The sequence below is a fragment of the Acomys russatus genome, chromosome 12 (assembly GCF_903995435.1).
Source record: "Acomys russatus chromosome 12, mAcoRus1.1, whole genome shotgun sequence".
NCBI classification, from domain to species: domain Eukaryota; kingdom Metazoa; phylum Chordata; class Mammalia; order Rodentia; family Muridae; genus Acomys; species Acomys russatus.
The window spans coordinates 41,406,562-41,550,740 of record NC_067148.1 but is presented as its reverse complement, the minus strand read 5'-3'; the positions used below and the strand labels follow the sequence as shown (position 1 = coordinate 41,550,740).

The window sequence follows — 144,179 nt, the reverse complement described above, 5'->3', positions numbered from 1 at the left end:
CCCCAAACACAAGATCTCAATGGAAAAAAAACCAAAAACCAAAAAACAAAACAAAACAAAAAAACCTCAATGGCAAGACCCAGAATGATCTATACCACGATCAAAGCAACTTAATTGTTTTCCAGGAAAACAAAACAAAACAAAACAAAACAAAAAAGCAAGCAAACCAAAACCAAAACCAAAAACCAACCAGCAAGCAAGAATATTGAAAATATGTAGCCAGGCTTTGATTGACGTGACAAATACGCAGGACAGCTTAGAAGGAAGGAAAAGTTCTTGGCTTAGGATTTCACTCTGTAATCAGCTCACTTTGTTGAGAGTCCTGTCTACTGAGATGGCACAGTGGTTAAGAGCAATTGCCGCTTTTGCAGAGGACCCGGAGTGGAGTTCCTAGTACCTAGTGCAAGTAGCTCATGGCCACCCGTAACTCCAGCACTACTCCAGGAGCCATCCTCTGGCCTTTGCAGGCACTGCATTCATGTACACACACACACACACACACACACACACACACACACACACACACACACACACAGAGAGAGAGAGAGAGAGAGAGAGAGAGAGAGAGAGACACTTAAAAACAAAACAAATCCTTAAAAAGGAATATATTTCAGAAAATGTACAGCATTACAAAAATGCCTGATGGTGCTATGTGTTTGGATGCTATTGACTGCAGTGCATGCTACTCAGTATTAGACTATGTTGCCATGTTTAAAAAAAAAAAGCCATGCTTTCCACAATCCCAACTGTACAGGTGTTTCTTTCTTGGGCAAGCTGCAGGATTTTCAAGCCCTTTCGTTTTGCTTTTTGTTCACAACTCTTAGTTTAAGCCTGGTTATCAGCAGCTGGTAACAGCCACACAACGCTCTGAATGCTGAGCTGCCTTGAAACTTAACAACCCACCCCCCCCCCCCGCCGTTAATGCATGCACTACTTTTGGTTTGGTTTGGTTTTCCCAGTCAATTTCACTGTGCAGCCTTGGCTGTCCTGGACTTGCTTTGTAGACCAGGCTGGCCTTGAACTCACAGCGATCAGCCTGCCTTTACCTCCCTGAGTGCTGGGATTAAAGGCATGTGCCATCACGCCGGGATCATATGCTACTCTTAACTACAGCTGCATGTGATACTTTAGGGCACAGACAAACTATAGAAAACGTACCCGTGGGTTGGAGACGGCTCAGTGCTCTTCCAGAGGTCCTGAGTTCAATTCCCAGCACTCACATGGTGGCTCACAACCATCTGTAATGAGATCTGATGCCCTCTTCTGGTGAGCAGGTGTACGTGCATCACTGGACCCATCTCCAGTCCATCCCCAGAGTCCTGGTTCCCATCAAAAGCCTCACAGGTACAGTCTTTTGTAAAGATTTAACCTCAGTGGATATGGGATCTCAGCGGTCATGAAAAACTAAAGTGCTGAATGTGGGTTTAGGGTAAGTTACAGTAGCCAGGATGTGAGTGGAAAATCAACTTTCACTCTGTAACAAAAGCTAGGTTTATAAGTTGTCACGATGTCTGCATCCACTTTCTACTTGTTCTCAGAGAGTCTTTGGTGCATGGCATTAGGAGTTGTCCCTCTCTCACCTATGCTGCTGTCACAGAGCTTCTCAGGGACCAGAAATCAGTCTTCCTCAGTGTGGCTCCACCCTCATGTGTCATTATCAACTATCCATGGGAAGGAACCAGGTCTGGGAAAGCTCAGGGAAGCCCGTGTCAATTTCCTCAGCATCTTTCCACTTGAGAGTTTGAGTACTTCTTCTCTCCCATCTCCTACCTCCACCTTCTCCTCTGTCCCAAGTGTGATTGCCCTCCTGTTAGCGAGGTTTCTAGGCTGTCCCAGTGCATTGTGGTAAAGATGACTCCTCAAATTGTTTTTAAGTCCTCGGTATTTGATGGCCTTTATCTCCTAAGAGGTAACCGAGCAGTGCAGGCAGTGCGATGTGGAGCAGTCAGAAGGAATGGGGTAGGGGGTGGGGGAGGCAGGGGCAGGGAAAGGCCTTTTGGGTAGTGCTGCCCTAGCTTTGGTGTCCACAGGCCCTCGTTCTTCCCTGTATAGGCAGCTGAACACCATGACCATCTGCAAGATAATTTCATATAATCCAAATTCCACATGTCTCCCTGGTGGCCATCCCACAGGACATGGAGCCCTAGGACTTGCTGTCTTTCTTGCTGGGTATTTCAGCATCCTCCTCCCACCCACCCCGCCTCCTGATGTTGTCTATAAGCTGCTTGCCTTGGCAGATCTGTTCACTCAAGTGTGATTCTTGCAGGAGCATCTTTACAACAGGAAGACTATTCTAGAGAGTTACCTCGTTATCAAAATAATGGTGGAGGTCGGTGCCTTGCTTAACTTGCACCTCTTTTTTTTTGTGTAACAACCTTCCTGTTTTCCTTTAGGAAGCTTTCTTTACCCACTCCATGATGCTTTTGTGGAATTCCTAGAAACTCCCCTCCCCCTTCCCACAAACAGCCTGGTTTTTTGTTGTTGTTGTTTTGTTTGTTTGTTTGTTTTTTGCCTTAGAAGGTCTCTTTGAGAGAATTTCAAACACACCTCCAATCACCCTAAATATTTCTCATTATAGATCTTACAAACCAGTGCAGAGATCTTCAGGGTGGGCTAGTATATTCATGACAAAATGCATTAGGAAACCAACTTAGAGGAGAAAGGTTTGTTTTGATGGCCAGACTCTGAGGTTTCAATCCTTGCTTGGCCCCATTGCTGTGGGTGGGAGGGAAGCCAGAACATCATGGGGACAGGGGCACGGGAAGTGGGACAAAGCTGCTCACTGCAAAACAGGACTGAGAGGAGGTGGGGACCGAGGGGAATTCAGTCTGTGGGATGGGATTAGCCCTTCAAAAGCACACCCCAGCTATCTAGTTAGACCAACCAGCAAATAGCTCATTCACCTGTGAAATCAACAATAGCTTAGTTCACTAATGGACAGCGCCACCAGCTGGTGACCAAGCCTTCAGCATATGAGCCTTTCCTAGGGGGTGCTCTCCACATCAAACCACAGCAGGTAATGCCTCTAGTTAATGAACTTTTGAGGTAAACTTTAGCAACACTGCCATTGTAGGGACCAAACTAATGTCATGTTCTGTGTGTTCTGTAACTAATTCCATGGTCTCTATTTTCTGTGAGAACTGTGACCCTTACTTCTCCCTGCGTTCTGGGAGTGACCACGTACTGCTGTAAACTGCACCTGTCAGCAGTCTCCAGAAACTCCACCAGAGCGATTAGATACCATCAGCATCCAATGTTCCTCTGAGAGAAACAACTTCCCTGGAGACTCAGCCTCCACCCAACCCTCATGAAGGCGGACACTCCTGTGACCCATAACTGCCCCTTGTGATCCAGCCTCCACCCAACCCGCTTAAAGGTCAATATTCCTGTGACCCACAACCACCACTAGTAGTTTTTCCCCTTTATAAGCCCATTACCTTTAAAGCTCAGTGCCACTCTCTTATCCTGTTGTATCAGGAAGGATTGTGACCCAAGCCTGTGTATGTTGCATCGGTATTGAGTCCTGGTGGTCTTTTTCGGGGGGGGGTCTCTGGGCAATCTGAGCATTACACCATCATCTGACATCTTTGAGTATTTATCGCATCACATTGGAAGAATGACAAGATAAAGGAACCAAATTTTTCTGATCAAATCTTAAATATCATACTGGCCTTCCAGGAAACTCTGAAGCGTGCCAGACTAAACAGAACAGAGAGAAAATGAAGACCAGCTTAAATGTGTTTTTATGACTCACAAATGTCCTGAGGACCACGCCTGCTTAAAATGCTCCTTTTTAAATGTTTAAAACTTCTATTTGGAGTTGGCAGCCACAGGAGTTTCTGGCCAGTATGAACATTTCCCTCCGCTTGCTCCCTCCTCATCCGGTGCATCCACTTAGCTTGATGCAGACCTGGTGACAGTGGGCAGGGCAAGGCAGAAGCTGAGGATGAGGAACAGTCACCCGTGAAGTCCCATCTCTGCCTGGACTCACTCATTGTCTTTAATGTGAGTTCAGTAATCAAATAAATGAGCAAGACAGATCGCGGCAGCGGCTTCCGGGGAAGGAATCACTCTTCCTGGAGTTCTCAAGGCTCATGACCTGAGTTTTCCATATACAAACTGCACAGATTATATATGTTTCCTTGGTTGGGTTCTCACAAACATGATTCAGTTAATGAGTGTGGGGGCAAGGGGAGGAAAGGAAGAAAGAAAGAAAGAAAGACTGTTGAATTTCTTTGGGAGAGCATATTGATTATAAAAAACATCTCTTTGATTATTTCTTTTTAAAAAGCAAGTTGCTATCACAGGGCTGTAAGCTTTTCTGTAAAAAGCTGATTGTCTTTCGTCTCCTGTGAAGGCACCAAATATATGCCAGGAAAAGGAAAATGACTTGTTGGGTGTCCACTGCCAGGAGGGCTCTTGTGACATTGTCATAGCATAAATACCAAGCCCCGCATGCAGGGTGAGGCCAGGCTTCCTTCCTACCCCCACAGCCTGGTTTGTGCCACTCCCATCCCGGTGAGGAAGGAGTGGCCCTTACTGCCTGCATCCCTGCCTTTCCTTGGCATCACAGATTCCTCTGTGGTTTCCAAGCTTAGTTCTGACACCAACTGTGAGGACTGAAGTTCTCCCATGCGTGAAGCCTGAAGCCAGGAAGCGCTGTGAAGCTGCCTTGGGTGTTTGTGGTGCTGTTGTGGCAAGCACGGCATTTCCTGCATTGTGCACAAGGGAAATGAAAAGGCAAATGCCAAATGCCAAAGTCTTTAGGTCATCAGGTCGTAACCCAGGTGTTTACACTGACATGATTATGGAAGGCCACTGGAACATCCGTGTGGTGTTTTTGAGGCACAATGGAATCAACCCCATGCCATGGTGAAAATAAATATTTTAAGTCATTTGTTACCCGATTAGACACAGAAAGCAGAGAGATAAAATGAGATGATGGCATCAGTGTGCACTCACCCTCACCGGAGCCTCTCCAGCTGCCTCTGCAGTGTCACTATGCATGGCTGTTGAGGTGCCTGGAGTCACTATGGAAACGGGCCAGCCGCAGGCTCATGACTGAGACAGAATTTGCAGAGCTTTAGCATAATTGCTTAATCCCCTGTAGGGCACACATTGCCCATGTAACTTTACATAGGCAATGGCACAAGCTGGCTGTTTCCTTAGTAAAGGCAATACTTAAAAGAAAGGCCCTTGTATTGCAGGTGACTGTGGGGCACCATTGGCTGGATGAATGGTTAACTTGTAAAGACAGACCATCCATCAGAGGATGAGCCACTGCCCAGGCCTCTTTCTCCAACCCCCTGCCAATGCCTCTAGGCAGCCATTTAAGAACCAGCATCCACATGGTGGGTGAATAATTCAAAGCATTAGACATCAGTCCCATTGTCACCTTATCTTCTTCTCAGCTGAGGCCAGGCCTCTCTGCTATGTTCTCATATGCCCTCCCCAGCCCATAATTTCCCTAGGTTGTGATTATACATATACTTTGGAAATGTGTTGATATCCATTTCCTCTCGTAGTCTGGGGAGCCCGAAATGGGGCAGGACCTAATCGGCGAAGCATTAGCTTCGGATCTGGAGCCAGGACCATGGATGCTCCTGCATCCTGCAGCTACTGGAAGGTTAGCAACAAGGACAATGAAAGCTACCACACCATCTTGGTGTAGAGAGTGTGTGCACATTCCCTGAAGGGAGTCTCAGGGATGACTGGTGGGACCCCCAGACGGCAGGGGTCAACTCTTGTGAGGAACTGAGAACCAAGCACCGCCCTGCTTCCTAAATGAAGTGTTTGATCAGTTAGGGTCTGAAAACTTGCAAATGTCAGCCTGAATGCAAACTGGAGAATGGGGAGAGTGCATATATGAAGAACCAGAGGCTTCCGGTAGGTTTGTGTCCAGTAGCGGAGTTGCCATCGAAGCCAGGCTGGGGCTGCAAAGTCCTCTGTGCTTGGCCCCCACACTATCTGATTTTAATAATTTCCTTGTCACAGTAGGGGGGGGGAATAACTTGACCAGAAACCACTTGTGGGATGGGCAGTCTGTTTTGGTTCATGTTTTAAGAGATGTCACCTAGGGCTGGCAAGGTGGCTCAATAGTTAGAGCTACTTGATGTTCTTCCAGAGGACCAGAGTTCTGTTCCTCGCACAACAGCCTGTTGTAACGCCAACTCCAAGGGACACTGTGTCCTCTGCAGGCCTCCAAGAGCCCCCCCCAATACTTATAGTATACACTTTCTCACACAAACATACTTACACAGAAACAAAAATAACTTTAAAAAGGGGATGCAGTTCTATTGCAGTGGGGAAGGCATGGCAGGGCTGTGGCAACAGAACTCACATCTTAAGAGGTTAGGAAGCATCGAAGCCAGGTGTGTGGCTGCACAGTCCTGTGTGCTTGGCCATCACCACACTGAAGGCATTGGCCCCTCACACCCTCCATTCCTTCCACTATGCCATCACCTGGAGAGTGGCAGCTATGAGAGGCCCTTGTGTACACTGACCCTGGGGGCTCCTTGGCTTCAGATTTCCTGGGCTCCAGGCCTTTAGGAAATAAGCGTTTGGATTTTATAAACTACTCAACCTTGAGGTGTTTTGTTCTAGTGGCACCAACAGACTAAGGTAGTGACCTTATTTGGAAATAGGGTCCCTGCAGATACAGTCAAATGAAGATAAAGTCATAAGAGAGTACGGTGTGTCCCAAGTCCAGAGTGACAGGTGACCCTGTGGAAAGAGAGGACTGTGGGTGCAGAAAAGACCACTACAGGAAGGCAGACACAGAGCCCCCTGAAACCAGTGAAGAATGAGGGATACTAAAGGCTCAATGTGGTAGCTTAACAAATTCTTTTTTTTTTTTTTTTTTTTTTTTTTGGTGATTTTATATACATCTACATGCAAATTATTCACGGATATTTTGCAATTTGTCCTGTTTGGATGATAATTTTTCAAAGTTAGTACACACTCACTCAGATTATCTGGGCAAGGACATGGCTGTGGTATTTCAAGGCTCATAACTGTGCTTCACACTTTGTCAGCGCCCTGTAACATGGGAAAATAGTCTGATGTCACCTGTCACTGTGGCAGGACCTTTTGTCTGCCCTCAGCCTTCAACTGTTTAACCAGCTATGAGGACTGGTCATTTATAAAGCACTGTTGCAGGCTAGAAGTTCTTCCTAGCTTGTTTAGTGAGTAAAGATTGATTTGAAAAACTTGAGAAGACTCAATGTTTTTATTCCCATTCCTGAAAACAGAGGCCTACCTCATGTTAAATCAAGGTCAAGTGAAATACTCATTTAGTCAAACAGTACAATTTCTAAGGCTAAGCAGAAATCCTGGAGGAATCCAAGCCCCCCAGTGCCCTGGGGGCAGGGGACATGAGGACCAAGTGGCTCAGCTGTCAGCCTAGACCTCCCTCTCCCAAGGAAGCATCTTCTGGCTCCCAACCTCACAGACTTCACATATAACCAATTGCAGGAGTCAGTTAGCAGTCAATGTAGCAGGAGATGGGCCCAAGACACATTCTCGTTAAATGGCATATTTTTATGTTTCGTTATTGCATTTGGAACACATTTTAAACATGGTTCGCCTGTCATCATAATGTATTGGCAGTTAAAAATAACCCGAGGAATACGTAGAAAATAAAAGAGGCAAATTACGACACTAGGAACAATGGAAATAGTGACAACATTCCATCAAGTTCATGAGGAAACGTATTCGGGTCAGTGTCAAGTAACAGCCACCAACACGCTCTCTATTGCTAAACTCAGAACCAGCAATTTTGTTTTAGGAAAATAATGCCATCTGTCATATCCAACAGATACTGGCCTGAATTGCATTCATTTTAAGGTCAGAAAAAGAATTTTGTGTTTCCTCCATAAATGCATAGTGCTCATAAAGAAGAGGGCTTAGAACTAGCTTCGAGCAAATTTGTATCTAAGTAACATTAAGATGAAAGAATTAGCCACATACAGGAATTTATGGAATTATTTTCTTTAAAGGAAAAAAGTCAAGTTGAAGTAGCAGGACCCTCATGGGATTCCAACCTTCTTCCCCGCCACCCCCTGAATCTTCAGATGCTGAAAAATAATATTTTAAGTGGAGTTCTATGGTTCCAAAGGAAATATGTGTCCGCTGCAATAATATGAAATAATATTAAATAACAACAATAATAATAACAATTCGTAAACTCTTAGCCACTGTGTTAAATGCTTTTTGTTGTTGTTGTTGAAGAGAGTGTCTTAGTGTTTTATCACTGAGAATAGACACCATAACCATGGCAGCGTACATACAGTGACTGTCTTTGTATTCAGACTTGTTGCAATCTGCATCCTAGCTTTTATTTTTACCAGCCATCTAGTTCTACTTATTGAAGCATGCCAACCCTCAGTTTTCCCATATGTAGACTGGGAATAGGCATGTAGACTTCCAAGGGCTGTGATGTCTACCAGACACAGCCAGTCACACAGCATCCCACCTTGGCAAGCAGCTGCTGGGACTTATTGGTGTGGGTCCCGTGAAATAAAAACAGAGAAAAAAATTCAACAGACCCTATAGAGCAGGGGTTCTCACCCTTCCTAATGGTGTCATCCTTTAATATAGTTCCTCGTGTTTTAGTGATTGCCCAACTATAAAATTATTTCATTGCTACTTTATAACTGCAATTTTGCTATGTTATGAATCATAGTCTAAGTATCTGTGTATTCTGATGGTCTTAGGCGACCCCTGTGAAAGGGTCATTAAACCCTCGAAGGGATTGCAATTCACAGTTTGGGAACCAGTGGTCTAAAGTGAAGCAATGCTGACTTTCCCTCGGGAACAGCTCTGTGATGAGACAGCCTAGCTCTGCAGTGGGGATGCACATGTCAGCTCCACTTTGGGTGACCACCCGCCCACCCGCCCGCCCAGAGGCAGAACTGAGGAGGCTTACACAAGCTGTCTCGAGGCAACAGTCCTTGGCTGCAAGCCTTAATAACAAGGTTACATCAGGCTGAGGTACGTCAGATTGTCCTTACGCAGATGTCCCGGTGGAGGGGCTCTGAGTGTGAGCCTGTGTTGATCAATGGACAAGCCTGCGCTTCTGGCAGAGTCTGCTCGGCTGTAACCGAGGGGCAGCCTTGCGTTAAGAGTCGCCTTCAAGGATCTGCCTTTGTGTGTTTATTTTTCATTAGTGCTGACACGAATGACTCCGTTTAGATCCCTCATAAATCCAGTTACTTAAGAATACATTACTTAAAAATTATTAACAGAAATACTTTAGCAAGTCGGTACAGTTAGTGAGAAAACAACATTTTCATGCACCCACCAAATAGTAGGACAAGGAATGAGTGATTGCTTAAAGCTGAGGCAATCCCAAGTGCTTTAGGTTTCAATGACCTTGGCAAACCCATAGAAGTCACCACCAACTTTGAATGATTTAAAGGCCTGCTTGCGCCAAGAGCTGGATTATTGATGGAAATGGCCCAAGTTAGGGACCACTGGACCAGGAGCTGCTCCTGTAGGGCTGAGATCTTCCCTGGGCAGAGTTTCCATGTTTCGCAGACCCCACTAGAGCAGTGGAAAAGACAGGAAGGCCACTCAGCGGCCACCCCCCGGAGCTGAGCTGTGCTGGCATGCAAGAATCTCAGGCTCTTTTAAAATCCTGGGCTCTGCTCTTTTTATTCACTTGGTTTAGTAGTTAAAAGGGGCGGTGGTGGTGGCGCATGCCTTTAATCCCAGCACGTGAGAGGCAGAGGCAGGCAGATCTCTGTGGGTTCGAGGCCAGCCTGGTCTACAAGGCAAGTCCAGGACAGTCAGGGCCATTACACAGAGAAATCCTCATTCAAAACAAACAAACAAAAATAACAAAACAAAATAATACTTAAAAGATAGATAGATAAATAAATAAATAAATGGGAAAACAAAGCAAAACAAAACAAAACAAAACAAAACAGCCACAAGGCTAGAGAATTCACCCTGCTCCCTGCTCCTTTTGGGGGCAGGTACCTTCCTGTGTTTCTTTCCAAGCAATGCAGCCACTGGCTCTTTTCTTCCTAATCTCCTTAGGGAATCATCTTTAATGAGTGGGGCTCATTCTGCTTTGGAGCAAGTTTTAAGTTCTTGTGAAAATTATCCTGTTACCCAACTCATCTCTAGTAAACCACAAAGACTTGCTTTGTGGGTTCAATGTCCCTTCCCTCCAAAATAAGGACTGGAAGGATTTGTTTGTTTGTTTGTTTGTAACAATGTCTCTATGTAGCCTAGTCTGGGTCTCGAATTCACACACACCACCCCCAACACCACTCCCCCACCAGCCTCAGCCTGATGGTTGCTGAGATAATAGACTTGTACCACCATGGCTGGTTCAGTTCATGTTGGAATTTAACTGGGAGATGGGCTCGTGTGGGAGGTGACCTCCACAGCAGCAGCCTGCAGCATGGTGGGCAAGTATCTCTTCATCAACTACTGAGAAACAGCTCACCTAGACCGTATGACCTCCCCACCCCTATCCCACCCCAGAGACTACAGATTAGGGAACAATTGTTCTAAACCTAGCTGATTAAACACAAAAGGCTCCACTGCAGAAGCCCTTTACAGAACACTGAAAATGCATGAGTCTTTATGTGAAGTCACACTTGACTCCAAAGTCTGAAGAGGACTATGGTGATTAGTTTTAACTGTCAACTTGTCATAACTTAAAGTCACCTAGGGAGAGGGTCTCAGTGAGAGATTGTCTCTACCAGGTTGGCCTGGGGCATGTCTGTGGGGATTGTCTTTATTGATAAATGATGTTGGAAGACCCACTATGGGTGGCACTATCCCCTAAACAGGGACACCCGAGTACAGAAAACTACGTGACAGGGAGCAAGGAAGCAGTAAGCATGCATGGTTGTGATGTGATAAGCTACTTGAATTCTTGCCTTGCCTTCCACTTAATAATAAAATATATTCTGGAATTGAAACTCAAACAAACTCTTTTTGCCAAGATGTTTGATCATAGTAATTGACATGAAATTAGAACAGGTAGATATTCAAATGGCAGGCAAGCACGGGCGCTTAGGATGCAGACGGTACTTGGAGCCCATGGGGCTTATGAGACATCTTGAAAAACAGAGCTCTGAGCTGTCCCACAGGTCCTGCCACCCACAGATTGGTAACCATCCCTCCCGGAAGGAGATACCCCAGTCTGCCTGGCTCACAGTTAACTTTCCATCCAGAGTAGCATTTCTTCTTCTGCTGCTGTTTGCATATCCACCCTTCATTATAACAAAACAACAGTCAAAGACACAAACACTGACTGTACGCTTTCCGTTGTCGCTATGCCTCAATATGGTTAAAGGCGCCATTAAAAATAGCAATTACACAGTATGTGAGCCAGATAGGAAACTGGCTGCAGATGGGCTTTCAGCCTGTCGCAGGGTACTGAGAACTGGACTACCTTTGCTTGCTCTGGGCTTTGATTGGAGCTGAAATCAGAATGTCGAGTCATGGCTGAGTGACGACGGCGTTTTGGAGGGAAGCTCACACATGGGATCCCAGAGTGCGTAGCTGATGATGATTTACATCAGTTCAGGGGCTGTGCTTAGAGAGGGAGGAGTGGCTAGCAAAGGCCCCTACCTCTATCCCACGAGAGCAGTTGCTTTACTTCAGGCATCACTGGGAAGGAAAAGCCAGTTCCTGGGAGCCGTCGGCAAAGGTTTCTCCCATCCTTAGATGTGGGGTACAGAAGGGATGGCTGGCTGGTTTGCTCTTTCATTCATTTACCAACTATCTGAGACGCGTGGGCAGACAAAGCCAAGTCCCTGCCTTCCGGATCCTATGTGTGCTAGTGAGTGACGTGTGGAGGAAGCAGATAGTAAACAAGGACAACAGCAACAAAATCTAGAATGTGCTATGAGGAACGGAGGGCCATCAGCACAGTTAGCTCGAGGGAGGCTTTCTGAGAGGCAGCGCCAAGGACAGCTACAGGGAGTGAACAGTGAAAGAATAAGCCACAGATCTCTCTGCAAGGGAGGAGTGGGTCAGGAAGAGCACACATCATACGCAAAGGCCCTGGGGTGGTAGCAAGGTCCCAGCATCATCTACTGCTACTTTATCCAGGTCCCATCCTCTTGTCCTTCATCAGCCCCAGCTCTGACAGCATGAGAAATGCCTTAAAACATTGCTTTGTTGAGGTGTAATAAATATACAAGCCCTGTTCCTATTTATCATCTACAAATGCAAAGACCAGAAGAATGCTCCTCCAGCTAAGGGCCACCATGTGGAGTTCAGATGTTCAGCCCAAGCTAGCTATGAAATGGGGGGCGTGGCGTGGCTTTCCTTTAGGAAGGAGAGAGGGTAGGCGGGGTGGGAGATGCTGAGGTTCAGGCTGGCATCAAAATCTTCTTTGCAGGAGGCAGGAACGGGTTCCAAGAACAGGCAGTTAACAGTGAGTCAGCTGGGGGTGGGGAGATTTAACTCCCCTGTGTCCCCCCTGCTGTGTGTGTGTGTGTGTGTGTGTGTGTGTGTGTGTGTGTGTGTGTGTGTTGTAGATCAGGTGTCTTACTCAATCACTCTACACATTTTTTTGGAGGCAGGGTCTCTCACTGACCCGCGTAGCTTATCAATACTAGTTTACCGCTAAGCCTCAGGGATCCTTGGATCCCTACCTCCTCTGTTCTAGGATTACAGGGTACACTGTTGTCTTGGTTACTTTCTGCTGCTGTGGTAAACACCATGACCAGAAAGCAATTTGGAGAGGAAAGGACTTACTTGGCTGACACATCCCAGTCCCTCTCCATCACTGAAAGGAAGTCAGGACAGGAACTCAAGGCAGGAACCTGGAGGTAGGAGGAGCTTAAGCAGAAACCATGGAAGGAATGATGCTTACAGGCCTGCTCCCCCTTGGATTGCTCAGTCTGCTTTCTTATGTACCTCAGGACCACCTGCCCAGGGCGGCACCAACCACAGTGCTCGGGGCGCTCCCACGTCAACCATCTATAGAGGAAATGCCTATAGACTGGCTCACGGGCCAATCTGGAGGAGATATTTTCTTTTCCTCATTTCTTTGGATTTCTTTTTCTTTATTTTTAGTATAACATTTTAATTAACACCTTGGGAATTTTATATGTGTATATATGTTGTTTTTGAATCATATCCACCCCCTACTCTTTCTAATTCCTCCAAGATACACCCCATAGCTCCCCACCTTCTCCCAGCTTTGACTTAAAAGAATTTTGTAATTGAAATAGAATAACATCACTTCCCTCCTCCTTTTCTCCCTCTAGCTCCTCCGTGCTATCTTCTCTGAGCCTCTCCTATTCTTTTATTATATTTTTATATATGTACACACATGTATGTATGTGCACGCAAATATATATATGTATATATAATACACACACGTGTATATTTATGTCTAGAAATAGAACCTTTCCAGGTTTTTGTTGTTGTTGTTGTTGCTGTTGGCAGTGTGTATATGGTGTCAAGCCTGAACTCTGCGTTGGACAACCAATATGGAGTCTCATCCCTGGGAGAGGCCGATTGTCCTCCTCCATGCGTTCACAGTTGTCTATAGTTCTCTGCCTTGGGGTGGGACTCCGTGAAATTTCCCCCCTCCAAACTTTCACGACATTGATATTGCTTTTATCCCTGTCTTGTTTTTTTTTCTTTTTCTTTTTTATTTAGATAATTTATTCAGATTACATCTCAATTATTATGCCTTCACTTGTATCTTCCCGTTCCCTGTCTTTCCCTCTTTCACCCTATTCTCCTCCCCTAGGTTTGTGACAGAAGGGGACCTCCTCTCCCACCATATGATCACAGCCTGTCAGGTCTCATCCTGGTAGCCTGCTTCTCCTTCCTCTCAGTGCCACCAGGTCTCTCCACCAAGGGGAAGTGGTCAAATATGGGGCACCAGAGTTCATGTCAGACCCAGTCCCTGCTCTCCACACAACTGTGGAGAATGCGCTGTCCATTGGCTACATCTGAATAGGGCATCTAGGTTTATTGCATGCATTGTCCTTGGTTAGTACAGTAGTTTGAGCTGACCTCTTCCCCCCTCCACTGGGTCCCTGTCTTGTTAATGCAACCGTTTCTAGGAAAGACTGTTGCCCAGCGGACTTTACCGGTATGCTGGCTTTTATGATCTCGATCTCTCCATTCTCTTCTCCTTGGTGTTGCTAGAGCCATAGATGCAGGAGCTGAGATGGAGATGTAGCTCTTGGGGCTGAGCTCCCCACAGTCTGTGATCTGTGCATTGTCCTGGTGTGATTTTCTATGCTGTTCTTCACTTGCTGTAAGGAGAGGCCTCGGTGATGGGGGCTGGTAGCTACACTTACTTATCTGTGGGTATAAGCGAGAAATTTTGTTAATTGAAGCTCTCTCCTCAAAAATGACTCCAGCTTGTGTCAAGCTGACATAAATCTAGCTAGCACAGCTGTGATGCCTGGCTTCTTCTGCGCTTTCACAGCAACTGAGCTATAGCCCAAAGTCCCTCTCTCCTTCTTTACTCTTGAACTTGTTCACAAGAAATAGCCTTTAAGTGCTTGTTAAGAAGAAATCCAGGGAGTTCTTGGAACTCCAGAAATTATATCTAGAACTTTCCCTACATGTGTGTTTTCCTGGACAGAGACTCTATATTGATGTTTTTAGAGGGTCTGTGTCCCTGAAGGCTCTGGGTCCATGCTTCTGCATGGTGCTGTTTGCCACTGCCAGGGAGACAATTAGTGTCTGGCACTAGTTCAGCCCCAGCTGCCTCCCTGGGGACTTCTGTGTTCTTGTCTGAACACAGGAAAGTTAAGCTACCCACAAGCCTCTTTGTCCAACAGGGCCTCATGGCCCTGAGCTGACATGTGACAGGTCTCTAAAAGAATCTGAGGAGAAAAGAGCTGCAAAGCTGTGTGCTGCAGTTTCGCCTCTGCAGAAGACCCCGTGCAGACAGTGATGAAGTCAGTAGCCACCTCAGAGAGCCCAAGGCCTCCGCAATGGGCTGCAGGGACTACCACATCCCACACTGAGCACACTGCCAAGGCAGTGAAGAAGCTCGCATCTGTTTGCAAAGCATCCTTTCTGGCAATCCTTGGAGGAATTGACTTCCCTTTGATGATGGGGGAGCTGGAAGACACCTATTTTGAGGTTAGAACCCCGCCTCCCGAATGATGTGAGGAGCACCAATGACCCTTTCTGGAAGGACCATAAAGGGAAGGAAATGACGAATCAAACAATGAGAATGGCAAGGGACCCAACCTGGAGATTTCGCGTGCCATAAAAGGCAATCCCAGGGGCTCAGCTAAGTCCGGTCGCTCCTGGTGGAGGCATTCTGTTGGGCTCTTCCTTGGTCTTCTGCAAGCTTTGGCCATGCCTGGGGCACCGCAGTCCGTCTTCAACTTTCCCCCCATAAGGGCTTTCCATGATCACAGAGAGGACAGGAGGAGGCATGGGAGGCAGGAAGAAGTCTGTAAAGATTGGCCACACCGCACTGTGGTTTTATGCTGAGGACTCCTCCGCAGCTGCCTTAGGGTCCTCCTTTATGCCTGGCCTCCGACTCGACCTTTTTCCTAGGATGCTGGTCCCTGCTTCTTAAGCTGTCTTCCTCCCCCTCTTCTTTTTTCTTTCAGGTTTTTTATTTTTATTTTTTATTTTTTTTTTTTGAGACAGGGTTTCTCTATGTAGCCTTGGCTGTCCTGGACTCACTTTGTAGACCAGGCTGGCCTTGAACTCATAGCGATCCGCCTGCCTCTGCCTCCCAAGTGCTGGGATTAAAGGTGTGTGCCACCACGCCTGCCTTGCTGCGCTCCTCTTCAAGGTGCATGCACAGCTGGGGAGGGACCGTATTTCCTTGTAAGAGGAAACACAGTCACCTCCTCTAGTAAGTCTCTCTTCCCCAACATGCCGTGGGGTAGCTTAGGGCCAGGACTGAAGGTGGGGTCAGAGCAGAAGACACTCCCTCCTTGCAGACTGCAGTACCACCTCCGTCATCAGCCCTTTGATTAGACCATGTATCCTTGAGCTCCTGTTGCTTGACTCTTGGTCTCCCTAGCAGTGTTACATGATTAGGGAGCAACCCCATTAATCTCCACTGTTAACGGGGCTTGCCATCCCTACACATGGCCCACTTGTCTCTCTCCACCTTGCTCCTGGATGCCCTCCCTCCCACAGTACATCTTAGCAGGATAGGCAGGGCTCTCTATCCCCCCTCCCATCTTCCTGTGGGTATAGAGGGAGATGCCTTCCTACAGCCAAATGAGCTTCTCCACCTAGTCTCTGGACTCCATCCAGTGGCTGGAGGATGCTGGATCTCCCATCTCAGCTTCATTCCCATCAGCCTATTACTACCCCCCAACACCTTTCTGGCCTCTCCCCTCTGTGGTCCTTCTTCCTCATTTGAAATACATAAAGGGTTAGAGCAGATGATGGATGCTAGTTCTCTGTCCTCATCGCTGATTTTTATGCCAAGCATAAAATATTCCATCCCTCTCTTCTATGGCCCCTCAGCCACACTCTGCCTCTGCCTCTGGCACACTCAGATACCACTGGAAGGTGATGGGCTTTCTACCTACTAAGTTCAAGGTCACGGGCCTTCCTACCCACTACACTTAAGGGAGAACATTAGTCCTAACCCCACTTGACCATTTAGTCAATGCTTGACCCAGCTGGGGACTCTGCCTCTTTCCTCATGTGCCTTCTATCCTCCTTCTGCAGAGGCTCCCCGCTTACAATGGAGTCTTGGTCTGCTAAATTCCCCCACATACTGGGAAAAACCACAGGTCAGAAATATATCCTCTCCCATTGCACAGGATCCCAAGCTTTCTGCTGACTTTAAATGGTACCCATATGCTGACCCTAGGGAGTTCCTATCTGGCCAGGTCTTCCCCCCTGGATCCCAGCATCCTGCATGTGTTTTTCCTGGTGCCCTTCTGAGACGTTCTCGGGTCACTGTGTCCAACTTAGTCCCTGTGGTTCCACCAAGTCTGTTCTTGCTCCAGTCACTGAGACAACCCCCCCCCCCACTGCTTCTCAAGATAAGCACTAGGGGATAGGAAGGGTGATGCTGATCCTCTCTGTTTCTTACACCCCACATGAAACCGATTAGTAATCACGTTGGCTCTGGAATCAGGTTGTGTCCTTGCCGCCCACATTGTCCCCCATGACAAGCCTCCTCCAGCTCCCCTGGCCTCTCAAAGTAGCTTCTTTGTGAGGCCTGGCCTTGTTCCAGGGCCCCTCAGCACTGCCACAGTCTCCCATCAGCATGATCTGTGAGGCGGCCAAGTGATTATGTTTCCTTAGACCCCCGGGAGTCTTCCGAGAAAACCTTCGTCATCACATGGAGCTGAGACCCCTGGCCTCATTGGGATAGGCAAGGTTGTAATGGTTGTCTCATCTCACCACTGCCCCATCTTCCTCACTCTGGCAGAAGCAATGACTCCCATACGCTGTACCCAGGACGTGCCCATGCACTTGAATCACCTCTGTGCATGCTCTGTTTCTTCTGCTTGCAGCACTGGTCCCTCGGGCATTTGTTTTTCTCTCACCCTGACTTCCTGTGGGGTCTCTATTCACATGGGCCTTCTGTGTGCCTTTCTGTGGCGCCTGACACTGACATGCCAACCCAGTTCCTGTCACTGCATGCCCATCGCTTCCTCTCCTTTATCTCTTACAGGGCCACTTGTTAATTACATTTTCAGTATTCTGTTATTTGTTGGTCTCTATATTTTCTCACTGGAATGGAAGCTCCGAGGAGCAGGTTTATTATAGTGGGAGTCCTGTCCTGTAACTAGTGCTTGATAAACACTTGAAATAAGGAAATGAAATCTTTTAAAAAGATTTATTCATTTCATTTTATGTGCATGAATGTTTGCCTGCATTAGTGTCTGTGGACCATGTGTATGCAGTGCCCAAAGAGTCCAGTAGAGGGCATCAGATTCCCTGAAACTGAAATTTCAGGTGACTGTTAGATGCTCTGTGGGTACTAGGAACCGAACCTGGGTCCTCTGCAACCAAGGAGTGCTCTTAACTGCTGAGCCCATCTTTCCAGTCCCTGGAGTCTTCGCTTCATGCCCTTCACAAGTCCTTTTGCTCTGGAAATGCTGACATCACCTGTCTTACTGGACATATTTTCTTGGACATATGCTGTCGCGGTTGGGAGATGCAATTCTGCTGTCACTTTTCATTCTCCCCCACATACACCCTCTGCAAAAATAACTTTGCATCAGAGGCAAAGTCCCCAGATGCTGCAGTTGGACTTGGATGTGGCCTTGGCTCCTATCAACAGAAGGCCAGTCAAAGTTGTCCAAGCAAAGCTGTAATGAACGTACAGGGCTAGGTTTGCCTTCTGCCACCTCTGCTGTCACAAGGACGGGAAAATGCCTGAAGCATCTTTCTTGCTCGAACAAACTTGTGGTCCTGTATCCCTGAGGCCAGCCAAACAAGGCAGAGATGAGTCGAGCCGCCTCAAATGACCTGTAGCATGTGGGCCATCTTGCAGACTTTTGAGTTTGTGGGGTATTTCGTTGCATGCTGATAGCTGGAAAGCCCCAAGGTCCAAGCATATATTCCTATCCCAAGCTCCAGATCTACTTTGTAACCATTAACAGGCTTGCCTGTAGACGTCCCATGGACTAGACATCATCTCCACAACTGGCTTCTTGCCTCCCACCCTTTCCTTCCTTAGCTCTGAGGTTGATTCTTTGCTCAGGCAATCTGTTGGCTCATTAGACGGTAGGTGTCCTAGTCAGCCAATGGCTCCAGGGTACAAACTATACTCACTTTGTTTCTGTCTCTCTTTGGACATGTTAATCCCAAGGCAGGCTGCTTTATGAGTGTAGGATGGTTGTCATTGCAATCCGGCCAGCTAATTCCTTAAATGCATGCTATAGCTGGATAGTCTTCCTGCAACACGGCTGCCCCCCCCCCCCAAAATCTTAGAATTTTATTTTAGTTGGATCTTCTTTTGTGACAATGTGGCTAGGGACATGACACCTACTATGTGGCTCAAACTGAGCTGGTAGAATCCCAAGTGGATGGGGTTAGAGTGGCCTGGGGTCAGTTCATAGTGGGTATAGTGGGTGGGTGGGTCTAGAAATGGTATGGAATCCATGGCTCCAAAGCAGTCATCATTGGGCAGTTGGTGGTGGTGGGGTGTGTTAAGGATCCCCATAGCCTGACATATACCCTTTCTCTGTTTCCAGCATTTGTGGGGTGCCATTCACCAGTTACTTTGGTGACCCCCTCATCACTGCAACAGCCACCAAATTCATGCTCTGATTAAGCTCAGAGTTTTTCTCTCTCCATCCTTACGACCACAGCCTTTCATCATCAATTCTATCTCATGCACAGTAACTGACTTCTTACCGAAGGTTAATGTGTGATGCTGGGAATATAAGAGGTCACCGATGGGTAAAAAGGAAAACATCAAAACAAAACTAACATCACTCACACAGGGGTTGTGCTCTCTGACCGTTTTAGTCAGACACTGAGCTCAGAGCAGACTCTGGACCCAGTGTGTATGTGCGTGTGAGTGTGTGTGTGAGTGTGTGTGTGAGTGTGTGTGTGTGTGTGTGTATGTGTATGTGTGTGTGTGTGTTGTGTGTGTGTTGTGGGTGTGACTGTGTGTTATGTGAATGTGATGTGGGTATGAGTTGAGTGTGTGTTGTGTGTGGTGTGTATGAGTGTGATATAAGTGTGTGAGTGCTATGTGTGTGTGTGGGTGTGGATATTTGTAGATGTGTGTAGAGTCATTTCTGAGTTTGAGGCAGACACACCCATCTATGTGGCTGTGCTGTTTCTGGGGACACCAGATGCCATGGACCATCTCAGTCGGGTCCTTGGGGTCAGGAGTTCTCGAAGCGTCGGTGGGCAGAAGATAGGTGAGTGACAAACAGACCAACTCAGGGGAACTTTGAGCCTGAGTGTATTTTGGAGACAAGCAAGTCAGGTTTACATACACATTTTAAAATGGGGGTGTACACTCGTGGTTACATTATTTTTCCATACAAATAAAAAATACAGGATGTACTGTAATTATATTGTCATCAATCTTGAACAATCATTTATAAGTTATTAGATTGGTATCAGTGCATGCACGCTCTTTATCAAAAGTCAATGTTCTCTCATTATGTCAAACAGCTATGAGTCAAGACAGTTTTTTTTTTTTTTTTAGCTCATCCGCCACTATCTGGAGTTTTACTCAAATTTTTATTTGAAAGTCATAATATGAACTATGATTAATTCCTAGCCATGTTTTCATTAACAAGTGGAACGGAACTTAGTGGTAAACTTGACTGAATGACCCGTGGCTGCAGTTGCAAGTAAAGGGTCACCTAGCAACACAGTTATGTCTGAAAAGTTCTTTGATAAGGAAAATAAAAACAAAGACAGAAAGGGAAAACGTTCAGAAAAACAGTCAGGATGTTCCCCCAAACAATGAGCGCTGTAATCAGTTACTGCTGGCAAGAACATCAGACCCATTCTTGGAAGCTCTCCCTATGAGTAGGGGGTCGTCACCTCGGTTCTGTGGTAACATTTGTCACACAGACTCCACTAGAGGGGTCGTGACAACCAGAGCCACGCACAGCTATGTTTTTTATTGGATGGGGCTCAGGAGCTCATGGGAGAATCCAGAGACGTTGGAACGAACCTGACTTAGGCACAGAGTAGGGTGATCAGGGTGGGCGCAGCGACTTGAGGAGGGACAGAGTGACCTGGGAGGGCAGGATAGCCATGAATGAGTGAGAAGGTGGGGTGAGTGGGTGTGAGGAGGAGTGGTAGTTCAGGGCTTGTCTAGAGATAGCCTCGAATCTTCTCTGACCTGGTTCTCTTCTGACCCAAGGAATAACTATGTGCCCTGCAGAGGCTGAACTAAATACTTATGTGACTGGGACCGCAGCCCCCCCCCCAGCCCCCAGTTCTCAACTCTCTTCTGGACAAGAACTGATCAGAAGCACGGAAGCAGACAATGCAAATATAGGGCCCATCTAGGGCATCTCCCCTCCACATGACTGATCACGGGTGGCCGGTGCCCAGAGGACTTGGATAAGCCACGGACAGGGCCATTTCTAACAAAAACACCACACCATTAAACATAAGGGAAGTTTACACTTGGGCCAGATAGATGGTTTGCCAGCTAAGAGTGCTTGCTGCTCTTACAGAGGACCCGAGTTCAGTTGCCACCACCCAATGGTGGTTCGCAGTGGCTGGTAACGTCTGCTGCACATCCGGTGCCTTTTTCTGCCCTCTAGGGCCACCTCACACCCACAGACTCTATGTCCCCAACATGCATACACATAAGCAATTTTTAAAAGATCTTTTAAAAAAGTTTGTACTCTACATAGTCTTGTACAATGATTTAAAATGGGTTAAGAAAACGTCATACCCAGTAAATAAGCACAACTTTTGCAAGGATACTGGTCAGTGTTCAGTCAAGACTGCTACACTTTGGTTCCTTTCTGGTTTCAAAATAACAAAACCCTTTATCTGGGTCTCTTGCTGAAGATATAAGGTACTTCGGGAAACCAACACTTTACAGAGCCACCAAATATATCAAAGGGAAATTTAGAGTGGGTGGCAGCAAGGGCCTCAGAGCAGAAAAAGACATTTTATGGCAACACAGAAATATTTCCCAAAGAAGTTGTTAAAAATCCATCATGTAAGCAGTTTTAATGTGTTATTTATCAACAGCTAGCCCTTGAAAATGTAAGGCAGCAGTGTCAACAAAATTTCCCTACTAGCAAGACGGACCTGAGGCCTACTGTGACTCTGCACATCTGCTGATGACCTCAGTTACAGTAGTCTACCTCTGCAGAGAACAACGGTGGGCTTTTTGCCTTATAAAAATGTTACACCAAAACACCAAACATTTGCCTTCTTAGAAGGAGCAAGGACAGGCTTCCGTTGTCCGTAAGAGATGGCTCAGAGGTCAAGAGCACTTTTCACTCTTGCAGAAGACGCAGGTTTGGTTCCCAGCACCTACATGGCAGCCCACAGACATCTCTAATTCCAGTTTCAGGGGATTCATTGTCCTCTTTCTGATGTCTGTGAGCACCAGGCATGCAGCATGTGATGCAAATACATACATGTAGGCAAAAACAGTCATACAAAGGAGGTAAAAATAAGTAAATCTAATTTAAAACTTTTTTTTTTTAGTTTATCTTGTATAGCTCCCAACTCAAAAAAAAAAAAAAAAATCAAAACTGCATGACTTCAAACGAAGGTAATATTTTAAAAGTCAGATTCATTCTATGACGATGTTCTGAGATGACACAGAATTGATTTATCGCTGATTAACATGATATATTAACATTAACAAGGTTATTAGTACCTATTAATTTAAAGTGGCCCAAAGGGAGGCAGAGCTGGGTGAGAAACAGAGATCCAGGGACTGGCTGGCTGGGGAGGCCACGGGAAGGCCACAGAGGAAGCAGCTGCAGGGGCCAGAGTTTCTACGGTAGTCTACAGTATTTCATGTGTGCAGGAAGTGTACGCCAAGCACTCTCAGTGTTGATGTGATGCCCCTGAAGACAGCCAGCCGGCAGAGAGCTTTCAAAGATGGACATGTGTGCGCCATGCATTAACACACATGCATACGCACAGGTTCGCACAGCAAATTAAAAATGGCAATGGTATATCTCCAAATGGAGCAGTTATTACTGATAACTAGAAAGAATTTATGCCAAAGAGGCCCCTCTATCTGTTCTAAGGACATTCTGTATACGTACTTGTGAGGCCTGAATAATTCTGTGTTCTTTTAGACTTCAAAGTCTCGGGGGGAGGGGGGACTGACAATGTGGAGCCACAAAGATATCAACTACCGGACTCTTAATTCGCAAAACAACCTTAAGGGGCAGAGACAATTCCGCACCAGTGTTTGAAGTGACCGCCATAAAGTTCTGTGAATATGGAAAAGATTGAAGTCAAATATTTACAGTACGGAAGGACTCACCGGCTATGAAAAATCACCAAAATTAAGAACATCTGGAGAAAATCCCTACCAGGGCAAGCAGTGAGAACAGCAGGGGAAAGATAGCGGGTACTGGGAAGGAAGGTGGCAAAGAAAGGGGGCTTGGGCTCTCTGCCTTCCCTTACTTACTCTCTTTCTGTCTCTCTGTGTCTCTGTCTCTCTCTCCCTTTCTCTGTCTCTCTCTGTAATGAGGTTGCCTTCCTGGGCCAAGCTTAAGGGGAATGATGTGATTTTTTTTTTTGTCTGACTGTCTTTACACCCTGTCAAATGGAAAGCTCGCTGCCCCTCCTTTCACAGAAGGGAAACCCGCATGGATGTGTAAAGCAAATTTTGAGTTTTAAAACAATGAGGTCCAATGTGCACAGGCACCATTAGTTCAGATCAATCTGCCGCAGCAGCACACATCATCCACATAAGAAAGAAAGGCAACTCGGAGTCGGGAACCACTGGCGCCAGCTACATTCAAATCCCATTTCCGCTTTATTAACTATGACTCCAGGCTAGTGAGGTGAACCTCTTCCAGCCCCAGCCTATGCATCTTAAAATGTGCTCTTTTGGGGGCCTGAAGAGATGGCTCTGTGATTAAGATCACTGGCTGTTCTTCAAGAGGACTCAGGTTCAAATCCCAGCCTCTGCATGGTGGCTCACAAATTATACACACACACACACACACACACACACACACACACACACACACATATATATGTGTGTATACATATGCAATATATATATATATATATATATATATATATATATATATATATATATATATTTATTTATTTCCTGGGGATCTGACACACTCTTCCAGCCTCTCAGGCACTAGTCACACAAGCAGCACTCAGACAAACACCTATCACATTAGACAGATAGGTATATAGATAGATGGAGAAGTATGTAGGTAGGTGGGTAGATAGATGGATGGATAGATATAGATATATAATAGATAGATAGATAGATAGATAGATAGATAGATAGATGATAAAATTAAAATATGTGCAAAGGCTCTTATAGTGGTTAATTTAATGCAGCCAAAGCACACAGTGCAGATGACCTGTGTTTGTCGTTTTCTTGCAATGGCACCTTTATTAAGAAAATCCACATGTCAAAGGGAGCTTGAGGGTCCATCCTTGCTCAGCACACAGTAGGGACTGGAGTTGAGGTCAGTGGAGACACAGGGGAGGGGAGGGGCAGCTGCATGGAGCACCTGGCTCTGCATGGCGTGTGCTCAGCCCTGCTGATGGGCCTTTCTTTGGATTTGCTGCTTTACCCTCCTTAGGTTTGCCAGGTGATGGCCTGGGGATAGGATGTGGGACAAACTAAGTGAATCTGAGGGACCAATAAGTCAGCAATGACCATCTGAGGAGGATCTGTCTGCGGCGGCCATTGCACTGGTAAGGGGATGCCCAATACTGAAGAGTGAATTCAGAACAAAACATTTACAAAGGCCCTTCGTAGGAGAGATACACATGTTTTTGTGTTGATCCCAAGAGTGGGACTGGAACAGACTAGAGAGAGAGCGCAGGATGTTTATCCCCTCAGAAGTTGAACCACTTCGTGGGGGAGCTTAGATGGTGCCAGCTGAAAACATCACCCTAGTAGAGACTCTGGGAGGAGATACATATGTGAGCCCAAAACAAGAGGCTTGAGAAAGAGGACTTGGGATTGTTTTGGCTGTTCATCAACATTTCAAGAGATACCCTGAGAGAGAACTGCTCCAGGGAAGGCTTCAAGGCTTGGGACTCCGGCTGTTCCAGGTTCCAGCAACAACCTTGGTTGAATTGCGGGTTTGCTGAAGTCCTGCTGACAACGCCAGGCGAGTCGTTCCTCGGAACGGATATCCTTAAGGTTTATTGTGTTCTTCAACTTCCTTTTCCTATTGTTTGGGTCAGTCGGGTTGTAAGTGAGGTACGCTCTGTTAGTGAGTTCATAATAAAGTATAACTGTTAAGAAAATTGAGCCTACAGCCCTTCCCATCGGAGAAGGGCAGAGATCCAGATGTTGGTGCAATGTCACCCGGCCCTTCCACCAAGCTGTGCATGACTTCCTTTATAACATTTGCAGTTTCCTATTCTTTAAGAAATGGAAAGCTCCACAGTGTTGGAGCCAAGGTCTAGCCTTATGCCCCTGGGTCAGGCAAGCCCTCCTTACACCCTTGGGTGGTTGGGCAAATCCTCCTTATGCCCCTGTGTAAGGAAAGGGTTCCTTACTCCCCTGGGTCACATAGGCCTCCTTATGTCCCTGTATCAGATCAGGCTTCACTATTCCCCTGGTTAGGTTAAGCCTTCTTATAACCCCTGGGTCATCAGGCAAGGCATCCCTCTGGATAAGCTCTGGGTTAAACACTTTATCCACTGCACTTCAGTCTGCACCTTTGTTTCTGGCAATGACTTCAAGTCTCACAGTCAGTGAAGAACCTTATGAAAATCTTCTCATTTCCCATGTTGGTAAAGGGAAGTTGGTGGTCCAGGGGTGGGACTGGGGGCTTGACTTTCTGTGGAGACTCCGGAAGAAGGCTGGCAGTTTCCCAGCTGCCCAGCTTCATCCACCAATTTACTTACGGCATTAAGACCAGCTGGAAAGCTACGTGCTGCTAAACATGCAGACTCCCACGCAGTGGCTCTGGCTCCCTTAAAGCACCTGCCATATCCCGACTTAAACTCGCTGTGTATCTGTGAGTTCTGTTGACTAGGGGACAAACTTGGGAGGAACACCCCACACACTTTCAAAACCACTACTACTCGGTGACTGCATTGTAAGTTCTGCAGCAAGTTCAAGATGTAGCCTGGCCCCTTTGAGAATACTTATGTCTTGTAATTTCCTTTGTAGCTGTCAGAAGAGTCAAGGAAAAGCCCCATAAACGCTGGCTGAAGGGACACATGGAAGTTATCCACCTGGTTCAGAAATCAGCGTGCTTGGAAACTGTGTCTCGCTCTGACCTCTTCCCGCCACTGCTCTCTCTGCTCTGCTTCCTGGCCTCCATGCTGTGAGCTGCTTAGCCACACCACACCTTCCTCACCACCATCCTCTTGTACTGGCTGGTTTTGTGTGTTAACTCAACACAAGCTAGAGTCATCAGAGAGGAAAGAGCCTCAGTTGAGGAAGTGAAGCCACAAGATGCAGCTGTAGGGCATTTTCTTAATTAGTGATCAGTAGGGGAGGGCCCAGCCCTTGGTGTGTGGTGCCATCCCTGGGCTGGTGGTCCTGGGTTCTATAAGAAAGCAGGCTGAGCAAGCCATGGAAGCAAGCCAGTAAGCAGCACCCCTCCATGGCCTCTGAATTAGCTTCTGCCTCCAGGTTCCTGTCCTGCTTGAGTTCCTGCCCTGACTTCCTCCAATGATAGACTGTGATCTTGACATGTAAACCAAATAAGCCCTTTCCTTCCCCAATTTGCTTTTTGGCCATGGTGTTTTGTTATAGCGTAAAAACTCCAAGACAAATTGGTACCAGTGTAGTGGGGTGTTGCTGTGGCAGCGCTGACCATGTTTTGTGGAGGACTTTAGAACTTTCGGCTAGAAAAGCCTTTGGGTGTTAGTGATCAGTGGGAAGTTTTTTGTTTGTTTGTTTGTTTGTTTGTTTTTAGGAGCTTGGAAGATAAGGATGTTGTGAGCAGTGCAGAAGATGGAGGCCTGGCTTGGGACATTTCAGAGGGAAGGGTGAAGACTCTAGAAGGGCCGTTTGCTATTTTCATTTAAGATTCTGTGGTTCTGGTTTGCTGAGGCTGAAGAATTCAGCTGTGATAAACAAGATACCAGAACTACCGGAGTGAAAACTTTACGTTACTGGGACAATTGGTGCTGATGATCAGCTGGAGCTAAGAACTTAGTGGTGCTTAAGAAGAGACCAGCATCACTGAGGTGGAATCTTCTGGGAAGTGTTTGCTGAGGGCACACAGAAGCTGTGTTCCAGAGCCAACCAAGGTTGAACCTTGCACTGACAACTAGACTTGGTAATATGTAAGAGTCACCCAGGTGGCACTGGTTTTGCAGGCATGAAGGGGTCATGGAGAGCAGCTGAGGCTTGGCACTGTAAGAGGCCAAGAGACGCCATTGGTGAAGGTGCAGCCTCCATGGCAGTTGAAGGCCCAGGATTGAAGGGGTCATGCAAAGAAGCTGAGGCTTGGCACCATGAAGAGAGGAGTCTGGGAAAGGCTACTGGTGAAAGTGCAGCCCAGTGGCAGCTGAAGACTCTAGCATTTTGGAGATGCCAGGACCATGGGATGACCACCAAGGACACAAGCAGTGGAGAGTGGAACCAGCCAGAGCCTAGAAGACAAGCTGTGCGCCACAAAGGGCGGAGAAGTGACCCAAACCCTCTGGAGGAGTCCAGAAGATCGTGAGTGGACGGACCCCAGACATTGGATGGTTGGACTTTGATTTTGTTTGATTTAATTTCAAGTGTGCCCTGAGTTTTCCCTCTTGACGTAAGAAAGTATTTTACTGGAGGCCACAGTTAAGAGACTTTATGTTTTAAAAGAGATTGGCCATTTTAAAGGGACTGAAATTTTAATGTGTTCGAATTTGTAAGGACTGTGGGACTTTTTAAAGTTATTTATGTTTTTAATGTGAGATCTTGGGGATGGATAAGAAAGGAAAGGTTGTGCCTTAATAGTGGTGTGTCTGTGTGTCAAGTTGACAAGGGGTCAGTCTTACTAGCTGGTTTTGTGCGTCAGTTTGACACAAGCTAGTGTCCTCCGAGAGAAAGGAGTCTCAGTTGAGAAAATGCCTCCATGGATCCAGCTGTAAAGCATTTTCTCAATTAGTGATCAATGGGGGAAGGCTAGGTCTTTAGTCCTGGATCTGCCTGACTGGCCCTTCCACACACTCTAGCAGCTCACGGATGAGATAGATGTTAGGGGTGGGCCAGCTCAAAGCCCTGGATCTGGGCCTGGGTGGAAGTTGAATTGGTCAGCCTGCACCCAAACCAGCAGGGCAAGCTTTCCAGCACTACCCTAGCTAGCTAACCCAATACTTCAGCCAACAAAGGGTAGGGCCAGCTCTGCTGCTCTCATGTCTTCAGGTCTGCTCTTCTCTACTTCCCAGGTGAGGTACAGGGTCCTCTCTACTGGGTGCTATAGCCAATGAGAGGTAGGGCCAGCTCCCCAGAGTGCCACACTCAGTGAGGGGTGGGGCCACCTCTGCAAAGACCTTGCACATCAACAAGGTTCCAGGCAGGAGCCCCTACCAGGGACATCTGCATGGTCTGTAATAGTGACATGAGTCACAGACATCGACACAGACGCCTGCTACTGCATAGCCTTAGCAGCAGCACAGCCTAGAACTTCACCAAGGTCTCAGATGGCAAACAGGCCAGTCACAACAGCCTGTTCCTCTCTCTCTCCATGATGCTCAAACTCTTCACTTCTCTCTTTCTCCCATCTGTCTACCACATATTTGCATATCAGTGGCTCTCCCGAGGAAGGCAGGCCTCTAGGCACCCTTTGCTCACCTACATTGCCTGCTGTGGAGGTAAGCACGCCTCCAGATGTCCTCTGCTGCCGTCACTACGTGGTATGCGTGGCATGGCAGTGGGTGGGCCTCCTGGTGACTTCCAGTGTTTCTTTCTTTTCAATTCTAGAAAATGTCTGGTGGCTATTGGGAGGCTTCTGAACCAAAATTAATTCAAATACAAATGTGAAATGAAACTGAGGTGTTTTCTGGCATGCTTGCCTGGGTTGCATCGTGCAGCTTCCCAGAACACTTGGTTCTGAGCTCACATCCCACTGGGCTTTTTGGTTGGGTGTGCTGTCATTTCCTCGTGAGACTACTTACTGTACACTCACGAGTGTACTGCAGCCTCATTACTGTTTGGCGTTTTCTGCTTTTGTAGAAACATAATGGTTTCATTATGGAAAATAGAGAGCTCCTATTTCTCACTGCAGTTCCTCAGCATGTAAGTAGCAGGTCAGTGTAACTTTAGACTGTGTTATGTTAGATTTGCAGTTGTGAGTTGCAACCCCTTTGGGGGTCACATATCAGATACCCTGCATATCAGATATCGACACTATGATTCATAACAGTAGCAAAATTACAGTTATGAAGTAGCAACCAGAATAATTTTATGGTTGGGGTCACCACAACATGAGGGACTGTGTTAAAGTGTCGCAGCATTAGGAAGGCTGAGAGCCACTGTGTTGGAATGTTTGGTTTTAAGCACTACTGTTTGCGTTCCTGCCTTGAGGTTCATGAGGAATCGGTCAATGAGTTTTGACATAGGATTAGGACAGACTTTCTAGCAATTTCTGACATGGCTCTGACATGTAGTTATGTTATCGATGTTAAGAAGGATAAAATCGAAGTTATGGCCAACTCTGAAAACTGTGGGCAGTTATCTGTGTTCCTTGGTATCTTTGGGTTTTTGGGGGGTCCATAGTATCTAAGATTGAGCCAGCATTTAATTCTTTATGTAACAGCAAATAAGAACATTCATGTGAATTTGTATGTAGACCAAATACTTACTTTAAATTTAAATTTAAAATGTCTGTATAATGCAATGCCAGGAAATGTTTGACTTGTATGATTATCTGATGGGGCTGACAGAAAAATTTCTCAGTTGGGGAGGGTGTCTGTCTAGCACACACAAGTCCTAGGCTTGATCCCTAGGCCTGTGTAGCCCAGACATAGTATCATAAGCCTAAATTGCATCAGGAAGCTCAGAAGCTCAAAGTTATCCCCTGCTACACTGACTCCAAGGGCAGCCTGAGCTATATGAAATCCCATCTCAAAAATAAAATAAAATAAAATCCCACCATTCTCAACTGAATAGAGGTCAGAAGTGGACAGGCCTCCAGAGGCCTGACTTGTGGACTCTTGAGAGGAGAGCCTCTTACAATGAGGTGTACTCTCAGCCTCTCTTGTAACTCAACTAAGTACAAGCAAGATGCTCTTAGCATATCAGACAGTGACATCATTTTCTTCTGACGCGGGAACAAATTGGAAACTCAAGTCCAGGCTTTAATTCTGAAATTCTCCCATAGAAGCTTCTGGGATTTCAGAGCCCTAATGCAAGACATCTGGAAGAGACTCGCCCACGGAAATTAGAGACCCCTTGCGAGGCCCACTGCCATGCGTCATAGACTCAATGGGGTGTCTACTAATAACCTCAGGTACGAGTCCCACTTAATTAGTGGCAGAGCCTTTGAGGATGTGGGAAAGGTGGGATTTGGTGGACACTTGCAGCCTGTCAGGATGATTTTTTTTTCTAGGCCGCAAACGCCGCCATGTGGGAAAGCCTTGGAGATTCACCCTGAACTTGTCTTCGTGCCTGACTGCTGTAGCCTTTAACTCAGGGTGTCCCCAGCCATGCTGCTAGGAGTTTTCCCAAAGTTGTAGAAGATTTAGCTCAACTCTGGGTACCACAATGAGCCATTGTTCCAGAAGGCACTCTCCTCCTACCCTCTGACCCTTCCTCCTGGGGTGAATGTGCATTTTCCCAAACCCCTAATGGACAGAACCTCAGTAACAATGGCCCTGCATGTAGCTCACACTTGCAGGGTGAAATAGGGGCTCCTTTGTTGCCAGAGGTGGGGGGAAAGGGCATAAATTAACCCAATCTTTACATTCTTGTGAAAAACATGCAGACATTTTAAAGAGAACCAAATTCAATTTTGTGTTCCATTTAAGATAGAATTCCTTGCACGCATACCGCCACGACATTAAAGGAAACCCAAACTCAAAGCCATGCCCACCGTCCTTCCATTATAACAAATGTAATCATTTTGACTCGCCACATTTCGTTCTACTAATTCCTACCCCCCTCACACCCAAGGTTTCCCCCTCCGTTGTCAGCAAAGTGCCACCGGCTTTTAAGGAGATTCACATTTGTGATGGAGATGTCCCTTTTAGATAGTTATGTACCATTATTAAAGATTCAAAATACCATTAATTTCCTTCAAGCTCCATTGTGTTTATCATCTATCTTGGTGGCAGCACATTAATCACGTCCTCCCTCGGTGCCTCAGGAGCAAGGATGAGCTGGGCCTCCGAGAGGAGGCTGACCACCACACCCACAAAGGCAGGCGGTTCAGGCAGGCTGACCCTGGGAGCATCGGGGTCTTTCATGGCCTCCTCTGAGGTAGAAACTCTGCTTTAGATGATGAAATGAAAGGCTGGAGGGGTTTGAGGAAACAAAAGGACATGAGCCCATTCTCCAACAGTCTCTGGAAGAAGAGCAGTTGTGGACACAGCTGCCTTTGCATAGTAGCCAGAAGAGCACAAAATGGGAGGGCCTGGCTTGCTCCACAGTAGTGACTCCTGCCTGGGCTGACAGCTGTGCTGGAGCTGGGTGAAGCTCAGGTTCCGGAAGGGGTGGAGGCCTGTACCAGGGTATGCCATATGGGAACGTGAGTTTGGAGTCAGGTGAGTGTCAAGTTCACACCGACTCTCACAGTTTGTAACATGGTGTCAAGGGAGCCGTGTGACCTTTCTGACGCTTGTTTCCTCTTACCTGCAGCAGAAATCACACTGATCATTTATGTAATAGGTACTTTTGAGCCCAATTCTAGATGCTAGTGTCTTAGCCTTCCCCCCTCCACCCCCCTCACCCCTGCCAACCCCAGACACAGTGAAAGCAGCAGACAAAAGCAAATTAAAGAAGAAAGAATTTATTTTAGCTCAAGGTACAGTGTGTCGTGGTGGGAAGTCAAGGCACCAGGAACTTGAAGCAGCTAGCAACATCACTTCAGCAGTTAAGAGAGGAAGCAACAAATGCGTATTAGCGCTCAGCTGTTTTCTCTGTATGGCCCAGGATCCTAGCCCCGTGATGGGCAGGGCTTCACAATTTAATCCCCCAGTTATACCCAGAAGCCCATCCCCAAGAGGACTGTACATTCTAGCAATTCGACGTGTCTAAGCATCACACCGGGAATATGTGAAAACTGGGATTGGGAGGGGACAAAGATGCAAGCCTGGTCCTCATCCTACAAAGTTAAATTATATTCAGTGAGGTGAAGGAGCCAAGCTTCATATTCAAAGGGTGGTGAGTAGCTAGTGGGGATCTGGAGGGGCCAGTGTCCCCAACAGAGGGAACAGAACATATGAAGTCTTCGTGTTAAAGGGAGCATAGTGACCGGAAGGCACGACAACGGGTGGACAGGGATGCGCGGTGGTCAGCGCAGTGGGAGACGTGGCTGAAGGGAAAAGATCCCTTGGCAAGGGACTTCTCTATGATGGCCCAGTTCCAAATACCAGTTCCACTAGGTTGGAGGAGCTGGAAAAGCATTCTGGGAGTGCTTGTAAGAAAGTAGCACTTTAATCAGCAAGTGGATGTGGGGGGTTTCACCCTCACCCTATAAGGAGAGTTCCATCCCAGTGGGTCTGGATAGAGTGAGGCATCTTGAACACAGAAGCCCAGCTTCTCCTGACCTCCGACTCCAGGAATCACAGCACCCCCTACAATCCCTTCCGTCCCACCGCCTGGTTCCCAGGCCCCAGCCTCATATTGAGTGCCGCTTTGCCTATTTCTCTGCTCGTTAGGCCTTTAGTCTCCAGCTGAGCCACACTGTGGTTGCCTGTCTCTCTAGATAGCAGGTGGCCTGTTGGGGGGGGGGGCTTCTCGGAATCCACAGCTATGTCACGGAATTCTCCCGATGCCCTCCCATTATATGTTCATATCATCTTTACATATGCATATGTCTGTATGCTCATGTCTTTGTCCTTGTATGTATGCGTGCATGTTGCATGTATCTGTCCGCATAGCAGCAATCCATGTAGACGAATCCCAGTGGATTAGCCCTTGACTAATCTGCCCCCCTAAGATCAAGGAGGAGCTACAAAAAGGTACTACAGAGATAACGTGTGGTGGCATAGACACAGAAAAGCCACTCTTAACCACAGGTGGGACACCCTTCCAAATGAGCATGGGGCGATATGGAAGCGAACTCACATGGCTTGCTCTGGCTTGGAGAGTGGCTGCCTCATGGCTGGGACGCAGCAAGTACCGACTGCGTACATGAGACATCAGTGGCTAGATGACCAAGGTAATTGCCATGGAGACAGATGTTAGGAATCTTAGGAGCCAAGGTTGATGTTTGTCACTGCTTGGTCTGGAAGAGTCACCATCCAGACAGTCCTTCTGATGGGCGCCCATGCACACACCGGCTTCAGCCAGGATGGCTGGGCTAACTCTACTCGCGACCCTCCATAGAGCGTGGACATGGCTGTCCCAGTGAGCACAGAGGTCACACGTGAGCAGAGCATAGTCCTGTAAACACACTCTCAGCCTTGTTGGAGTGGGGCCGCTACAAAGTCACATGTAACTGTGAAGGTTTGAGAAGGGAACCACTTGTGCACCGTGTGACCCTGCAAGCTAAAGTCACCTTCCCTATTCTTACCTCCTCTGTAAGAGACTTATTTTTCTTGATGTGCATATGGGGTGGTTTGAATGAGAATGGCTTCCATCTAGGCTCATGTATTTTGAGTGCTTGGCCCCCAGTTGGTGGACCGATTTGAGAGGAAGTAGGAAGTGTGGCCTTGTTGGTGGAGGCGTGCCACTGGGGGGTGGGCTTTGAGGTTTCAAAAACGCACAACCCACGCCACTCCCAGTTACATCACTTTGCCTCCTGCTTATGGATTGAGATAGGAGTTCTCAGCTCCTGCTGCCTTGTCTACAGGCTCTAGCCTGTCTACAGCTGTGAGCCCCAAATTAAATGACTTCTTTTATAAGTTTCCTTGCTCGTTAGAAAAGTAAGACAGTATATATGCTCCTTTGCGGTTAGATATGTGTGCATGAGTGCAGGTTCCCACAGAGGCCAGAAGGGGGCGCCAGACCCCCCTGGAGCTGGAGTTACAAGCAGTGTGAGCCAGCTAGGAATTGAGCTTACACTCTAGGAGCAGCAAGAGTGCTCTTAACCATTGAGCCCTTTCCAGCACTTTACATTGGCTTTTAAAATCAAGGGTTATATTTTTCTCTCCTCTTTTCCTTGGAGGCTTTCATCTTTCTTGCTACCCTGAGTCTTCACCAGGTACGCCTGGTGCTCAGACAATGCAATTTACTACTTAATTCTAAAATGAAACAAATCTCTTAAAGAGGGGGTAAATGTGGGTAAGGGGAATGTAGCTTGCCACGTGACACAATGCACATGTGGCTCCCTTCTTTCTGGACGAAGCAAACTGCAGCAATCCCAGCAGAGGCCCGTCGTTTATCGTCCACATCCCTCCTTAGGCTGCACTTAACCTTGAGCTCGCGTCATTCATTCTCTAGGGCCAGGGACTGAGTCGCTTTTGCAATAAATCATCCTGAATTTCCCATACATGGTGAAGCTTCCCGTAGGTGACCACTGCTGAACAACAACACATTCTACCCTGCGGTTTCCTCCTTGGTCACGGTCTTTGGAACTATTATAGAAGCTTCTTCATTGCCAGGATGCTCAGACTGAGCCTTTGACCCACTCACCCCCACCAGAAAATTACTCTTTCTTATTGGTCAGTTTCCAAAATTTACATGTGCTCCACATAACAACACCAAAAGAAAAGGAAAAAGGAAAAAAAAAAAAAAGTTGCAAGCTCCACAGTGCTTTGTATTCCACATGTGGGTGCTGTTCTAAGGGCACAGTTCATGGAAAGTTAAATTTTGTATGGCTCTGCCCCGGAGTTATTCACTTACATGATGGAATCTTCTTAAGTGAGTTTTGAAAACTAAAGTCGTACCACAGTACAAAGACTGTGTCCCTGACTAGAAGAAGAAGAAAGAAGAAGAGGAGGAGAAGAAAGAAAGAAAGACAGACAGAAAGGAAACGTGAATAGCAAATGAGCCCAAATACTATTTCCTTAAACATGTACTCACGGTCCTGGCTTGCAATGTAAACAATTGGCGCATCCACATGTTTAAAATGCACCTGTAGTGAAAGTTCCCATTTGGGACTTACAGGAATATGAATTTATGAGGAGACCCCCCCCCACCCCCGTAGCAGGGAAGGTCACAGCGAGGTGTGTGATAAGGCAGGAGATCACTAAGGACTGCGTGGTCTGCCCAAACCTTACTTTTAATCATGTTATACAAATACATTTCCCCAGTGGAGCTTGGCTCCAAGGGCTTATGTTTGGAAGACTAAAGTCACAGGAGCTTTTTCTCTGCAAGTGGAAAATGAATCTATTTGGTGTAGGGCAGGTCTGTGGTCAAGCATAGCAGCGAAGAAAACGCTTAAGCAAACATAAGACTCTGGTTTTCATGTGAAGTTCCTGGGGTGCCACTTGAAGTTTACATTCATGGACTGGCTGCTAAGACTCTGGGTCTCTGTGTAAGAATGGGTGTCTGTGTTCTGCTTGCAGCATCTAAGAGGCAGAGTCCAACAGAACCTCACTGGGAATATAGGTTCTTAAAAGTAAAATGTGCATGCCTCTCTGTTCTCTTACTTAAGTGAGATCTGACAACTCCTACTAGTCCTGAGCACTTTTCTCACACCCTGATCTCTCTCTCTCTCTCTCTCTCTCTCTCTCTCTCTCTCTCTCTCTCTCTCTCTCTCTCTATCTCTCTCTCTCTCTCTCTCTCTCTCTCTCTCTCTCTCTCTCTCTCTCTCTCTCTCTCACACACACACACACACACACACACACAGAGGGCCAAGGGATGCTGACTTTAACTTGTGTCTCTGTGATGGCAGTGGGTTGTGTGGGCATCTGTTACCTGGCGTCTGGTTCGTCTCATCCACACACTTGCTGAGCCTTTCAGCTTTCATATTTAAGGATCATATGTCTCCTTGCCACTGACGCAAAGTTTACTCACCCACTTCTGTTCTCATTTTTCCTTTGTGATACAGCTCATGTCTTTGATTCCTTATCGTAGTTTTCAAGTGTAGGAGATAGAGCTGGGGCCTCATGTCTGTTAGGCAAACACTACCCTTGAGCTAACTGTCTTCGTCCCGTTTAATCATTCTGTAACCACTTTCTTTGGAGATGAACTTCTAGAAGTAGAGAAGTGAGAGAAACGTGGTTGTCACAGCACAGTAATATTTGGAAGGTTTATGAGTTGACAGTTCTGCCCCCTGAGCATTACACACACAGCTTTGTCACCTGAAAGCTACACACACATTTATGTCACTTGGGTACTGCATTCAATTCTTCCCCTCCCCCCCTCCCCGCACCCTGCACACACACAGCTCTGTCCCCTGCACCCTGCGCAGCTCTGTTCCTTGCACTCTGCGCAACTCTGTCCCCTGCAGCCTGCCCACACAGCTCTGTCCCCTGCAACCTGCACACACAGCTCTGTCTCCTGCACCCTGCGCACACAGCTCTGTCTCCTGCAGCCTGCCCACACAGCTCTGTCCCCTGCACCCTGCCCACACAGCTCTGTCCCCTGCAGCCTGCAACATAGCTCTGTCCCCTGCACCCTGTGCACACAGCTCTGTCCCCTGCACCCTGCACACACAACTCTGTCTCCCGCACCCTGCGCACATAGCTCTGTCCCCTGCACCCTGCGCACACAGCTCTGTCCCCTGCACCCTGCACACATAGCTCTGTCCCCTGCACCCTGTGCACACAGCTCTGTCCCCTGCACCCTGCACACATAGCTCTGTCCCCTGCACCCTGTGCACACAGCTCTGTCCCCTGCACCCTGCACACACAGCTCTGTCCCCTGCACCCTGCACACACAGCTCTGTCCCCTGCACACTCATCCTGCCTGTTATTTTTCCTTGAACTCCACTAATAACAGATGTTGCTATTTAAATGATTTGTCTCCTTTAAGCTGAGAAAATTCACATGTGCTTTGGGGTTAGTTTTTGTGTGCTCTTATTTTACATTCTATTTGTGTTACTTTTACCATATTTCTTGTTCCTTTGAGTAGGGCTTTATTTGTATGCTTTTGTACTGAGCCTTGACTCCTAGAGTCTTTTCAGACATGCATGCTCACTGTCAGAGGGCATTGTGAGGGCCAGTCATTGCCGTGGTCACATTTATGTAAATATTTTGCCTTGCATGTTATCTCTACATTAGAGTCTAGTACATTTCACTTTAATTGAGAGTTAAAAAAAATAACATTGACACAGCATATCCATTTGTAATGTCTTCTTTCATTTTGTAAAAACAATTATATTATTTATCATTTCTTCAAAGGCAAAGTGTCTTGTGCCAATTTTCTCTACAATACATTTGTAGATTAGGCAGCTTCTTTGTTTGGGGATTATGGTAGACAGTGTGGCTGTGAGTTATGGCTTTTAGCTTTCTCAGGTTTCAACCAGCCCATACTGGCTTTACTAATGTCCAATTCATCTTCTCCTTTTGTAGAGGTGGGTTAATAACACATTTTGCTGGGTCCACTCTGCCATGCGTAGTCTATGTACTTGTTTTTCTTTCTTTGTAACCCACTAGATTTTTTTTGTTGTTGTTGTTGTATAGAGAATATTGTGTTTTTCTGGAAAAGCTACGCCTTAATTTATTTTCTTCTCTTTGTAGAATTTTAAAATGTACCCACAAAGGGAAGACTGGAGATTTTAATGGACTGTGGAAAACAAGGCAAAAGTCATGAATACAAAATATGTTGCCTGCTGTCCCTGGAGAGTAGGGGTCGAGCAAGGAGCTTGGGGCCTTCAGCCTTCATGTCATCCTTGGGACCAAGCTCTCAGAACACAAGACACCAAACCACAGCAAGGTCCTTTCAGTGTGTGGACCTCTACATTCTAAACCCATTCTCTTCCTTTCAACAGCAGGTTCCCGTGTATTCCTCTGTAATTAGTGTGTGTGTGTGTGTGTGTGTGTGTGTGTGTGTGTGTGTGTGTGTGTAAGCAGTAGACAGCGTGTAAGCAGTAGACAACTTGTAGGAATTAGCTTTATCCTTCTACTATGTGGGTCCTGGAGTAGAACTCAGGTCTGCAGGCCCTGTTGCAGGCACCTTTACCTACTGAGCCATTTCATCAGCTCTGAGTCTATTTCTCTGTGCATTTTCTCAGTGGCTCCTTCATGTCATTCTAACACTGTACATTAATTTTCTGTGTCCCCCGCCCCCAGAGAAGAGCTGATATTCCACCCAAGTGTTCGCTCTGCTATCCCACTGAACCCATGCTGTCCTTTCAGATGCTGTCACTGCTTATGTGCACTATTTGCTTTATAGTTTGGTTTAATATCCAGTGGTGCTAACAAAGCTAATTTTTCTAACAAACTGTAGCTCACCAGCCCCTTCCCTCCTCCATTTGGTTTCCCCTCCTGTGGCCAAGTGGCCAACAACCAAAGCCTTTCTCCACTATGACAGCAGGCTCCGGGCCCTGACTGGAAATTTAGCAATGCTCTCACACTCCAGCTTTCTTTAGTTTTCCTTTTCATTAAAAAACAGATTTCATTTTCCGTTTTTAAAAACACAATGATTTCTTTAAAATCACGTCCCTGCGTGTTTGCTAGTGTGAGGTATTTCTTCCCGGAGGCATGCATCACCAATTTCCTTTCCAAATAGGAGATAGTGTCAAATTATAAAGCACACACCGAGCACTTATTGTTATTTTACGAGTGGAAATTCTTACAGTAGCCAAGGCCTTGCCATGGACTCCAATTCCATCCTAAGTCATATTTGAGCAAGGCTGCCTTATGAGCTGCAATGCACGCACCAGCTGTTCATGCAAATGTCTTATTTTTAACGAGAATAGTTCAGACTTAATATCTGCAAGGAAAAATAAGGTTTTGGTATCTGACAGCAGTATGAATCCTCTGGGATGTTTGAAATTCCCAACATCTGGGTACAATAAACAATAATAAGATCTAATGATGCTCTCGCTGCTCAGCGTTCTCTCAGTAACCTGCCTGAAGATTTTCTTTAAAAAAAAAAAAAAAAATCCAAATAGCCACAATAAAGCTTCAGAACTGTGAGTGGCCTTGGCTCCCGTGTCCTGAGGGTTTAAGATGGGAACACACCCATGTGAGATAGAATTCCTGGCTGAGAGAGACATTGATCACATCTAAGGTCCTACATGGATGTGGCTCACCCTGCCTCCAGAGGAGTAATTTGTGCCACCTCTCAAAGCAGGCACCATGTACTGGGATCCCAGGAGGACTGAGGTCCAAATGACTCATACAAGCAACACAAACAAGTCACCGGTTTGACTGACAGATTTTTTTTTCTCTTGACATTTTAAATACATTTGGGTTTTTTGCACAGCTTTCAAATATGCTCAGCAATGAGCAAGCATCCCACCAGTGCAGGCCAAGACAAAATCATAACTGACTTGGGATACTGACCAAAGCAAAATGACGTTTCTGAAGAAGGTGAGGAGCGACTCTCCTCGCTTCTCCTCAGCCTGTGGGGTGGGCCTGTGCACTTGTGCCTGTGGAAAAAAACAAGGATTGGCAGATGGGGTGTTATGACACCCCCACTCCCCACCTCCTCTACAGAGCCTGTCCTATGCTCTCCCCACCTTCTTTGAAAAAAAAAAAACAAAAAAAACCAAAACGCTTCCTTCCTCAGGGACACCAGAAAGCTGCCCAGAGAACTCATTTCGTTGGTGTCGGTCAAGACGTTTGCAAGATGAAAAAATAAAATATTACATTGACATATGTATCTTGAAAACACAGTGTATATTTTCTACTTCCAATTGTCCCACTGGATGAATGTGTGATGTGCTTTGAGTCCCTCCCTAACTGAGAGAGATTCACAGGGAATTAAAAGTGGAGATGCTTGCTTCCATCCTTAAGGACTCTCAAGGAACAAAAACACTCCTAATTAAAAATTAGCAGCTATTATGGGATATTGTCTGTGATTTAAAACTACAAAGAATGCGAGTTGCTGTTTCCAAGGAAACATCTAGCAATTCTCCTTCAGGATCAAAGGTTTCTCCGCCCCCCCCCCTCCCCTACTCTCTATTTTGGATTTAACGTGGGTGTTTCCTGAAAGACCCATGCAGGTCACATTCCCCAAGCAGGTTAGGGAACAGACACTGCAGCAGCAAGGGTCATGAACCTCTGGCTATTGATTGTGCCCTTAGGAGGTCTCTGTGGCATTTGGAGGAGGTGGGAGGGTCACAGCAAGATTCCTAACACTAGCACGCACAGAAATTACCCAAGGAAGCACTGGGCACAGTGGCAAGCTTGAAACGCAGGCTGTTACAGACAGCACGGCCATCTTCACACCTGCTCCAAGAACCATAAACAAAAGGGATTCAGCGTGAGGTAGAAAGGGGCAGAGGCTGTGAACCCCTTAGGACATGCTCCTATCTGGGGACATGAGTGGCAAGTGGTCACCCATGTTGTTAGTGGCCTATTCCTTCTGAAGTGGGGTATAAAGCTGCTGCCAGCAAGTGACCAGCAGCTTGCTCCTGCCACACCTGTCTCTGGCCTGTGTACCTGCTGGATGCTGAGAAGGTATGTCACAACTGTGGACAGTCAGAAAGCAGGGCTTTATGAAATATCAGCCTGGCCTCCCGGATTAAGATGGGTTCTCTGAATATACACCTTCCCATGAGGACAGCCTGCCTGGCACACTGTAGTCTGAAACCGCACTTTATGGTCTCAGCAAGAGCCGAGGGCTTGCATCAAAGAAAGAAAAGTATCTAAGGCAAGAATTATGCTTTCTAGCTTTTATTTATTTGTGTGTGTGTGTGTGACTGAGTGTGTATGTTTGAGTGTGTGTGAGTGATTGTGGGTCTCTGTGTGTATGTGTGAGTGTGTTGTATATGTGTGACTGTGTGTGTCTGTGTGTGCGTGTGAGTGAGTGAGTGTGTGTCTGTGTGTGGGGGTATGTGTGTGAGTGTATGTGTATGTGTGTGTGTGTGTGTGTGTGTATAAACCAGGGATCAACCTCAGATTTCTTTCCTTATGTCTCATCTACTTTTCTTTTGCTTTTTTGTAGTTGGGCTCTCATTGGTCTGAAGCTCTCCAAGCAGGCTGGGCTGCCTGGCCAGTGAACCCCAGGACTTGTTTATCTCACCTCCCATGGCCATGGAGCATCTCACCTGGACTCTACTTGGATTCTGAAGGTAAACTCAGGTCCACATGCTTGTGTACTTTACTCAAGGACTATCTCAGTGCCCCCCCCCCCCCGCCCCTTGAAACTGAAGCAGGTACATGACTGTTAATTCGTTTTTATAGTCAGAGACTCAGACTGGAATGAAGTCATGTTGGACCATTGCAAGGAGAAACACAGGATGAGACACACCACTGTGAAGGTGTCATACAGAAGTCCAGTGACACAGAAGCCAACAAGCAGAAACCAGCAAATCAGGCCATTGCTGCAAGAAACACCAGTCACGACCATCCAGTGGCAGGAAATGCCACCATGACGTTCTCGAGGCTAGAAGGGCCCTTTATCTTACGTCCATTGATGACCTCCTGAGACTTCAGCGATGATTAAGATGTGGGAGGCAGTGATGGGAAACACTAGAATGAAAAGAGCTACATCTCAAGCAAACACTGATAACACTAAAAGTTACAATGCACGGAAGAAGACACTGAAGAGAAAAGGTCAAACACCTGCTCTGAAAATCCCTCCCATCCTCCGCCCCACCCCCACTCCAAGGAGATCTTGGGAAAGGGGGTGGAGCTAAGGAAAAAATGTGCTCAAGAGCTCGAGCTCTAAGCTTGCTTTTCCATTCTCCGTGTGCCTGGGGGGCGGTGGAGGGGTAAAGGCAGTTCATTAGAATGTTGATGAAGGGCTTGTATGCAGAGATCAGCCAAACTTAAGCCACACTGCTGTTGGTGAAATAGACAAAACAGACACAAACTGCAGACAAGACAGCGAGCGAAAGGAAGGAAAGCGAAGGAAAGGGAGTAAATGAGAAACATAAGGGGAATATAAACAGAAATCACAAAATCACAAGAAAAGACGGAATTAAGACCCCTAATATCACTTAATACAACGAAATAAACGTTAAGCACTTCTATTAAAAGACAAAACCTCAGGCTATATAAAAGCAAGCACCAACTTGTGTCTCCTTCCAAAGTATTCCCTTAAAATGTGGGTAAGGTCTTGGCAAAGGAGCTTGCAGGGAGCCCCTGCTCCTACTCTCTGCAGGACGGAGAAGCCGCCAGGAAAGAGTGAGTCCAATCTTCTGGTTCAAATACAGTCCCCTTAGTGTCTGCTGAATAAGGGCTCCTTGGGGGACACATCAATGGCGGGGGACACATTGCCTCAGGTCTTGGGGAGCTGACATTCTGGGAAGGTGGTTATAGGATTCATCTATGAAGGAAAGGAGGCCTGGAGAGATGCTCAGCAGTTAAGAGCACTGACTGCTCTTCCAGAGGACTCGGGTTCAAAGCCAGCACCCACGTGGTAGCTGATGACTGTCTGAAACCCCAGAAATCTGACACCCCGGCAAAGACATATATGCAGGCAAAATAAAAAGAATAAATTTTGACCTGTGACGTGAAGAACCAAGGACTTATACCAGTACCTTCAAACAAAGAAGCCATCTTTTTATTATCTGATCAGCTATTTGTATTTCTGTCTATAAACTGCACACAGGAAATATCAGATTAAATCCCTATTATGTGGCCATGTCCTTCAAATGCAACCCATTTTGTGTACTTTTTTTTTTTTTAAAGGCAAGCTCAGGTAGCCCAGACTAGCTTTGAACTCATTACACGGTCAAGCAAGACCTTGAACTTCTGACTCTTCTGTCAACACCTCCTAAGTGTTAGGATTAAATGCATACTCCACCACAGCCTGTCAGTGTGCTTGGAGTGAGGGCTGTGGAGCTCAAGGCCTCATGTGTGCCATCCAAGCTCAGCACCAGTGGAGTCTCATCTCCCAGCTCACATTGCATTTCCTACATGGCTTTTTTCCAGGATGGGCACCTTCCTAGTGTGGATGGGTAGAACTCACCTCTCCTGCACTGCTCTACCCCACAGGGCCATGCTTGAGAGCTGGGTGACTCTAAAGGGCCCTGGGCTTCACATGGGGACTACTTTAACAGAGGCACAGTAAAAGGATGGGGGGCAGGGAATGTGTGTGCAAGCCACAGCTCTGCTCCAAACAGGAGATGCAAACACTGGTTGGGGTGGGGCAGTGTCCTAGAGGAGTGTGACAGCCTACACTCTTTCTAGAAGCTCTTGGCTATGACACCGTATTGGAAGCTTTCTGTCAGTCTGTGGCATGGCTTTAATAATTCTATAGTGTTCTGAAGCCATGCTGAGTGAATCTGAGATGATCACACTTTTAACGTCGCACGTCAGTGCAAAGGGACTGGGATAGGATGGGGTCTCCCAGACCAAGTTATGCCTGACCACTGTCTATTCCAAAGAAGATGCTTGAAAACAGTGAAAAACGAGTCCAGACGGTATTAGGGAAGGAAGGAAACTGAGGCAGGGAGTCCTACTGAGTATGTCGCCTCTGTAGGCATCCTCCTATATTCCCGCTGTGAACCTGTGACACTACAGAGAATGCGTGCCCCAGTTGTATCTACAGAATCTCTGTTCATTGTCATCATAGCAGAGGGCTGCCGAGGGATCAGCTTTCAACCACACCTGGCCCTATAGCCAAGGCCCTTGAGCATAATAAGGTCACAGTGTTCTGAGGGTCACAATCCTCTTGGTAAAGAAGGAGTGCCAATGAGACACCAGTCTTGTGACAGCATTTACTAAAAAGTTGTATTGTATTTCCTTCATCCTAACTTCCGTTGCTATTATTTGGCAAATTGGTACTTTGTAGATTTATTTCTTCTTCATCATCACCATTTTCACCACCACCACCACCAACAACAACAGAGTCTCACATAGCCCAGGCTGGCCTCCAGTTCCTTATGTAGCCAAGGATGTCCTTGAACTCTTGATCTTCCTGAGTCTTGGGTTTACAAGTATGCATCACCATGCTCTGTTATGCCATGCTGGAGATCAAACCCAGGGCCTCCCTCATGTTATATAAGCATCCGACATTCCCCAGCCCAGGACTTTAAAATATTTAAAATTTATTCTTTGACAATATGAGCACATAATAAATGCGTTTTTATTGTATTCACCCCCATTGCCCTCTCTTATGCTCTCCTACTCCCCTGGCCCTTCCACTCCCCACCAAGTCTACCTCCTACATTCCTGCTGTCTTTTACTTTTTATGGATCCCTGAGTTTAACTGGAGTTGCTTGTATGAACATACACGTGGAGTTGTTTACTGAAGTGTGGGAAACTTACCAGTGGCAACACCACCGAAGAAACATTATTCTGTGTCCCTCAGTGGCCACCTGCTGCCAGGAGCTCCTCAACCAGGGCTTGGGACTCATGAGTCCATCTCACGTCCCAGATGTTGATGGTTCTGAGTAACCATAGCTGTGAGCTCACGAGGGCAGTGGCCATGGTGTGTCACAGCTGTCTTCCTCATCCTCTGGCTCTTACATTCTCTCTACCCCTCTTCCTCTATGTTCCCCTACCACCACCACCCCACACGCTCCCCCATGCCCAGCCTTGGAGATGGTAATACGTATCCCATTTAGAGATGAGCACTCAACAGCTCTCAGTCTTACCACTTTGACCAGATATGAGTCTCTGCAAGAACTTCTTGTCCGTTGCAAAAAGAGGCTTCTCTGACTAAGGTTGAGAACAGAACTAATATATGGGTAAAAATATAACTACTGAGAAAGTGTCTTGGCAACATTTTCATTTAATAAAACAACAGTAATATTTCCCTAGACGGCCTACGCTACCTCTGTTGTGCTACTCCAGCACTTTGTATTCGGCATTATCTATCTTGTTCATGTAGATCTAGGGAGCAGCCTTCCTAGCTCTTCCCCATGCCCCCTTTACTCCCAAGCCTCTTGCTTTCATGCAGGCCCTGCATGAACCCCCATTCATTCTAGGGTTCAGTGGTGAAAACAACTAGATGTTTGTGTTGCATGCTCTTCACAAGGCTGCACGATTGTGCCTGGGGACAGTTACACTCCACAGGCTGTGGATGAGAGACAGTGTCATCAAAAGAAACAGAAAGAAACAGGCAGAACGCAGCTGGCTCTTGAAAAGGTGTTGCAAAACAGTGCAAGCAGCTGAAAGCAATCAGCTAAAGGTCAAATACGATGCCTGATGATTCTAAGGTGACAGACAGGAAGGTCAGTCTCCTGGGCAGAGTCTGGCCTGCTCTAGGCTGGCTCGCTCTCATCTGTTCCCAACCAGAAGGCAAGAAAGCCAGTGAACTCCACTGTGGAAGGGGGGGGGGGGGGTGGGCATGGCGCATGCTCTGCTCACTTCTTCTACTAGGAGGATTCAGGCCATCAGATGGACACCGAGAAGCCTAACGCACTATACTTTCTGGTGTGTTTCCTGGGTTAATGCCGTCTTTCCCAAGCCTTGTTCCTGGAGCATGTTGCCCTCGGTGCTTACTTTGCATATGGTGTAGCATTCTTCCCGGTGCCTGGGCTGATAGAAATCCTTTTACCAACCTTTCTGTCATCCATTGACTTAGTCTTCACTGTACAAAATAAACCCTGAGGAGCTTATTACACTGAGACTCCTGGGCTCCAATCCAAACCTACTGAATCACAGTCTCCTTTGGTGGTCCCAATGCTCTTGTGTTAGGCACTCCTATTGCAGCCAACTATGCTTTCTGTAGGGAGGAGGGGGGTTATCTATCTACCACTCATCCATCCTTCCATCCATTAGCCTATTAATCTACCCAACCATTTTCCATTAATTTACCCACTCACCTATCTTTCCTTCCTTCCTTCCTTTCTTTCATTCTTTTCCTCCATCCCTTTACCTACACATACATGTATCCATCCATTGGTCCACCCTTTCATCTCTGTCTATGCTTTTAACCAACCATCTATCCTTTCATCATCCATCCATCCATCCGTCCATCCATCTGTCCACCCCTCTATCCATTCATCTATCTACCCAGTGATCTGTCTATCTATTTATCCATCCATTCATTCATTTATTCATGTATTCCCCCATCTACCTATTTAGACATCCATCCATCCATTTATCCATCCATCCATCCACTCATCTACACATATACCTATTCACTCCTCTATCTACCCATCCATCCATCTATCAATCTTTCTTACCTCTCTGTCTTCACATTTAGACACCCAACCAAATAACCATTCATTTATTCATTCAAATGCCCATTGGCGATTTACTATGTACCAGGGACAGACTAGAAAGTAGGAATTATGTAGAGGGTGAAAGGGTAAAAAGCTGTAAGGGAAGCTATGTAGGATGTTGGGAGTAATAAGTGTTCTGGAAACCAGGAGCAGGAGAGACAGGAGTGTGGAATGCAAAGAGGCAGTTGGAACTTCAACACAAGTGTTGGAGAAATTTCTGTAGGAAAGTGACATGTGCCTTGATGCTTCCAAAAACACAGAAGACCCTATGAAGATATCCTCAGGGGAGAAAGTCCCCATCTGAGAAACTATCAACAGAGAAACAGAAAGCCAGCACAGTTGGGCTGGGGTAGCCAGAAAGAGGGAGTTGCTGCCTGGAATGGTGCAAAGGACTCTGTTTCTTACTCTGGTTGAGATGGGGGGGGGGCAGCTTTGCAAAGATTGAGGCACACACCTTGTGAGCTCAGGATCCCTCTGTCTGATTAGAGTAGCCTGGAAAGGCAGGCAGACAGATTGAGGCAGCCCAGCCTGGAGGTAACTATAGTTCTCCAGATGAAAAGTTGCTGTCCAGGGCTGCATCCCAAAGTGCTGTCTCACACAAGCCTGGGGGGGTGGCAGCCAGTGTAGGGACGCGACTGGGACAAGGTGGTACCTTGGGCCTGCTGTGGGGAGAGTATAAGGAACGGGCTAGAAGGAAAGTGGCGAGATTCTGGACCTATTCGAAGGTAAGCACAGATGCTCTGAAGGGGCCCCTTTCACACTGGAAACAGGACAGGATCCTCTTTCCTTGTTGTCCCCACAGTGACCCTCTTGAGAGCAGGTCCAGGCAGAACTTCTGTCTAGGTTTTCAGGAAGCAAAGGAGAGCCACAGAACGCTTCCCTGGTCTCGACACCAGTCCCCACTCTCCCAAGGACCTGGGGAGGACAGAGTAGAACGTGAACTCAGCGTAAGGACAAGATGCCTATTAATAGCACATCATATTTATGCACTGACATGGTAGGACTTTTTTAGTGTTTTCTGAAGGGAAAAACGTTTTTGTCTTTGATGGATTTTCTGTTTTGCAGACACAATTAATCATGTCCTAGGAAACCAATTTCTCTAAGAGCAAAAATAATCTATGTTTTTACCAACCACAAGCACCACTTTTATTTAAGATACACTCTTCTTCCCTTCTTGGCGCCAGCAGCAAGCACGCTGCCCTCGCACTTGGATGATGGTGATTCACTGACAAGCCCGCAGCTTTCAGAGTGGTGGAGACTTAACGCAGCCTCTGCTCCATCAAGAGGGCTCTCCTTCTGCTATGGGGGTGACGAGTAAGTGGCAATATACACAAGGACAAGTGTTCTCCGAGGCTCCGAGCAGGAAGCACTTCCCACGGAGCAATGTGGAAGCATCTGCCAGCAGCCTTAATTCAGGGGCCTACATGAACGTGCAGCTCCGCCTGTGACCTGCACTCCACTGTGCAGTCATTCCAGGAGCGGGGCTGTGAGGCCAGGGAGCAGGCTAGAGACACCACCCCCATCTCCTGCTGCAACGGCTTTGTTGTCAGAAGGTTTTGCAGTAAAATCATCATCATCATCATCATCACCATCATCTGCCTTCCTCTGATTCCTCCCCCGTGTCCCCCGCCATGAGTCTCAGGTCTGCCCTCTGGAATTTAAAATAATATTTTTTCCAAAGAGATGAAGATGATTCTCAAACCACTCTTGAGAAGTCGCTCTTCTCTGTGTGTACATGTGCACGTGCACTTGTGCTGCATGTGTGTGTGCAAGTGCGCGTGCCCGCTTGTAAGCCAGAGGACCACCTCAGGTGTCATCCCTTGGCATCGTTCACCTTTTAATTTTTTTTTTTTTGAGACAGGGTCTCTCACTGAGCTGGAACCCAAGTAGGCTACGCCGGTGGGTGGTCTCTAGAGGGTCCATCTGTGCCCGTACCCCCAGCATTGATACAATGAGCAACAGGCCACCACACAACTTTTAAAATAATGAGTTCTGGGGATTACACTCAGGTCCTTGTGCCTGTAAGGCAGGCCCTTCACAGAGTGTGAGCCATTTTCCCAGCTCAAGAACTGACATTTTAGAGGCCAGTTTTTGTTGCCAGGTCTCCTTCCTGGTGATTTCTTGGGAAGCCATTGGTGACTGACATGGGGGCGGGGGTGGGGGGTGGGTAGGCGGCGGTTTGTGGCTGGCACACGGGTGAGGCATGCTTGGCTTTGCCTCATTCCTGAGGTGGCCTTTCACATTTGGGGTCATGTTGGACAAAGTCTTGCCCTTTGCAAAGAACCCCAGGAGTTAGCACTTGGCTCACTCCATCCCTTCTCCCCCCACCCCCCCAGCTCAGATTTGCAGACTCTCCTGGAAGACAAAACCCAGAGTCCTAAATCTGCCTCACTCTGGAAGAAATCTCAGGAGAGAGTGACTTGATTTTAAAACTTTAACTATCTTTGTCATTTTTTTTCTTTTCTTTTCTTTTCTTTTTTTTTTTTTTTTTTTTTTTTTTTTTTTTTTTTGGCCAGGCCTGATCTTTTTACAAATGTGCTTTTAATTAAGCGTCACTTCGCTTATCGCTCTCCCACCCTCTTTGGTTTCCAGTCTCTGCGCCAAGTCTCTCTCAACCTCTTTTAGCTTTTTGCATTATGAGCACATGGCTGCTGGATCTTTGGGGACTCTAGGGGTGTAGGGGAGGTGGGGGGGGGGCAGCATGAGGATTGCCATCTTTTGTGTACTACAGCTGCTCTCTCCAAAGCTCAGGTCTGAGGAATAGAGAGCACGTGGCCACCCTGGGTCATGAGGACACTCTCACTGCCCTGTACATGTTTCTGATATGACGAAGGGCTGGCAGGATACATCCTGGACGGTTTGGAATGATGTCCCTTGGGTGCGGAGGGGTCAACACAGAAGGTCATGCTCTCTGTTCCAGAGGACACAGCTGGAAAGGGCTTGGATCACGGAGAACTACCATCTCAGAGCAAGAGCAGAGAACAGGGTGTCTCAAGTCTAGAACTAAAAAAGAAAGAAACGCCAATGGAAACCCAAAGGGAGGTGACAGAGTGCAGTTGTGTAACAATCCACCTGATTGTATAAAACGTCCCTTGAAAACAACTGCAGAAATGAATGGTGACGAGTGTATTCTCACCACACTGAGTTGGGTGATGCTTCTCTATTGAAATAAAAATCCCAGCATTTTTAAAGGAGAGCCAGTTTAAGGACATCTGCTTAACAAAATGCTCAAATGCCTTCCTCGAGTGAGGCCTGACCCCGGCTTTTCTGCAGATGGGATTACTGAGCACCATTCCCCCCTTGAAGTTGTTACTGACACCCTGGCCACAATCCTACAGGCAAGAGACACAGTCAGGGTTTAGAAATCCCAGCTTGAACAAGCCTGTCACTCACCATGTTCACTTCTAGAAGGGGGGACTTACAAATGTTCTTCAGTTATAAGACATCTCTGAAGGTCAGACAGAGCTGTTGCATTAAGGAAAACTAATTCAAACCCTGTGACTGCGGGCAGCCCAGTGGTTCAGAACATACTTGGCAGGTGTGCATCAAAGATACATTTCCTTGCAGAAAGGCTGGCTCCTATATTTATTGGTTTATTTATATATATATGTGTGTGTGTGTGTGTGTGTGTGTGTGTGTGTGTGTGTGTGTGTTGCATGTACATCTATGTGTGTGAGCATGTATGTGGAAACCAGAATTCAACCTTGGGTGTTGTCCCTCAGGAGCTGTATGCATACGTTGGTTTTGTTTGCTTGGTGTGTGTATGTGTGTGTGTGTGTGTGTGTGTGTGTGTGTGTGTGTGTGTGTGTGTATGTAGCCTAGAGCCAACAAGTCCCACTGATCCTCTTGTCTCCATCCCCAAGAGCAACAATATGCATCCATATTCAACGTTTTTTTTTTTAAACTGGGTACTGATGATTTGAACTCAGGTCCGCAAGCTTGTATAACCAGCACTCTTAACCACCTCCCAGCCACACCCCACCTTGGTTTTTGAGACAGGGTCTCTCACTGGGACCTTGCCTCAACGATTAAGCTAGGCTGGCTGGCTACCAAGTCCTAGGGGATCCTCATGCCTGTGCCTCCCCAGTGTTGGGATTACACGTGAGTGCCACCATGCCCAGCTTTTCCCATGGATGGTACAGATCAAAGCCACATCTTAATGCTTATCCGGCAAGCCCTGAACCAACATAGTGCCGCCCCGCCCCCCTTCATGTGTTATTATCCATGAAGGAAGCTTTAAACATCCAGCCACTGCCCAGGGTAATAGAGCACCAGTCCCTGGCTGGCGGACACGGGCTTCTCCTGTGGCAGGGCCTTCTGCCTTGGGCAACTCAAAGCCCAGAGCAATTGGGCACCAAAGCAGGTCCAGGCTCCTGATAGCCCAGAGCCTGGTTCTGCACTTCCAGGCTCCTCGGGGGACCCTTTAGAATAAGATGTTCCTGACATGCGCATTTGTACCTGGGTAGGAGACAGCAGGGGAATTCCTGCCTGCTGCTGCTACTCCGTGTCCAGTGACCTGGCCTTTCAGGTCAGCAGCCCAGAGGAGCGTCTTCCTGGGACCTATCACCATGGATGGCCTCTGCCCTGTCCCTGACCCTGCTCTGGCATTCATGCATGGGGCCTCACCCCCAGCCTGCTGAAGTAGTCTTAAGCCTCATTTCAAGGAGTGGTGGTTGCAACAGGACACTGATCCCCGCAACTAGGATCAGAGATCGGGCAAAACTCTCTGATCAGGAAGTGGTAGGTTTACAGAGGGCGTCAAGCTACAGCAAGTCATTTTTTTCTCCCAGCAGCCACCGCTCCTGCTTTCCGTAGGGACCGTGATGGGAATAAGTAGTGAGGGTATGTTGCCTAGCTTTGGTTATCTCTATAAAATCGAGGGCATCCCCATCTGCAGCGGCTCCCTAGGGCTTCTTTTGTCCTAAGAGAAAGCCTGTTTAGCCAGTTATGAGTCTCTCACTTCCCTCCCCCTGTGAAGGGGCCTCTCAGGGAGATCAAGTCTACACCAGGCTCCAACATTCAGAACCCAGAATGCTTACTCTCGTCTCTCAGTGCGGACAGACATTGTATTCAAGAGCCTGGACAGGTTACCAGTGGATAGATGTTTGGAAGGGAATGAAGGGGTAAGCGAACAGTTGTTAAGCGGCTCTGGTGAAAGGAGACAGCGGCAGCCTGCCTGAAGCCCTTCCCTTCTGTGTGAGATGGGCTTCCAGGCTGAAAGCTGTGGGAACAAACAAGTAGTGCTATATCTGTGCCTTTCTAAACAGAACGCCAAGGACAATACTCAAACCAGCATCAGGCCCCATGGTTGACCCAGGTGTTTGAATAAAGCCGTAAGGAAATCTCCCACCTGGTACTTTCTCCTGACTAAAAAGACATGCTTAGCAAGCTTCATAAAAAAGCAAAGATAAATATAAAGGGCAAAAATAAGAGAGGGTGTGTGGTGTTTGCTCAGGGCTGTTTGTATTCCGCCTGGGATGCTATAGAACCTTCTAGAGGAACAGGGGTGGGTGTGTCACCCTCAGCCCCTAGAGCACACATTGTTTAGTTTTGTTTTAACAGAATCAATTCTTTACAAAAGCAAAGTCTTTCATAGCACACGCTTGCCTTTTCACGTGGCAAGAAAAATGCAGTGGAAGCAAAGATGAGGTTGCCTCCCATGTCTGCGGTCCTCTCCCCTTCATCCTCATCCCCATAATTCCTCCTTTATCACACTTGCGCCCCACTCCCTTTCCTCTCTCTGACCACAATCTTCAGCTCACGGGCTCTTCTGTCATTAGTCACCTTCCAGACAGATCCCGCAGACTCCCGATGTTAAAACCAGGGAATTCCCCCACAAGATCATTTTGTTAGGAAAGAAAGACCGAGAACAGGAATGAAAAATAAATTAAGCTGGGTTCACATCTCACCCACCCTCTGCGGGTGCTAGGCCCCAGCCAAGTCTCCTTCGTAGCATGTGTTCCGCTTGTTGGATAATTAACCAAAGCGTTTCCATCCAGGCTTTTGTTACTCTTGGCTGATAAAGCATCATTTCAAGGGCGTCCATTTCTTCTCAGCTCGGCCCAAGTCACTTTGGCAAATTTAATCTGGTCTAACAGTTTTGCTATTTACTGCTGGAATTTGTGTGTCTTAAGAGCACCCTGGGAGCTGAGTTTAGTGGCTAACAGATTGACTCACAGCACTGAGCCAGGTGGGAGCAGAGACACGCAGGAAAACGCACACGAGGAGGAAGTGCTGCTGCAGGGGCAGAGAAAGCCTTTCCCCAGAATTGGCGGGACACTCTCTGCAATGTGCAAAGTGACAGTTTGAATGTGGGGATTTAAAGCACCCCCAAGTGTTGGGGCCCGTGCAAGAGGAACAGCAAACAACTTGAAAACTCATGGAATGCAGCCCGCCGGTTAGGACACCCAAGATGGGTGTGCCTCAAGAAGGCAGGGAGTCCTGAGGACTAAGTGTCCTGAGGACTTTATGCTGTTGTGAAGTTTTTCCCTGCTTGTTGCCTTCATGGTCATCACATACCTATCAATCTACGAGTTATATGAAAACTCTAAAGGGCTTCCAGCCCCTCGCTGGGCAGAGACATTGGCACTTTTACACTTGATCTTTTTCAAGCATTGCTGCTAGAGTGCATTAAGGACATCTACCACCCTCAGAGGGAACTCAGGGATGTAGATTGTTAGCAGTGAATTTGGAGATGTAAATTTTTAGTAAAGCTAGGTTAAGATGCTTTTGCTAGTGGCTTTGAGGTAGAAAATCTTAGGGAACAATTGGAAGCTCAGAAACACACAATGCATAGCAGAGTTAGGGAGTTTTTGAAGCCCAGGAAGAAGAACTGGGGCAGCTGATGTGCCTCTTTCTTGTTTAGCTTTAGGCTGGGCTGGTGAGTAAGGTGATGATTAATTTCTTGTGCTCATTTTTCCTGAGCTCTCTGATATGATTTAATAAAAAATTGCTAATAAGTAGGTGTGTATGTTACCCTGAGGACTTAAAATAGCAATGGCTGATTTCTTATATGAAAGTTTAGGTTTGTGATTCTTTTAAGATTTCTTTTTAAAGATAAATAATAAAATAAATGATCCTTTCTTGTAGCCGCAAATTGCAGCCTGCCTGTAAGGGAAACTGGCTGAGAAAATTACCTTGCCTGCTTACATCTTGTTAATCTATAACAAGTTGCTTAGTCACAAATATATGTGTGTTCTTGGGAATAATTTTTCACCCATAATATGTAAAACATTTGATCATGTGAGGGTATTGGGGAGCATGGTTTTATACATATACTCATGGAAATCGTTCACTTGAAGAAAAACAGAATGTAGTCACATTGTGATTTTTGAACTGCTTGCAAGATTTTTTTTCTGGCATATATAAGCTGTGAAAAAAAAATTGAGCTGTTGGAGCTTTGCTCCATCCACCCAATGTCTATATGTGTATATATGTGAAGTTGGTTGCTCCATCCACCAACTCTGTGCATGTGTATGTATGTGTATATGGGAAGTGATTGGAGCTTGTTGGAGCTTTCCTTGATCCACCAAATACGTATGTATGTATGTATGTATGTATGTATGTATGTATGTATGTATGTACGTACGTATATGTGTGAAATTGTTGGAGCTTGTTGAAGCTTGGTTCATTCACCAACTCTCTCTCTCTCTGTGTGTGTGTGTGTGTGTGTGTGTGTGTGTGTGTGTGTATGATTCTTCCCCCCTTTTCTTGCCAGTCCCAGTGATTCAAGATTTGTTCCCTCAGAGATAAATATGATGAATGATTAATCTCCATCTCTACACCATGCCTCAGTTTGCCCTGTGATGCCAAAGCTGGTCTTTCACACCCAAGTAGCAGAGAGATACATCTACTCGGGGCTGGGATCCACAGTCCTGGGCTCTGAGATTTACTAGTTCTCTGGCCTCATTGAGTTTTCCGCATCTACAAATGAGGTTAATGAACCCTAGCTGGGGCTGGTGTATCCTGGGACAGTAAAGTGGTGTGTGTGTGTGTGTGTGTGTGTGTGTTCTGGGGATGATAGGTGATCTGAGGATCCAGCACATTCCCGGATCTCTATCTCTCATCTCTATCCAAACCATTCTTGTTTGTTTTTCCATAAAAGAGACACTTTAAACTCCACAGACTCCAGACCTTCAGAGTTGAGAGTGACCCCGATCTTCCTTGATGTCATAGTTGATGAAACTTGCTCACAAACTTCCTTTACCCTAGTCTTCCAAAAGTCTTAGGAAGCGAACACAAACCCCATCATCTGGAAGAAACCCTCAACAGCAGCAAATCAGAAGCCATAATGATGATGTAACCTCCATGCCAGTAGAAGGGGATAATGGTGATGAACGTCAGTGGCAGCCATGGCAACCACAGCTAATATCCAGAGGGAATTGTGGAACACCACTTTCCTCTTGCCTTAGCATCCTCATCTCACCTCAATGACAAATACCCATTTTCATGATCATGGATGCCACATTTTTTTTTCACTAGAATAAATGGGCTTGGGTGGGCAGCCATACACTACAAGAAATCAGATCTTTGTTTAAAAATTTCACTTACACTTAAAACGAGGAATGACACTGTGATTTTGATGGAAAAATCCAATCCAGCAAAGATGGCAGTCCTTCTCAGGGAAGTCTACACACTCAAAGGAATCTTAGTGGAAACCTGGTAGTCTGTTTTTCAGTGTTTGACAAGCTGGCTCTGAAAGTAGAAATCACAAAAGTCAAGAAAGCTATTGGGATATCAGCGCAGCAGAAGAAGGCTTAGCCTTATCACTGCTATCTATCAAGGCCCATTAAGGATCCACACCATGAAAAGAACTTGACTGTGATGAACATGCCAGTCCAGAGCAAACCTGGGCATGTGCTTTCAGATTTGTGAAAACTGGCACACTGCCCCACAGCATGGAAAGGGCGGTCCTTTCAAACATGGCGCAGAGTCAAACAGATGTAGCTGCATTCCACAGAATTCTTGCTTGCTTTTTGTTGTTAGTGGTGAGGATGGAGTCCAGGCCTCACATTAGCTAGGCATGCCCACTGCCACTAAGTTGAATTCCTGGCCTTCCATATTTTATTCATCTCTCTCTCTCTCTCTCTCTCTCTCTCTCTCTCTCTCTCTCTCTCTTCTCTCATCCTCTCCTCTTCTCTCTGCTCCTCTCTCCTCTCTCTGTCTCTCCGCACCACGCACGGGACACAAACAGAAGCCAGAGGACAAAGTGTAATAATTGTCACTGTCCTTCCATTAGGGGGTGGGTCATGGGGATTGAACTCGGGTTGTCAAGTTTGGCAGCAAGCACCTTTACTTGCTGAGCCATCTTGCTGGCCCCACATCTTAACACAATGAAGGTGAACATCTGGTTCTTGACTATAGTAGTACATAGGTTATATACCACATATATGGTGTTGAGCAAAAATGGCAAAAGCCATTCATTCTCTCAACTTAAAAATATTTTAAATAGAGGGTTTTTGTTTTGTTTTGTTTTTTTGATCTGGAGTCCTTGCCAATGTTGTTAGATGTTCTGGACTGTGGAGGCAACACTGGGAGAGACTGAAGCAGGACTGTGGGATAGATGTAAATCTGTTTCTTGGGTCTCAACACTGATATTTGAGCTCATCAAGCTGTATCATGAGCATCGTGCATTTGTATATGTCTGGGTGCTTAGCATGCATCGATAACAAGCAGCAGCAATCATCAAGTCCTCAGTTGTCTGCCATCACTCGAGTGCCCTGTGATGGGGACTCCTGGCCATCCTGCTCTCACGGGCTCTCTCCTCTGCTGACCCTGGACTCTGCCTGTGGCCAGCTCCAGCTCTCATGTCCTAGCAAGTGTGATATGAGTGGACTGAGATCCTGCACATTGATGCTGTCCCCTTGTTCCTTCTAAGGGCTTGTTCCCCATGCTGGGAGGGAGCCTAGACAGCATGGAGATGTTTCTTTCTTTGAGGAAACGGAGAACATTTTCTTCTCCACTTTGGATAGATATGTGAGCCAATCTTGTGAACAGCAGAATCATGTAAACAAGCACGTGTGGCCTGAACACCCAGTAGATGGAGGACCCCACCTGCCTGGGCTGGAGGGACTCCCTGTCCTTTCTGGGAACTCAGCCTCTTTCTTCCAAACTCCCCCCAAAACTCACCTGCTAGACAGCCTCTTGGTGCTTTGCCACCATGCTGTATCTGTCTGCACAGGAGGCAGACTCCAACACCTGAGGCTCCAGACTGCGTTCTGCACCCCAAAAATGTTATAACAAGAAAGCTGCTCCTCCTCAACTGTGGTAGTCACACACCTGCTACACTTCATCCCTCCTGGCTTCGTGGTAATAGTCCCACTTTAAACACAGAAAGACTGACAGAATGAGGCAGGCTACTGCTATCTGCACGTACTTTCAGACGGGGGCAGGTTTAACAGCTGGACTTGGGACCAGGCTGGAGAGATGGCTAAGTGTGTAAGTGTGCTTACTGTGCAAGAGTGAAGAATTGCTCTCATAATCCTGGCCCTATACACAAAGCCTCATATGCCAGAATGCATACATATAACTCCAATGTTGTTGTTGGAGACAGGAAGTGCTGTCTCTCTCTCTCTCTCTCTCTCTCTCTCTCTCTCTCTCTCTCTCTCTCTCTGTCTCTCTCTCTCCCTCCCTCTCCCTCTCTCTCTCTCTCTAACTTTCTAGCCTCTTCCTGACCTTCCAGGTTCAGTAAGACACCCTGCCTCAAGGAAATAAGGCAGAGAGCGACAGACCAGGACATCTGGCATCTTTCTCTGGCCTGAACATAGGTATAGACATACATGTCTTCACACACATGTGCATATACCGCTGGGCTCCCCAGCCAGAGGCCTCTGCTTCCTCTCCAAGGCACTCCCCTGTGCCTGTTTTCCTCACACCCAACAAGATGTCCCAAGTGCCCTTCCCAATGTTGGCCTTAGGACTTGGCCTAACACATTTCACTAATGGCAGCATCTTGTCCTCTGTGGGTGCTGGAAATTGATACATAGACCGCTTACTTGATGAGTGGCTTGACTCATGTGTCCTTTGTCCCATGCAGTGTGTGTCTCCTGAGCATCACCTGCCTGTCCCCCCCCCCCCCCCCCGAAGCAGTGTTTAGGACACTGGCTCCGTGAACACTGTGGGACAGAGATGAAAGCACCCTTTCTCCACTGATAGCAACTGGGATTAAGACAGACAAAGAATCCAGAAGCGGTTGCAGGCAGAGCATTGATGGACAGGCCCAGGTGCTCTGTAAACCCAAGGAAGGATCACTGAAGCGATTTGGAGCTGGCCAGCTTCACAGTTAGTTTGCTTTGAAGTTCCTTCAGAGTAGACAGCAAAGTCACAGGCTGCCATGTGCAGAGGCTCTCTGTAAGACATGTCACCTGGTCAGAAGCCAGAGGAAATACAAATACAAACAAATCTGAAAGCCACAGGAGGGCTATTGGGGTGTAAAGGTTGGTGGAGGCAGACATGGCTGATCAGAGGCTAGGGAGCTCTCTCCTCACTGTATTTGAGAAGCCCAGGCTAACTTCTCACCCAGGACATCTCCCTTCAACTTCAACTTAGCATCCACCTACACCAACTTTCTTGTAAGATTTGAGTAATTTTTCTCTAGTTCTTAAGGTGGCATGCAAGCAGACATGGTGCTGGAGATGGAGCTGAGAGTTGCACATCTTTTTCTTTTTTTTGGTTTTTCGAGACAGGGTTTCTCTGTGTAGCCTTGGCTGTCCTAGACTCACTTTGTAGTCCAGGCTGGCCTCAAACTCACAGCGATCCACCTGTCTCATGACATCTTGATCCCCAGGCAACAGGCAATGAACTAGCACTAGCCTCTGTGACCACAAAGCCCACCAATTGTAACACGCCCCCTCCAACAAGGCCACGCCTCCTCCAACAAGGCCACGCCTCCTAATAGTGCCGCTCCCAATGGACCAAGCATTCAAACTCATGAGTCTATGGCTGCCATTCCTATTCAAACCACCACACCTCATGGGAAAGAAGTCAAAACTCTTAGTCAAGCAACTGAAGTCACCAGTAACTAGAAGACGGTGAGATGGATGGAGGTGACTAGTTAAGCCAGGTGACAGTAAGCAGAAGCATTGTGGTAGGTCCGGAAAAGGAGATCCTTGCCTCATGACTACAGATGACAGACTCACTGGGGAGCTGAAGGCAAGGACTCTAGGTGAACCCCAGGCACATCTCTGCCACCACTGATGCCACTGGGAAGCTGTCAGCTTCCCTGCCCACTACAGAGCCTCTGCTTGCTGTCTCTTCACTGATGAGAGTCTTGAATGGAGCTTCTGATTGGCACATGATAAATGACAACCGGGATCTGAGCTGTAAGACCATCTGGGGAAGCAGCGAGGTTGTTGGCACCCTGCCCTCGGTAGCGCAAAAGTCACATTTAGCAGAGTTGGAGACTGAGCAAATCTATGTGTTAGTAGTGAGTGTTGGGGACAGAGTAAATGAGGTCTGTGTATGTAGTGTTTTGTGTGTGTGTGTGGAGATCTATGGTGTGTGTCTGTGTGGTGAGGCTGTGGATAACTACGGGTGTGCAGTCTCTCTGACATTAATTCTTGTTTAAGGACTGAGAGGAAAAAGATCCTCTCCACTTCATGTATATGGTCCTCTGACATCACGTATATAATCTTATTTATAGCTAATTTTGGCCAGCGAACTTTATGACTACAGTGAACAAAATTAAATGGACATAAAACACAGATCCCTCTCTCTTGTTCAAACATCTTTGTAACACTCTTCCTTACTCACAGAAACCCTATTGGTGTGTGTGTGTGGGATCCCTTATAGCCCACAGTAAGCTCACAGCAAAAAACTGCCTAAGAAGATCTACAAGGAGTTTACTAGTTTAATAATCTGAAAGGGACAAACAGCTGACATTTTCTTTGCTTATTTGTGTGTGTGTGGTGTGTGTGTGTGTGTGTGTGAGAGAGAGAGAGAGAGATTCTGTTTGCACATTCTTTGTGTGCCTGGCACCCACAAAGAACAGGAGAGAGTATCAGATTCCCTAGTCTTGAAGTTACAGACAGCTGTGAGCTGCCATGTGGTGCTGGGAATTGACCCCTGGTTCTCTGGAAGAGCAGCCAGTGCTCTTAACCTCTGAGCCATCTCTCCAGCCTCTCCTTTTGCTTCTTGCCCTTTGTTTTTCTTTCTTGCATTCTGGAAAGGTTACTGTCTTACTTAGGGTTTCTATTGCGACAAAGAGGCACCATGACCATGGCAACTCTTCTAAAGGAAAACATTTAATTGGGGCTGGCTTACCATTTCAGAAGGTTAGTCCATTATCATCATGGCGGGAAGAACGGCAACATGCAGGCAGACATGGTGCTGGAGAAGGAGCTGAAAGTTCTACATCTTGATCCACAGGTAGCAGAAGGGTACTGTGTACCACACTGGGCATAGCTTGAGCATAGGGGACCTCAAAGCCCACCCGCAAAGTGACGCACTTCCTCCCACAAGACCACACCTCTCAATAGTGCCACGCCCCATAGTCAAACATTCCAACACATGAGTCTATGGGGCCCATACCTTTTCAAACCACCCGTTATCGTGTTTATAATGGATGAGACATCATTTGGTGATGTTAGGACAAGAGCGTCAGAAAGGATGTTGTGGGAGTTGGGTCTCCAACAGCATATAACAGGTGGCCAAGATGTCCTCAACCACACCAGCAGGAGTAAGGGTTAGGAAGGGGCTAGAAAGACAGCACAGCAGTGAGAGCATTCACTTCTCTTGCAGAGGATAAGAGTTCAGTTTTCAGCACCCAGTCTGGGTGGCTCCCAACCACCTGTAATTCCAGCTCCAAGGGATCCAACATCCTCTTCTGGGATTTAGATGCATGCTCCTATCCACACACCATGTACCCATAATTTAAAAATAAAATCTTTAAAAAATAATATACTAGAAAAATTGTGTTGAAGTTTTGATGCTTTGACACTGATGAACCCTACAAGAGTCTTCCTTGGTTTCAGGCCTTGTTTACCCAATCTCAGGGCCAGCATTTCAGAATCACAGAGATGCTAAACCTACTAGGCTGTCATCTATTCTACCATGTAGTTTGTAAATATTCAGGTGTGTGTGTGTGTGTGTGTGTGTGTGTGTGTGTGTGTCTGCTCTATAGCTAGACCTTGATCCCCATGAAGGTGGGGATTAAATGTACATTAAGATTTTTTAGATATAGACTGGAATAAATGCACACATCCTTTGATGTTGCCAGGATATTTGTTTTTGGGATTTCATGACAAGACTAACATTTGGGAGAATGTAGGAAGTAGGTGAAAAGTCTTTTCTTCTAAAATGTGTTTTGCAAAACGTAGTTTATCTATGGCTGAGCGGCAGCAGCCCTGAAATGCAGCAAATGTGAAGAGCCGTTGCTTTGATTTTGACTCTGTGGGGCTTGTGCCTCTGCTTCCCCCACCGGCAGCTTATGCTTATCACTGGCTCTGTGCAGCACAGAGGGTGAGCTGGAGGCTCATGGGCTTCTACACAGGGGTCTGCCTGCTCCGTGTCTTTGGCTGTGAGACACCCACCATCTAAAACTGTGACCAGTACTCCACAATGTCTATGCAGACACAAAGGAAGGCACGCCTGGATGTGTACGGCTGTGGCTGCTAGTGTTGAACAGCAGCTCTTTTCATCTCACCCTTCCTAAAACTCTTGACTCGCTCTACAGCAAAATAGAAAACACCAAGCTTGTTTGTGCACATGTGCGCAGAGCAACTACAGTGCAGTAAAATCCAGATGCTGCAGTATTTTATCCAATGGCCTAAAGGCAGGAGGTGGCCTGACCACAATGGAATCTGCCTCCAGAGTCAAAGGAAAAGTTTCTGGAACTTTCTACCATCCCAGCAAGACTTTGAGAGGTCACAGAAAAGTCCCTGGTTCCTAATAGGAACAGCTTGCTGAGAAACAGCCTTTATGTGATGCAGATACTCTGGGACTGAGCCAATCTTTTTGGCATCTTTGTTAGCCAAATGATACAGAAGCCCAGGGAAGCGAGGGGACCTGACCAAGGTCAGCAAGCTGGAGGGGAACAGAGCAGATCATAGAACTCAGAAGTCCTCATCTCCAACCTAGCTGGTCTCCAAGCATATGCTCCCCTTTCTGCCTGCTCAGAGCAAGAACAGCAGAGACAAAAGGAGAGATGGGCTCAGGGGCTTCTGGGGATTCCTCAGACAGCCTCAAGCCTTAGAGGGTATGGACAGAGGGCCTCTCCCGGACTGCATGTCTCCCTCTAATGCATGGATCCAGGGAGGATGCTGCTGAGAAGCAACATAGGCCAAGGCACGGATGTGGAACCCTTAAAAACACAGTGGCCTCCATTCTGAGAACCTGACTTCCTAGTACCCAGACTGCAAAAGTCTGGTGAGAATACACCTGTGTGATTGGTGGAGAGACCCAGAGAGAGGAGGTGTCAGTAGGAAACTGTGCTCACCAAGAAGATGGGGAGAGAATTATGGTGGGTCCTTGATCAAGGTTGCAATAGACCATTGTGAATCTGAAGTCACCTCCACTTTGCATGTAGGAAGGGGCAGCTTTGAGCAAGAGGGTAGAGGCCAGAGAGCAGAGTTCCCTCTGCCTTGTCTTTGTTTGGGACATTGAGTCAGCAGAGGACAAAGACAATACAGGATGGTTGGCCTCTGTGTCAGATGCAAGGAGACATTTTGGGGACCAAAGGACAGGCAAGGATGGGAAAGAAGAACAGAAGGAAAGGACAAGGAAGGACATCAGTGTGGAATGTGAACTTGGGAGTTACACAGATGGCTCATTAACCAAAGACACCTTGAGATGTGACGCTTTGAGATGCTAGGCCTCTGGGACCCTGATCTTCTTCAAGCCCCTAAATAGTTAGAAGAGCCTGGACTTCCAGGCACCAGCTTTAGGCTTGAGAGGAGTGGGGAGGTTGGTAGGATTTGAAGAAAACAGCTGGGGTCACTCCTTGTTATATGTGCCAAGAAGGAGGCGTCTGCCAGTCACACCAGCCTCCTTTACCTAGGGGGCCCAGTGGAGGCAGGAGCCTGGAGTGGGGGAGGGCGCGAGGCTCTAGGCTTCCTGTCAACACTGAGCAACTTGGAGAAGGAAGGTAAAGTTTATGCTGCCCCCATCTCAAGGGCCAACAGCTCTCCAATGGCACATCCTTATTGTTTGGTAGGATAATGCTACGGGTTACTTGTACCGAGGCCTCTGGGACATTCTAGGACTTTGGCTAGTTCTGAGGTCAGGGCTGGTTTTACAGAGTGTGGGAAGGGAGGAGCTTCAGCCAGGGCAACATCTATCAGCAGAGACATTCATGGTACCAAGAGGAGAAGCATCTGTATCAACTTTACCCCCAGCACAGCTGTGGAGCTGGGCTCCATCTTCCTTTGCAAGACTCTCCGCCTCAACTCTAGACCACGTCACTGTAAGATGCCCAAAGCTGCGCCAGGCTGTAGCCCTGAGCAACTGTGGGACAAAGACCATACAGGTCCACACAGGGCACTCAGTGGGTGACAAAGGGAGCCTGCTGTGGTTAGCTACTGATGTTTCGTGGTTAACTTCTTGCCACAGCATGGTCTAGTCTGTGATGGCTTTGTACAGCTTCATCATCCAGGACCCCCCCCCCCCCACACACACACACAGGGTTCTCTCTTTCTGCAGGGGATGAAGAAGGGAAGCATTTAGCTTTTGTGGCTTCTACTTGGAGTCAGGCAAGAGAGATGTGAACTGGCTGGGTCTTGGGCTTACCAAACTAGTCTTTTCATCCTTCCTGGAAGCATCCTTAATCACCATGGCAATGTGGATGATATCAGAGGGCAATGGGCACACGAGGGCTGTGGGGATGGTCCAGCCACTAAATATTTTACCTTGAAGTCACTTGAGTATGCAGAAACCACAGAGGGGAGAGGGACAAGATGGCGCCCTGGAGAGATGGCTCAACAAGTGGGAGGGCTTACTGTTCTTAGACAGGACCTGGGTTCAGTTCCCAGAAGCCATATGGCAGCTCATACCTTGCTCTGACCTCCATGGGCTCCTACAGGCATGTAGTGCACATAAACTCACACAAGTACACACATATACGTGCAAAAATAATGATGGATAAGTAAATGTTTTTAATAAAAGGCAAGAAGAGCGTGGTGGTAATCTGAGCTCTGGGAAGTCAGAGACAGGCTGATCCCTGGGGCTCAGCAACCAGGCAGCCTAAGTTACTTGGTGATCTGAAGCTCAGAGAGAGACTCTGTTTTTAAAAAGGGGAGAAACATCAGAGGAATAATATCCCGAATTACTGTCTTCTAGCCTTACACACACACACACACACACACACACACACACACACACACACACACTCACATATATATACCTACACACATATGAACCCCCACGACACAAACACACATGTGGATATGTGCTCTCATAGGACAGAACAACCTCTCAGTCACCTAAGTTTAAAAGAAAAAAGGGAAATTTCCCTTTGCCATCCTCAAGTTGCTGACTGGGGGGACGGCAAAGGCTTCTGAACTTTGAGGACCTTCAGTTCACATCCACATGGAAAAGAACAGTTCTATAAAATAAATAAATAAATAAATAAATAAATAAATAAATAAATAACATAAGGCAGACTGCTGAAGTGGGCTCAGAGGACCTGTGATCACCCATCGCTTTGGAAACCTTCAGACTCTACAGGGACCAGGATGGGTGTCAGTGAACAACGGCCACGCTGTCAGAATGCAGACATGGATGCTCACATGTGCCTGAAAGCTCACGAAGAAGAGAAATGGAAGGTTCATGACATCTGTTAAGTTGGTGACTGAGACAGAATGGTGGGGAACACTTTGGCGACTTCAGCAGGATTCTTTCTTCACTAGAGGAGGCAGTGATTAATGTGGGTGGAGCTGCGTGAGGCGGACGTTGGAGAGGCATGGAGAACAGCTGTGGCTGGGGGAGCTGCCCAGAGGTCAGCGCTGGGGAGGGGCCTGGGTTCTGTGGGCAGAGTCCAGGGATGGTCTGCTTGGAATCATGATGGGTGTGAGATGAATGTTCTAGCGGGAGGGGCTGAGCAGAGCCCCCCCCCAGGGGGGGAGAGGCAGCTGCCTCCCCAGTGATCCTGGAATGTAAAGAAAAGCTTAGTGGCCCATGATAGATGGTGATGAAGTCAAACCAGAAGGGGCTTCGGGAGCTTGAAAAGCCATCTTGGCCTGAAAGAGAGCAATATAATATCCAGAGAGTTTATGCTGAAAGTCCTACAGACCTGCAATGAAATGGCTTGTACCCACCTCCATCGCCGCTGCTCAGAGGGCTGGGAAGGAAGGGATGAAAAAAAGCCTTATGAAGGGAAATGCTGAGGAGAGATAGAGTCTACATTAATTACTTTTCCTGTTGCTATAACCCCATACCTAGCACATATCCACTGAGGGCAAGTAGGGTTTACTGGACGTATAGTTCTAGGAGATATATACTGTCTCAGGGACAAAAACACCATGACAAAAAAGCAAGTCAGAGAGGAAAGGTTTTATATGGCTTACACTTTTATATTGCTGTTGGTTGTTGCAGGAAGTCAGGACAGGAACTCAAACAGGACAGGAACCTGGAGACAGGAGCTGATGCAGAGGCCATTGAGGGGTGCTGCTTACTGGCTTGCTCCCCATAGCTTGCTCAGCCTGCTTCCTTATAGAACCCAGGACCACCAGCCAGGGATAGCACCATCCAAAATGGCCTGGGCCTTCCCTCATTGATCCTAATTGAGAAAATGACCCACAGCTGGATCTCATGGAGGCATATCCTCAGCTGAGGCCCCTTCTCTGATGACGCTAGCTTGTGTCAAGTTGACACACAAAACCAGCCAGTGCCCATACCACCATGGAGGAAAAAGTATGGCAGCAGGAGCTTGGAGTGGGTGGTCACATTGTGTTGGCACTCAGGACAGTGCAGACGGGAAGTGGCTTGCCCACTGTGACCCACTTCCTCCAGAAAGGCTCCACTTCCTAAAAGGTTCTACAACCTTCCAAAACAGTGTCACCAGCTGGCAACCAGGTGCTCAAACACACAAGCCTGTGGGAGATACTCTGCTTTCAAACCACAACAGGATCCAGCCTGAACCACCCCTGGTCTCTGCCAAATGCCTTGCCCTTTGTGGGCAAAGGAGAGTATGGATGCGGCAGTGCCGAGACCAGATCAGCAGGGACCTCCTCCGTGGTGAGAAAGGAGAGGACGGTGTGAGCAGGTTTCTGGCTCTGCTTGTGACTCCGGGTCCCCCATGACATCTCACAACATGGATCTGGGGAAGAGAAAGGGCAGATATTTGATGCTCAAGCCTGGCTTTTGTCAACCTCCAGTGAGCCCCTCCCAGACTGGCTGGTGAGCTGGCAAGAAAGGAAAGGGCTTTTGAACCAAGAGCACAATCCGAGGCTTCAATGTTGAAACTCACAAAAATTCTTTCCTATCTGGTAATCCCCTCCTCCGGCCTCCCTGCTCCCTGCATTCTGTCCTAAAACAAACAAAACAAAACAAAAACACACATTTCAGGAAAACAACACATGAGACGACACCAGGGAAGGAAGGAACTCAGTTGGCACACCAGTAAAGTTAGAACCACAAGTATAGGACAAGTTTAGGGCAGAGACCAGACAGGCAAGGTATAGTCTCCCCATGGGGCAGTTCTGCCTTGCAGGCGTCAGGCCCAGCCCCCTGCCTGGGCTCTGTGGTCACTCCAGGCTCTTTCAATAATCCAGCACATGATAACAGGGCCTGTTTAAAGCGGCTTATCCAAATGTTTATTTTACAAGGTACTTTCTGGTCAAATCTTAGCTGCATGACTTTGATACCAAGTTGACCCTTTTCACTCCTCACTCAGAGCACCCAGGGAAGCAGCAGCATCGCGTGAAGCGGCTGCAAATGCGGAGCGTCTGCCAAATGAAACCTTCGTTATCACCCACTTCTGAGTCTCGTCTGCCAGATGCGGCCATCTGTCTTACATGGTATCTGTCCACTAGCTGTCAATGGCGGCAGCATGCTCACTCCAGAGAGAGCAGGACTCTGTGTTCCTCATAATCAGGAACAGGCACGGAGGTGAGCCAGCAGGCTTCAGACTCAGTCACCATGACTCCAGTCCTGATGAGCAGCTCTGGGGCCTGGTGGACTTAGCAACTGTTAACACTGTCAACTAAATGATGGAACAGTTGTCTGTGCAGAGCTGAGACCTGAGTCCTGATGCAGACAGCCAAGCACTGCAGGATGCCTAATTAGGTCCTCAGACGGCTGAAAATCAGTTCCCCAGACCTAGCTTTCCACAGAGGAAGTGCAGAGACATGTATGAATCTGTCCTTCCACTAACTGAGGTGGAATTTTACCAGTATCTTACAAAAGTAGGTGGGTTTTGTTTTGTTTTCTTCTTTCTTCCCTCCTCTTCCTTTCTCTCCCTTCTTCCCTGCTTCTTCCTTGCTGCTTGCCTTCCTATTTCCCTTTCTTTCTGCACTGGGGATTGAACCTAAGACCTTGTTCAAGGTATAAAAATATTCTACCCTTTGAACTATATCTCCAACCCTTGTATTTTGAGACTGGATCTCACTGTGCATTTTGGGATGGTCTTGAATTCATTATGAAGCTCAGGCTGACCTTGAACTTGTCATCTTCCTGCTGTAGCCTCCACAGTGCTGGACACACACACACACACACACACACACACACACACACACACACACACACACACACACGCCATGACCTGCCTCCTTCCCTTCTGCCCTGGCTAAAGTAATATGTACTTTCAGAAGGCTCCTGTACCTATTAGGTAATTTGAAATGATGCGTGATTTTCCCCCACATGCTGCCAGTCTCCGAGAGTGTACCCAATAAGTCTGACATGTACTATGTGTCAGGCAGATGTGGCCTGGGTGAGCTTGCTATCCACCAGAGTCTCCGCTGCTGCCCCACCCCAGCCACAGGCTCTCTGTCTCATTCACTCATGGACCAGCCTTCTGAAGCTCTCCTGTGCAACGGGAAACCTGGTCATTCCATTCCAGTGACTCCTCATGGGATGGGATCTGAGGCTTTGGATGGTCTATATCAAATTCCTGGGTGATGGTGATGAGGCTCAGCTGTGCCCATTATAGCAGCAGAGTGTAGGGCAACTGTTCTCTATGCATGTTTCCAAGCATGCAGCTCTGATAAAGAGAAACACAGTGGAAGCACTGACTCCCAGCTCTTCCTCAAACCTAGTAAGAGGGGAACAAAAAGGTGACACCCAACAGACTGTGCCTTTGTGTCTCTGGTGATCCAGCTGTGGCAGCTCAACATCTGGTTATGAAAGCATTTAATGTGGCTGGAATAGGGAGTGGCGTCAGTCTGTGAAGAACAGGAAGGTCCCAGGCAGGCAGAAAATCACCCTGAAAGGTGCCAGGAAGAAAAGAAAGCAGAAGGTGGCTGCAGACATCTGGGTGGAATGGAGGCTGAACACAGCCCAGAAGGCCCTTGGCGTCACTGTCTCCAGGCACCCGCTCTCTCCCACTGACGCTTCTTGGGAGAGACATTTTCCTTCCCACTGGGCAGTCACTAACAACAACACAAAGACAGGATTTTGCAAAGAAACTGGGTGTAGTGTGGCACACCTTTAATCCCAGCACTTGTGAGGCAGAGACGGCCTGTGAATTCAAGGTCAGCCTGGTCTACATAGTGAGTTCTGGGATGGCCAGAGCTGCGTAATGAGAGCCTGTCTTGAAGCAAAACCAACCAACCAACCAACCAACTAACCAACCAACCAACCAACCAACCAAATAAACAAACAAGAAATTATTTTGCAAGTATCCTGGCAAAGCCCCCATTCATGATGAGACCAGTTTACTGTGCTGAAGGAAAAGTTGGGGACATCAAGAGGTTTTGAGGAACTTGAGCTGTCCCAGCAGGGGTACAGCATCCTGTGCACACTCCTGAGGAACTGAGGCAAAGATGATGAGGGAGGCAGGAGAAGACAGGAAGGAGAACTGTCACAGGGCAGACAGTGTCAGGAGCTTTCTTAGGGCTGAGCTCAATGTCCACTGCTTGAGAGGACAGAGGGCCGTCTCACCACACTTTGTGTCCTCACAGGGCCACATCTTTTATCTGTTTCTTACCCAAGGTGCTCAGTCATGGAGGATGTGTGTATGTAAACCTAGGGCCTGGGGAAAGAGCAGGGGCAGCCAGAGAGGGGAGCTGAAGGTGTTTCAACTTTGTTTTTAAAGTATATGCATACCTGTCTGCTTTTATATAACCAATGGTGCGGTTTGCTGGGAGAATGCAAAGTCCCAGGATTCCAGGGGTGCTTCCGGGAACAGAGCACCCTTCTTTGAGGAGCCCGGCATGACTTTAGGAGCTTGCTGTTGCCTAAGTAGGCGAGATTCTCATTGTTTTACAGACCTATGTGCACTCCACGGTGAGCAAGCATGGTATTGGCATTCTGTGAGGCTTGGCGTCCTTTTGCTTGAGGCTGTGCCTGGCACCCCATTTTAACTGGCATGTCTAACAAGTTCTATCCCAGAGTTCCCTCACAACCCTAGTGTGGCCCAGGCCAACTGGAGGGTAGGCACAGCAGGAGGCATTAGGGACTGGCTCATCCCTGAGGGCTGTGGTCTTGGAAGGGGGAAATCTATCTCTTGGACTTGAACAAGTAGACCCTTAGCCAGTTGGCTGACACCACCACCCCCATGCCTGTCCTGAAGACCTTTGCCCTTTGCCTAACTTTGAATCCAATTCAGGACAGGCCCCATCTGCACAACCAGGGAGTTGTGGAGAGTGATGATGCGGAATTGGTAGTGAGCACCCTAGCCAACATGAATCCTTAGGAAATGTGCATGCTTGAGAGGGGCAGGGAGGAGGAGTGGGCAGGCCCTCTTCATCCTTGGGGAGAGGACACGGTGGCTGACAGTGGAGCGATCTCAAGCACTCCAACAACCACGTCTCCACTTTCCGAAGGCCTTGTGTCAACATGTGCATCCTGCAGGGGAAAGTGCCTCATCCTGCACCCCCATGTTTGATAGGGCTGCACAGCTTCCCAGGGTGTGGAAACTCTTCTCCCAGCTGTGAATGTTGCGTAACATCTGTTGACCTCTTCTGAGAGTAAACACCCATCAATGCTGGCTGGGCCTCCTCCAAGGGAGGTAGCCACCCAGCTATGTCATCCACTTAACCCTCCAAGCCCCAGAACATGTGCTGTCTGAACTATATTAGGCTCTCTAGGCAGACACATTAATATGTCCCAAATGGAGTATGCCTGCCTCCCACCCTGGCACCCCTTCATATGCCTGTCCAAATTCTCACTTTGTTTCAGAAACAACCTACAGATGTCTCCCCCAAACGTGTGCTTTTCAACCCAACTATGGTGTGGTCAATAGGTGATAAAGGATGGCGTCAATGATGCCTAGGAGCACTTGTGGGAGGGTGCGAGGCTAAGGAAATGTGGGGAGTGGACTGCAGTCCAGTACACAGGGGCAGGGAAAGACAAGGAGTGTGCAAGGGCCGAGGGCCATCAGAGCAAAGGCTGTGCCAGAATGGGCCTCACCCAAGCCACAGCTGCTGGTGGAAACTGGGGAAGTGCATCGTGATAACACAGGGGACGTCAGTAACATGGCCCTAGAGCAATGGCTCTCAGCCTTCCTAATGCTGAGACTCATTAATACAAGTCCTCGTGGTATGGTGACCCCCCCCAACCATAAAATTATTTTTGTTGCTACTTCATAACTGTAATTTTGCTACTGTTATAAATTGTAATGTAGGGGGCTGGAGAGATGGCTCAGAGGTTAAGAGCACTGGCTGCTCTTCCAAAGGTCCTGAGTTCAATTCCCAGCAACCACATGGTGGCTCACAGCCATCTATAATGTGATCAGATGCCCTCTTCTGGCCTACAGGTATACATGCAGGCAGAACACTGTATACTTAATAATAAATAAATATTAAAAAATAAATTGTAATGTAAATACCTTATACTCCCAATGAGTGGAGGTGACCCAATGCACAGGTTAAGAATCACTGCTCTGGACCCAGGGTGATGCTTCTCACGGTGCACTCCATTCTGCAGGAGGGAAAGAAGTATCAAGGTCACAGGCCAGGCCAAAGTCTCAGAAAAAAATCCTATCCCAGCACCCCCAGGGGCACCCAGAAAAGGAGAAGTGACATGTGACCCTAATGAGTCCAAGGCTTCAAGATGGAGACACGGCCAAGGGCCTCAGCTGGGCTTACACTAAGGCCTTCTGTGCTGAGGAAGGCCCAGCTTAACCTGCAAATGGCACCATGGGGACAGGTCACCTGGATTCTTGGAGTGCCTATGCCCTGGTAGTTCCCTCAAGCCTTCCCAACTGTCCTGCTTTCAGCAAATGCAGAACCATATATGACACGTGGCACTTTTTAAAAATTAATTTTATTAAAACAATTATTTTTTGAGACGGGGTCTCACTTTGTAGTCCTGTCTGGCTTGGAGCTCTTTATGGAAGCCATTCTGACCTCAAATTGGAAGAGATCTGCCTGCCTTTGCCTCCTGAGTGCTGGGACTAAGGGTGTGTGCCACCAAGCCCAGCAACATGTGGGATTTCTGTGCAAAATTGGAGCCAGCAACAGGGAAGGGCACTTCTGACTGCATGGCCCATCACAAGGCTGAGATTAAGTCTTCGCCTTCTATGCCTCAGCATATTCTGAGGTTCAAACCCACCGCCTCAGAATGACTCAGAATGAGTCTTTGCAGAAGCAAAACAAAGCAAGGCCCTTGGGTGAGCCCAAATCCAATATCGCCTGTGTGTTTATTTACACTAGGAAGGAAGTAGAACACAGACAGTAGAAGATGGTCACATGAGGGAAAAGGAGACTGTCTTCCAGACCTCTCCCTGCCCGCCACACCTTGTTGTAGAAATCTCTAGAAGTATGAGAAAATAAATATTTGCTGTCTAAGTCACCCTGTACCACTGCCCTTTGTTAGGGCACTAGTAAGTGGGTGGTCTTCATTCGGCCACTTGAGGACAGAGAGGCACCATGAGCCTCCTCAGAGGTCAACATTTTGGGGTGTGAAAATGTATCCTTTTTGGGGGACCCACTTCCAGAGGCTTGAGTAAATTAGCTTACACACCACAGCCCACCATCAGAGAGCCAAGCAGGAGCTCAAGGAAGAAATCTGGAGGCAGGAGATGATGCAGAGGCCATGGAGGGGTGCTACGGACCTGCAACCTCAGGGGACATGAGGGAAAGGAGTCTCCTGCATGTACCCCAAGAGAGCAGGTGTGAGGTCCCTAGTGTCCAGTCCTCTCCTGCCCCCATGTTATAAGGCAGGCAGAATTCCACCTGGGCAATCTGCAACCGACGATCTTTGTCTTATGAGTACAGAGGGAGCCACTTATTGCTTGTTTATAGGAAATAATCAGATAACAACACAGGTGACTTAAAAGAATTTGTGTAGATCAAAGCTGCTATTTTTTTCACATTCCATTCACTGTCCAGATTCCACAACTGTCCTCTGTTGTAATGGCTGAACAGTGAGCTATCGATGGGTTATCATCTTTTACCACCTTTTATTGTTAAATCATAACTCTGAACATAAATAGCCATCAGTTGTCTTACAGCCATGAACACGTTATTACCCTGCTGCCCCACCAGGAAGAGCAGTGCAGTAGTCACAGTTCTGTCACTGTGATAAAACGAATGACCAAGACAACTTATAAAAAGAGAGTTTGTTTCAGAGGGCACAGAGTCTAACATGGCGGGCAGCGCAGCTGAAGAGGCCGGCAGAAGCAGGAAGCTGGGAGCTCGCATCCTGAAGAGCAAGAATTGGAAAGAGTGAAATGGAAGTGTCCGGAGGAGTTTGGTTCTCAGATCCACATGCAGTGACATACTTCCTTCAGCAAAGAACTGCCTCCCAAACCTCCCAGCAGCGTTGCCAGCTAAGGATTGGGGTTTCAAAAACGGGAACACATGGGCCACGTTGTCATCACTCACACACCACAGGTAGTCTCCAGCAAACCACAGGCTCATCCTTAGTTAGGTATTTTGAAGGTTTTATCATCGTCACTACCACCACCACCACCACTATCATCATCATCATTAATTGTTGTGTATATGTGTGTGCGCATGCGCAGGGGCAAGTATGCAATAGCCACATGCACATATGGAAGATGAAGGACATTTCATGGGAGTCAGTTCTATCCTATCTTTGGGCACTACTGACTAAATTCAGGTGATCAAACTTGTGCTGCTTATGTGTCTCACTGGCCCTGAAGTCCTACTATAAAAGAGAAAAGTGTGTGTGTGTGTGTGTATATATATATATATATATATATATATATATATATATATATATATATATATATATATACATACATAATGAAAGGTGGCGATCCAGATGCTTTCCTTGCAGTTGGAATGTCTGCTTTATTTTTGTACAGGCCCCTTCACAGTTTTCCAAAACAAGCATGCTCTCTGCAACATTTGGGAAACAGACTTAAAAATTATTGCCTATTTAAAATTTGAATTTATCTGGGCTCCCTCTGTTTGATCTGGCATAACCAGCATTGTCTCTGCCTAGTATTGGGGAGGGGGCGGGGCTCTTTTCAAGCAGAGTTTAGCACTGATTGTCTATCTTCAGATGGGGGTACTCTTTGCCCAAGAAGATCCAACATTAAGTTCCCAGGGCTTTGCTTCCTGCTGCTGTGTTCTTGCTGAGTCTTTTGCTGCAGTCCGGGGGGGGGGGGGGGGGGGGGGGGGGCCGGAATGCCCCAGTGTGGTAATCTGTTTCCACTCCAGTGTTAGGATGTAAGTGTTAGGGCAGCAAAGCACCACAGATCAAGCAGTTTAAACGCCCCATGTTTAGTCTCCACAGTTCAGAGGTCAAAAGTCAGAAGTCAGTGTCCCCAAGCTGTCATGCCTGGGTCTTCCTATCACATTGTGGTATGAATTTGTGTCCCAGTTTCCTCTTCCAGTAGGGCTCACCCCATTGACATAATTTAACCTTCATCATGCCTCTGAAGACCACGTCTCCAAGTACAGTCTAACTGGAGGCAGAATGAATTAGGACTCCCTTGTAGGAATCGGGGTGCACACGGCAGCCCGTGGCGGAGCTCTCTGTTTCAATTTCTGTTCCTCTCAGGCATTGACTCTCACCTTGTTCTCCATCTGGACTGAGGGGCTGTGGTCCAGAGAACACTCATTCTTCTCCCAAGGATTGGCGCCTCACCCTAGACCCTGGTTGCTCTTAGGACGGCTTGACTGCCCTCCCGAGGGCACGGCTCCAGTTCTGGGTGGTACCCCCTTGGCAGGCCTCTGATCACTGTGGACAAATTCTCCAACATTGGTCAACACCCTTCTGGACTTCCAAAATGAATCATTGCCTGGAAACTTCGGCATGCCGCCTCACCCCACCGGGACTGCCTGATGCGAGCAGCTGTCTGAATCATTCTGCTTTTTGAGTCCTGGGCCACGGATGCCAAACCACCTTCCCTAGGACCTGGCCCAGTGCACAGGCAGCTCAGCTTATTACATCTGACATCTCAGACCTCCAGACCTTCAGGACCACCGAGCTGTAACAATGTCTAGTTCACCACTGGTTTTTCTAACTTTGACTTTTAATCATAATCTACTTTGTCTAGACCCCAGTGTATCTAATGACTGACATTGTGGTTTTGATAGACTGGGATTGGCGTCTACAGTCTTCAAATGAGTATGGGGGCATCATAGCATTTACCTAGTCTCTTTGCACATTGTATCTTAATGATATAAACACATAAAATTCACTGGCCTGTGATAAATACTATAATGTTGTCTTAGTCAAGGTTATTGCTATGAAGAGACACCATGACCATGGCAACTTTTGTAAAGGAAAATGTTTTATTGGGGCTGGCTTACAGTTCAGAGGTTTAGTCCCTTATCATCATGGCAGGAAGCATGGCGGCACACAGGCAGACATAGTGCTGGATTGGTAGCTGAGAGTCCTACAGCCCAATTGGCAGGCAGCAGGAAGAGAGTGGCAGAGGATCTGGGTTGAGCATTTGAAATCTCAAAACCTGCCCTTAGTGATTCACTTCCTATGACAAGGTCACACCTCCTAGACTCCCTATGAGCCGATGGTAGACATTTTTGTTCAAACTACCATGAAGGTTGTAATTTCCACTAGTCCCCTGAGATGACCAAACACCTAACGGCAGGAAGTGCAGATCTCAAAGCCTCCAGTACACCAGAAACAAAACTCAGAATACAAAAGGCAAAAAGACTCTTGTTAGTGAATTTTGATCTTTCATGCACTGAAGTGACACTTTGCCTTATTATACGGGATTAAGTCGAATACGTGATTAAAACCCATTTTGCTCAATTATATTTCCTGTTATTAAATGTGGCTCTTGGACATGTCAAGTTCCACATGTGGCTGTCTGTGCTGTGTGTGATCTCTTTTTCTTCCACGTTGTGCACTGCGTTCATTTTGACCCTCAGACTTCAAGCCAGCAACCTAACAAACCCATGAATGTCACCCTTAAAATGCATTTTAATATTTGCGAGACAAGACCACAACCATTGTTTGTGGTACATTCATGTCCCAGATTGTCTTTTTAAAGTCCAAGCCAATTGTTTTTCTGGATACACTTCCAAATTATTAAAAACCCCTTTGGCTAATTCCTCTGCAAGACTATACACATTTTCCCCCCTCGGAGTGGCTGCCATCTTTTATTTACTCTTCATGGTGTTTGAAAGTCATTCTTCATAGGTAACACATTGATGGACCATTGGAGGCCCCCTGAATTTGGATGGTGTTGGTCTTTATGTCTTAATTTTTTAATGTTAATTAATCTGCTTCTAAGCATTTGTGACTGTTGCTATCTAGGAGAGCGCTCTGTGCCTCTCACCATGTGTCAATCATTTTATTCTGTTTTCTCTGTCATTATGACTTAGAGAGTATGGGGACTTCCCAGCCTTAATAAATAATTACAGTGCTAGTGGGCATTGCTCCCGAAAATAATTTGCCGGTATTGCTCTTAGGAATTTTTACCCCATTAAACTTGGCAATGCTTCACCTTGGCTCAGGTTGCCTTCAAGGACAGCCATTAGCAAGGCATTTTCCCTTCCCAAGTAAAATAAGCAGTCTGGAAGGCAGAATTTCCTCCTGGCTTTCCACAACTCAGTCAGTATAAAAATAAAACAAAACCATTAGTTTTTGGTTTAGAGACATATTTTCATAGGGTGACGTGCCAGACTACAGACAATCCATGATGCTTTGTAAAAACGTCAGCGGACCATGCAGAGGTTATGTATTCCCTGCCCAGAACCCCAGTTCAAGGGAAATCAGTGAGGGTGTGGCTCGGTGTCAGGGATAGGTCTACAGTTAGGGTGAGGGCTGGAGAAACCTCATTTTAATGTTCTAATGTTAAAACACAAGTCTCCAGTAAATGTTCTTTAAGTCAAGGAAATCGTCGAGGCGTCAGTTAGAACTATCTTGCGGTTTACATCAATAGACAAACGAAAAGCTTATTGGCGTTTATCTCGGAGGAAATGGCAGGCTTGGAATTTTTATAGGGCACCCGCCTGAGCAGGCAGACAACTGCAGCTCTCTCGCGGAGATGGGAGTGTCACGGAGATGCCGTCAGCCACCTCTGTTCTGAGTCCTCAAACAGAGGACAGAGCAAGGGCAGAGCTCATTGTGAGTTCCACTTACTGGTCCTGGGGATATGCACTTGGGTTAAGAACTGGATCAGAGAAGCCAGGAACCTAGCGTAGGGTCTCTGGTTTAGTCTTGGTTTTCCGGAGTATGAGAACTCTGCATCCATTCCCATGCCAAAAAGTGTGCTTAGCACATCTTGTCCCAGACACCATCCCCTCTGAATACAAGAGAGAATTTTTAGATGTACTTTTTCTTAAGGAAATGTCCTGGATCCTCTCCTCCAATAAATTGCTGGGCACTTCTTTGCCTTGTCTAACGGGCCCTGGGAGTTCATAGTGTGGAAGAGATATCTCAGTTGGTCCAAATTCCAAGAGAACCTTTCTGCCCCACCCCCAGCTCTCCAAATTAGCTAGCCTGCCATGTATCCCCCAACAGGTTTCCCTGCTCATAGAGCAGTTCCCATCAGACTGGCAGGCAGGGCGGGGAGGACAGACAGTTCTCAAGGTGAAAGGCTTTCATGCCTGTGATGTTCCCACTGCACCTACAGGGGAGCAAAGGCTGAAGCTGTCCCCCAAATCAATGGCTATTGGGGTTAAGAAAAAGCAGGGCTAAGATCCCAGCCAGGGGTACCACCAACCCATAATAGCCTCAAACCTCAGCCCACATAGCTGAGTTTGTTCATTGAGAAGTCTTGTTCAGAGTGGGAATATCCGAGGGGTCTTGGTCACCTCCCAGCATTTCCTCAAGACAAGTTGTCAGGCCACACTTGGAAGCTATGGACTAAACACACACTTATCAGTTTAAAGGGGAAACTGCACTTTTTTCCTGCTTGTCATACACAGTGAGAGAGATGGGCTCTCTGGGTATGGATGTCTGGTGTGTCAGATGGAGGTGGTACCTGCTCAAGTTAGACTTAACCCACAGTTCCAACAGAAGGATTTCCAACCCCACAGCACATTATCTGTACTGGGTCCATCTTCGGTGGAGCATCCAACTGTTTCCCTTGCTCCATTTTTCTCTCTCCCTCTTTGGGTGGTACAAGAGAGTGTGGGAAGACCCTTCTTTGCAACTTCCTCCAGGCCACCAGCTGCAGACCAGGAGCCGTTCCCAGAAGTCTGTGTTTCCTCACCCATTACGAGCTGAGCTGCAGTGATCTTTAGAGCAAATGGCCTTCCAAGGCACAGGGTGGGAACAGTGATAATGCGCTGTGTCTTCAGCTAAACCCTCTTTAAACAAGTGCAGCCTTCAGCTGATCCAAGAGCAGATAAGAGAGGGAACCAGGGTCCCTCCTTTTTGAAACTGGTAACGAATCCAAACAAGCATTCTTGGATGGATGCTTCTGCTCTGGTTTGTATTAGACATGCAATTAAAGCGTTTACACAATGGGGCCTCTGCACGGGGATCCTTTACCACATGAAAGGGAGGGAAAACCTCCTGAAAGGAGGCGGTCCTAGCCTACTCCCTAGCTATTTTCCCCAGACCTTGGAAAATGCCAGGGCTTTTCAAAGAGGTCACTAGAAGGGAAGAAGATCAGAGACAGGCCGAGCTGGGAAGGCCCTTCCCAGTGCAAACAGCATCCTTCCTTTGCCAGCCCCTTGTGGCTCCAATCTGCCCTTCTTCACAGAGCAGGAAGAGAGGGACAGAGACTAAAGTGGGACCGGCCAGCCCAGCTCCCTCCCAAGGTCTCTGTTTCTCTGACACCAAGTGTCACTGCCAATTCTGAGCTCCCTGGCTGAGCCTGCTCCTTCTAGCCATGATCAAATGTAGCTTGCTCCCGAGACCCCTCTGTGGGATGGGAACAGTCAGGAAGTCCCACCCAGCCACCGGCTGCAGCCATGCCAACAGTGTGCTCCTGTCAGGAAAAGGTGTCCCTTCCTCACTGCCCAGCAGAGTGGCCTTCTGCTTGCCATGTCTACTCTGAGATTCTGGACCCTGAAGACTGTCTCACTTCACTGAGATACACACCACGGAGGCTCTGGAAAGGGAACTAAAGTCCCCACAGGACCAGGAAGTCGCCACATTCCAAGTCTCCACCTGGGACCTCCTGAGGGAGCCAACACAATGGAGGAAAGCCAGTATGATTTCCATAAAACTGTCTTAGAGGGTTCTGGGAGAAAGGAAGGGACTGACTGCTGGATACCTCATCCACTGAGCTTCAGATTCAGACTGTAAAGAGGTGCAAGTCAGGTGGCCTTGCTTCCTGGGTCGCTTAACACTCTTGGGTGCCAGGTGTGGTGGTGCAGGGCTTTAATCCCAGCACTCAGGAGGCAGAGGCAGGCAGATCACTGTGAGTTCAAAGCTAGCCTGGTCTACAAAGCCAGCCTAGGACAGCCAAGGCTAACACAGAGAGACCCTGTTTAAAAAAACAAAACAAAACAAAAAACACTCTTGAGGCATGCCAGACTGCAGAGCCACCTCCCTGTGGCCTTTATTCTTCTTGTGATAGCTAAATGTTAATCTTATTTTTTGCTTTACCACTGATTGTTTTCAATGTCCATCTTAAGAACTCTGTATCTTTTTCATTGTTTCCCTATTAGCATTTAAACTGCAACGAACCTCTAGGTCATATGCTTTTTTTTTTTTTCTCCAGGATAGCCAACTGACTCAGCAACCTGCTTGTGCCGTATGGTATTGATACTATATATTATAAATATAAATGCATTTTCACTTTAAAACAGCCTTTTAAGGTATATGGCAGGTTTTAAAGTGTGTTTTCAACTAAGAGTATCGCTCAAATCCATCTGAATACACTTTTAGTGTCTTCATTATATTCCAGTGTATGGATATGCCAATTTACTTAGCTGTCCAAATGCTATTAGACATTTAGGGTTCAATGTACAGAATTGTGACAAAAAGCTAGTGCATGCGTGCGTGCGTGCGTGCGTGTGTGCATGTGTGTGTGCTCGTGCATATGCATACTCACAGGCAAGTATGCAGGTTGTGTCCATTTGCATATATGAAGGCCACAGGAGGACGTCAAGTGTCTCGTTCTAGCATTCTCCACCTCACTCATTCTCTCACTATTTGGCGACTATGCTGGCTGCCAGAAGGCCCCAGCAATTCTGTTTCTGCATGCGGGTTACAGGGGTGCAGCCTGGCTCTTACGCAGAAGCATGTTGCGGGTCTGAACTCAGTACCCATGGTGTGCACAAAATGCTCTTAGCCACTGAGCTGTCTCCCCGGCCTGATCGATGATAAGCTATCTGAAGGCCTCCTGAAAACTGGAATTTTGCTTTGTCTCTGTCCCCACAACTGGTCAGCACTGAGCAGCCTGAGTGAAGCCTTTGACAGGCACGTGGCACACTGATGACACATTGATGGGGTAGACTTTCTTCATGTAAAAGCAAAACACTGTATTTTACCCACTTAAATTGAGTTTTCAAAGAATACTGTTTGATCATTATTGTCTTTAAAGAGATTTGTTTTTGTCTCAAACTATTTACATAAAAGATAGAAACTAGTTAAATTCAACAGATGGTTCCAAACAAATGGACTATCTTTGCAAAGTGCTCATTTATTTGGGAATTCCATATTTTTGTATGATTAAGCCTGCCCACCTCTGTCTTATTATTTTCCCACTTTTTTTCGATCTTACATTGTACATTGGTTTGAAGGAGAATGTCCCCCTTAGGCTCTAGCATGACCTATAGCACCCAGAGCTGGGAATTTCCATTCTCCAGGATGATGGAAGTGGAAGAGAGCCATGTATGTGTTTTACCATCACAGCACCCACCTAGCCACCACCCACCTCCTGAGATACTAGGGTTTAGTCTCTGAGTCAACTTTGCCTGTCAAAATAACATGTAGAGGGAATTCATCATAATTCAGTCATATGCTGAGTAGATGGGATAGAGGCATGGTAAGAAAGTCTCTGCCAGAGCAGAAGAGCACATAGTTACTACTATCACACACACACACACACACACACACACACACACACACACACACACACACAGAGAAAGAGAGAGAGAGAGAGAGAGAGATGCCCTCAGATGACACAGTACACAGTGTTCTGCATTTGTCCACTGTCCACCCTCACTCAGCCTTTTAGTTATTGCTTTAGAGAATAGGGCAGAATTGATGGATGCACAAGGCCTAAATCAATCAGCTAATCTCTACAGGGAGACAAATCTTGGTAGTGCTGTCCCAAGGCCAGGGCGCAGGTCCACACTGGCTTTTGCCTGGCTCTAGGTTCTTGCTCAAAGCTAGCCTTGAACATCATAGGGAGGGCTGCTGAACTTGAGTTTCGGTTAGAAATTTTGTGCTTCCTGTATCTAGCTCCTTGCTGGAACAACGTGCTGTTTTAGACACACCTTTCCTGGTGCGTATGAATCTTATCTCATATCCTGTGAGACAATAGCTGGAGTGTGGCTGCAAGATTACCAAATGGCCAGTTTCCATAAACAAAATCCATCACCCTTGCTCTGTCCTGCCATGAGAGCTGACTCCAGGGGAATTTTGTAGTCAATTTAAATTTGTGATACTCGACAGAGTTCTGGTTACATTCAGAGATGCCCTTGATCCCTGGGTGTGCCCTTGCTCCCTGGGTATGTAATTGCTCCCTGGGTGTGTACTTGGTTTTCTGGCTGTATCTGGTCTGGACTTAGTGTGCTTTCACGCCCCTGGTATCTGGTCCCCCTCATCCAGTTAATAGGATCTTAATTTTTACTTGGTTATCCAGCATCCTCTATTTCAACCATCCCTAAATGTATGCTCTAATATGAATGTGATGCCCAGACCAATAAGATAGCATTTGAACATCAAGCCAAATGGCTCCTTCAGTAAGAAATGTCCATGATACCAGCCCAAACACCCATCCTCCATCATTTCAAAAGTTTTTATTTTATTTATTTATTTTCTTGGTTTTTATCCCTGACTGTTGTGGAACTTACTGTGTAAACCATGCTGCCTCTGAACTCAGAGACCTGCCTGCCTCAGAAATCCATTAATTTTATATACACAATTCATAATTAAAATATTTAATAATATGTACAAATATTCTATTACTTATATATGTGCATATGTATATAGGTAGCTACCTATCTACTTTCCTATACATCACACACACACACACACACTCACACTCACACTCACACTTCCTCTGCCCATTGTATTTTTATCTACTCTGCATCCCACTTTTCATTAACACTCATTGAGGGCAAGCCACCAGGCTTCCTACTCCCTGACAGAACGTTCTGAACTCTGGTTCCCTTCCCTGCTTTCAAACACCCTGTGATGGAGAAAGGCTTCCTCAAGCAAGGGCAGAGTTACAGGAAAGCTCTGGCATTCCTTCTCACGTGCTCTTCCCTCTGCGAGTTCTGGACCTGCATGGCTGGGAGTTTCTGAGACCCTGCGGACCTCGTGCCTGGCAACAAGCAGACTGAACTGCTTATTCCTGGCATGGCGCGTACTCTCGCCGGCTTCGGATGCTGGGAGTGCGTTAGGGAGCAGAACGATGGACATCTGGGATGCCGAGTTCAACTTTCAATTTGACAAAATGTGGAGCATCTTTGGGTGATTGTCTAGGTCAGGCTGGCCTCTGCACGTGTCTGTGAAAGCCTGTCTTGATTACCCTAAGTGCTGTGGGAAGAACCTGAAAGGGAGCTGCGGGCACGACACAGTTTTGAGCTGCGGAGTGTAGAGAAAAAGAAAAAGAGTCCTAAAGGAAGCTAGCTGAGCATCAGCGTGCTGGGTTCGTTTCTCTCTGCTCTCTGATTACCTGTTTTAAATTCCAGCTGCTCTGACTTCCCCAGCAGAGAAGGACTTCAACTCAGATTTACAAGCCGAAATAAACACTATTTCTCTCCCGAGTTGCTTTGTGTCACAGTGTATCTATCACCATAGGAACAGAAATAAAACTAGAACAAACAACGATCCACCCTGTGCAGCCAATTCAGCTCTCCTGGAGAAGGTGGCACCAGAAAAGAGATGCAGAAGGGAGCCCTGTGCTGTGGGGGTGGAGTAGGGGAGGGGTGGGAGGGGTGGGTGAGTGGAAGGGAGCCCCGTAGAAGTGCTGACAGAGCTAGGCAGGAAAAAGTGTGTTGAATGTAGCAATCCCTGATTCCCAGCCTACTTAGGTCTCTGTAACCTTGGCAATTCTCCTCTCCCTTCATAAGGGAAGAGATAAGTTGAGCTGCCTGTCACTCAAGCTGGGCATCTGCTTGGGGAGCAAGGCTTTGGGTGGGAATCAGCTAACTGGGTGACTCTCATGTTTGGGAGAGCTTTGGTGGGTCATCCCAAGCTGTGCTCCCCATGAACAACAGCCTCCTTAGAGATGATCTCAACAGAGACTCTGGATACCGTGGGTCTCTTGTCAAACAAAGAATTAAAGGCACGCGAGCGCGCACGCGCACACACGCACACACACACACACACACACACACACACACACACAGAGAGAGAGAGAGAGAGAGAGAGAGAGAGAGGGAGTGTTGGTAGAGGAAGGCTGCATTTGGTAGCATGCAGATACACTTCAAGGGATCAGAGGGCTCCCGTGAGATTGTTCAGGAGCCCAGGTTACTTCTGAGGCTTCCTAGGGATCCTAGAGGAGGAGGAGTTGGTTACTAGGGTTAGGTGGTTTTCTGCTCTGATAAATTCTTGATTGCAGATGGAAAGCCAGGCCTTCTGTATGGGCATAGGTCGTATATCCCATAATTTTAACCATATAGATGCCCACTCACGTGCAGGGATGAGATGGTAAATAGGATAGAGTTTGCCCCTAACAGTTTATCATGAGCACGCCGGTCGCACTCCTGCACATAAAACCAGGCCAAGCTTACAGCTTACTTCCTCCAGCTCCAGAATGCATTTGACCATAAACTAACCACAAAAGGGACCTTGCTAGACTGAAGTGACATGTTTCTTTGTTGGGAAAGAGGAGTGTACCTTGGTGTTGAGAGGAGCAGAGGCAGGGCCACTATACCAAGTTCCTAAGCTAACCCTGTAACCTGCTTGATTCATCAGGAGGGGAGTCCTGTGTGGCAGTCATGCAATTAAACAAGCCTGTTCACAGTGTCAGTCCTGGTCTACTGTCTCTAGTCATATTATAGCCCATGTGCTACTTGAAGACCAGTACGGTCACTGTAAAGCTGGTGATAAGTCCCTAAGAGGGACTGTCCTAGTCAGTGTTCTCTTGCTGTGAAGAGACACTATGACCAAGGCAACTCTTTTAAAGGAAAGAATTTAACTGGGGCTTCCTTACAGTTTCAGAAGTTTAGTACATTGTCTTCATGCAGGGAGCATGGTAACAGGCAGGCAGACATGGGAGCTGAGACTTTCACATCTGGATCTGAAGGCAGCAGGAGATAGATAGATAGATAGATAGATAGATAGATAGATAGATAGATAGATAGGGCGAGCCACTGGGCCAGCCTTGGGCTTCTGAAACTTCAAAATGCCACACCTAATCCTTCTCAAGTAGTTCTACTCCCTAATGACCAAACACCCAAATATATGACCCTATGGGGGCCATTCCTATTCAAATCACCACAGAAGCTTTCTGTCTTGGTCACTGCTTTATTGCTGTTAAGAGACACTGCGACCAAGGAAGCTCTTTAAAAAAGAAATCATTTAAGAGCAGGCTTGACTACAGTTTTAGGGGACTAGTCTATGACCAGCATGGTGTGAAGCAGACAGGCATGGAACTGGAGCAGCAGCTGAAAGTTTTGCACCCTGATCCATGGGCACAGCGAGGAAACACTGGACCAAAGCAAAACATGCGCCACCATGCATGATGCCGACGCATCCTTCACAACTCCTACTCCTTTCAGCTTTGTTGACAGCAACACAATTTTCCCTTTTGGTCCAGTTTCACACCCTGTTAGCACCTCTCCTTAGCAGGTATCCCATGGCTCTGGCATCTCCAACATCATGGGTCTCCTATGTAGCAGTGGCTTTTCTGGGCCTCCATGCAGGGACATCTCTAATATAAGCAGATTTTTTTTTTAACTGCGGAGGAGATTCCATAACCCTTTCCTGTATCCTTCTTGACTAAATTCAGAACCACATGGATGAAGCTGCCAAGTTCTTCTGCTTGTTAGGACTGGAACCTGTGCCCCTCCTTGAATTATATTTGCATAAGCTTTCATTGTTGATTGTTTTCTTTGCTGCTTAAGATGATTTCCTTTAATACATTTTCATAAGTTAGAAGCTTAGCTGGGTCGGGTCTTTCCCTGAGGGCACCACTCCCTGTATTCCATTTTAAATGAGATTTTTTTTCTTTAAACAATTTTATCTCCTTGAACACAAGGCTTAGCTTCAACCTTGCATTTCCTGGTGCTCTGTTTTTCTCCTCAAGATGTACACTTTGTATTTCCCTTTGTCCCTCTTGCTACTTTTCATTGTAGAGCTGCATAAGAGTGACCGCTGATAACCATGTGACACAGTCAACACTAGATGTCTTGAAATCTCCTCTGCCAACGACGCCAGTCCAAAGCTCTTCAACTTAGCCCCAGGAAGATTCTTTGGACAACGGCAAAAAGCAGCCACATTCTTTGCCAACATATCACAAGAATGCTCTCTGTGGCAGCTGCTCACGTTCTTCCCTTTTGAAACTGCTTGAGAGCCAGGCCTCTCAAGTAGTACAAATCATGCTGAGTACTGGTGGCTTCCATGCTGCTACTGGTATGGCTCATTATGCCCTGACTAAAGCATTCAACTGATTTCTATTCCAACATCCCAAAAGCTTCCATATTCCTCCATCAAACAACATGGGCAGACCTGTGACAGTAGTACCCCACTCCTGGCACCAACTTATGTCTCGGTTATGGTTTTGTTACTGTGAAGAGATACCATGACTGAGGCAATTCTTATAAAACAGAATTTCATTGCAGGCTTGCTTACAGTTTTAGAGGGCTAGTGCATGATCATCATGGGATGAAGCAGACAGGAATGAAGAAGTAGCTGAGAGTTTTACATACCGATCCATAGTCAGAGAGAAAGGCTTTTGAAACCTCAACGTCCACTCTCAGTGACATGCCTCCTCCAACAAAGCCACGTCTCTTAATCCTTCCCAAGCAGTTCCCTTAACTGGAGACTAAACATTCAAAGATTTGACCCTAGGGGGCCTATTCTCACTCAAACCACCACACCTTCCCTTACAAGTAGGAGGAAAAGGGTATGTGTGCTGTAAGCACTCTCTGAAAGAACAGTGCAGGGAGGGATTCCTGCCCATACTTCTTTGGGCTCCTCCCATCTTGGCCGTGCTCCTTTGCCAGCACAGCAAGGCTTTCCTCAGAGCTGTCCACCTGGCCTTGCCCCAGCCCCTCTTGTCCATTCTACCAGTGGCCTCTGGGATGGATTGAGGGAGATTTACCATGGCTACCATAGACCACACGCTAAGTGTTCTGCACATGGTGAATCAGTGAGGAAGTGGCTAATTAATCACCAGAAAGTTCTTCCCAAACAAACTTACAAAGGGGCAACAATCACACATTTCCCCTGTGGTCATGCTTAGTTCAGCTGTTCCTGGTGCCGAGCAGATGGCTTTGGCCAATGACAATGTGACTGTTTGAAATAACCCAGCCGACTGTTTATTATCGGTGCCCACGATGATTAGACACCATGATTCAGCCACATGGAAGGATGTCACACACATGAATAATGAGGCACGTTTGCCTGTAAGCCCAGCTCTTTGGGATGTTATGCTAAAAGATTCCCACCCAGTAGCAAGAGGTTGAGAAGGAGGTGGAGAGTGCTAACTACAGAGTAAACGCCATGTTGAGATGTGCTCTTCTTCACAGTCACCTTAAAAGCCTAACTCTGATCTGTGTTCCTCTTCTGAAGTTGTCATGCTTTCATATTCCCATATGTGGCCCTCCACAAACAACAAACAAACAAACAAACAAAAAACTAGTCTTCAGCAAGACCAGAGCACCCCAGGACACAGAGCAGACTACAACCGACACACCTAGCCACACAGAAACTATGAGTACTCTCTCTGAAGGACAGATGGCAGAGGTGCTGTGCACCATGATCTGGCTGGTGACGTTGCCTCATATGGCCTGAACTTGCATCTGGTGTCCCAGGGAAAGCCACAGGTGCATCAGTATTTTGGAGCAACAGTGATTTGTTTAGTTCATGTTTCTAGACTCAGGAAAGTTCCAAGAGCTCATGGGAACTCAGTGTTTGTCCTCTGCAGTGGCCACACATTGCACATTAATACACCACAGAGGAGGCATCACAGGTGAGACCTTGCCAGGATGTCAGCTCAGATCTCTCTTCTTACAAAGCCACTAGACTCATATGATCACCGGGCACCATGTCCAAATTACCACTACGTGGGACCATGTTTACAATAGATGAATTTTGAAGGGAATATTCAAACTACAACACACGGATACTAAAATTCAAGAATAAAGCTATGGTAAATGACAGGACTCGCCAACCCACTGTTGGAGGCGGAACTTGGATATGACCTATAGCTGGAAACAGCACTATGAACTCAGATTTAAGATGTGAAGACAGGTGCCATACATCTAGCAATAAGAATTGATGCACAGCTCTGCACATGTGTGTTTCTGAACTCCCTCTGTGGAATGGTACTGCGGTGGCTGCAAGCACTTCCAGGCCCCAGATCCTGACTCTAAGATAATTTTATAGTCAAAAGAAATCAAAATTCCTTTAGAGAATTGTCTGATTCCAAGGCTGGAGGAAGCTGGATCTGGAACATCACATGTCTGTCCTCTACACATAGGAGTACACCAGGAACAGAGTAGCATCCTGCATACAGCCCAACTGCCATGTTGCCTTGTGTAGTTGACATGATATGAGATGATGGGTGAGATTGAAGTGAACCAAGGGGAAGGGATGGTCAGAGATGAGAATACTCAAGTGGCTGGTGGTTAAAGGACAGATTTGGAAATGAAAGCACAATCACGGAAAAGCAGTCGTGATTTAAACTGAAGTGCCTCTGGCTGCGTTTTGGTATTTATAAAGCTGCTTTAGAAACAGCCGTGACAACACTTGTGCAAAACTACCTAGCCGGTTAGCTAGTTCTGATGCTTAAATGGGTAAGTTTCAGCTTCAAATTACGTTGCATTAAACACTGGCAATCCAGATTATGGCGCATTAATCATCGGAGGAATGCAAAGAGAAGCCTGCTGGGAACATCTCCAAACAGCAGTAAAACAGCCCATCTCAGGAGAAGGGCAAGCCATTAGTGCTGGGTGATGCTGCCACCCTAGGATGGCCACAACTAAATCTGTTCTACTGGCTGTTGGTGGAGATGTTTCAGTAGCTCCCAGTGAAGCCTTGCTTCTGTCTCACGCATGAAAGAGAGATGCGCGTGTTTTTTGTTTAGATCACAAGTGGGGCATGAGAAAAAGACTTGTGAGAGAGCAGGTGATGTTTATTGCCTTAGAAGTCAAGCTACTGTGTGGGGGAGATTGGTTGTTAACCAGCTGAAAAACATCCTTGAACAAATTCTGAGAAGAGATATAAATGTGAGCCAAAAACAGGAGGCAGGGCCTTTGGAGACTTGGGATAGTTTTGGGTGTTCATTGCTCCACTTCGAGATGCTCCTAGAGAGAACAACTTGAGGGACAGCACCGAGGGAAGGCTTCATGACTCCAGGTTCCTATTGAGGCTCTAGCTGAGGCTCTGGGTTCTGGTTGCTCCAGATTCCAGCAGAGGAAATCCTGCTGATTATACCAGGAGACTTGTTCCTTGGAACTTATATCCTTACTGTTTCATTATTGTGTCCTTTAATCTCCTTTCCCTATTGTTTAGGTTAGTCAGGTTATAAGGGAGGTACTCCCGGTTAATAAGTTTGTAATAAAATATACTTGTTAAGAAAATTGAGCCTACACATGCATTGTCAGAGGGACACCCAAGGTAAACTACACCTTGGCTCCCACCTTCCTAAGACCATTTCCACAAAACTCATAGAGAGGAGGAGCCATGTCCGGCCTGGATACCCAGGCCCCCACTCCCCTGGGCCCACAGAAGTAGGAAGCAGGCAGAGTTCTAGGGAGCGACTCAGTCCCCTATCCTGGAGGTTGACTTCTGTCTTCTTAGGGGCAGAGGTAGGCTGGCACTTGCGCACTGATTGCCAGTCTCTGTGCTTCATGATATAGGAGCAAACACACTAGATGCTTGTAAGGGGATGATTGAGGCTGTTCATGACCTTGGTGAGCTCCCAACAGTCATGGAGTCTGGATCTTGGCTTCCCTGTTAGGCCTCATAAACCATGGCCACTGCTTTCAAACATTGTATTTACAGAAATATAATATCTATCATCTCTATCATCTACGTATCTGTCTGTCTATCTATCTATCTATCTATCTATCTATCTATCTATCTACCATCTATATCACGTGGAAGTGGCCATGTGGAAACTGGCCCCAGGCTAGATCAAGTGGCCATAGGCTACAAAGCTTTGTGTATGCAGATAACCCAGACTACCACACTGAACCCTCAGCAGCCGGGGGCTATTTGTGGCACTCTGAAAGCCTAGCACAGGCTGGCACAGAAAGTCAGCACTTAAAGCATGTCGATCTCACAGGATCCTGCCATCTTGTTCTCCATCTTCCTTACCTCTGATCCCCTGACTCAGAAAAGCAACTACTATTCATGGAATTACTCCTCCCCCGCCTTCCCCCCCCAAATAGGAGGCTCCCGATTAACTGCCCTTTCGTGTTCCTGTCTTTCTGCATGTTCAGATTGTAGGACTTCCCAGGCCCCAGGCTGGAATGCCAACCTCTATCTTTTTGTTCAACAAGAAACTTGCACATGGCTAAGGTTTGTGCTGCAAGGTAATGACAGGAGGATGAATGAAAGTCTTCCATTACTCATGAAAGCCTCAGATGACTCTTCCCTGTCTCTTCCACCAGACTGCAAGCTACTTCCGCTCAGAAGCTCATCCTCAGGCCACAGGCATGACTGACTAAGGAGGGAAGATGGCCATCCAAAAATGCGGTTGAGAGGAGAGTCACACTTGAACCACAGGGTAATTCATCCTTTCCTCTCAGATCTGCCAAACAGAGGCCACAGTCAAAGACCATGCAAGCACTTATTTAGTAAGGAGTGTGTGTGTGTGTGTGTGTGTGTGTGTGTGTGTGTGTGTGTGTGTGTTTGTGTTTGACATGCTCTTGTGCAGCCCAAGCTGACCTTGAACTTGCTATGTAGCTGAGGACGGCCTTGAACTCCTGACTTTACTGCCTCTCTCTTCCAACTGCTTGGATTGCAGGCATGTGCCTCCAAGCCTGGCTAGTTTTGTATGTTTTCACTAAAATATAGTTGACAAGTTTTTGAACCTGAAAAATAACTGAAGTGGACCATGTTGGGGACTCACCCAGGGACTCTCTGCGTGTGCAAGGAAACCCAGGTCAGCAGCCATTCAGAGAGCCACTGATATCCACCCAGAAAGAGTCTTTGTAAGTGCAGATGAGGAAAGGATCACAAGAAATGAGCGAGGAAGAGTAAGAAGATGGAAGAGGCATACGGGAGTGTCTACATGTGTGTGGCAGGGGTTCAGAGTTCCTAGCCTTATCCCAAGAGTCTTCTTATGCCTAGTCAAGATATCCATTCTTTCACCCTATATGTCCCCAGGCATCTGATAGACATTGAACACAGAAGCTTCCAGGGGACAGCTGGTCTAGCAAGGGGCTGTGAGCTGTGCTGGTGCAGTAGCCCATTCCTAAACAGATGATTAATTCACCCAACAAATATTTATTGACCAAAAAAATGGCCACTTGAACAGCTTCTTGCACTTGAAAGCTCCTTCTATATCTATTCTCAGCCTCTCACTCTCACTCTTGTTGTTTTTCTTTCTTAGCCCCTGGTCTTGGAAAGAAAAGGTCCTTGGAGGTTGGCAGTTGACCTGGGATTGAAAAAGACTGAAAGGTGGCAACTAAAAAGGGATGCTCTGATTCTGCACATAGAAGGAGGGACCCAAGAGTATCAAAGAAGCTGACTGGCCAAAGAAGGAGAAGGAGTGATGGGCTCAGGGGACCACACCCCAGAGGCCCTCAATTCAGAGGAAATGGACTGTTTTACTGCAGCTGAGTTCTACAGCGTTCTACAAGGTTGTAATGGAGTAACGGCTGCAGATCCCTAGCTGCCTCATTTCCCAGGGATTCTGTGTCCTTCTCAGCTGTTTCTGGCGAGCCTGTAACAAGGCAGCCTCTCGGGTTTCTTTTCCTGGCCCTCTGTGACTTGATCTCTCTGATTAATTGTTCCCTGTCTGCCCTTCAGAGTTTAGCAGCAGACACGCCTGTGCTGGTCTAGATTATCAAACCAAACAACCGACCATCAGTAAAGGTTTGCCTAACGAAAAAGCAGATTCTGAGCAAGACCCCTTGGGTAAAGACAAGGAACGCTGGGATATCTGTATTGTTCAGGGTCTCATCATTCCTGCTCCCTTTTCTTTACTAGGGCCCAAAAGAAGTGAGGTGGTGAGAGGGCAGAGTCTGGATAACAGAGGGACAATAGACCTGCTATTTCCCTACAGTAAGAAAAACCGGAGCCCATGACCTGTCTAGGAAATATAGGCGCACAAGGCAGTGTATAGCTGAAACATCTGGCCATATAAAACTAAAAATAACACCCTATAAAGTAGATTTTATTCATTTATTTTGACAGCTGAGACACACTTTCCATTACTCATGGCTCCATGAGTCTCACTGGAGCAAAACCCCCACTTTACATGCCACAGGATTACTGGGGACTTGGTTGCAAGGTTGCCCCTTGCCTTTCTCCTTGCATGACAATTGTGCAGGATCCCAGACACCTCCGCTCCCAGAGTGAGCTGCTGCTCAGAAATTCCCTAACCCTTTGTTCCCTGCTGACCCCATTTCTCCCCTGGATTTCAGAGGTGACCTCACGAGCACAGAGGGATTAAGATTTGGCCCATCACTTACTGTGCCCTGCCCTTCCTGCCTCCAGTCACTGTGGTAGTTAATATCCATTGTCGGCTTATTAAGACCTAGAATCACCCAGGAGACAAATTTCTGGACACTTCTGTAGGGAGAGGACTTCTAGACTGAGTTAACTGAGGCAAGAAGGCCCACCTTGAATGTAGGTAGCACCCTGCCAGGGGCTGGAATCCCAGGCTGAATATAAGAAAGATAGCTGAAAATCAACAGGCATTCATCTCTACCTGTTTCCTGACTGTGCATACAAATGTAACTAGCCATGCCCTGCTGCTATGTCTATCCCACAATGCTGGACTGTACTCTTGCAACTGTAAGCCAAAGCAAGGCCTTCCTAATGCAGTTGTTCAGCCAGGGAGCGAATGCCCTGTATTACAGACATTGTCTATTCAGGGTGGGGTTGTCTCTTCCCCGGCTCCAACGTTCATCTTCGTTTTGGACAGCATCACGGTCCGCTGGGTTTGGCCAGATGATCACAGGTTTTACACTTCTCAGTCCCGCAGCATATCCGTCCACCTTATTTAAGCATCCTGTGTTGGGGCTGTGTCTTGATCTTGTCCATAGACTGTAGGCACAGCCACCTATCATCCCCACTCCCCCAGCCACCACCCGCCCTGCCCCCCACCATGCCTCTAACTCCCCTTTTATCTTCCTAAGAACAGCAGAATCTGTAAGAAATTGACTTTTTTTTTCTGTCTTTTCCCAATCTGACCCACTCCCTCCCTCCCTCTTGCCCTTACTCTTTTGAAAGGCAGCCCAGATCGTGGGCAGTCATAAAATTCGTATTCTAGCGCACTTCACTCCTGCCCTTATTTTCCTGTTCCTCCTTTCCAGCTAACACAGTGATTATCCCCTCCTCTGAATAGCATTGGGAGATTTCCAGGCCTGGCCAGCACTCCAGAGCCACCTAGACATCCTTCTGTGTGGCCTTTGCCTGTTCCTGCTCATATTCTGAAAGAGCTTGGACAACTCTATCAAACCTTTACCATCGTTTCAAGCTCTGATCCATTTCCTGTCACTATGGAAAGGCCATCCTGGCTTAACTAAGAGGGGCCAGTGATGCCTCAGACACCTCTGGACTTTTCCCAAGCTCCTGTGAGGTCATTTGCATATAATCTAACAAGTGGACTCCTGGGAAGAACTTACACCCCCCCACCCCCACCCCAACCCCACCTATCCCATCTCTCGTGGTTCTCCTCTTTGTCAGGGTTATCACTGCTGTGATGAAACGCCAGGACCAAAAGCAACTTGGGGAGGAAAGAGCTTACTTGGCTGACATATACTGAATCACCCTGAGGGAAGCCAAGGAAGGAATTGAAACTGGGCAGGAAACCTGGAGGCAAGAATTGAAGGAGAGATCACAGAGGAGTGCTTAGGGGTTTGCCCCTCATTGCTTGTTCAACCTGATTTCCTCTAGCACCCAGAACAACCAGGCCATGGATGGCTCCACCCACACTGGGCTGAGCCCTCCCGTGTCAATCACTACTAATTAAGAAAATGCCCTACAGGCTTGCCTACAAACCATCTTACGGAGGTAGTTTCTTAATTGTGGTTTTCTCCTCTCAGATGACTCCATCTTGTGTCAAGTTGGCATTAAAAACTGGCCAGGACACCCCTTCCCCAGAATTGGAAGTCTCCTCAACTTTGCCTCCCAGCACCCTAGCAAAGAGCACCATATTCAGTTGCTTTGAAGGTAGCCGAATGGATGTCCATGTTGCCACCATGGCCACCGGCAGGGCCAAGGTGAAAGCAACACTACTGTTCATCATTTGGACATTTTACCTGCTACCAAGGAACGTATGAAAGAATGAGCACCCATGGAGACCTGGTGAGGAGCAGAACCCTGGAGTGTGGGCTTTGTGGAGGAGGAGATGGGGCAACATGGAAGGGAGCCGGACCAGGCTCCTCTGCAGCTAGCCTTGAGCCAGGAAGGAAGCTATTTCAGTGTTCCTGAAAAACATGTTTGGCCAATATCTCCCCACTTGTTCCCCAACATCCAACCAAGTACACTTGAAGAAGGGCACTCCAGAAGTTTCTATGAAGCTTGAGTTTGCTTTTTTTCTTCGTTGCTTTAAAAAAGACTTTTGAAGATTTTCTTTCTACTTTTAATGAATAATGTCTGTGCACACGAGTGCAGTGCCCAAAGAGGCCAGTAGGGAGCACAAGGCCCTCTAAAACTGGAGTCAAAGGCCTTTTGTGAGCCACCTCAAGTGGGAGGCAAAAACTGAACTCGAATCCCCTTCATGAAGTAAAGACCAAACAGGCAAAGGGCCTGACTAGGTACACTTAGCAAGATTCGTGATCTCATAAATGCTCTTCTTTATGTAGTCATGCACAAGGTCAGTGCCATCTGGGTGGTGTTTTGGTTAATAGCTTTGAGATCTTTAAAGGGAGAAAAATAAAGATGACCTTATGTATAGAGGAAATTCCATTTCACTTGGGTTCAGAGAAGCACTTCCCCTCTCTTTTGCTGCTCCTGATGTAATGGATTCCATGTTTCTAGATCTACCCAGGAATGTGTCTCTTGATTCATCCTTGACTCATCCTCCTAGGCTGTGGCCAGTCGGCTGATGAAGGCTTAGGCTTTGGGATTCAGCTTGTGGATTTATCTTCATTTCAGTGCCTGCCAAGGGCTGGCTATTTAAGGCAGGATTGATGGGTAAACTATACAGTATCTCTGAAGGATGAAGTGGTCTGAAGGGTGTTGACTTCAGTGCTTCTGTCATAAGGACCTCTGCAAGGCTATACCAGCTGTTTGTGCACCAATATTTGGGAGAGAGAGAGAGAGTGTGTGTGTGTGTGTGCGCACGCGTGTGCATGTCCATGTGTAAAAAACTATAGAAATAACAAAACTTTATGTGGAACTAAGAGTATGTGATAAAATAGATAAATCCTAATATATATACCAAGTTTGTAATTCCTTCATCTGAAGATATTTCTTGATAGTCAGATAATATATATATATATATATGTCTGCCTTCAGCATCCTGTCTAAAGCTGTCTGTTCTCTACCCAGCTCCTGATAAAAAGCAAAGCACATCCCCGTACAGCCTTCCCCAATGGAGTGGTCTCTGGAACTCGGCTCTCACCCTGGCTTTTGCTCTACCCTGCACCTCCATCTCTAGTAATAAATGCATAAAATGTCACCAATCAGCCATTGATCGGTGTCCCTGAGACCCTCCTCCACATACGTTAGAATTTTCCTAGTTCGTAATTCCTTCATCTGAAGGGTGAACCCTGCCCCCCTCCTTTCTTCTAAAGTAGTTGAAGGAAAGATAGCCTGTATTATCACAAGACTCTGGAGCTGAGACGTAGCTAATACTTTGTACAGAGAACATTCCAGATGTTTCGAGGGGAACTTTGGGAAGTCTGCATTTTGGAGGCTCAGTTTGACCCATGAACACCTTGACTTTCCTTGGCCCTATAAGTAACACAGTGTGACGGACAAACCAAAGAGCCTGGAAGGTTCTCAGGGCCCTCAGCACTAGAGAGAAAACTGCATTACATGGGAAGTCCTTTTTTTTTTTTTTTTTTTTTTTTTTTTTTTTTTTAGAGCAAGTGTTTCTTTGCTTATGTTTTCAGTTACAAGATAGTTTAGTTTTCCTGGAAGAATAAGGTCAATTGTTAACATGGAAAGTGTCTGCAGTGGGCTGCTTGGTAAGCTGTCTTTCTTCTTCTCATTGTCCAGTTTTGCTTCTAGAATGACATAACTCTGGAGGTCAGGACTGTAGGAGATTTGGTGCATGACCCAATGAAAGATGAAAGGACCAGCTATGATTTCAGAGCTGTTGAAGAAATGGAAATGCTGTCTATGAAGTACTTTTGGGTATGGTACAAAGCAGTTTATGCTGGGAAGGCTCCATCATGAGGGACTAACTGGCCAATCACCACTAATGTTGCAAAATCCTTGGATCTGGTGTTTTACACTCCCCACCCCACCCCGCCCCCCGATTTCCACATCACAGGACACTTGACATATATATGAGAGGTCTTTCTCTGTGCCTGTAAATCTTGCACACAGACAATGACTATTTTCTAAAAATGTTACCAGACGGCTTTCAGAGTAGATTTTTCTAGGCTTTATAAAGCAGGACTCATAAATATAGAGTGTGTGTGTTCTGAAGATGTGCTCTGCCTGTTCACAGGGAGCTAGAATGGAGGTCGGTTCAAAGAGGGGAGTGTGTGATCAGTGGGAGAAGGAATGCTGAGTTCAGGCAGCCAGAAACAAAATTAGCAATGGCCTGGGACCAAAAGCTAATCAGTTAATTAGTAACATGTGGGCTTGATTAGCATGTCTACTGGACAGAAATGCTTTGTGACTTATCACTCATCTGCATGGCTTGACCCCACACCGCTTCTATTAAATCAATTTTTAAAAAATTCTCTTAGCACTTCACATGGGCCTTAGATGGCCTTGTCAGATTGTTTGACAGCTTCAGGGTGGCACAGAAAGGACATGCAGTTGTTTTCTGACTCTTTTCTAAGTTCTGGCTATTGCTTCTGAGTGGTGTGTGTGTGTGTGTGTGTGTGTGTGTGTGTGTGTGTGTGTGTGTTTATGTCTGTGTAAGAATCTATGTTTGTGTTCAAATGTGTCTATATGTGTATTTACATATGTCTTTGCATGCATATGCATGTTGTGTATATGTGTGTATCTAAGTCTGTACATATCGGTGTATGTATATATATGTGTATATATGTGTCTATGCATGTATATGTGCATATAAATTTGTGTGCATGTACGTATACATGTATACACAGGTATGTATGTTTGTGCATATATTTATTATGCATGTGTCTATGTGTGTATGTGTAAATCCATCTATGTGTCTATGCATACTGTGTGTATGTGTCTATGTATGTGTGTGTACATTTGTGTGTGATTATGTGTATATATGTCTATGCATATATATGCACATGTGTATGCATGTATATATGAGTGTGTGCAGGTGCCTATCCATGCATATGTATTCATGTGTATATGTGATCATATATGCATATGCATGCATGTTTGTGTATGTGCAGGTTGAGTGTGTGCAGGGTACCAAGGCCAGAGGTGTCATCCACTCTGGGTTCTGAGACAGGGTCTCTCATTGGCCTGGAGATTGCTGATTAGTCGGGCAGGCTGGTCAATGAGCCCCAGGAATCCTTCCTGCTTCTGGCTCCCCATCACTGAGATTGCAGGATGCAAACCACTGTGGCTTGCTTTCATCACCTGGGTCCTAGGGGCTGAACTTAGGTCTTCATATGTGTGGACTATTTCTTAGCACTTCTGTCAGTGAGGTGGGATCCCCATGTGGTACAGCCTGCATGCTGCCAAGCTCTTTTCCTCCAGTTCCGTGTAAATGGTGCAATGTTGGTGGACCCCTAACTCAACATCACTGGGACTGTTGTTGGGAATCCTTGCTTGGAGCGATGATGTTTCCTGTCACTATGTGGTGTTTGCAGGGCCTGTTCTATAGGGTTGTCAAAGTTTTCTCATGCCTCGGTTTCCTCCCTATAGTAGGTATCTGCAGAGTAAATGCTCTGATTTCCCGGCCCCATAAAGTTTCAATAACTCAGGGAATGGTGGGGCATTCTGCTTCCTAGCTAACTAACAGACAGTGCTTTCAAAGGAGAGGGGGATGTGGACCCACCAAAAACAACTGAAACAAGAGCACCACACCAAAAGGAAGATGTCCCCTAGGAGCACCTGTCCACAGTGGCACCGGAGTCCAACTGCCCAGCATTGAGTACAAGGGCAGGGCCTTTCCTGTCCACAATGGCCTTGAGAAAAAAAAAAAAAGCCCAGTTAAAATGCAAATGGAGGGGCAGGCTGAGAGTGCAGGAGCCCCTCAAATAGCACAGTCTAAAAGACAGTCTTTCAGAGCCTCTGTTCAAATTGCAAATGGCCCTCCTTTGTTCCTTAGGCCTGGGAGACAGTGGGAATTATTCCTTTCCTGAAAGCTGTCTCTCCTCTCCTGAGATGCAGAAACCAACTTGGTTTTAAAGTGTAAAGCACACATTTTGTTCAAAGCTCTTCACCGGGATGAAGATCAAAAGAAAAAATAAATTCCAGAGGTTTCCCAACTATCACGGGCATCATCTGCCCCCCCTCCCCCGCAAAATGTTCTCAACCCCTTTTTTTCACAGAGGCCTAAGATTCCCACTCATTCATTTATATCAGTTTTGCAAGCATAGTAAATGCCCCGGAGTTCCCAAGAACACGGACCTTTCCAGGAAATCCCCCAGTGGCTCCCAAGGGTGCCACCATGGCTAATGGGCCATGTAAGTCTAAACATCAGTGGTTTCTTCTAGCGTTTTAACACTTTTTTCACTGCAAGGGGTCCACCCAGGATGCATGACGGTCACTGCCCACAGCCTGAGAATAAAACCCTATGCCCCTTCTGTTTCTCCAAAGTGGAGTGACCCAGAGCTGGGCCATTCACATAGGGCAGCTCAAAGTGACCAGGGCACAAACAGCAACAACCACAGTCAGGGGACCAGTGTCCTCAGGGCTTAGAATCACTTTGGAAGCCCTTGGGGACTCTGCGCTAGTCCTGGGGCCATCTCATGACCGAGCCTTCTCCAGATGACACAGAAAATAAAATCATGCAAAATAGTTCTTGGCCTTGAAGGAAATATAAGGAAACGACAGACTTCAAATTCTCAGGGGCTATATTCTTTTCTGATGTCTTTTTCTTTGGAAATAGTATAGGTTGGATTTTCTTTTGTTTTTTTCAAGACAGGGTTTCTCTTTGTAGTCTTGGCTGTCTTGGACTCATTTTGTAGACCAGGCTGGCCTTGAACTCACAGAGATCTGCCTGCCTCTGCTTCCCCTAGTACTGGGATTATAGGCATGTGCTACCTCACCTAACAGGGTGGATTTTTAGTATAAGGAATGTATGCATCCCTGACTTAAGGAAATCTATTTAGCTGGATGCAAGAAGGCCCAGACACAAACCTGTCCTCCACCTAAAACTAGCTATAAAGAAAAATGAATAGAAGGAAAACAAGTACCCTTTGGGATACACATACATATAATTAAAAAGTAAAATAAAATTTAAAAAATAATTAAAATAAATAAAAGTAAACTAAATCTTTTGTGTGCATGGGTATGTGCACATGAGTGCAGTGCTCATGGAGGGCAGAAGGGGGCGTTGGATCCTCCAAATATGGAGTTACAGGTGATTGTAAGCCTTCCCATGTGGGTGCTGGAAACCAAACTTGGGCCCTCTGCAAGAGCATCTTTCCAGTGCCCCTCCCCACACTGGGTCTTTAGCTAGAGTCATCCTATGTGTCCTGTCCCTCCTAGGCAGGGAAGGCAGAAGCTCTCATTGTTCCCAGTGCTCAAGAAGTGAGGAGGGTTCGACCTGGCTTCCCCTTCTAGGGAAACACTAGGCCCAGCTTGGCCTTCTGCCCTGCCATTCCTGCTCTGTCCCTCACCACAGGTCACACAGGATGGACCCCTTCCCAGACATTCACTGCACCTGTAGCCAGCCAGCCCAGGTCCCAGGTCTCAGGGAGTTCTGTGAACATTCGCCCTTCAAACTGTTGCCATGGGACTCACCCATGGCTGGCCAGGATGGGGAACCAACTTTATGACTGCCTGGTGACCTTGATCATTTGTGGCTCAGGACCTCAGCCCACAACAGAAACAGCCTGTTTTAATTTCCTACTGATTCATCTGACTCTGCCTCCACTGGCTTACCCACCACACTGCAGAGAATTGAGCCCTGCTCTTATCACCCCCACCATGCTCCTGGGCTAACACACCACCCACCCCCATCGAGAAAACAGCCTGTGTTATCCAATCCATCTTGTGTGTGGTCCTGTGACTCTCTGCCTTGTGCTTCCACAGACCTGGAAGCCTTGGCCAAGAAGTAGGGTCCAGTTCGGAGACCCCCAGTCTCTTAAATGTACCCACCACACAGTAGGAGTCCTGGCCCTTTCTTAGGAATGCAAGCAGGAATGAAGCACAGAGCCTTGATCCCAGGCCACAAACCTCTGACCTGTTCTCAGTCTGTAAAAAAGGAAACGTGCTATCCGTTTAGCTTCCCACCCTGGAGGACTTTGCCTCGTTTTCCAATAGCATTGAAAGGTGACAAAAACACCTTTAGTAGACCCGGGTGGCTAGACTATGTCTCTGGAGCTGGGAAACAGAGTCACCCATTCTTGGGATGGATCAAAAATGCCCCAATTCCGATTTCCTGCAACAACAACAACAACAACAACAAAATCAACCACAGTTGTGCTATGTGTGGCAAGATGACCCCGGAGTCGGACCACCTGCAGGAGCTATGCCTGGTGGTCTGAGGCATCCCTCCCCCATGTCTCCTACAATTCTCCACTATACAGCCCAGGGCTCTGGTTCCTGCAGGCTCTGAGCCCAGATATGGTGGTTTGAGCCTCTGCTGCTAAGATAGGTGGGAAACCTGGCCTGGGGGCTAGGTCACCCACACCATGGCATCTTCTTTCTTCGATGGAGTGGCTCCTCCCACTGAAACCCACCCTTGCCCTTGTTTCTTAGCACCCTAGGTAGATTAGCAGGCAACCTTGACTCCTGGGCTCCAGTGTCAGCCTCTTCCTGTCCCTGCAAAGGTAGCAGTTGCCTCCTGATGCCGTGGACACTACGGTTGGCTTGATGCCCTATGTCAGGCTTTTCCATTCTTCTAGCCCGAGACAGTCTCATCATTAAGCTTTGTCTTCTACAGGACTTTAAAGGACTGTTTTTGTCCCCACTGGATTTGACTTAGCTGTGTTTTTTGCAGACCATTTTATCCTGTAGCAGCTCTGTTCACTTGGCTGGAAAAGGAGGTAAAGCCGTTTCTTTGTGATGAAAATCCCTCGCAGAAGCAACTTAAGGGAGTAAGGATTCTTTTTCACTCCTTTTCAGGAGAAAGTAGTGATGGAGAAGGCGCATGCGTGTATGCCTGCGTGGGTGTGATGGGAGAGGGACGCTCCCTGCTTGCTGGAGACAGTGATAGAAGCTTCTTACACTGCAGAGGATCAGAAGCCAAGAAAGTCAGGCCAGAGGCAGAGGCAACTACAGCCTCTAGGTCTCACCCACAATGAACTTCTTGGGCTAGTTCAGCCCTTCCAAAGATGGCACCAAAGCAGCGCCACCAGCTAGGGACCAAGTGTTGAAACACATGAGTCTGTGGGGATGCCCCACTTTCCAACCATTGCACATGGTAAAGTTTTGTCTGCCTTGGGGAATTTTGTATGGCTCCCAAGAGACGACACTTAGAACTTCTTGCTTGGAAACCACCATTTAAAACATTTAATTGAAGCCGCACTGTCAGCAGGTATAAGGGCCTGGCTGAAATGTCCTGATGCCAGGCTGAAAGCTGGTTTTAGGTCATCTCCAGACTTTTGGTTAGCAAATTTGAACTCAGAGCAGAGGGGTGGGCTCCTTTTAAAATAATTTTCCGACCTTTCTGGAAAGAGCCAGAACTTTCTTTTGCTCTTAGTCAATCTTGAATCTATCTGTAACACTTGGAGCATCCCAGGACGTCCAGGCAGGGCAGATGCAGGGCACAGATGTACAGAGGTGGGATTCAACAGCGTTGCTCTGTTTACATGGAATTTATTTTTATAGCCTGATTCTACTGAGGGCAAACAGCCACCAGTTTTCCATTTCAGGAGGTGATAAAAATTTCCTTAAACAATGAATTCATTTAAGTGGAAAAAAAATTGGCTCAAGAAAGCACAGGAGTTACCCTCACGCACAAGCTGGGAGGTACTCAGGTGACCTAAGTACTGGTGCTCGCTGCAGTTCTCTCAGTCTGGCTGTCCGACTCCCGGCATAGCACAACAAAGATGTGTCTGCCTAGGAGATGGGAGGAGAGCCTCCCTCTCAGCCAAGTTCAACAGGAATAATGTGACAGAATGTAATTAAAGAGCGAGTAATTTGTCACAGATGCAAATTCCATAAAAGTTCAAAGATGTGTGGGCTGGAAGGTGTTAGGGGGAGGAGGAGGGCGCTGCAGAATTCTTGGCGGCAGACATAGGTGCAACAGAAAAAGGATCGCATCCTAGGATGATAGGCCAGGAGAGGGCCAGCATGGTGAAAGTGGGTTTGGGACTTTGGGTGGGGGGAGGGGTATCCCAGGATGCATTAGTGAACACTTGGGGCTAAGGGATATGAAGACAAATTGATGGTAGGAAATGGGGGTTCCTTAGGGTTGAGCATTGGATCTGGAGGATTAGAGCCCTCCCAGGGACATTTTTGGCAGCACCACCCTGGCCGAGTCTGTGGTTGAGCCCATGCCAGAAGAAGACAGAGCAGCTATTGGCAGATGCTGCCGTCAGTGTGAGACTGGCTCCCTCAGTCAAGGCACACACCAGAGAGAAGCTTTTCCAGGGCCAGGGAAAGATGGCCCTACAAAGGAAGAGATGAGTCAACTCAGGACAGATAGACAAGAAGAATCAGAGGGCCAGCTTCTCCCGCAGCCCTCACAACCAGGAGAGGCAATGAGGCTGCCAAAAGCTGAGCAGGGTGTGCTCCTTGCAGGAGCCTCCACTGTGAGGAAGACGGTTCTCTTTGATGGGTACCTGGCGGAGCTCAAGTATGCCTTCCCTTCTTTCGCAGGAGCCCTCTGTGTTGCTCGTGGGAAAGTGTGTGATAAGCGTGTCTGCATTAGGCCGTGATCTGAAAGTCCAAAGAGATGAACAGAAAACACCCCCACAGATTACAGCATACAAAAGGACGACAGGGGGACCTCCAGACTTAAGGCCTCATATACACCGGCCAGCAGGCCCGAGCTCTCTCAACTGGAACCTGGGGTGAAGGGGGTGCCCCCCGAAAACCACAAACATGCACTCTGTCATTATAGAAACTGCCTTTTCTTTAGTTCAGCGTTGCTGGTTTTTATTGACACATAGTTGCGTAGGCTTGTGGGACATGGCACGCCATTTTAATACATACGACAATGTGAAGCGAGCACTTCAGGCCGCTTTACACATCCGCCATATCAAATTTCCTTCATTACTTTCTAGTTAGAACATTCACTTTTTTTTTTTCTTCTCAAGAAACTCCTTTGAAATGCACAATCAACTATTGCTGAGTATGGTTGCCCTGCAGTATCAGAGACCTGGAAACTCTTCTTGCTCTTTACACATTGGCCAGTTGTTCCTCATCCCACCCAGCTCCTGATAGCCACCTCTCTAGTCTGTGCTTCTATAAGGTCAGCAGTTCTAGATTCCACAAATATGCAAGACTGTGCAGTGGTGTGTGCGTGCGTATGTGTGTGTGTGTGTGTGTGTATGTGTGTATGTGTATATGTGTGTGTGTGTTCTTGTCCTTATTTTACTTAGTGTAACTGTCTCTAGGTGGGAGTGCATTCATTTTGAGGGCTGAATAGTGTTCAGTTGTGATTTTATGCTATACTTTCTTTATCCGCCCATACCTTGTTATTGCTACAATGTTATACTATAAGTGACATAAGAGAATTATAAGAAAAATACAACAGGGTGCCTTCTTCCTTCTTCCTGCCACTGACTGAGTCAGGGCCTCCATTCTCATTGGTGGCAGCAATGCAATCTGTCCTGTTCTTTAGCAGTGGAGCATGCGCGCGTGCGCGCGCACACACACACACACACACACACACGCACGCGCACACACGCACACACATACACACCCACACTTCACTTCATCATGCAACATTAATGTGTAGACAATGGCTACAGAACAAATGCCCCTCTGCCCCAGGGGTTGAACAGGAGACACAGTCTAGGGCTTATAAAACCCATACTGCCATCCACTGTAAACAGCAACTCAGTCTCCTCCTGGGGGAGGCGCCCTAAGTCAGGTCACAGTCACAGGGTTTGAACAGGGACAGTTGGGCTGAGGACAAAGTCACCTCAGGAGAGCCTCCAAGCACCAGTTACGGCCTGCTTCCCCCAAGCACTGTCACCGCATCGCCAACATCTCCATCATAATTACCATTCCCATCGCGGCCATCATCACTGTAATTATCATCATCTTCATCAGCTTCACCATCACCCTCACCAGCATCCACACCAACACACTCAACGATCATCACTTGTAATCATTATCACCACTTCCCTCTGGAGTCTTCGAAGGGCTAACTTCTTTAACATACCCTAGCTTCCCTGTTAATGGTGTTCTTGTGAAAACTACAAAAACTGTAAATAAACAAGACAAGACAAAACAAAATTAGAAAAATTACCCAGAATCCCACCAGCTCACAGCAAGTCCCCGAGAGAACACACTAGGTCCTAAGCATGATTTTCACAGTAGGGAATTACACTCCTGCTATTTAATGCTTGCCCCGCCCCCAGAGCCAAAATCCTCCCACCCTGAGGATTTTGCCTGCACTTGCTGATCCTGTAGATCAAACACGGAAAAGTAGAACTTGGGAGACAAAATATGTCCATTCTTAAGTGACTTTCCCCATCAATGGTCAAACTGTCCTTTTAAACTGACCAACAGACGCTCCTCTCCTCTGTGAGGTTTCTGGATCCTTGTGCTTGGTTAGCACTCGCAAGGCCTCCCTTTAGCCCTTGCCAGACAAGTACGAGAAAAGCCATGTGATTGCCCCAGTTCTTGTTGCTTTGTATCAAGCATATCTGGAGGGTGTTTTTCCGAGGCAAAGCCCCATAAAGAGGGGTGTGGTTAACAATAGGAGTCGTGGGCAAGCTGTGTTTTCATTGCGCTGCAGTAGCACAGTCTGGATCTTGGGCTGTACTCCAGGCTAGACCTCAGCCTTGTGACCCCACTTGTGTGTCAGTTACAAGCTCTACTATACAGGCTACACATTACAACATGTCCTTCAGGGGCCGGAACAAAGACACTTGCTCTGCTCTGACACTGGGTGAAGAAATGCCAGGATGTGCCAAGTGGTTGATTCAATGGACAGTTTTTAGATGCCTCTAGAATTCTCGTGACTTTATAATCTGGGTGGTGGAGACAGATATCAAGGAGGTAAACAGATAAAGGAGGAAGCAACAACATTTACAGCTGTTTTAGATCCTGGTGCAAGGGGCTGGCTGGTTCAATGGTTAAGAGCATGCATTGCTCTTCTAAGTGATCCAAGTTTAGTGTCCAGTATCTAGTGAGGAATCTGATACCTCAGGCCTCTGTGGGTATCTCACTTAGGTACATATACCCACCCACAGACGTATGCACATAAACATTACTAGCAATGATTAAAAAATCAGTAAATCTTTAAGCATTATGGAGAGTGAGATTTTGGGGTGGCTTTCTGTCTACCAAGTCAGGTAACCCATACATCTCCTAAGGTGAGTCAACAAATATGTACAGAATTGTTCTGCTCAGTGGCAAGACGGAGCCACGTAATTAAGAATTCTAGCAGATTTGAGGTGCAGTGGTGAGGAAGAAATGAAAATGTATGGGCTTTGGGCTGCCCGCAGGATCTCTCTCAGCCCACACTCTGCTCTTCCCCATGACCCTGTGGGGTCAGGAAAAACACTGTCCCCGCTTTGCTCCTAGGGGCTGTGCCTTGCCCAGATCACAGCCCTGGAAAATCTCCCAGCTGGTCCTAGTCCATGGTTGCATGAGGCCCACACTCATGTTCTGGCCTGCAAACCCGCCCATTTCCAATGGGGCGAAGAATAGGGCATTGTGGAGAGCGAAAGAGAGGCGAAATGGCCATGTGGTCCATTGCACAAATTGAATCCTGTTTTCAAGACTGTCTACGTAACCCCAAACCACCAGTCAATTTATGTGTTTTGAGCAGCTGGCCATGGCCTGGGAAAATCATCACTGGGCCTTGTCTGTCTTGTACCACTTCAGCCATGAGGAAACCTCAAATCCAGACCACCGAAGGGCCATGGAAGGATCGGTTTGGGTGTAAGGAAAATGAGACCCATTTTACGATCTGTTTCCATGTTCAATTAAAATAACTCCAATGGTGTGTGTGTGTATATGTGTGCGTGCACGTGTGTGCACATACATGTGTAAAATTAGTCCACAGACACCATGTCCATAGGCTGGGCTCTGAGATGTAATGAGCCCTGGGGACAAGAGTGGTCCTCAGTGACTTTGGTCCTCAGCCACCCCAGCAGGACAGTCAGGGATGCCCTGAGTAAGAGGTGCCTCAGAATCTCCATCTTTCCAGAGGTCAGAAGTGCAGGCCTGTGCTTAGTAGGTGAAAGGAGTCAGGGCTCTGACTAATGCCCTGTAGGGTCTTCCCACAATCCCCTTTGACTTTCCCATCACCACTCCACAGTGTAGAGCTTCTTGGGGGACTCTGCAGATGATAAGTGCTGATCGAGGCTCCTTAGGGCGGAGGCTTTTCCATCTCTCTGCTGTCATCCTGGATTCTGTTGGTACCTCTTGTCTACTGGAAGGTCCTGGTCTTCCTGTGTTTTTATTTTATTTTATTTTTATCATACCTTGCCTTGTTCCTTTACTGAAGTTTTGGTTGAATTTGGATGCGAGGAGGGTGGATGGCTGAGGTGACACGCCATGCTTTGGCAGGTGGTAGCAGGAGAGTTGAGATAATTTCTTGGTGGGTGGACTCAGAGGAGAGCTTCCATAACTAAGGAGGGTGGCTTTGAGTCCTTGTGCCTTTGTGGCCCTTGTGTGTCCTTTCTCCATGCTTGCTTCTTGTGTTAAGCCCTCCAGATCCAAACCCATATGTCACTCCCTGAATCAAGACAGCAGGACTGGACTGGGCTATGGTTACACACACACACACACACACACACACACACACACACGCACGCACGCACACACACACATATGCGCGCGCGCACACACACACACACACACACACACACACACACACACACACACACATATACACAATACCTCAGAGGCTTGCACAGTAGGCACTTGCCTCTCACTCCGCTTGCATGTCAACTGAGGTGAGCAGCTGGACTTCTCTGCTTTCAGGTCTCAGAATATAGGCTGAGGCCATGTCTATCCTGATCATCACACTTTGGCAGGTCACTACCTCCTCCCAGCTTGAGTGGGAGAACAGAGACATCACTGTACCATGCGTCTGAGAGAGCTTTCTGGACCAGCTCTTTTCAGCATCATGCTTCTAATGCCCCAAGGCAGGGTCAGCACCCATATGAGGTCTTTTCCTGGTACCTGCTTGCCACCATTACACACTGAACTATACTTTTACAGGTCCCTCTAGACACCTCCTCCCCATTGGTGGGTACTGAGACTAAACTGCATCTCTAACTCAAATCCTAACAGAGGCCGGAAGAGAGAAGATTCTAAAATGTGCTGAAAGGATAAACTTTTAACCTATGGAAACATTCTTTGTCTGGTCAGTCATTTTACAATAAACAAGCCTTTCCTTTCCTGCATTTCCTAAAGAAATGAACAACCCTTCTGAGATTTTAGTCCCAAGACGTGTTGCATGGAGTGGTACAGGTACCCGGTCAAGCCAGGAACTTGCCAACTGGAGGCCGATAAAAAACGTACTCAGGAACTGAAAAAGCTTCTATCACCCCTTGGGGCCTGAGGTCTTTGCACAAATGACTCTCTCTCCATAACAGTCTGGGTGTTAGCCTTGGCCATTTGTACAGACACCTGTGCCCAATGAACTTTGTGTTTGAATAAACTTTTGCTCTTTGTTAACTATAAATTTAAAATCTCCACACTCCTTAAGAGCCATAAGAATGTCCTGGAAGGCTAAGACCTAAACCATTCCTAGGCTTCCCTGTTGTTTTCACAGGCAGAGGCAGCAGCTGGGAGTGCTGCATGGATTCCATTAACAATGGTCAGTTCCCAGCCAGGAAAGCCCCACTTCCTTCACCTTACTCGCATAATCTCCTTATCAAATTAGTACCTTTATTTTCATAACAAAAATGGTGCTGCTCCCTATTAGTTCATGTGTGGGTCATGCCCTGTTGGGACTGTAGCGTGCGCGCGTGCGCGTGCACACGCACACATACACAGAGACACATGCATGCCCGTACACACACACACACAGAGACACATGCATGCCCGTACACACACACACACACAGACACATGCATGCCCGTACACGCACGCACACACAGAGACACATGCATGCCCGTACACGCACACACACAGAGACACATGCATGCCCGTACACGCACACACACAGAGACACATGCATGTCCGTACACACACACACACAGAGAGACACATGCATGCCCGTACACACACACACACACACACACAGAGACACATGCATGCCCGTACACACACACACACACACACACAGAGACACATGCATGCCCGTACACACACACACACACACAGAGACACATGCATGCCCGTACACGCACACACACAGAGACACATGCATGCCCGTACACACACACACACACAGAGACACATGCATGCCCGTACACACACACACACACACAGAGACACATGCATGCCCGTACACACACACACACACACAGAGACACATGCATGCCCGTACACACACACACACACACAGAGACACATGCATGCCCGTACACGCACGCACACAGAGACACATGCATGCCTGTACACGCACGCACACCTCTACATACCCTACAACCACACTTTCTTTCCCTTTGTTCTATATTCCTGTGCAGCATAAGAATGGATTCCGAAAATGAATTGCATTAATTCTGCTATTTAGTATATGAGTCAATAGCAATACCATGGGCTATTGTTCCAGTCATGTGATGCTACCATGTCCAGTCATGTGATGGTCCTAGCAGCTCATATATTCCTAGAGATGGCCAGGGCTCCCCAGAACTAGCCAGCCATCTGCAGAGCCATCCATGTTCTCCATGCATTTCGTCTTGGTTTGTTGGATAAAGTCACCTCTGCCAGCCCTGATGATCTGGGTCCCCATATCCCACCTAGTGGAAGGAGAGAATCTGCTCCTGCAAGTTGGCCTACACAGAGAGAGACACATGTGAGAGAGGCATGTGCCTGCACACACACACACACACACACACACACACACACACACACACACACACGCCCATATACATGAACATACAAAGAGACACATGCACAAAGAGATATGTGAAAATAAATGTGTGAAAAAATAATGAAACCATTATTGAAGTAATTTATATACATTGTGGAAAGAATGAAAAATATAGTAACCATTAAATACCAGAAATAATTGCTTACTTCACATTTTCTGTGCATCTATAGCCCCTCTCCTTCTGAATGCACAGAACATATTCAAACACATATTCAAACAGATGAGTACATATTCAAACAGATGAGCTGGGCTACCGAACTGCACTGAAATTCACTTTTCCAGCCTGATCATGATTCCAAACATTTCTCCATCAGCATCAACTAACAGTGTAGCATGACCAAATGCTGCAGGAGTTTTGTTTAAATACATCTCTGCCTTTAGGCACAGAGGGCTCCTGGATTTTACTTTTCTAACTGGGGAACACCCTTCTCCTTCTGTGTAAACACTACCAAGCATTTCACTGGAGCAAAGTGACTTTAGACTTATGGACTCTGACCACTTCCAGGTCATCTGCACTATTTTGCCTTGTGCCAGTAGGAGGACTGACCGAGGGAGCACACCAGTGAGGGATGTTGTCATATTAATCATGTATTTGAGTCACTGGCTCCCCTACATAGCTCAGCACTATGATTTGCATTTATTGATTCTTAGTAAACTGAGGCTTCCTGATAATTATTGTTTTTAATTACAAAGGTAACATATGTTAAGTAAGACGTGTACAAATGTTAAAATCTCGGAAGTAGGAGGAGGTAACCCAGTCAGTGTTTTAGTTTGTTTTCTGTTGCTGTGATAAAACACTGACAGAAACCAAATTGGGGAGGAAAGAACTTATTTGGCTTAGAGCTTACGGCATACCATGAAGGAAAGCCAAGGCAGGAAGCCAAGGCAGGAAGTCAAGGCAGGAACGTGGAGGCAGGAACTGAAGCAGAGGTCATGGAAGAGCTCCCTTGCCCACCTGTCTAGCAATAACACTACTCACAATTGGTTGGACCCTCTCACATCAGTTATCAATAACTTAGGAGACGTGGCTATAGGCCAATCTGATCTGGGCAGTTCTTGGGTTGACGGTTCCTCTTCCCACATCACTCCAGGCTTCTATCAAGCTGACAGCTAAACTCGTGACAGCCTGTAAAGTGCTTAGCATGCAACCATGAGGACTTGCATTAGACCCCCAGGACCCACATCAAAAGCTTGGGAAGGTGTGTGGTGCCTGTAATTACAAGCCCAGGGAGGCCCAGAGACAGGTAGATCTCTAGACCTTGTTGGCCAGTCAGCCTCGCCCATCAAGCAAGCTCAGAGATCTCATCAAGAGATGCAGAGCAGAAGGCTCCCTGCTGGAGGAAGTGAGTCATGAGGGGGCGGGCCTTCTGGTTTTATACTCCAGCTCCACTTCCTCTTCACTCTCTGCTCCCTGAATATAGATGCAGTGTGATCAGCCAATCTCCTGCTCTGCTCAGGCCTTCACCTAAGTTGCTCTTGTCAGGCATTTTGTCATAGAAACAGAAATGTAGCAAAGATACCCTGTCAATCCCAAACCACACTTAACAGTGGACTTCGGAGGGGGAAAAAGGCACCTTGTGGTATTAAACCACAATTAGTTTAGATATGTGAAGTCAAATGTTGAATATTCTGCTTTGTAGGAGTATGTGTGTGTGTGTGTGTGTGTGTGTGTGTGTGTGTGTGTGTGTGTGTGTGTTGTCAAGATCAACTTTGCATGCCATTCCTCAAGACTCATCCACCTTATTTTCTGAGACCTTGGCCAGGATTCTGCTCTTTCTTCTGTCCATCCTGAGCTTCTATTATCTCACGTATTCAGTAAACTTCCTGCAGTGTACCACGGGAAAGGTGTCGAGAGTGTATTTGCCTTTATTTCTCTGATAAGGTAGGTAATGCCCCACCCCAACATTGAATCGTGTCCTCTTTGTGTTGACATCGAGTGAGCTCTGGGAGGGTCTGGCGGGATGAATGCTGACAGGGCAGCACTAGGCTGCCTGTGATGTCTCTGTTTATCTCTGTATGGATACCATCCTGTTCTAATTAGTATAATGCTATAACACTGGGAGACACAGCCAGTCTCCCTCCCTCTTCCTTCCTCAGACCATGTCCCTACTCTTCTTGGCCCTTTATCCTTCCATATGGATTTTATGATAAAAGCTAGTCAGATTCATTAAGTGCTCTGTGGGGTTCTGACTGGAATTTCATGGACTTCATAAGTCAACTTCAGGCCGTTTGATATCTCTATAAGGCCATCCCATTTGTAAACCCATAGCGCACTTCCATTTATTTAGTTGGTTATTTTTTTTAATCTTGTTAGAATTTCTCAATAAAAGTCCTCATCATATTTTGTGAGATTTATTCCCAGATTATTGTAAGCTTTGCTGTATTATTGGCAGGAATTCTATAAGCGATTTTTTTAAAAAAAATGGATTGTTGCTGGAAAATAATCATAATGGTGTTTTGAAACCCTTTCTTCTTATGATTTATTTCATTTGAGTTGAGTTGTGGGGGAAGAAGGAGTCTTTCCCTCCTTGCCCTGGAGTTTCTGGGTCCTAATGCAGAATGTTGAAACTAGAGGGCTTTCTGTCCTTTATTCAAATAAGCTCTTTTCATATTTTGGTATGCAAATTCATTATTCCTTGTTGATGTGTCTTTGAAGAAATTAAGAATGTTGTTGGGGGTGGATCTGGGGGGATTTGTGGCAGGGGGTGGTGGTGGCGGTGGTGGTGATGGTGAGTATGATTAAAATTCATTGTCTGAAACTCTCAGAGAACTAATAAAAAAGAATGTTGTTTTCCTTACCATATTCTAAGTGTTGCTTTTCATCCCACAAGAGTACTGACTGTGACTGAGAGTTCCCGCATCTACTGAAATGACCCTACGAATTAGCCACAAATGTGGGGACACAGAACTGTTCCTGAGGCATTCCTCTTGCTTGGGACAACTCATTTGCTCTGATTGTTTCATTGTGCGTGTGTGTGTGTATGTGTGTGTGTGTGTTATTTTGTCTTTCTTCATCTTATGATCATTTAATAACTTTACAATTTGTCATTCCTTCCAGGGTAACTACTTTTGTAGCTTTTGATTAACACAGGTAGGTTTTTCAATCCCAGGTACAAAATTTTGAGGATGAAGCCTTGTGCCAAACAAGGATGGAAAGACAGGTGATTCGGGCCACTGTTCCTTGTTAAGCTCAGGAGCTTTGGTCTTCCTGTATTGCTGATATAAAACTTTTATAGCATTTTTCTTGCAAAAAGCTGAGTGTTACAGTGTCCGACAGACATAGCCACGCCATTGCTTACCTTTACCCCTGACTTTCAATACTTGAGGATAAGGACTGCGGACACCCGATGCATGTAAGCTGATCTTAGCACTTGCTCTCAGGGCCCGCACTGAATTTCTTGTCAGAGTAAGGAGTAGAAATCATGCGCTGTTTGGACCTGAGCTCGGAGCTTTTGGTCCCTCCAGCTGTGAAGTACACATGGCAGGCAGTAGATCTGGAAACCAGGCAGCCCACAGGTCCTGGACTCAGAGCAACCGACCTCCAATGATAGCCTCGGCTTCTCACTGAGAGGCTAGGTCACCAAGGCCACACGCAGCACACCCTTAGCACCTGCTGCAGAACTTAACAGCATAACTGAGTCCAGGGTGTCCCCTCTCCTTGACTGTTTCTCTCTGCACCTCCGACCCAGGCAATGAGGCAGGGTGTCCCAGGCTCTTTGACTTATAATTGTTCCTTGTTCTTAAGTCCCAAGAGCAGCTCAGTCTCAAAGAACAGGGGCGGTATCAAGATGGTGCCTGGCTAAGTACCGCCAGGATATGGGGATATAGCAATAAGGAACTACATGGAAAACACATATGTATCTCAAGTCAAGAGTTGTTATCAAGTGAGGCACCCATGAAGGTTTCCTTCTCCATGCCCTAACAGTCCCATGATGAGGGCCACCAGAATTCTCAAGGCAAAGAAAAAGTGCCGCCCAATTCAATTCCTCCCTTGTAGCTACATTGCTCCCTGAAGGCAGCCCATCACACCCTTAAACACGGAGGAACTGGGAGCCTCCATGTCCCTCAGCCAGTGCCGCAAAAGGCAGCTAACCAGATGAGTCTAAATAAGCCGTCCAAGCATGGTCTATTTACTATGGCAAACAGAGTAAATGTACGCAGAGTCAAGGCTGAGCGGTTCTGGCAACAGTTGCCACAAGTCTGTTGTGTCCAGTCATAGACAACACAGAACTTTCAAATGAACAAATAATGACAGTCCTAAAGCCTGACACACAGGCGAGTCAGGCGAGGGACTCCGAGTTCAGGCAGTTAGAGTAGATTGCCAGGGACTGGGAGAATTCGAAACACCAGCTAGTTTTTATTACTGATATTTCTTCTTCAATTTTCTGAGTCTTTGTGAAAGCAAATGTTTTCTTTGTGAAGAAGGGAGGAAAAGAACTTGCCTAAGAGCCATCTGTTTCTTACAATGCAATGCGTCTTTGATTAATACCATTTATAATATAATACAAGTTTTAAATGTTTTATTAGCACATATTAATTATACATTGTAGTGGCTTTCATCACGACATTTTCATGAATGTAAATAACGCAATTTGCTGATCCAGTATATAAAGCCATTTCCCCCTGTCTGACAGCATATAGATCTGTTCTAGCATTTTTGGAATTTTGGAATATCAATTTTTTTTTTGCTTTTGTAATTGTTTGGGTCATGTATACAAAGATATTTGTCTTTTTGTTTTCAAAACACTGAAGCCACTTTCCCCCAGAGTTCAGGAAAATCCCCCTGACTACCCCCTCCTCCTTGCAAGCATTTAATCCTTGTCATCAAATGCTTATCCAATCGTCCCCTCCCCCCAAATCCCCAGCTGCTCTCTCTGCACAATGGCATCCCGCTGCAACTTGCTTTCCCAGTGCTCAGCCCTGTCTCAGCATGTCTGCTTCACTGTCCAGAACCCACTGAGGTCCCAGAGGCACCGCGGCCTGTTTCTGGCTTGTGTGTGCAGCTCGCTGATCTGTCTATGCGTGTTCTGGTGTGAAGTGATCTTTCTGGGATAACTCAGCATTGTGGCATCTGGGAAGCTTCACCCTCATTAGTCTTCTTTTTCACGATCCTCTTGATCATCCTCAGACACTTACTTTCCCACGTGTGATTTAGGACCATGCTGAGAAATTCCAAAGTATCACATTGCCCCCTGACTTAAGCCTTCATGGAATAGATAGGCAATCTAGGGTAATTTATTTCTCGTCACAACCGAGTCTCCCCCTCCAAGAATAAGATATGTTAGCTCAGTTGCTCACAGAAAACGTCCCTCAGTAGCAGTTCCATCTCTCAGCAGAATAAAACGCTCTCCCCACATAGACCCTGCAGTTACTTCATCAGATTTACCCGTTGCCAGTCACGCGCTCTTGTGACTGCTACCCAGATTCTCCATCTGTGTTGTTTCGCAATTGCTCATATTTCAACTAAAACTGCGGAGTTTTTGCACGGTAAGACCACACCACATTTGAAAATCTATCAATTGTGACTTCTCCCCTGCTGATTGTTTTGAACTTTGAGATAGACGTTTGCACCCTATTCTTATCTCTCTGTATTTTTTAAAATTTGTTCATATTACATCTCAATTTACAAACACACATAGGCAATCAAACATGTGTACGCATACTCATGGCCACTTACATTAACACTCACATACATTTACACACACATATACGCATACGCATGTAGTCACACACACTCACATTTGTCCCCAGACACACACTCACACATGCACACTCACCCCCACACACACTCACTAACACACTATAAAACTGGCATCGTATTTGAGTGCATTGTACATCTTTGAACGAAAGTCTGCGATTCGGGTGAGTTACCACAGACAGCCGTCGGAGTCGGAGGCCATCAACAGGAGGGCACAGACAACATGTCATTCTCATTTAAGGGCAGCTGATTCTGGGAGCAGTGCCCTGGGTGTCATCACAGCAAGGTCACCTGCTCTGGGGGCCCCACAGGCTCACTCAGCCATAGCCAAGCACTCACACTACAGTGTGTCCTGGTCAGAGACAGGGTCCACACTTAGCCTGCATTCAGTCATCTCAGGCCAGACTCTGTGTCTCCCATGCTCACAGTCAGTGAGTCTGATAAATACGAACTTCCACCTTACATCTGGCTTGAATAGCCCCTGTTCCCCATCTTTCCAGGCGTGTTTTCGAAAACCGCAAGATGAGTTCGGGCCTTGCTTTGGTGTCTCTATGTTTGTGCTGTTTTATAAACCTTTCACAGGCGTTACTGTAGTCTAGCGTCATAGGATGAAAAGGCTTAAAGGATGTTGCCCCAGTTTTTCAGGTGAAACTCTGGGGCTTTGCAGAGGCCAGGAACTGTGTTTCCTCCCAGCTTACAGTCAGCAGAGCTGGGCTGATGGGGGAGATAACAGGTTTTCTCAGCCACATTGACCTGAAAACAGAAGTATCCATGGGCTGCCTGTGTGTGCGGCAAAATCTCGACTACTGGGATGTATTGCCTGTGTGTGCAGCGAAATCTCGACTACTGGGATGTATTCTTTCAGACCAACCTTTGCCACCTCCAGATGAAATGAATAATAGCCCCATGTCCAGTGACCCTCCCTCCTGCTATGGCATCGCTTCAGGGGTGCGGCGGGGGTGGGGGGTGGGTAAAAAGGAGGGAGAAAAAGGAAATCAGATGTAAAGGAACTCTGAACGTCCATAAGCCAGGGAAGAGGGCCGGACTTGGGCACCTGATAACAGGATTTTTACTAACTTGTTAACGTTGCCTGTCTGTCTAAGAAGCTCGGCCCTGCCATGGCAGTGACACACTGGGTCCTCACACTCTGAGCGAACCAGAGAGACAAGTTCATACAAGGAATAAGAGCACGGTGGCACCAGCACACGCTATACTTGTTGGAAGCAGAATTTTCTAGAAAGATGAAGCTGGTATATTTCATCCCTGGAGATAGACAACCCAGTGCATTAAAAACTATAAAGCAACACAAAGTGTCATGCACATTTCTTTCTCTCATGGGGAGATTAACTCATGTTTTGGGGAATATAATTTTAAACCTAAAAACTGGTCACATCTGGATATTTCTGCTACAGGTGGCCACCAAGGCTTAGAAGGAGGAGATAGTGGGTGAGGAGGGACATGGCATGGTCTGGACAGCACCCCTATGCTCTCCCTATACTGTAATCAAGCTGTTCTTGCAACTGCCACCACAGGCTTGGGCACAGGGACCTTTTCTTCTTCTCAAGGCTTGAGTGAGGTTGCAATCCCCTAAAACCACCAAATCCATCCACTTTCATCTACCCAACAGCCTGGCAGTGGTGACTCTGGCTTCTAGAAGCTGTCAGCTCTGAAGTTCCCACTGTGAGGCTCACAGGCAGCCTGGAGCCCACTGCTGAGCACCTGTCTCTTATCTGGACTCTGGAAATGGCCATGTGGGCCGCTGTGCTCTAAATCTCCCAAGAGCTGTGCCCGTCTGGGGTAAATGTCAAGTCTTTACAACAACTCCACAGCCATCCTCAGAGTCTAAATCCATCTTTATCTAGAGGTCTCCTACTGGTTCTCCTAGACTCCACGCAGCCTGGGTGCTGGGCTGTGCAGAGCCTTATGCAACATGTTCATGTCCCAGATGACCCCATGAGCGAGTCCTTGTTCATCATTCTTGTAGCAGCGAAGCCTCCAGACCAGCTGTGTCTGGCCGACTGCTCTCAATCGGCTATAGTTCCAGGTAGCTCCTTTCACCCCGTGCCTTATGGAAATAGGCCCATGTCTTATTTGGTTAGTGTTTTCTGTTGGTTTCCATGTAAAATGTACACAAGGGCTTGGCGGGCTTTTTCATATTTGCATTCGAGACACACCACACCACGCGCTTATTGCGACAAACAGGGCTGACCTCTTCCCCTTGCAAGACTGTAACCCTGGAAACCGGGACAGGTGGGAGACAAATAAGACCATAAGTCTGGTTTTATTTGTTCCTCAACTCCTGACAGAATTCCAGGTCTCAGCAGGAACACTTGCACATCTCTATGCTAATGCTTGTTGCTGAGGGTGTGTGTTGTGGAGGAGTTTGGGGGGCACTTTGACAAGTATGGGATCCTTGGTGATTGACAGTGGGTGGCCCTAGCATCATAGGGTGTGAGGGAAGGGAATGAGGAGGGGCTCAAAATAATTACCCCACTGCCTTAACTCTAAAGTCTGGCTCCAGTTGAGCCTAGCAACAGGTTACTAATCCTCTGACACTAGGGTTGCCAGCACATAAATGCCTCCAGGAAAACAGAGTGTAGAGGTGGCCACGTGGCATCAGGTCTTCAGGAAAGGCAGCCCAGGCATTCCTGACTGTAATCAAGGGCCCTCGCCAAGGGTACAAATGTCATTTTCTCCTTTTGTCTTTCTCTCTTTCTTCATGTGTATTTATTTATCTTTAGTCTTCATTAGCAGGGAAGTTACATAAAGACAGAGGAATTTCAAGGCCAGGAGAACAGACCTACGCCAGGGAAGCTAGCAAGCTCCTTGCTGATGGAAGCCTCTGATTTGGGTGGAAGGCTGAGCCAGAGAGGAAGTCACAGTCCTGCATAGCCAGTGGTAACCTCGGGCTAGCGCAATATAAGCCTCCTGCATTATTTTCTGCATCACAACCTGAACAGACTTTCATGTGTCTAATACCTCAAACAAAAGCCAAAGGCGTACGACTGCTACCCAGATGTCCTGGAGGCCCCGGGTGCTTGGAAACAACTTGCCTGAGGGCCTGAACCTCTGCAGCTCTGCTCTGTCATGCTCACGCAGAGCCTTCTCATCCGGCCCAGCTCAGCAGGCTGAGAAGTGTTTTGTAAAACAGACAACCTGAGAGTGAATGGATCTCATCTATATCTGGAGGCAAAACCCTTTTCCTTTCAAGATGACTTCAAGGCAAAATTTGGTTGATTCTGAAGAGGACACTAGAAGTTTGAACATGCTGGTTTGGGGCTAGAGAGATGGCTTGGAGGTTAAGAGCACTTGTTACCCCTGCAGAGGACCTGGGTTGAGTTCCCAGTACCCATGTTAGGTGGCTCACAATCATCTGTAGCCCCAGCACCAGGGGAGCCAATATTTCTGACCGCTAAGCTAGTCATACAGAGAGACTCATATACCCGTAAATAAAAATAAGTCTTTAGAAAACAAGCTGGTTGGGCACTGTGTCAACTTAATAGTATTAGTTCTGCATCTTTCAAAGTATGTCTTTTTTAAAAACCCCTTTAAAAAATACAGCCTGAGATTTTTGTACAAAAAAAGTTCAACGTTTGTGTTTTTAACAATGAGAAAAGTAAAAACAACATAAATACCTAATGGCAGGAAAATGGCCAAGTAAGTCACAATACATCCAGAATGTAGAGTGTTATGAATCCATAAAGAACAAGATTCTCATGGAGTTATTAAAGGCCATGGGCAAAGTCTAATGAAATATAAAGAAAAACTCTGTAACTTCCCTAGAAGCTGTTGAACTGTGTGCCTGTCGATGATTTTATTTTCATTTTTATATCTTTCTATCCTTTTTAGAAACCACACTATTAAGCACTTCCATTCCCTAGCAAAATGCTAAGTGCCATCTTAAGACAAAATGAGCATCGTTGGGCAGCAAACTGCCATGGAGTGTCTACACGGTCTGGTTGAATCTGGTACTGAGAAACTATGTGAACATGTAATTAGCTACCGGTGCCCTGGTGGGATCCTGCCCGCCTCTAACACACATTGTCATTAGCCCTTAGCCTGGGGAGAGGTTCCATGAGTGTAGGGGGTGGGGAGTCACTTGAAGCCCTCCTCCTCATGACTCAGGAGAAGCGGGCATCTGGGTCCCAGCAGGACTCTATAGCCATCAGTTATTTTCCTAGACTTCTCGCTATGTCCTGGGGATCCAGAATACATTCTTCTTGTCACGCCTGTGTCCTGAAACCATCTTAACTTTCTTCCCTCTGACTTCATCTTAAGACCAAATATGAATGGAGGACCAGGCCAGGTCTTGTTCTCCAAGTTTGGTGATGAAATTAAAGGCATTTTCCTTTCCAGCCCATAGTTTACTCTCGGCAAGTAAAAATAATGCCTGAAGAATTCCAGGCTCCAGAAAGCATAAACCATGGCCCCGAGAAAGCTCTTTAATTATTGCAGCCAATTATTCCAAACAACTTTTAAAAATTCAACATGGTGGTGGGGGAGGGTGGGGGTGGGGCAGGGGGCAGTAAAAATGCCTGTCTGGCTAACTCGGCCCAGCCAGATGCCTCATCTGGAGATGAGGTAGACTTGTCCCGTTGTGTCCTGCTCCGCTCTGACGTGCACGTAAGTCCAGGCACAGTCACGGCAGATCAAAAACCTCATCAGCCCAGGAGAAGCTTCGATTCCCTCGTGACTTTTGTTTTATTTATCGATGTAGAAGGTGTTCGTTGATCATGGAAATGGATACGCCCCGTAAAATCTGAGCCTTGCAACATCAAATGTAGCCTACGTACTGTGCAGATTCGTAACAGAGGGGCAAACTCAGAGATTGTAAAACCACACAAGGATACCAGGGGTTGGGTGGTCACTGCCTGTGTCCCCAGCAACAAGATCTCTTTATGAACAGGCTCTGGGCTTCCGTGTGATTCTACATCCACCTGGGCAAGGGAACCATTGAGTAAGAAGACAGGGCTGGGGTGGGGGGGGGGAGGTGGCTCAGCAGTTACGGCCCTTGCCACCATTACAGACGACCTGGGTTCCGTTCTCAGCACCCACATGATGGTTCACAACTATCCATAACTCCAGTTCCAGGGGATCTGATGCCTTCTTCTGACCTCCGCAGCCACTAGACTCATGTGTGGTGCACATACACACATGCAGGCAAAACAACCATATATACAAAGTAAAATAAACAAATCCTTTAAAACTTCCAAAGAATATCTTATGAGACACAGAAGAGTAGCCATTGGCCAGCCTGGTCATCTCCTGTGGAGGGAAGTTCTTGAAATTGTTCTCCCTGACTTCTGGCTGGGTGTTGGGTTGCTCCCCTTCGTGTTTGATGTGCAAATATCTGTCAGGTACCGTTTGTGTTAAGTGTATTTGTACAAGTATCAGAGGTTGGAACAGGCTGAGGAAGGCAAAAGGGTCAAAAGCCAGTAATGAGGGAAAGGTACACAAAGTCTGTCTGTGTCCAAGCACACCTGCAAAGAAGTGGGTTGTCCATCCTTTTGGCCATTACTTTTTGTTGATTGGCTTAGTGAGTATTTGCTGTCCAAGAATAGAGAAGTGCTGGGTTGTGCTAGCCAGACTGTCATTGCACTGGCAAGCATCCAGCATAAACACTGGGTTGTTCCTGTGTATATTATGAATGTTGTTTATGTTGTATAAAAATTGGTTGTTTTCCTCATGGTTTCAGAGGTATCAGTCTGTTATAGTGGGGAGGAGATGGCAGGTCCCGTCACAGTGGACAGACAGCAGAGAGTAAGAGCGGGAAGAAAGGAGCGAGGTAACAGGGAGCTCTAAGACGCTCCTCTTAGCGACCTGCTTCCACCAAGCCCGTCATCCACAGTTCAATCCCTTCCAACAGTCTGCTCAAATTCAGGGCTTGTATGGCACCCTGCTCACTTCCTGTTTTTCTTCTGCTTCCTGTCCATCAAGCTGTGAACGCTTCCTACATGCTCCCAAGAATGATGGACCAACTTCAGCTTTACAAGAAGTGAAAAGCACCTGAGAGTTTCCGGTATAGACAAACACTGAAATTGATTTTTTTTTTTTTTTTTTTTTTTTTTTTAGGTTTAAATGTCTTTCACCAACAATTGAACATTTGTCACAAATGTTTGTGTGACTCATGAATATGTGGGTGAGAATGTGCACCTACAACAAGGAGAGGGAAGCTTGGAAGTTGTTTGTCATCTTAGATGACATCTTACCTAGAAGCAAACACTTTTTTTTCCCCCATTTATGCATCTATTTTGTGTGGTTTGGGGAACACACAGCAGCCATGGTACATGTGTGGAGGTCAAAGGGCAACTTGCTGGAGTCCGTTCTCTCTTTCCATAAGTACCTAAGCATCTAACGTCACATCATCAGACTTGTCAGCAAGTGTCTTTATCTACTCAGCCATTTTTCTGGCCTGCCAAACATATTTTTAAATTCTCGAAGAATAAAAAAAAAAAAAAATGCATATAAAATAGAATCACAAGAGGCACAGGCATAATTAACAAAAGGCAGAAAGAAAGGAAAAGGCAGAAACAAATATAAAATTAACAGACAAGAAGCAAATAAAATGTAGTCTTCATGATCTATATTAAAGGTGTGCTATTAAAATTTTCATTTATATTGTGATTTGAGGTTGATGATATAATCTTAAACCCAAATGCATCAATAAGCACATGGAATGCAACTTATCTAACCTGCATTGTTCCACGTTGTAGTCATTAGACATTTGTGCCCACTGCAATTGAAATTCAGGTGTCGGGCAAATTAGAATCCTGAGTCGTGTTCGGTAGTGACCTGCGCTAGTGGCTGCCGCCCCGGGCAGTCTAGACGGAGAATTTTAGCACCGCCACTGAAAGCTTTGGATGCTGTGGTAGACAGACAGCCCTGGGCTAAACTCGTGGCCACAGAAGATTCTCAGACTAGATGAGAAATCAAGAACCAGATTTAAGGTGTCTGGAGATGAAAGGCAAAGAAAAAGACAATAAAACCATTCTAAATCTAAAGTCCCAGGTGAGTGGAGTGTCCAGAAGAAGACTGGTGAGAAAGCTGAGTGTGGCGGGGCTTCAGTGAACCCCCAACCCTACACCCGCACCCCCCGACTCACTCCATGGCTCTGCCCTAACTGCGCAGAACTTTATGCTCAAAGTGTCCAAATTAAAACCATTAATAGACACGTGCATATTCACAGCAGGACATCTGACAGCCCCTCTTCCAGCAAACAAAGCTCAAATAGGAAGTTGGTTAAATGGGGGGGGGGTCGGGGGAGGGTGGGAGCAACAGCTCCTTTCGGAAACCCACAGAAGACACCCTTGTAAAGTAAAGCCCAGAACATTTAAAAAGACTAAAGTCACATCTTTGTTGACCGTGATGAAATTAAATTAGAAATTAATGAAGACATGTATTCTGCTGGACATGGTGGCTCACCCCTTTAATTCCACACTCAGAAGGCAGAGAGGCAGGTGGGGGCTCTGTGAGTTTGAGGCCAGTCTGATCTATCAAATTCCAGGACAGTCAGGGGCTACAAAGGGAGACCCTATCTCAAAAAAATTAAAAAAAAAAAAAAAAAAAAAAAAAGCATTTACAGTACTAGTGGCAATCCTAGTGTGTGTGTGAAAGAGAGGGGAGGGGGTTGGAGGAGAGGGAGATCTCAGAAGCCAGAAGAGGGCAGCAGATTCTTTAGAGTTAGAGTTAAAGGCAGTTTCCAGCCACAATGTGGGTGCTAGGAACCAAACTGGGGGCCTCTTAGAAGAGCAGCAAGTGTTCTTAAACCTGAACCATTTCTCTGGCTCTTATTTAAAAAAATTTTTTTAAATGAAGACAACTCATTACAAATATCAATCAGCCAACAGGCCAGACCCCAACCTAGGCAAGTTAAGCTCGTGTGTCTGTACTGGCTGCTAGGTCTTTACCTGAACAGTCTAGATGGCTTTAACGGTTCTTAATCCATCAAAAGGATCCATTGAGTGAAGAATCCCAACCAACCCCTGGTGGAAAAGAGAGGATTAGGTAAGAAAATCCTGACACTGCTGCTGGTCTACAAATGCCATCTTGAGGTCTAAACACCCTAACAAAACAGCCCTCATGCCCACCCACAAAGCATGCCTCCAGCTTTGCCCCACAGTGCAGAAGCAAAAGGCCGGCATGCCCGACTTCTTTTTGGCTGGTGTGTCCAACTTCTTTTTAGCCGAATGACCTGAGCATCTGACTCAGCATCCAAGAGGCCAGCTAAGAACTCTGCTTATTCTTCATCCCTCAGCATGGGTGGAATAGGGGGTTGGAAAGGGAGCCCCAGAACCTAACTGGTCCTCAGCCTCAGGGCAAACTGGCACAGAGAACAGAGAACTGTGTGGGCTGCACAATGACCACGACTGCTGCACTTTGCGCAGTAAGAAGGAAAGAGAGACTCAGAGGCAGATGACCCAGGGCACCCCGGTCAGACGCTGCCAGACAGGCACTGCCCATTCCAGCAAAGGCTTCAGACTCATGTGCAAGCCAGACAGTCCTCTGCTTTTCACACACATCCTTATTCTTCTGCATATTCCCCAGCAGGTGACTGGAAGGTGCAACCAGACAGGCCAGCCGACTGGATTTCCCCTCCGGTGGCTCAGGGCCTCCTGATAGAGTGCAGGTGCCTCTGCCTGCTCTGATAAATGGATCGATCGAGGCCTCCGCTCCCCAGCACCCCTTTCCTGGCAGTTCTGGACAGTGCATTTGGGTGAAATGACTCACTTGCTTTGTATCTGGAAGCATTTTGGCAGCTAAAAGAATGATGTCTATCCAGCCTGAGGCTCACACTGCCGTGTGTGTGCAAAAACCCTGATAGATGACTCATCGTGACCTGTGCTTGTTCAGGGAAAATTAGGAATGCTAGAACATTCCATTGTCAAAGTAGCCTGTAATCCTAGGTATTTCACAGATGGAGGCAGGAGAATTGAAAATTCAATGACAACCTGGGGACAGACAGAGTTTAAGATCACAGTAAGACTGGGTCTCAAAATAACAAAATGTCTGTGCAAAAAGGGCTGGAATCTGGAGAGAGGACAAGTAGGAAGGAAGGGAGGTTGATAGAGAAAGGAAGGAGATAAGAGAGGGCGGAGGGCGACAGTAACCAGAGCACACTGTGAACGTATACAGAATTGCCAAAGAACAACCATGAGGATGGTGATGATGATGATGATGATGATGATGATGATGATGATGATAGGCTGTAGCTCCATGGTAGAACCTTTGCTTAACATCCAGGAGGTCTTGGGTTCAATCCCCAGGACTGCATCAAAATCAACAAAAGCTTTCAATTCTCATTGAAAGCAGGTCTCCATAGCTCTAGCAGGGCCTGAAGTCTGGAGAGCTGTGTTATGATCAGAAGAATGCCTGTACTGAGTACACATACACATACATACACACACAGAGAGACAGACAGACAGACAGACAGACACAGATGGAGAGACTGACAGGCCATTCCCTTATGTGGCCTCTGTCTGCCAGGTGTTTCCTTGGATCCATCCCTTGGTCTTTGTCCATCTTGTCCTTCCCCAGGTCTGCAAGGCCTTTCCTGTCCCTCAGATTTTGGCCCCATCTAAGAGGGTGATGTCCTTGGCCTAGGTATTAGGTCTTCCAGCTGCTGTGAGGCAGGCAATCAGCTCTGCTGCTGTCATCACATCCCACTGATTACTAAAGTCTCATTACTCCAGCACAGTCCTGGGCAGATGAGCGCAGCATTAACAATGTGCTCTCACCATTGGTTTGGAGGACAGGGAACTTGAGAGCAGGTGTTCTATCCTCTCTGTCCCCTGACAAGACACAGCTGGAAGGTGTGACTGTGACGCTGGTACAACTTAGAGGGAGCATTGCTTGCTGCACAAAGTTCAAGGACAAATGTCCCTTGGTCCTCCTGCATTGTCCAGCAAGGACTACCCAATGTTTTCACTTCTCATCCTAGATTGAGAAAATCTGTACACACCAGAAAAATGAGAAGCCCCAGTGGGTGACTTCCTCTGGGGGCGACAGTGTGCTGTGATAAGTTCAAAGGATAGGACAGAAGACACGGGCAGCTACGGAGGGAGGGAAGGGCCTGTTTGTTTGAAGAGGCAGCAGAGTGGCAGACAGGGTTACCGCCTTGGCTGCCAGTGCATTCCTGAGACAGCTCCTCCAGGTATTCAGGGGGCTTCTGAAGCTGGGAGCTGAAAGTGAACTTGACTAATTTAAGAGTCTAAAGCAGTGCCTGTCAGCAATCTCCAGGCTGAGCATGTTTATGCAACTGGCCTTTTCGATTACATTTGGCCACATGTGACCCTGGTTGCTGAGGTTAGATCCCCTAGGTGAGCTGTGATGAAGAATATGAGTGGATCTAATTTCCACTTGACACATTTCAGAGGAAAGGACAGTTGGTATGAAAAACAGAGTCCAAGACCTAAGGCAAAAGTGGGGCATGGCTGCGAACAGTCTCCATTTGCAGCATGCTGTCTCTCTAGGAAAGACAGCACTGTGTGCCACGTGGATTTCCCGAAAAGTCCAACTAGGAAAGTCAGGACTCTTAGGAGCCTCAGGGATACTGCAGCTACCCAGACACTCACTGTGGTGCATAGGAAAAGCCAAGCTCAGGCTCTTTGGAAACTTTATACACACATAACATATCAAGAGATGCCAGACCAAAAAAAAATAAAAAAATTCCAGTTTCACCAGGTTAGCCTGCGACACCCACAAGAGCAGAGTAACGAGTCAAGAATAAAAACTGGTGTTCTGTCTGCATTCTTGAGAAGTGCAGGGTATAATCTTTCACTCTGCAAAGAATGCACAAATCCGCCTGACGTTAAGGAGTTTTTCTTTCTGTGTTGATTTTAATATCACGTTACATTCTGAGCCATGAGGGCCTTTTATCCGTGCCCTGAACCAAACTAAAAACATCTTTAGTATTCCATTGTCTCATTGCAACTAAAAGGTCTCCTGCTTCCTTTCTGTGCACACAAGAGAGTGAGTACATGTGAGCACATGGGCATGCATGTACATACACACACACACACACACACACACACACACAGAGAGAGAGAGAGAGAGAGAGAGAGAGAGAGAGAGCTGTTGTTAGCATCCTGTGATGCCTCACCCCCATTCTATCTAGAGAATGTATATAATTCTCCGCATAATTATCTGCACAGCAGGGTTCTTTTCTTGACAACATGATAAGTGGATAGATGGATGGATGAGGAGGAGTGAGGGGAAGTGGGAAGAGAAGAGGAGACTAGAGGAAAAAGACCAGGAAGAGAGGGAAGACGAGAGGCAGAGGGTAGACTGAAAGATTTATTTCCCAGATCTCCATAGGGATTCCATCTTCCAGACCACCTAGCCCCCGGGGCTGTGTGTCCCTTGCAAAACGCACCTGTTCCCGGATCCCAGCCTTGGATCTCATTACACCGTGATCTCACAACAGCTGCCGAGTGCCAGCGACCAGGCACCTCACACACATGAGAGGTGGAAGATCGTTTGCTCCTTGACTGATCTCAGGATGCGTGGCTGCTCTGATGTTTTCCTTCTCGCTCCAAGGTCCTTACTTTGAGGAAAGCAAAACAAGAAAGCCTGAACAACTGTGTCCACACACCCCTTAACAACTGTCTTCCCCACACCTGGTGTTCAGTGGGATGTCATGAGTCAAGCCCGTGCCTTCAAGATGCTGATCCAGAAGGAATTGCCTGAAGTGTAGTGACCCACACTGACCTGGCATCACTGGTCATGGTCTTTTATTATAAAGCAAGGGAGTGACCGCAGACCCCCTCCACCACTGCCAACCTCTGCCTAACCTATCTGGAGTCAACAACCAAGGAGAATGAGAGAGCTGGAATACTCCCTGAGATGAGCCCCCACATTTCTTAGTTCCCCACTACAATTGTGTTCACACATAACCCTGCTTCCAACTACCTGGTTCTTGTTCAAAGCTTTGTGTAATAGTCATAGTAACCAATTGTAAAATGTCATTTTGTGTTGAAATCTGGCTCCAGATTACATGGCAAAGGGTTTTGTGACACGTTTTGTTTTCAATAATAAAAAAAAAAAAAAAAAAAAAAAAAAAAAAAAAATCAGATAATGCCTGGGGAGATGCCTTGGTGGGAGAGAGTGCTTACTATGCAAACATGAGGCCCTGAGCTCAGATTCCCAGGAAGCTTGGAGAAAGCCAGGCATGGCTGCACTTGTGCCTGGAATACCATTGTTGTAGGATCAGAGACAGGAGGGCCGAGGGGGCTTACCACGGCCAATCTAGCTCCAAGTTCAGTGGCAGATTCTGTCCCAGGGAAATAAAATGGTGCATGGTAGGGCAGAACAGCCAATGATTTCCTCTGGCCTCTTTGTGTATGTGCATAACACACATACATGCACACACACACCAGGCAATTTTTTCCTACATGTGATCAGTTAGTGCAGATGTGTCTAACCTAATGCAGCCAAATGGGGACTATGGATCCAAGACAAATTGATCTGAAACAGGGTCACAGATGAACACGCATGCCGTACACGCACCAGGGAATTCTGTGGATCATGAGCTTCAGAAGCGGGGTGCCTTACAATTAAACCTTACACACAGTAGGAGCTCTCCAGAAGTGTGCTAGAGGAATAAATGAATGAGTGAGGATACAGATGAATGAGTGAATGAATGAATGGGCAGTCAGGTCAAAATATGACATGAACAAGCATGAAATAAAAGAAGCCTTTTTTCTCTCACCATCTAAGACATGTAACAGTAAACTGCTAGTGCAGCATGGTAGGAAGCTGAAAGAAAAAAAAAACTATATTGCTGACCTCACCCCACCTGCGTCAGGGAGACATCCGCTTACACAGAACTACCAGGAAGTTACTGATCTGACTGGAAGTGTCCTGTGACACTACGAAAGGCGACAGCATAAATCAACCAGTGACACGGCCTTTCCGGTGCTCCACTCTGTGTCTGACACCAGCTCTTCAAAGTTTTCCCGTATCCACTGGCAAATCATCCTTTGCTTCTCCCAGCTCGCACTGCAGCATCTCTGTACCCACACTACTTGGAGAAGTACGTAAAGAAGCTGCACAAAGAAAGGGAAATGCATTTTCCAGAAAGTTCTATGGTTTCCCTATCCTAAATAGGAAGTGGCACAATAGGGATTTTGACATAGTGTGACTCGCTAGGACAGTGAACTGGGTCAAGGGATGATCACTCAAGTCTTGCCACTCATCTGTGGAAAAGATCCATCAGGATGGAAGCCTGAGTCAGCAGTGGGGGCATGGTCCTGGAAGACGTATAAGAGCTCCAGCACGTGTTAGCCTAACGGCCACCTTAATGATATTTGGCAGCAATTTCGTTATCATACACCATGCCTCCAAAACGAAGGTCACTGTGAAAAAGTTGGTTCACAGGGAGGCTAACAAAATGGACAAATGTTTAGAAAACAAGACAAATGGGGCAACTGTGTTTTGCTTTGTTGAATGAGTGAAGGACTCGAAGCTTCCAGCTTGGAGAAAAGAGTGGCATGGGACAGTTGTAAAGTATTGGGTTTTTTTTTTTTTTTTTTTTTTTTTTATTCTTCAGGGGCCAGAGATTGAAAAATATACATCAGCCCCTGGCGTTTAGGTCACGATTTAGACATTAATTATTAGAGACTAGGGTTCAAAGTTCTTGCATATTTAAGCAGACTTTAAAGATTCCATCAAAACCCCTTGAGGTCTTCTGTGGGAAGCTGTGGAGGGCCTGTGGGGTGGGGTTCACTGTTATCTCTGTTGACACCCCAACACTGGGAATATTCACTTGTTTCTCTTAACAGGGTTTCATATGCTTCTCATAGATTCCCACAGACATCCATTAGCCCTTCACAAAGCATCGCTGGTACTTGACCAGAGTCTTTTGGGGGGGGGGGGCTTCAAAGGCATAAAATATTACCCCAACATAAGTGACATCAAGATCGAGCACGGGGTGCTGGGGAGATGGCTTAGTCAGGAGCATGCTTGCTACACAAACATGAGACCTGAGTCTGGATCCACAATACTTACATTAAAGGCGTGGACACAGTCAGGCGTGGTGACGCATGCCTTAAATTCAAGCACTCTGAAGGCAGAGGCAAGAAGATCTCTATGAGTTAGAAGGTAGCCTGCTACATAGGACAGTCAAAACTTCATCGTGAGAGCCTATCTTAAAATAACAAGGTAGAGGGTTGATAATGAATGACACTTGAGGTTGAGCTCTGGCCTCCACACACACGTGGCACATACACATGCAGTCATGTGCACACTTGCCCCCCCCCCCACATAGAGATAGCACAGTGACACAGGAACGAAGGTGGCTGCCTGAGACCCTATGTGGCCTAAGGGATGGAATACGGATGACACACAGGTATGGATGAACTCTAGTCCTGACTTGAGCAGGACTCTACTCTTTAATGGACTTCAGTTTCTTTCCGTGATGTCAGAAAGGATGACCTGCTGCTTGGCAGTCAAGACAGTGGTGGACTTGCCTCCTGTGGCTTTAAAGGGTCTCTACAAAGTGAAATGAGAACAGAGGAAGTCATGAATTTAGAGGCTTACCCAAGGTGTTGTCCAGGCAAGGTACCTGGATTTACATCCTCCTCGAGTTTGTAAGCAAGACGTCCAGGCTCTTCAGAGTTAGTGTTGACTGAGCATGTCTGTGTTAGTGCAAAGCCCACTCTCAAAGATTACATAGAGGCAGGGGAAGGGAAAGGTCATGGTGCCATGAACGTGGTAATCTAGGCATTCGCTCTTAATGGCTTGGGTAGTAGAGGAGTGTCCAGTAAAATGACATTTATGGCTAAAATATCAGTCCCTGCACTGATTACCTATCTTCCGACTTCAAGTCATTCATTAAGGAGAAACATCTAACTGTCTGCATACACTGTTTTCACAAATAAGATTGCTGTTATCTGCAAGCCAGGGGAGTTGGAATGTGGTGAGCTTTGCTCTGCCACGGAGTCTTTCCCATCCTTTACACCATGGGGGCAGAAGGCCTGGTCTCCTTTACTGGGGTGGTTTTATTAACCCAGGTAGCTCTCCTGTTTGAATCTGTCTATGGCTGGTGTACAGAGCCCCATTCTTTAGCCCAGTGAAGATACTAGTGATGTTCAGTGTCATGAGAGTGCACACAGAGACCATTGAAAGTGGCAGGTGAGGGGCACAGCAGATATCAGAGTCCACTGTGTCTAAGAAGCAGAAGAGTTTTGCTTTGGGGAGCAGAGAGCCGCTTGGAGGAGAGAGGCAGACAGAACGAGAGATACAGGCACCTCAGAAATCATGGGGGTGTGTGTCCAGCTGGGTCTCATTTAGGAAAAGCAGCTGCCACTTGGTAAATCATCTAAGACAAGGAAGTAAAAGCTTTTGCCAGGGTTTGGGCCTTCTTGGCCACCTTCGCTGGGGGTGGGAGTGGCTCCTTTGAAAGCCCACTGAGTGTCAGTGCCCACAGATGAGAGGCCTGCTCAGCTTCCCCCAAACCTTTCAGAAAACAAGAGGGAATCGGCTTTCACCTTTGAGAGTTAAAAGCTTATCCTGAGAATCCTAGGTCTTGATTCTTGGTTTCCTAAGACCTTTTGGTGGTGATGTCATTATTAAGCATTGAGTCTGGGTGTAGTTGCTCACTGCGATTGCCTTTGTCTTCTTTGGCGATAAAGTCTCCTGTTCTAAGCAGGAGTCAGCCAAGCAGGGGCTGCTGTTTGGAGGGAGGAAGACCTTCCAGAAAGGACCCATGTTTCCTTGATGCTGGCCATAAAATAAAGTTTGAGTGCTACCATTCCAGACAAATCAGAATAATGAGGTAAAAAAAAAATGGAGCCATTTCCTGGCCACTCTGGATGCCCATTACCCTATGCCAGTTGTCAAAGAAATGGTGGAGAAGTTGGAAGTGCACGCAAGCAGCCGCAGGAGCGGAGACTGGACTCAATGCCGTCATTGTTCAGTTTCAAAGTCCAATTGCATGAGCAGGGGGCATTTTACGAGACACAAATTACAGCTCTTATTAGCGAGTGCTGAAAATGATGCTGGAAATGAGTTCATGTGCACAAGGTGGGCAGAGAGCTGCCTCAGCATTATTAAGTTCAGGATTTAAAATGAAGACCAAATGGCAGCAAATGAAGCATCTTTCTTCCTACTGGTTTGTCTTTTCAATAATTCGGTCGATATGAGATTAGGTTTCAAGTCTACCTAGAAAGCTATAAGAAAAATGGATAGCGTGATCTTTGGAGTATTTAGTTTCACTCAAGATGCTCTGAAATGTTCTCTTGTCAATATCCTCTGGTTAATGGCCGGGAATTCTAGGAGCCACGGTTTTCACTCCATCTGCCTCTGACACATTGAGTATAACTTAATCAGGGTTTGAAGCTGATTCTCTGAAGCAGTTTCCAGGGTCCTCGTGTAAAAGGGGGGGAAACCGTTCCCATTCTCACAAGGCATATGGTTGTGATTATGTCAAACCTCCCTAGTGCCACTCTGACGCCCCCTCCCACCGTCCCTCCCGCAGATTGAGCTTAAGCTCTGTTTCAAATGCACTCATTCTTCGGAGTTTTCTATGTCAGGCATCAGCCGGCCCACTCCCCACAGAGTGGGACATGTCTCCTCCTGAACTCTACACCTCAACACTGGTCCCTTAGTGAGAGTTAGCTGGGGTCATGGCATTGCCACCACATACAATCAGAAGGCCTTATTCAGTGTCCTCCAGGGGTGGATGGAATCCCTCATGAGGGGTATCAGCGTCTTCTCAGAGAGTGCATTAGATTAGAATCCTTCAGAGAAATAATCCCACAAGGAACTTGGGGGCATATGGCAGTCCTCTGAAGACCACTGCCTGGAATGAGTTCCTCAGCTCTCATGTTTATGAACTGTGGTCTCTGGTCTTTTGCAAGCTCCCAGTGCTCACATCTGTGAAATGGAAAGGTATCACAGAGATACCATGAGAGTAAAGTAAGATAAAACACCAAGTGTGTGCGGCCACCAGCCAGGGTGAAGGAAAGGGTGGCCAGTAAGTACTAACGTGTGGCAATCCTTGAGAAGCAGAAATCATCCAAACGGCTACCTCAACGGCTGTTTGGGAATGTTAAAGGAAGAAGGCATGGAACATCATAGTGCAACCAGGGGTGTCATATGTGATATGCAACACATGATCCAGGGGTGGTGCCTGTTGTCATCACATGTTCCAGGGCCAGCGGCCTTGACTCTCATCTCGTACACTCCCACAGAGGCCTTGGAGCTGACCATAGGAAGTTGTATTGACATGATTTGTGGACAAAGACTGAGAATAAATCAGTATTTGGATATAGACACCCAAGATGTAGGACACACGGCTAGGTCACTCATAGAAACCTTAAAAGGCTGCGGGAGGCCAAAGGCAGAGAGTGGATCACTCAGTTGTCAAGGTAGGAATCCTTGCTAGTTATGGGACCCAAACATTTTCATAAATTCCTCCTATCTCACTCAGAATCTGGTCAGCATGCACAGTCCCTAATGGGCACTGGAGAGAAATCAAGGAAGAGGCTAACAAGGATGGTGCCACTAAGGGAGTGGCACTGAGTGTCTGCTTGAGTCAGCCAGGGTCTCTGTGGGACAGAGTTTGAAGGAAATGCATCAGTCCCTGAGGGGACTGACCAGGAATTGACCAGGCAGAAAATAAACCCCATGATTTGGTGTCAGCCTGGGAAGTGAGGGGCTCATGGTGAAAATCCAGGGAATTCAAAGGTCAGGGCAAGAGCTCAGGCAAGAGTAGATGGGTGCACTTGTTCTCTTTCTTAGCTGCTATGACTAAATCACCACGTCGAGGGAGAAAGAGTTTATTCTCACTCTCAATTCAAGGGTTTAGTCTACCAAGATGGGAAGCCATGCTTGAGGCAATTGGTCCAATTAGAGAATGGCACCACCCACAGTGGGTGGGTCTTCTCACCTCCATTAATACAATTAAGATAATCCCCCAACAAGTCCACCCAGAGGCCCTTTTCTCAGATGATTCTAGATCCTGCCAGGTTGACTAGCACAGGATGGGGTGGAGCCAGCTCACACTAAGGACAGATGTTCTTTTCAGCCCATTGACTCCAGGGCTAATCTCTCCCTAAGATAGCTCTTCATACACATTTGGCAATAAGGTTTGGCCAGCTTCTTGGCTTCCCTTTCACAGGACAAGTTAACTTCCAATATTATGGCTAGCATAGTTAACATAACACAAATGATCGCACTGCCCATCACTCCTTTTCTAACGAACGCGGCTGGACTAGATGAGGGTTCACATCCGACCTGGACCCTAGCTTGACAGGATTCTAGGCTCAGCTAAGTTCTAGTTTAGAGGTCAGGCTGGGTCTTGGTGCTCATCTGAAAATCACAAGGGTAGGAATTCCTTCATCAAGACTGCACTGTTGTCTTTTTTTTTTTTCTTCAGCCTTTAAGGGGCCATTGGGCAAGAAGCAAGTGCCGTTGTTGACTGCATTATAGAAGCAACACATGATTGACGTTGAAGCTTTCAATCTTTCGGGGAACCTCTCAGCCAGTAGTGTGTTATCACTAATGGCACATTTGGAAAGAGACCTCCCTCCTCACCCTGAGTGTATACAGCATGACCCACCCCCACCCCTTTCACCTTTCTTTGAGCTGAGATACTTTTACCAGTTCTGTCAGGAGCGTCTCAAGGGTGGCAGCTTCCTGGTTTCGTGTTGACTTCCTTCTGGGAAACTCAGGACACAGGAGAAGGTGGTCAGGAAATCAGGACCAGGCAGTGTGCCTAAGGCCTAGGACCCTGTGACAGGCACCCAAGATTAGAAACTACAGAGGACTCAGCACTGATGGCTAATGCCACGTTCATTCTGTCTCCGAGTGGCAAAGGTCAGCCACCAGATTCTCAACTAGGACCAATTGTTGATTGGTGCAGGGCACAGTGACCAGGAAACAGGCTGCAGACACTTGGAGGAACCTGACTCATTGTTGCCAGGCGCCAAAGGGTACCAACCGCAGGATTGCCTTCTGCTTAAAGAATTTTAACTGCTCCCATGTGCCTGCAGCTCACAGCCACACGATGCTCTCATTGTAGTGTGTATGGACTTTCTGCTCCCTGCTCCACCTCCTTCTGTGACTCTGCAAACATGGTTGTGCCAGGCGGGCGCTCTTAGTTTCATCAAGCAGTGATTTGTTTCAGCAAGAATTTGAAATGTCTGGAAGCGTCTTTCTGGCTTTAATAATGGCACAGGAAGCTTTGGCGGATTTGAAATTCAGGGTTCTGAATATTTAGGAGTAGGTCCTGCCAACCCACAATGCCCCTTGGATGATTGTTGGTGACCCTACAGTTGGGAGAATCCAGAGTGACGAAAGATGAGTGTCCATATGGAAAGACCGCCCAGAGAGAGGCCTGGGCCCCTGATGTCATCATGGCCCTCCTCCTTCGGGTCCTGCAGAGGGCAGGATGACTGAGGGAGTGAAGCCTGCATGGAGAATAGCAGAGGCTATAAGCTCAAATTGTCTTGTGCTGACAGCAAGGACAGAAGGCTTCTTGGATGTGCTACAGTGATGCTGCCAGGCTCTCCCAGCAGCGAAGAGATAAGAGGAAACTCAGTGATAAGACGTTCGGTCAAACCCTCAAAGTCTGTCCCATCTCACTGAAGGAGCCTTTGGTAGAAGCCTTAGCTAATGTACAGTGATCCCTGTATATCCTAGGATATTGGTTCCAAGGTCCCCTGGAGACCCCAACCCCACATATAACCAAAGCACACCCTCCTGTGCATTTCTGATCTCTGCAGACAACTCAAAATACTTAATGTCCTAGACATCATGTGAATCTTCGCTACACTGGGTTCTTTAGAACACACCAAGGAAAGCATCCGCAGCACGTGTTTGGTAAAGTTGCAGTACCTCTGCCCCGGGTGCAATTCCCCCACCTACTTACAATCCAAGATTGGTTGCATCGGCAGATTAGAACCCTCAGTGCTGGTACTGTACTGCCACACCCTGTCATTTAGTCTCCCTCCCCCTCCTCTCTCTCTCTTTCCTTCTCTTTTCTCCTTTTCTGTTTCTCCTCTGCCAATTCCTCCTTCTGTTGGGTGCAGCCACTTTTGTTATTGTTTGTGGCTTTCTGTTGTTTGTTTTCTAAGCAAGTTCACTATGTGGCAGACGTTGGCCTCGAACTCCTGAGGCTCCTGCCTCTATTGCCAAGTGCTGAGGTTAGAGGTGTGTGTTACGTCACCCAGGTCCTTATCATTCTCTACAGATAGAGAGAAGCTCGGGGAAGAACAGCAGTCTTTATGATCATGAGACAAAGGGGGGCACATGAGGCCTATGTGGCCTCACACATCAGTGTACTGGTTGCAAAGCCAGCGCAAGGGTGTGTGGTAGTTTTAAATTCTTGGACATGTTTTCTTCAAGAGCTGGTTTAGTCCTCCTTCTCCTGAATATGGACTGTGCTTTGTGACTCTTCATACTGCTGAATAGAAGTTAGCAGAGGTGAGACATTTGGCTTCCAAGGACAGGCTACCCAAACCATTCAAGCATGACCCTCACTTTTTCCTGGGTCCTCTCGTGTGAAGCTGGCTGGCAGCATAAAGTTGCTTAGGCATCTGGATGGAATGATCCAATGCCAGGGAGCTGAGGGCCCCAGCAAGCAGCCAGAAGGAGTGGCACTGCCTGCCAAGGACCCTGAGGGAGAGGCAATCCATTCAAGTCTTCAGATGCCAACATCTCGCCTTTAGCCCCAAGCCAGAGCCTTCTGGCTAAGCTCCTGGGGATTTCTCCGTGCTCACACACTGTAGGCAAAGATGTTTATTGCTTCGACTCACTCAGTTTCATAGTGATTGGCACACAGCAATAGAAAACTAAAACAACATGACTTACAAATTCAGGAGACAGCTACACAGAAAATACCACACATGACCTCCTTTTGTCTTACCCCAGTCCCCAACAGGGACATTCATTTGTGGTACCCTCCTGCCCAGGGCTGGTGAACCAAAGGATGCTGTAGAAGGTTAAAGAGGCCCTGAGCATCTTAAACAGGGAAGCAGCCAGCTAGGGCTTGACTGTGAAGTTCCCTTCACAAGGTTCTCAGCTGCTGGTGCTTTTGGGAAGTCACAGAAGCCTGGAGAGGTGTGGTGTAGCTGGCAGAAGTAGGTCACTCAGGACTGGAGTGGGGTCACGTGGGCTATATAGACTAGCCATGTTCAAAAGACTGTGATGTGCAGGTTTTTGATTGGTGGGCTATAACTGGCTCCCACCACAGCAGCTAGAACCCCAGCATCATGGAACTGTGAGCTAAATGCTTCTTTTTGCCAGTGTTTAGTCATGGGAAGAGACATCAACATGACATGGAGCCCTATTGGGCTCGCACAGTGGACAGATCTAGTATTCGGCAGCTTTATGAAGAGAGATGAAGTAGGTGAGATGAGAAGCCATGAGAGGCAGGGTTGGAAAGAAGGGAGCAGATAGACAAGCCAGAGAGCTCAGGGTGTGATTAACAGGACTTATGGGCTTTCTCCTTTTCCAGCCAACACGCCCCCCCCCCCAATATGGTGAGGCATATGCAAGGTGTTCAGTGACTCTTTATATGAACCTGACTTTGGTGACCCAACAATCCCTTAGGCCACTTTCTTATTCTACAGATGTGGCAGCCACACAGATGAAGGTTCTGCAATCACATCAGCTCAGAACCCATCCGGAACAGCCGGCCCAGCTTTCCGACATACCCTGTTAACGACAGGCATTTATCACACTTCCATCTGCCAGCTTTTGTGCTAAGCCCTGGGGTGTTTTAAATTTTCCTCAACATTCCTTCATGCTAGGCACCTTCTTGATTCTTGTTTCACAAATTAGAACAGGGGTCCATAAACTACTATCCACAGGCCAAATCCCACTGTCACTTGTTTGTGTAAATATTTTGGGGACTCAGCGATGCTCATGTGTCTACATGCTGTCTCTGGCTGCCTCCAGCAACAGCGGCTCAGTGTAATGATCGCCAGGGTTGAAGATGCCCGGATTCTGATTTGAAGCAGATGGGCAGGCTAAGCCATGCTCTGTGGAGCCCCCAGCTGGATGTGTCACAGATCTGCCCTGCCTTTAGGCTTGCCTGTTAGTATATTGAGCAGGACTTTTTGAGGTGGTCCCTCCCTGCTTTCCCCTCAGCACACACCAAGGTAGCTTAGGGAAGTTATAATCTGAGGTCTTTAGTAGTTCCCAGCATGGTTTGAGGGCCAGGAAGAGAGGATGTAACTTGGTTTCCAGGAACGTGGCAGGAGGCCCTAGGGGGCAGTTAATTACAGACTTGGGTTTGTGTGCACTTAACTTATGTCATCTGTCTATGGGGGAAAAAAAAGGATACTGGGTCTCTTGCTTCTCCAGCGTAAGCTCTAGAGACCTCACAAGGAACAAGCGCAGCCAGAGAGAGAGAAGGGAGTTGAGGGAGAGGGAAGGCAGGTGAGCACTCTGCCAGGTGTCTGTTGGAAGTTTGTTCCCAGTGGTCTCCACCTGGCTTATAAGTCTGCAGAGTTATTTCTTATATTCTGGTGGCTGCATTGGGTTTTGTTCTTCCCCTATAGGCATTTGTCAGCATGGACTAAAATCCCATTCTCTCTCGGTGTAGCTCTTTTAAAAAACCCATCTCTTTAGCTGAGGTGGTGGTGCACACCCATAATGCCAGCACACGGGAGGCAGAGGCAGGCAGATCTCTGAGTTTGAGGCCAGCCTAGTCTATGTAGCAAACTCTGGGCACGCCAAGGCTACATAGTGAGATCCAGACTCAATAAAAACAAAAACCAAAAATCCAAACCAAAACAAAAAACCAGCAACAAAAATCCTATCTTGTCAGAACCAGCAAGTCTAAATCCAGACAGACCAAAGAGCAGAGCAAAGGTCGGGGGCGGTGCTCAGAGATGGTGAGGCCATGTCCACCCCAAGCTATGGCCCTCAAAGAGATGCTGACTGGACAAAAGGCTTTGGAAATGTGTGCACAGGCCTGAACCATTGCAGATCCCATAGCATCTATCTTTTGGGCAGTTCTGCTTACAAGAACCATTTCCTGTAGATGCCAGGATCTATCCGCAAAGGCCCAGCCTCACCTCTTATCCTCCTGTGACTTGGTCTGTCCATGGAGTGAACCTTGGGGGCAGCCAGAGAGCATCACAGAATCTAGAAACTAAAACTGTCTGTGTCCTGCTCTGGGAGCCTACGTTTAACCCAGGCTCTCCCAATCCCACTCTGAGGAACCAAAACAATGTGTGCCTAAGAACAGCCATCTCAGGTCCTATCATTCCTCCTCCTCCTCCTCCTCCATCTCCATTAGCCTGAAAGATTCTGATCTCCAGAGTTCCTGGTCCACCCTAGGGAAGGAAAAGAGGTCACCTGAAATGTCAGTTGCACATTCCTGGCACTTTAGGAGCGTGACAGAGCACAACTAAGACAGCAGGGGGACACGGTTTCTTGGAAGTTTGCGACAGTCCTACTGGAAGCTTGCATGTGAAGTACGCAAAGTTGTGCTGCTGTTTTGAGAGGTCATGGAACCTTCTGAGGTAGAGAACTGCTGGGGGAAGTGGATTCCTGGGCGTGGACCTTGGAGGATTGATCGCCCGGCCCTATTTCCTGACTGCAGATGTAATGTGGCTGGCCAGCCCACTCACACTCTTCTTCACCATAACAGGCTACATCCTTTCCTAAGCTGCTTTGCATTGATATTTGATTTCAGCAATGAGAAAGATAACTAACACGTGGTCTCCTTGTGTGCCAGACCCTGGATCAGGCAAGTGGGGTGTGAAAATGAGTCAGTGAGGATGGCTCAGAGCTCCCAATGCCAGTAGGAGCAAGAGCTGGGCCATCTGCTGAGTCGCCTTCTCCTATACCTGTCCCCAAACAGGTGTTGAGCTGGTCCCCAAACCTGCTTCTCACAAGGCAACTGAGATGAAGAGAAGAGGGCTTTGAGACTGAGAAATTATAGCAGGTCAGCCAGGCGAGTCCCAGGGGTTCTTAGATGGGGGCTTGGGCGGTGATGCAGGGAAGGAAGTGCAGCCCTGAGAGCAGAGCTCAGAACAACCCCAGCCTTCGGAGACTCAGCCAGTCACTGCTGCCTTGGAAGAAAGAAGACACTGAGAGGCGGGTGCAAGCAACCTCACTGTACCATGAGGACAATAATACAGAGACGGTTGTCAGCATCAAATGATATCTGAATCTGGGTTGCCTAGCTAAATGCTCGAGGGTGAAAATTCTCGAATTAGGTTTATTTCTGCCTCCTTACAGGCTTAACACTAACAGAGTGTGCTGCTCTGAATAAGAATGACCCCCCCACCCCCAGGCTCATGTATTTGAATGTTTGGTCTTCAGGGAATGGCATGACCTGAAAGGGATTAGGGGTGTGGCCTTTTGGGAATAGGTGTGACCTTACTGAAGGAAGTATGCCACTGGGTGGCAGGCCTCGAGGTTTCAAGGGCCCAGGGCCAGGCGCAGTGGCTCTCTCTCATGCTGCCCATGGATTCAGAGGGAGACCTCTCAGCTCCTTCACCAGCATCTCAGCTACCTGCTTCTCTGCTCCCTGCCGTGATAACAATGGGCTAAACCTCTGAACCCCAATTAAATGTTTTCTTTTATAAGAGACGTCATGACTTTGGTGTCTTCACAGCAATAGAACACTGACTAAGACAGACCATCTCCTGGACCAGAATTTAGATCCCAGCACCCATATCAGGAGACTCACAAACACTTGTAACTCCAGCTCCAAGGGATCCAATGCCCTATTTTAATCTCCATGGGTACCAGCACATACACAGACAGACAGGCAGGCAGGCAGGCAGGCAGACAGAAAGACAGACAGACAGACAGACAGACAGACAGACACACACACACACACACACACACACACACACACACACACCACACAACACAGACGGGAAAGTAATAAAATAAATCTTTAAATAACAATATTGATGATGATGATGATGATGATGAGACCAGTGAGATGGTTCAGCTATTAAAGTGCTTGCTGCCAAGCCCAATCACCTGAGTTCACTCCCCAGAACCTATAGGCATGTGTGCATATACACATACAATCAACCGATCAATTAATCAATGTAAAAAAGTTAACTAATAATGTCTAGCTATGCAGTCTCAGGAGCACACTGCTGATGTCTGCTCTGCTCCCCTGAGAGCCTTGTGATAGGCAGCAACACAGTAGTGGGCCTAGTTCAGTCCCCTGAGGAGAGCAGTGCTTCCATGACCTCACTCCCTTCCACTGGGCTCCACCTCTTAAAGGTCCCACCACCTCAACACAGGAACCTCTAGGGGACAAACCACATGCAAGGCACAGCAAAGGAAATGACAAACCCAGCTTATGCTGTAGCCTGAGGGCTCAATTATTATCTACTCACAGGAGGTCTATGCAAAGCCACCTGCTGCTCAAGATAGTAGTGCAGCCCCTTTCCTTGGAAACACAGCAGTGGGCGTGGCTACTGTGGATGTGAGCCACCAAGTGGAAGCAATGGGTCTTACCTCTAAATAGAACTGTGACAAAGGGCCATGCCTACATTAGGGCTAAAGGTCTGGGTAGCAAGGCCTCCAGAGCGAAGATGTCATGAGGAAACAGATTCCCAGACGCAGATTCCCATGGAAAAGAAGGGAAAGGTTGGGAGCCTCGGCTCACTTGGCTGCCGTCCCTGTCCCTTCCCAGACTGTACCCGGCTGGTTTCCCTGCTCAGTTACCTCCTTTGACCTTCTTTCTCCCAGAGACTTTGGCAGCCCTGCCTTGTGGCTCTTGAGTGCAACCTTCCTTGACCCCTGTGTCACTTGAGATGTCACCATGGAGATTGCAGACCTCCTGGGTGCTGACCTTTCCATTTCACTCCCTGGTTTCCAGGCCGTGGGCACCACCCCCAACACACATCCTCCTTCAGCTTGGGGTGTGTTCTCCAGACTACTCTGCTCGGGTGGATGGGTATTGGGGCCAAGGTTGTCTTGCAGGATGCTGAAATGGTGAAGAAGACATTCAACTCAATTATTGTCAGCTCCAGCTGGCTTCGTGTTTAATTCAATGTAACTGAGGCAGGGACAGAAGGCTGGAGACAGATAAACAGCAAGCCTGTTCATTTCCTAAGTGCCTGTCAGCAAGTCCCCCAGGCCTGGTTGTTGTCATTTGCTTATATGAGTGTTGGTTTGGTTTTGTGTGCATGTGTGCGTGTGTGTGTGTGTGTGTGTGTGTGTGTGTGTGTGTGTGTGTGTGTGTGTGTGTGTGTTGTGTCTATTTGAAAAACAACCGCTGAAGGGTTATTTTCCTGGATTCGTCCTCAGTTGCTCAGCACAGTGGTGGTCCAGAGTAATTTTCTGCTACCTCGCTGGAAGGAGAAGAAACAACCTGGGGATGGAGTTACGTAGCTATTGGACTTAGGCATCCGTGTGTTGAGGTTTGTTTTGTTTTTGTTTTCTGTTTTAAACCATAGGCCATGAGCTCTCCTGAACTTCAGGATTGCCCATACAAGAATGCCAAGCAGGCTTCCACACATCCCCGGGTGATAAATGGGACCTGAGAGGTAGGCTGTTCTCCCAGAGTAATCGATCAAGGTCACTGCACAGCTTTTCACCATAGCCATAGCTGGAAGCAGAGGCAGGGCTAAAAAGAAAGGTGGGCAAAGGAAGGCCCATAAGGTGTTTGATGTGGGCCCTTCTCTCCGGGCCCGCCCATCCACAAGATGGCCATCATAGATGCATCACTGAGCCCTCTGAGGCTCTTCTCAGCTCCCTTCCATGGAGCCCAAGTGAAGGCTCCTTCCCACGTCTTGTCTGTCTCTCCATCGCTCCTCCACGCTTCACTGTGGAACCCGTCAGTGTAGTCACGGGCATCTGGGATGCCCCCACAGGCTGGTAGTTTGAATGCTCAGTCCCCAGCCCATGGCACTGTTTCAGGGTCTGTGGAGCTTTAGGAGGTGGACTGTTTAAGCCAGGGATGAAGAGGCCCCCAGAAGCCCGGGAGAAGATCAGGCAGTGGCATTGCATTGTGAGAACCAGTGTCATTCAGCCAAGTCACACTGGCTAGAATGAGAACAGAGGAATACACCCCTCGTTACACCCTCTCCTGACCTCGGAGGGCTCCTTCTACGCCACCCCTGCATAAGCCAGAGTGCTCTTTCTACCCCACCCCTGCAAAATCCAGAGGCCAGAGACCTTTGGTCACGGTCTGTGTTGATCATGCTTTTTATTGTATTTTCTGATGTGTTGACATCTTGAGAGTCTTGTAGGGCAGAAACTGCCCCCCCACGGTTATCTCAGTCCCAGAGACCAAGGAGTTCGCCTATCAGCCCAGCATGCCCTGAAATGTACTCAGACACATCCAGGGCCTGCAGCATAGCCACCACCTCCACCTACATCTTAGACACCAAGCCAATATCGCCCTTCCCTCAAGCACCTCACACCAGGGACAGAAAACTTGGGGCCACTCCCGGCCTAGCTCTCATGGTAAACGTTCGATCTAAGCTCACCGCTCAGCTTGGCTATTCCCTTGCACCTATTCCTTCCCGTGGCCTGGTTTTCTTCTAGAATGAGCCATATGACCCTGTGTGATGTGGCTGTCCTCCTGCTTCTAGGAACTGTAAGCAGTGACCTGCTCACCCAAGAAACAGTCCGTGTCATCTCACCACCCCTGAAACATCACATGTCTGGCGTGCTTCCTAGCTCAAGCTTGGTCTGCCCAAGCACAGAGTAAGGAGAGGTGGAGAGCTGGTTCAGAGCCTCCACTGGAGCCCAGTGCAGGGGTCTAGGCCAATAGCTACTCAGCTATAAGAAGTGACAGGGGCAAGCCATTCCCAGCCCATGCAAGGTGGCCAGCCCCGGGAAGCAGCTGTGACAAACCCTGGTGCTCCCCTCTCTCCAGTGTTTACTTCTCTCCCCTGCCAAGTCCTCACTGTCCCTTCCAGTAGAAATAAAGCTGCCAGTCTGAGGCCCACAGCCATGGATGGTATGAACATGCTCCCTATAGCTGTCAGGAAATTCTATGTGGCTCAAACACACTGAATTTCAAGGTCTGGCTTGCTTCGATAAGCTGGGCCCAGATTTGCATTTCACATGTTGGTTGGTCTAAGCATAAGCTAACAGTTAAATGTGCACTCAGAAGTCCCTTTGTCATACTGATCTCAGAGGCGATGACAGGTGTCACATCACTGGTGTATATTCCCCTATTATTTTCACTTACGAGTTCTGCATCCTTCTTATCTGCAGAATGGTACCCAGGGATGGCTGCTCAGCTGCATCCCCATTCATCCAGTGCCCCACCGTAATATGCATAGCTCATGGTCCCACGGTTGGCCTTTAGCACGCACTGCTTCTTAAGTCTCTCCTCCCCACTTTTGTAGCATTCTTCTTCCACTCACAGGCTCTCATTCTGCATGGCTCCGTGGGAGCGTCCCACCCTGAAGGAAAGCTCCTGTCTGTGTGATGAAAACCTGTCCCAGCAGCTCTCTTTCAAAGATCAATGTGGAGGGCTGGAGAGATGGCTCAGAGGTTAAGAGCACTGTCTGTTCTTCCAAAGGCCCTGGATTCAATTCCCAGCAACTACATGGTGGCTCACAGCCATCTATAATGAGAACTGGTGTCCTCTTCTCATGTGCAGGTGTACACGCAGATAGAACACCATATGCATAATAAATATTATTTCAAAAGATCAATGTGCAAAGCCTCTGCTCCCCTTTAGATACTGTGAGCTTCTGACCACTTGGCTACCTCAGACTTGTGTTCACCTGGAGCCCTGTCCATTTGCCATGAGCATGTGTCAGCTACTGGGGGTGGGGGGGCAGAGCCAGGCCTGTCTGTGCTGAGTCAGAAGCAGATTGCTTTGGGGAGGAAGCATACGTTCCCTGGGAAAATGCTTTGCTTCTTCGCTTCGGTGGGTTGACACTCCAGGGTGACGGTTGTCCTAAAGCAGAGGTGAGAGGAGGTGTGGCTGTCCTGCGTCTGCCCTTGAGAATTCAGTGGCTGAGAGCCTTGTCCAGAGCGGGTACTGAACCCAGAATGAGACCGAGGCAGCCTATAGGAATCCAGGCTGTCCGACAGCCAGGAGAGACTTCCAGTGGAAGTGTGATTCAGGTCTTCTGTGAGCTCAAGTTAAATTTCAGCAGGCCATCCTGACGTCACCAGCAAGCCATCCTGATGTCACCAGCAGGCCATCTGATGTCACCAGCAGCCCGGGAAGAGGGCTATGGGGGTTTCAACCGCTCACCTTGCCAAGAGGTCAGATGCAAACACCCAAGTTCAGAGGAAGGGAAGCAGGGCAAGAAGCCAGACAGGGAATGGGACTCAGATGGAAGTGGGTGTGGCGCTGGCACAGAGAATTGGGACCAGGACAAACTGTCTGGAACAACAGGAGAGTCAGGCAGCCTCACGGGCTACAGAGTCAGGCTTTCCAATCCAGGCATGATGTGCTCTGAGGAAAGTAAACAGAAATGTAACTCCTGGGGTCACTGAGAAGATGTGGACAGCGCCTAGGGAAGAGAGATACAGAAGCCGGGCAGTCCTTCCTTCTGGGTGTGGATGCTGTGGTTCTGGCCCACACTCTGACTTTGGGGAACACAGAGCCTCACCCTGCAGTCTGCCCTGGCCCCTTTAGCCCTTCCTCCATCCATCACTATAGCATGTAAGTGCCTCCAATAGGAACACAATTACAGAGTGCCATTTGTGGTCAGGACTCAGCCCCTATTTCCTCTGATATCAAAGGGCTCCACACTGCTGCTGCCTGGGGCTCCACACTGCTGCTGCCTGGGGCTCCACACTGCTGCTCCCTGGGGCTCCACACTGCTGCTCTATGATGCTCCACACTCTTGCTCAATGGTGCTCCATACTGCTCCTCCCTGAGGCTCCACAACAGCATGACTTTATTCCAAAATCTCTGCTGTCCCTCACCACTCACCGTTCAGGTTCCAGAAGTGCTGTGCTTTGGATAAGCAGCTCCAAAGGCCCTGGTTTGTAGATTTGGCTAATTTAGAAAGGAAACACACCCTAACTGTGGGTGGCACCATCCCATGGGCTGGAGTTTTAAACTGAATTGAAAGGAGAAAACGGTTGGGCACCAGCAGTCAGCTCTCTCTGCTTCCTGGCTGTGGAAGAAACAGGAACAGCTGCCCATGCTCCTATGGCCATGTGTTCCCCACTGTGATGGACAGAACCCTGAACTGCGAGCCAAAATAAGCCCTTCCTCTAAGTTGCCTTCGTCAGGCATTCTGACGCAGCAATGAGAAAATTAACTCACACATCAGACAAAGTAAATCACATTGCTGAAGGCTCTTCTTCCCTCCCTTCTGTCCCGAATGAAGGCAGACATCTCCATGGGCCTCTGAGCCATGCCTGAGGCCCAACCCAGCCCTTAGGATTTCCGTGGAAGCCAGGAAGGGTCTTGAATTAGTGAGTCATGCCCTTACAAGGTGCTGCAAGGGAGGCCCAGACTGCCAGGAATTTTTTCTCATGGCAGTATTAACTAGCTCTCTCGGATATACTGAGAACATCAACGTGGGGCATTTTGCCTATATTTGAAATTGTAGGGACCAAGTGTCATGCCCTTAAATAGATGAGATAGCTGAGCGTACTAGGCTCATGGAAGAAATGCCAGGCTCTGGGCCCAGAAAAAAAAATCCTAAAATGAAAAAACTCATGCCAATCGATGCTCGTGGGATCCTGGGATGCAAGTCCCCATCAGTCCACCAGGTGGGAAAATGCCAATCATATTCTGAACTGGAACAACGCTATTTTTAGTATTTATTAAATTTAGACTTTCCAATCTCTCTGTTGCTAAACATCTACACACAAACAAGATGCGACTTTTTTTGGCCCAAAATACACAGAGCAAATACTTTCCCAGATACCACAGTCATGAGAGAGTGGACAGCTGCCACGAGTGTCCTGGCTTTGTTCTCACACGAGGCAGAGTTGGGGTCAGGATGTCTACTGTGAAGTAAGCGTGTAGATCCCAGTGCAATGAAGTTGCTGCCTGACAGCCACCCTCCTTTGGGAGGCCAGGGGAGCTCTCATAGGTCAGTTCTGTGCTGGAGAGAACTCTGCCAAAGTGTCTGTCTGGATGCCACATAAAGTTTCCTCTTGTCCTCTCCACTAATGGGTCAGTCCTTCCATGACTTCTGATGAGTGTCACTTCTTCCCACGCATACTCCAAGCTCTGGGCTGTAGGGCCCGGCAGACCTCGCTAACTCTCTCCCTTCCACGTGAGCCGTGGCAAAATATTTCAATGTAATAGTCAGGTGACCTCCAAGTAAATGCAAGCCAATCTCTCCTGCCATCTTACTAATATTCAAATCATGCTGAATGAGTTATCCAAAATGATGATGAGGTCATTGGTCAGCTGGCTGGC

The 144,179-nt window shown here is 47.2% G+C and overlaps 1 long non-coding RNA gene across 1 annotated transcript; it reads right to left on the bottom strand.

Annotated features, from left to right (window-relative positions):
• Positions 1 to 66,908: 66,908 nt before the first annotated feature.
• LOC127196536 (uncharacterized) lies at positions 66,909 to 121,401 on the bottom strand. The gene is made up of 3 exons (XR_007831488.1): positions 121,267 to 121,401; positions 120,799 to 120,873; positions 66,909 to 67,020 (listed from the first exon to the last, which is right to left on the bottom strand). It is a non-coding gene; the product is annotated as an uncharacterized LOC127196536 (long non-coding RNA).
• Positions 121,402 to 144,179: the final 22,778 nt, after the last annotated feature.